At 33.4% G+C, this 134077-nt stretch overlaps 3 protein-coding genes across 8 annotated transcripts; 2 read left to right on the plus strand and 1 right to left on the minus strand.

Annotated features, from left to right (window-relative positions):
• Positions 1 to 4968: 4968 nt before the first annotated feature.
• Positions 4969 to 31135, minus strand: LOC111052084 (cytochrome P450 4C1). Its single transcript, XM_022338703.2, has 13 exons — positions 30948 to 31135; positions 27667 to 27838; positions 15882 to 15988; positions 15418 to 15511; positions 14230 to 14424; positions 13464 to 13533; positions 12706 to 12832; positions 12098 to 12161; positions 11290 to 11399; positions 10018 to 10086; positions 9548 to 9716; positions 6896 to 7075; positions 4969 to 6497 (listed from the first exon to the last, which is right to left on the minus strand). The coding sequence occupies exons 1-13, from the start codon at positions 30966 to 30968 to the stop codon at positions 6271 to 6273; spliced, it is 1605 nt and encodes a 534-aa protein (XP_022194395.2). The 5' UTR covers positions 30969 to 31135; the 3' UTR covers positions 4969 to 6270.
• A 2919-nt stretch (positions 31136 to 34054) lies between these two features.
• LOC111052082 (growth factor receptor-bound protein 10) lies at positions 34055 to 71278 on the plus strand. Of its 5 annotated transcripts, none has more exons than XM_039424403.1 (6): positions 34055 to 34085; positions 58276 to 58421; positions 65534 to 65696; positions 66747 to 66877; positions 68227 to 68304; positions 69565 to 69756. In XM_039424403.1, the coding sequence occupies exons 1-6, from the start codon at positions 34070 to 34072 to the stop codon at positions 69700 to 69702; spliced, it is 672 nt and encodes a 223-aa protein (XP_039280337.1). In that variant the 5' UTR covers positions 34055 to 34069; the 3' UTR covers positions 69703 to 69756. The 5 variants fall into 5 exon arrangements, with proteins under 5 accessions (XP_039280337.1, XP_039280338.1, XP_039280339.1 ...); XM_039424404.1 differs by lacking the exon at positions 34055 to 34085 and adding an exon at positions 34261 to 34290; XM_039424405.1 differs by lacking the exon at positions 34055 to 34085 and adding an exon at positions 38144 to 38349 and having other exon boundaries at positions 69565 to 69856.
• A 29666-nt stretch (positions 71279 to 100944) lies between these two features.
• LOC120348781 (growth factor receptor-bound protein 14-like) lies at positions 100945 to 132651 on the plus strand. Of its 2 annotated transcripts, none has more exons than XM_039424399.1 (6): positions 100945 to 101077; positions 112131 to 112370; positions 114242 to 114328; positions 121364 to 121474; positions 126734 to 126885; positions 128063 to 132651. In XM_039424399.1, the coding sequence occupies exons 2-6, from the start codon at positions 112179 to 112181 to the stop codon at positions 128352 to 128354; spliced, it is 834 nt and encodes a 277-aa protein (XP_039280333.1). In that variant the 5' UTR covers positions 100945 to 101077; positions 112131 to 112178; the 3' UTR covers positions 128355 to 132651. The 2 variants fall into 2 exon arrangements, with proteins under 2 accessions (XP_039280333.1, XP_039280332.1); XM_039424398.1 differs by lacking the exon at positions 100945 to 101077 and adding an exon at positions 110221 to 110238.
• The last annotated feature ends 1426 nt before the right edge of the window (positions 132652 to 134077 follow it).

Below are 134077 nucleotides of genomic sequence, written 5' to 3' on the forward strand. Positions count from 1 at the left end.
TGGATTTCAGCCATCATCTTACCCATAATCAACCACTTTTCATATTCAATGGTAACTGTAGGAAAAATTTAATGTGAAATACGTGGCAAAGTTCCTCTGCTGCACTCAAGAAACCATTCCGCCCTCGCCTACGGCTCGTGCGTAAACGTTTCTTTCGGTGCAGCAAACTGTCACTTTGCGCACTAGTTGCACAAATAACTATTCCGAAACGGGGCGTAGTCGTATAGTATTCGTTGTCGTAGTCGTAGTAGATTTTATGATAATCTTTATTTGCTTATTTCTATAATTGGAAACGTTTATCCTCTACGAAATTGCTAAATAATTAAAAATAGCTGAAACTTAACACTATTTTCACTTTATTTTATTTTGTGTTCAATTTTCTAGTTTTCAAAATTAAATTCAAACGTGGACTGCGACTATGCCCCATTTCGGAACCCTGTGTTTCGGGAAGTAATTTTCTGACTCCAGCTGTTTAAAGTCTAGAACTTGAATAAATCCCGAGCTCGGAAACCGGCCCTTAGACATTGAAGCGAAGCACCTTCTTTTTCTTCTCAGCACCAGAACCAGTACTCAACACCAGAGTACCTACTCCTTCGTGATAATTATTCAATATTCTTTCCCCTAGATGTTCAATACTGTGGTCATTTATGTTGGGCTTACTCGATTTATGCTTTTTCCTTGTTATCCTATCATTTCTTAAATGAATCTAGGAGCAATGAATTTCATTCATTCTCCCGTTTTCTTATAAATTTATCAGTCATGAGTTTCACGATCATATTAATTCAATCATTCATTGTAGTTTCATCTAAGGTCTCAATTCTTGAATTATGAACATCGAACATCACACAATCTATACAACAACTTGTACAGATACAAAAGCTGCATCAATACACAACATTACAAATGTGAGAGACTCATTTTCTGAAAGTTGCAGCTTGACCTTCCTCCCTCCTCTACATTCTTCAAGTGGCTATGGAGAGATTCACTTCATACTGTCAGCATTGATTGAATGAGAAGCACTGATGTTATATACAAGGAATGGTGTCAATTTCAAGTAGTTCTTCACTGTATATGTTGCTGCATTTCATTCGCACTCTGCTGCATTTATGAAGGCTGCGAGCGACCTACACACTTGATCATTGAATGAATATATGCTTCTCAATGCTTCTAGAAATAATGGAATTTCAAGTTTGGTCAAGGACACTGGTAAGATTGGTAACTAGTTACTACAAAGGTCGAGTGGTGATGCTCAATAATACTCACATAACTAGAATAATCCATTGAAGATTAGAACCACAATTTCTCATCTTTCAACTTAGAACTAATAATCGTGTCCCCACAATTGAATCTCTCGTGATATAATGGAGGTAAAAACTATTTAAAACCAATATTATAGTGTAATATATTCATTATTTAGATTATTCTTGGGAATGAATGTTTTTCAAGAGCAAAAAAGCTCAATTCACATTGAATGGATTATATTCGGTAAAAAGTTTCCATGAAGTTTGAATTGTCTATTATTATAATTTAAAATCAGTTTAAAAATTGATTTTTTTCCTGTTCCTATAATCGATTCCTATGAGAAATATTTTTGAGAGATTAATGAATTGGAAGTTGCTGGTTGTTAGGAGCCAGGTGCTATAAAATAAAATATCGAGTGACCTGGCTGGCTCAGGTCTAGTGTCAGAGTTTTCAGGTCGCAACTGATCAATTTCAGGGCCTCTGACATGACCTAACGACTGCTTTTTTAGGCAGCCGGGACCGGCGGATTAAACGTGTCCATTCGAAGCACTAGCCAAGAACTAGAATCTCACTAATGGAGAATAATTCTACATATTGTTTGTAGCATTCTCTCATACTTTCTCTGGAACGCTAGATAAGATTTTATTTGTGGAACAAGTTACGGATAATAGAAACTAATTTATTCATTCATCATCTAATAGATTGGCTTACCATATTCTATCACTAACTGCTCGAGGGAAATGGAGTTACTATTTCCTATCATTGAAAGCTATTAGAGAAGCACTACCGTAGCGTGATTGGTGATTCACAACTGTCAAGGATTGAGCAGAAAGGGGATCGAAGCTATTCATTAGAGGTGATTCGTTGGTGCGCTGAACGAAAACGGAAATCAGTTTTAAAAGGTGAGCGCAGGCTCTGAACGAAGTCAGTTGACAACCAAACGAGGAAGCAACAGACTCTCAGAGAAATTTAGAAAGGATAGGGATTTTGCAGAAAGTCCTAATTACCAACTACAGAATAATGAAGGATCCAATGGTTTGAGATTTCAGTGCTGATTGACATGGAATTAGACTGTTAACAGTTTCAAGTCTCAACAATGAATTGAACTCAATGATATAAACAGTTTCAATGAATTAGAACCTGTTTCTTTTTACTTTTCTTGCCCTATTACCATAGGTAAGGGAAGTATAGCTTTCCGAGAAAAATTAAGGTACCCAAATTTCCAAATTTCTATACGTTTCAAGGTCCCCTGAGTCCAAAAAAGTGGTTTTTGGGTATTGGTCTGTATGTGTGTGTGTGTGTGTGTGTGTGTGTGTGTGTGTGTGTGTGTGTGTGTGTGTGTGTGTGTGTGTGTGTGTGTGTGTGTATGAGTGTATGTGCGTCTGTGTACACGATATCTCATCTCCCAATTAACGGAATGACTTGAAATTTGGAACTTGAGGTCCTTACAATACAAGGATCCGACACGAACAATTTTGATCTGATGCAATTCAAGATGGCGGATAAAATGGTGAAAATGTTGTCAAAAACAGGGTTTTTTGCGATTTTCTCGAAAACGGCTCCAACGATTTTGATCAAATTTATACTCAAAATAGTCATTGATAAGCTCTATCAACTGCCAAGTCCCATATTTGTAAAAATTTCAGGAGCTCCGCCCCATCTATGCAAAGTTTGATTTTAGATTCCCAATTATCAGGCTTCAGATACAATTTGAACAAAAAATTCCAAGTGGAAAAGATTGAGCATGAAAATCTCTTCAATTAATATTCAGTAACATTTTCACCTAAAATTGAAAATAAGCTCGAAATAATTCGATAAAATGTTATTATTTCAATTACAAACTGTTGGCAACTGTTGATTCTATTAAATCATTCACTATGAAGAGATAGCAAACTTCGTGTGTCTCCAGCCTTATTGTCCTGTCACAGCTGGCTTGGATCTTTGAATAGTAGACTTGAGATGCGCGGTAATACTAGCGTCAGGTGATAAATTTTCATAACGGCAAGGAAAGTTGTGTGAGTGCGCCACACCAGATTTTTCAGTTTCAGTACCTGATTTATAATACTCTCCTCTCAAATGATGCGGAGAAGTTATATATAATCAACATTTTTTTAATTCTCAGATTGATTGAGATTGACTGAGATTTAATCATTTGTTGTCATCTATTTCTCATATTTGTTGATAACTTAGTGTTCGAGTAGCTTAATGGGTTGCGTCTCTTGACTCAATATAATTATATCCCGCTCTCACAATTGAGTCTTTTCTCTCTTTACAAACTCTTTAAAATCATGAACTATCACTCCGCACTATTTCAAACTTATCTTCAGTTTAATAGTTTATACTAGGCTACTTATTATTATTAAAATGTGACTTTCATCTCAAATATGACCATCAGACCGAACACTAAACGACGGTTTGGTTCAATATGAATATTATAATTCGAAACTCAAGATAAAAGTTCATATAATTGAGTTTTATTGTAGAGAAAATGATCAATATTTTGATATCGATAACATTTCAAAAATGAACTGCAGTAAATTTCATGATGTCGTTGAAGGCTCCGGTTATGCAATTAGCATAACACTTCATGTATTCAAAGTAAGATATCCTTGAGTGACATTCAATCAGATAACGATGCACTCGTGGAGTGATTAGTCCACTTACAAGACATTTAGGCCTTGATTTAGAAATAAAAAGCTCCTGTTGAATGTTTTATTACTCACTTTATATGTTTACTCTAATTTTGTCAAGAGACTAAACTTTCTAAATTTACTTTTCAATAACTAGGCTATATTCACATACCTAAGATACATAGGAAAAATATTTCAAAACTAACAATCTTTGTTAAGCTAATGAATGAGAATATCGAGAACTTAATTGTTCATTGAGCTTTATGTTGAAATAAAAAAGTAAAAGCGGCCAAAAATGTATGAAGCTAACCATTTAAGCGCCAGCAGGGCTGCTGATAGTAGGAATCAAACATTTATGCACACTTGGTGATGAATTTAATGTATATTTCTAGAAGTGTTCATCCCATATTGTAAGTTAGGTTCTACAACAATTAATACAGCAAACTCTTCACAAGTTTCTCAAAACATTCCCCAATCTTTTAATATTATATAACGAGCAACAATCGTAAACGTATTATTTTAGTACAGCAATGTCTGAGTAAAATCTGATTACAGTTAAACCGAATTCAACTCTTATTCTATTTCTCCATTACCTTTGTCGATCATTAAATTTGGGAGTTAATGAGAATTTTGAATTGAAATAGCTCGAGATATTACGATATCTGATTCGATCTTTAACTCGAGGATATTATATTTCTCACTGAGCGTTTCACTTGAAATAGAGACTGCATCATTCATGCAACTCAATTTCTCTTCAATATTTTACATTTAAATCATATTCTATCACTCGATAGCAATATTTTTGACGTTGTTCCAGTTTATCAGTTGATATTTATTTATTTATTTATTTATTAGATAGAGCAAACAATACAATAGTCGGAAAAGAAAAAACAGGCTATTGCCCAAAACTTCTTCAATTTCCTGATTTTGTCACAAATCATCCAAATACTATGTAGGTTATGTTCACTTCAATTTCAACACCAAATCTTCAATCTGAAACTATGAATCAGAATAAAACAAAGAATTTCAAATTTAGATAAATTGATAATGAAACTTCCGTTAAAACAAAAACCAAACTTCAAATATTCACAAAATATAGAATAAAAACATTTTTTATTTCAACATCTTTTTTGACTGGAACATACAATAATCAATGACCGGCATCATTTCAATATTCAATGAGCACAATCAAAACTTTACACGTCCTATTAGGTATACAATAAGAATAGGAATAAAAGCTTTGTAGAGCGCTGTGAAGGAAGGACAGCTTCTATGATCCTAGTGTGAATATGGTTTATGCTTGTGGGAAAATATCCGGTACAAAGTCAAGCTTATATTCACTGAAGAAGTTACTGATGCTTCTCCAAGATGAGAATAGGTCAAGGTGTTTGAGATGAAGTCAGGATTACTTGTTCATAGAAATAGAAGCAGTACTCTTCTCACTTCCTTCTCTTCAAGACTTCTCAGAGCAACTTCGGTATTCAGTCACAAAATAAATTGAACGACGAATATTAAGTACTTCCTACTACATAATATATTGTTGCTTCCATAACTCACTTGAGGAACATTTATGGAGATCTTCAACAACTGTGGCCTTCTATCAATGTATATTCTCTCGAAATCTGAAACATAATTATTATTCGCAACTGGAAAATTCTATTCCTAGACATATGTGTCACCTTCAAAGCTCGAATTAACTGCCATATTGTGGTGTGATATTTTTGTTAATCAATCTACCTTCCAATCTATAATAGACTCAAACTATCTTTAATCAATACGTTTGCAAAGTACAAGTTTAAGTTAAATAGTAAATTTTAAGATTTTTTTATTCTTCTTGAATATTTCCCCATATAATCAATTTTTTTACCGGTAACTTCAAGTGAGGTAGATCTGGTGAACATCAATCCAAATAGATTCACTGAATTCATACATTCACGATACATGAATAGATTGTTAGCAATAGATTAATATTGTCTTTGAACGTGTTACAATATCTAAGCTGATATGTGAGATTCACTTAAACTGTCAGCGTTCATTATAAGTAACATCATCACTTTCCACTCAACCAATGCTAATTGTTTAAATTAGATTTCACTGCTGCATCAATACAAATCAATCAAAATACAATACAATGTTGAACTAATCAATTTATTCATATTATCAGCTATACAATAGCTTATCTTCCCGTTGCTAATAGAACATATTTTCTATATATTTCACAATAATTAATTTAGTAGCATAGTCGTAACCGGTCAGCAAGTCTCATAGATCCATTATCTTTTCCTTAATACTTGATATAATAATAAAAATTATCTATCACACTTTTCAATCAATTCGACGTTCTCCGCAAATATATAGTCTTAGAACACTATCTTCACATGATCACTTTCAATAAGGTCTAAAAATATGTATCCTCAACAACAGGTGTTGTTTTTATATTCAGATCGGATTGCTGTAAATCAGTTCTTCTTCTCACTCTAGGAGTGAAACTCAATCTAATGCCAGATTTCGGGACAAGAACTGTATTGGGCACAACAATGAGAGGACCTTCTTTTGTCCTAACGGTGTACTGCCGTAGAATAGCCGAGATCACTGTCTTTTCGGCTACTATTGCAAATTTCTGGCCTGAAATCGGAAAAACATAGATTATTTCAGACGTCTACTCCAAGTAGGTTTAAATTATAGATAATCTGATCCTCCAGCATCGAATTCTGGAAAAGGATACACTACTTATAACAGAAACTAAGAATGTGAATTGCTTTCATTTTGAAACCAGAAAATCGACGAATTGGAATAAATGAGATCTTCTTGTCGTTTCCATGATAAAAAATTTTTCTTCAACATTGCTTCTCTTCAACAGAAAACTTTCAGAAACCCGCAATTACAATGTTTGATAATATGCTTCTATTGATTAGTAATCTATCCCACTCTTATATAATAGGTCTCAGAAAAAAAAACATTCTTCACTTAGTTCATAAAACTTCTTAACCTTAGTGATCATAATTATTAGAAAATGCACTCACCAATACAATTTCGAGGTCCAGCACTGAATGGTATGTAAGCGAAAGGATGACGATTTTTCCTCTTTTCAGGTAGAAAGTTATCGGGATCGAATTGTTCTGGATTTGGAAATTGTTGAGGATCACGATGAAGAACGTATGGCAGAATCAACACATCAGCGCCTTTAGGAAGGGTGTGTCCATCTGTCATCAGAAAAATAATTCCATAGTCTTGATTTTCTCTCAAATTCGCAAGTCCTTGTTCAAAGTGATCAATTTCTCATAATAAATTAATTCCAAGAACTGAAGATTACTTTCAGTACTTAGACATAAGTACTTGACTCGATATCATTCTTCTCCAAATATGGAAATCAGACTTCAATTATTCCAATCTAGAATCAAAAGTTCACTCGCATATGCATCTATGATAGGACTTTTCAGATTGTTTCGGGGCAAGAAAATTTCAAGATTCGTAGGCATATAACAAGAAATCATCAGGGAATTCAACCTTAAGGCTGAGTACAATATTATGATGAATAACTTCACTAATATTATCAATAGCGTAATTATTCTATCCATCAATCTAAAGCCTAAAACCATAGGTCTAAAATAATTTCTTAGATAGTAAGGCTGAGTACAGTTATAAGGTAAATGATATTTTGCTCTATTAACATTGTATCTTCTAATCTAAAGCTTGCGCTTCAAATACCAACTCCTATAGACCTGCTACTCATAACTCATTATCACGTCTCGAATCAAATTTAACAGTAAATAACCGTAGGTTGCTAAATACTATCATATTGTGTTGTCCGATATTTTCAAAAGATATCATTGTTTCTTATGCTGCAATGAACAGTTGTGATTTGATTGTTGCAAGATTGTGATTAGCTAGGATTGAATGCGACAGGTAGGCCTACCTCCAACTGAGAAATAGGCCTAATCAGGTCAGTAGAGAAATTTCGTTTTCAGCTTAGTAAACAAGAGATACCGTACTACACTCTATGATAAATTCTTATTGAATAGTTTTCTCGTGGATGATATATACCGTACCTCTACATAGAGGGTGGTGAACAGAGCAGCCTGATGGATAGTAATTCCACCCGTTAATATGAAATTATTTATTGAGAATTTTATATTATTGTTGAATGTATAATTTATATATTTTCATAGCTATCAATTAAATTCATACATCAGTATTACTTAAGCAGAGGAACACTTGGAGTACCATACTCCGATTTAATCCAGAAGACAGATAGATTTCCATGGAAATCCAAACATATCTTTCAGTCAAACAGGATAAATCAATATATTACAGTACCGGTACTCCATGTTTTATGTGATTTATATAGAACTCCTCTTCAAGTGTCTCTTATGATAATAATAGCGATTCCAAACCGTCTACTGTATGACGTATCTCATCTGGTTTCTTTTGTACGTTTAACATTTGGAGATTCACGATTTTTCAGGGTACGTGTGGCGGGGATTCGAGAGATTTGATCAAGAATTTGAATGAAGATTCTGTAAGGTCTATAATTATTTTTAGATGGTGGAGTTAACAGCTTATTACCAGTGAGTATAGAATGTAATACTCACTACATTCTACACTCATTATACTCTATACTCACTTCTTATTACTAGCCCAGAAGGAAAAATTAGAAGACAAGACCACAAACCAAGAAATACTTGAATATCATTTTGAGTCTGGAGATCCTAGAAGATTAGAAAAAATTATCTATTTGAAGTGCACATTCATTCAAAAATCCAATTCACTTATGATTCTAGAATAACTGGAATACGATTCTAATACGGAAATTCCTCAGTCAATATCAGACAGAGGTTGAATGGTAGGCAATATTTGATAGCCTTGTGCACACCACTACAGTGAATCGAAAGACGGTGACGGCAAAATTATTAACCATGGCATAAACCATGGCTTGGAAATTCTCCCGCTCCCGTCGTCATCAAGCGATTTACCTTAGAGGGAAGAATACTAACTTAGTAATATTCAATATTTGGATTTACGCAAGGCTTTGATCGTAGATGATACTTGGATATACCAGCACGCTAGTATACCAGTGACTCAATCTACTCAGAATACAAAGGAAGAATAGGCTACAAGGCTGATCACCTCACTTATAAAGTTCTACACTTCTAGTTGATAACCTCCGTTCATTTATCACTTGTTCAATGATTCATTGATCAAACAAATTGATAAGAGTTTCAATTTAATCTGAATAATGAGGTCAACCTTGTATAGTCTTCATCTGCAGTTAATTAGCTACCGGATGAAGTAAATAAGTTCTTTCTTACTCATTCAATGATCAAATAGCCTGAAGATATCGGATGCAAATGTAGAAGCTCAGATCGAGTATCAAAGCACATAGACATAAAGGATATTGTTCATCATTTCCAATTGATAATTGGAATCTACCAAGATGAGTGCTATAAATAACAGAGCAGTGGTTGACTGATACTTTTCAAGTATTGTGTTACACGAGTGATAGCTTGTGAATGGATATAAATAGTCAAAAGCTTCAATTTCACTCAAGTTTACCATTTCATTATCAAATTACTTACCGGTAATTGAAAGAGTTGCCTCAGGTTTATGATTTACAGAAAGCTACTAGCTATAAACATCAAAGTAGGGAGGATTACTTTGGATCTTTGGTATCTTACCTATTTCATCATCTTCTGTGAGGCGCCTCGCGATAACTGGAACACTGGGATACAGACGAAGGGCATCCTTGATACAATTTCCCAGATATCTCATCTTTTTTATATCCTCCATGGTGGGCTCTCTCTCAGAGTCTCCGAAGATACTTTCCAACTCTTCAAACGCTTGCTCCTGTTGATTCAATCAATTGAAAAAAGATTATTCCAACAAAAATGTGTGCTAACCTCTGGGCAGCAATGTTTGACGCAAAACTCAATTTGAAATTTCAAGAGTATATTCTCTGAAAGATTAAAATCTTGTCTATTTATAGTTCATACAGTAAATTTTGATTGAGAATTTATCAAATTAATTTTGGTAATATTTTCTGCAACAATAAATTGTTTGTTGCAACGTGAACAGTGAATGCACAAGGAAAAATAAAGTACAGTATGATCACTTGACAATAATTTTCTATCACCGATTGACTAATTACCTGGATGTTAGGATGGCGACCAAGTAGATACAAGCAAAAATTTATTGCTAGTTGAGTTGTGTTCTGGCCCTGAAAATCAATAATAATAATAATAATATTCGTGGTTATCAAAATAAATAATCAATTATTAGATTGATTTATTAGCTTACTGTATTTTTTGGCTATCAATCAATCACCTCATTAAAAAAGTTTTGTTGTTTTTGAGTGGAAAGGACTAAATTTCAGAAAAGAAATAACCTCATTTCGGACTTTTAAAATATTATCTAAATTTGGGAAAGAAATGGTGAAAGAAGTATCCTAAGTTTTTCTCTCTCATTCAGTGCTTTTTTGTGGAATAAAAATAAAAATACAGTGTACATAGCTGAAATTATTAATTAGTGGTTATATTGAACGGATAAATAAGCACAGTTCAAGATTTATTAATTATTAGTATTAGTTATTTAATTTCCATTATTCGGGAAGCAATTGCATGGAAATGCATTCTTATCTAAGTTGATCAATCACATGTCTATATATGATCCTGAATCCTTTGTATTTAACTATAAACTGCTGTATAAAAATTCATTTTTATGACCTAATTTGTATCAAGATTACCACATAGAATTAAGTGTAAAATTCCTGAAATGTAAAGGAGAATGACTGAGAAAATAAAAATGAAGAATATTAACATATTCATAGTCAGTGAACAACTAGTTCCTCTTCTGGTATAGGCCTAAGTTCAGGCAATTTCCGATGCAAATTTGCAAATAACTAAGTCGCTTGCCTTGCTTAAGAGCCAAGAATCTACATATCTACAACTCACACGTGTTGCCACTAATTATAGGATCCATTGCGAAAATTTCGTCTTGTGCAATAAGCAGTCATTCCGATCAATGATTGCAGTAAAACGGTTTATTGTGAGTCCTTTGTTGACCTTGAGAATCTGCAGCAGCGCTAACTAATACAGCCGGAAGTCTGCTCATGGAGGTCAACTCCCAAACTCAATAAATGAGAAAGAACATCAAAGATGAATTGAAATTCCCCAAAGGCAATCAGTCTTCAATGACGAATATTATCAATATAGTCTACAGTAGCTTACCGATTTCACATCTTAGTCAACCAGCAGGCCTACATGATATATTGATTACGATATCAGATTGTGACAACTTGAATAGGCCTACGGTAATAATTAGAATATTCCCAATTGATACTCGCATTAAATACTACTGCTTCTAATATTGTAATAGCCGAAATTAAAATCATAAAGTATTATAAATAATTATTTGGACCTACTGCAAACATGAAGGTGTTAACTTCCTCTCTAATATCTTGCACTGTCAAAACTTTTCCATCTTGAGAAGAATTTATCAATAAATCCATGAAGATTGCCTTTTCTTTGAAATCTGAAAAGATAAATAATTACAATGTAAACAATTCATAATGAAAGTGGAATACAATATATCCAAATCATTATATAATAAAATTTTAATTATTATTATTATTTTTAAACTCTACAGCTTTTTATTTAAGACGTTCTCATCATTTAATTCACTGAACTAATAAGAATTGGAATTTGGAAAGAAACCCATTTTACAGCTGTAATTTATTATACTGGTCTACTATTCCATCGATCTCTCAATTTTATATGTAATAATGTTTTGATATCAGATTTATGAATAAATTAATGGATAAAATATAAAAATGAACAATAGTTAGCTAGCTAAGTCACTTCAGTAAAACATACAAATACAAATGCAACTGATACATCAAGAGCAGCTGCATGAGCACTGCTGAGCAGTGAGCACCCTACTTCTACTATGCATTCTCATAATATAGACTATATTCTCTATCCTCTTAACTCACGGGTATCAAATGAACAACAATTCAATGAAATGAATTTCAGTTCGGAAAAGTTATGTTCTATCTTTAAAATAATAAAATAGTCTTATTACTGTTAAATGAAACTCTCTGTAATTTCGATAATCTTCTATAGAATAAAGAGAATCCGTGAACGTTTCAAGAGGTATTCATTGAACAATCTTTCTTGAATCCTCAGTTTCAAAAATTACAATAATATATTACTAAAGAAGGAAAATCTCACCATCTGTTTCATCGGAAGACATTTTTCCTAGCTGTGATAGTGTTTCTCTCCTTTCTTTAATCACCTGAAATCATTCAAATTTACCATCTGAATTAGACAGATAGGCCTATGATGAAGGAATATCACAAAATATCATCTCCAAAAATATACTTGATTGGAACAAATTTTATAAATATGGGTTCATTGCAATCAGTTACAATAGGCCTACATTCCAAAGTGGTATTTCAAGTTTTTAATGAAAAATCAATATTCATGAATAATTAGGTATTGAATTTTAGTATTATTATTTTCCAATAAAGCATTCAACCGCATATCTCTAGGCCTACGTTATAGTTAATGGTGTAGTTTACATTAAATTAAATTGCCATAATATTTCCACACAAACTTACAGCATGAAATTTTTTAAAATATACCGTAGTGTATAATTTCTCAATAGACAAATAAGGTACAGAATAGCTAAAACTGAAAGTTTGATATTTATTATTTATCTATCCACAATGGAGACAACGGCTTGCCTCAAACATGTCTCCTGATATTGATAAGAACACTACCTAAACATTAATAGGCCCAAGAAAATATAGAACATTTTTATCGGAGTGTATAATAACCTCATCAGTGAAGTCGTGCAAAATCCTCTTGTATTTTTCTTGTTCTTTCCCCTTCTGTGTGAACTGGAAGAGCCATTCGGAAAGCAGCCATGGTCTCACCATTCTATAGATTCCTATTTCCTCCAACCTATAACATATTATTCAACATAGACTATACTGTAAAGGAATAAATCGAATCAATTTCAGTTTCGATGAAGTTTTCAGTGCGAAGGCGAAGGTTTTCATAGAATTCCGTTAATGGAAGAGTAGTTACTTACTGGTGACGAAGAGAACACATTGAAACTCAAAAATCAAAATCTTATAAATAATAATAAATAAGTCTTGAAGCCTCCCAAGTATAATTCTCTATCGAACAATAAGAGCTTTCTTGAACTCATTTCTGAATCTTTATTGCTGTTTTAGAAATTATTAAATTTGAAATAAATAAATAGCCTTATGCATCAAACAAGGGTTTTCTCTTGACACTCTCCAACAAACACCTTACATCCTAGGATATGAATTGGAATATGAAATACGGTTTAATTGGTAAAAATATTCATTTCTGAAAGATTTCCAGGAAGGGTGATATTTATGGTGTTGGAGAGAAACTTTTCTTTTATTGGAAAAGTAGGCATTTCCTACCAGTCTCAGTTGAAGTCCAACATAAAAAATTCAAAAACATGAGGTTGATTAAATACGATTAATATCATAGCCACCTCCTTTATTGGAGGTGGCTATGGTAATGTCCAATATACAAATCACTTGAATTGATAACATACTTATGCATTGCAGCAACAATTTCAGCTTGTTTATTTTTCTTTCCACTGGAAGGTACTCCCATTGCTGTCTCTGAAAATTCGAAGAACATGATAATTTATTTATTATTATTTACTCTTCAAGACTCTGTTGCTCCATTTCATTATTCTATATGCGTTTAGAACTAGATTATAAAAGCTAAATTACAATAAACAAAAAAAAAATTGTAGGAAAGTAATTTGTTCCCAATTGATTTCCTAACCACTTGTGAGAATCATACTCAGGCAACCTTCATTTGTTTTCGTCATTTTATTATAAGAAATAATCATGAAATTAAATTCAATTATTCTTGTTTTTCATTGTAACAATGAAATACTTTTCACGGTTTCCATTGAATAAGCGGAATAACCAGTTTTGCTATGTGTCGTTATTTTGACATCTTGTGAGACTGGAATCCCCTAGGGTTGACTGGTATAAATTTGATTTTCCAACTTCTTTGAATAAGTTTGAAACTTTGAAGAGGAATTGTGATAAATTATGAGAATCATTTTTTTAATATTAAAGTGTGGAAGCTGCTGTAAATAAGCTACATTTTTTATTATGTCTGATACTCATGGAATATTCCAAAATAAAACAGTTAAACAACAGTGGATTGTCAGTATAAATATTTGATTGAGCTTGATAACATTCATTTAATAGACAAATTTCTCATTGCAATCCAAACTATTATTGCACTATCTTTGAACGAAAGTATAATAGTTAAAATTGAAAATACTAGATGAGGCTCACCACAAATGAAAGCCAGAGTGAGGCGACGGGTGTGGGGGCTGACATCAATGAAACCTCCATTTGCTGCCACAACTGCTTCTTGCAGATCGACCATGAAGTCTCTTGTTCGAGATACAAACACTTCAAGGAAGCTTTCAAGTATATTGAAATGGAATGTTGGTGTGATCAATTTCCTATGACTGTGCCACTTTTCATCTAGAAAAACAGTTTATGAAGTTTTTCTATCAGATTGATGCATGCAGATGCAGTATAATCGATTGATATATCTGTTTAATGAGGACGTTTGTCAGTTGAATGAGTCCTGAGCTAGGAACTTTGGATGAATGGAAAAGTTCATCATAATTTTAATTATTGCTATAATATGTGGGCTGTATAATCGTTTCTGGAATATTGGAGATATAAAAACATGAAGAAACACTACACTTTTGTCAGAACTACAAAAAAAAAATTATGAATGCTTTAAACACTATCAATAGATCGATAATGAGTTTCTCCACAAGGCATAACACTACTTATTGGTTATCTTTTTGTATTATTGGGTACAGTACCTACCTATACACTTATAAGGTGAGTAACGTAGACAATAGGCTACTTTTATTTGGTACTCCCCGTTAATATTTTCAACATTCGTTTTTAAATATTTTTTTCAATTTTAAACAATTATTAATTCCAAACAAAATATCGTTTTTAAATATTATTTCAATTCTCCACAAGAAATTTCAGTCATGTACCTCAAACCGTTTTGAATAGTGTTCATAGTAAACAGTTGACTAACACAAACTGTACTATCTTCTATAATTGATGTGATAATCAAACAATTAATCCTGAAGATGATAATAATTTAGTGCAAGCAGATTGACAAGAAGACAATTAGAGAAGAATAATAAGTGTGATCAAGTGAATATTGCAGTAGTGTTAAAGCTATTTTCACGTTGAAAGAAAGAAAATTAATTTGCAGCTCTATATGAGCTTAATATTTCTTTCTATAGTATTTTTTAATTCTATGTACAGTATTTTGTAAATTAAAGTACCTGTAATTTATTTCTTTGATTCATTAATACCTAATGTTTCATCTTTCGTTTCTACTGAATTGTCAATATTTCAATTGACGGATTTGCACCAAATTTTCAATTGAATTTTGACCGTCATGATTTATTTTAGGATAATAAATTACAACTCAAATTTTACCTTTGCTTGTGATAAGCCCTTCTCCAAGAAGAGGTTGCAGTCCTTTGTAGATGAAACCTTTCTCTGCATGTTTGAATTTTCTACTCAGAATGGCCTAGAAAAATCCAAAAATAAATCATTGTTATAGTCACCAAATTATTCTAACAAGCAAATGAACCCATAATTTGACTTTAATAGGACAGACAATAGAATAGCTTGATTTTCACTCAAATCTGGATTATTATTAGTTATTTTAAATTATTGAATTTATTGCAAAATAACTCTTATTTCTCTATAGGCTACTGCTATACAGAATCCTTCTCTTTTAAAGTTTCACACTTTCTTACCCATGAAAAAATAAGAATGATGGGTGTGGAAAATCTTTGAAATCCTCGTATAAATTGGGAGAGGCTAAGATATTTAAAAGAAAAATGACAATATACTTGATTTCTTTGTAAATCAGGTAGGCTACACTTCAGACTCACCTGAACTGCATCAGGAGACTGCACAATTATCACTGGATGAAAAAATATTGACGTTTTGTGGAAATTCCGAAATTTCTCTCTCCATTGACCAGCATATTCAAAGAATTCTGAAAAAAATTGAAAGGTCAGAAATTTGAAGGTCAATTCATCTATTAATTCTGCAAAAAATGAGTGGAATATGTTATTCCCTGAACAGAAAAATACATATTGTGAAATCCTGGATTAGCGCATAATATGTACCGATATGTACGGTAGGTACCAGTGGAATGAAATCATGTTTAAAAATACAATGATTATAATATTACGGTACCTATATTATTTATATTATTACTCCTACTGTATACAAATAGTGCTGACTATCTATTACCGTACTGCAGCATAGAACGTATGTGAGTGAATAAGCTGTATTTATATTATAACTGTATAATCCTAGCAGTAATAGAGTCAGAGTCCGTTGCAGTGAAAATATTCTCCTTATGAGTAGGCATACCTATTAAAAAATGGAAGTATCCATACTCGCTCATTCGAGCTGAGTGGAAATTGGGAATATGATCAGGTTCACGTTATAATCACAGTATTTGATCAACATTGGTGTTGCTATCCTTGTCTATAATTCGACAAAGCAGATAGCACTATCCTTTTCTAGCTCCGCGACAGATCGCTTTCCAGCAATGTAGGATTATAATTAATCAACAAAATATTTGATCTCAACTATGAAAATTATCAATAAATGATTAAAGAATATTTTTTCTGAACGAATAATTGATTAGTTTTAACAAGAATAAACAGTTGAAATCACATCAGAATATACCTTTATCAGCCATCTTCTATAGAAGGGAAAAGTAAAGCAGTAGAGAATCGGCAGAAAGATCGACCTATCTTTCTTCACTGCCATATAACGTGGACTTCACTAAATAGGGACTCCACTCATGGAAAGGATACAGTAGCCATTTGTATTAGAACGGACACAGACTCTTAGTCCAGGCAATGAATGCTCGAAAAAGGGTATAGAGGGAAAAGTTTGGAAGACAATTTTTCACCCCACAGTCCTGTTTAGGGTAGTGAGGAGGTGAAAATATTAAAAAAGTCCCCACCCCTACCCCCTGTGCTAAGGGGGTGGGGGTGGTTCAAAGGTACAATTTTTTGGCTTCTCGCACATAACTCGAAAATTGTGCATTTTACAGACATGACTATTCTATAAGAAATTAAAGCTTACATAATTTCCTACAATATTGATTCAACAAGTTTTTCTTTACCTATCTCTTTCACTTTTCGAGATATCCGCTCTAAAAGATGTGACATTTTTGAAAAAGACACATTTTCCTTCGATTTTTTGCTATTTTTGCTCTTATAACTTTTTTAATATCGATGGGCAAAATCCATGCTGATCATGAGCTTATAGAGCATCGAATTCTCTTCAATTTGATGTATAATTTAACAAGTTTACGCACATCCCCGCGACTGTTTCAGCAGCTTCAGTGTTGAGTGTGAGATCAAGCTTCATTTTTGAATTGTTAGTCAAGTCGGTTGAACGCATTTTCCCCAAGATATGAGCGTGTAAGCAAAACATTGAAAACTGTAATTTTTAAACCACCCTCATCCCTCACCCAAAATAACATATTTTTAAAAGTCTGATTTTCATTGTAATTACGCAGTAATTACAATAAATAGTATTACATAACCTCCAATTAGTTTGACCACAGTTTGGTTTATCTATTGCAACATGGTGAAGAGCAACAGCAAGAAGCAGGAAACTCCCACACAAAAGGCAGGTAGGCGTGCAACGGTACATGTGTCAACGACCCCTCCCTGTCAAGACACAACTCAACTAGCCGACGAAATTCTACAGAGGATAAACAAGGAAGTAACCAAGCTGTCGCAGAGGCTTTCTCCTTCTTCCAATCCGAATTGGATCGATTGCAGGGTGAGAATAATCAACTTCGGCAGAGGATGGCAGCAATTGAGAAGGAGACAGAATTAAAAATCGACGATCTTGAACAATATGGTCGCCGTACCTGCCTGCGATTCTTTGGAATTCCGGAGACCAAGGGGGAGTCCACCGACCAGATTGTTCAGCGAGTCTGCAAGGAGAAGCTGAACGTGGAGTTGAAGATCGACGACATTCATCGTTCGCATCGAGTGGGACCAATCCAGCAGCCAGGTCAGGACACGGGCAGAGCAGCAGGCAAGGAGCGTCATCGTCCCATCATCGTGAGGTTCGACGGCTACCGGACGAGGCAGAGGGTGTTCGCAGCCAAGCGGATGCTCAAGAACACTGGCATCACCGTGAGGGAGGACTTGACGAAACACCGACTGGCACTCTTGAACGCAGCAGCAAACAAGTACGGGATAAGGAACACGTGGACAGTCGATGGCCGCATCAAGTACGCCGTCGGAGAGGGACCTGGACGACGCATCTACACCGCCGAGCGTCTTGCCGACCTCCAGTAAACACTTCACGGTGTTGGCACGTCATATCTTCCTACTAAAGGTGAGCTCTCATTATTTCAATTGTGCCTCTTCATGTAATCATCACTCTTCTCTCTTTTCATTTTTTCAGTCTTTTATTTTTTGTTGGACAATTGCCCTATAGATACCATTTTTACCAAATTAATTTTTGCTATTTGAACATATATAATACTGTTTTCATGGAAAAAATATAACTGGATTCTATGTTTACAAATCTTAAAATTAATTTTTGCTTTTTTGAACATATATAATACTGTTTTCATGGAAAAAATATAACTGGAATAAAGCTATATCAATTTAGTTATAGCAATTATTCATCTAGTATACTGAAACGTTTTACTGATTGAATCATCCAATACTCAATCAGGAAACTAGTTTTCCATTAGACATAACCGAATGATGTTTCCAGCTAATCCAATGTGTCACTTTTTATCTAACGATAGCATAGTACAAAAATAGAACCTTTTCCACTGCTGATAAAATTATGAAAATTGCTCCGAAACCTAAGTTCACTTTAATAATACATTTATAACCTATTTCGAATTGCTGAGTTTATAACGCTTCTTCCTCATCTCAGTTCATTGTCAATCCATAATCTATTAAATCCATTTCTGTTTATCAACAAAGCCTGAATCCAGTCTCCACATGTATATTACTAGTGTGTATAGTAAACTTACAGCAGGATTCAAGTTGACTTTTCGTGGAATTGACAACAATAACAGAAATAACAGTCATCGTAATAATGACGGTAAACTTTTGATTGGCACTTCTATTGTGATTTTCACCATAGTCACATTCCAACCTTCTATTCGCGTATTCTATTTATATATCCGTTATTCTGTTTTCTTATATGCAGTATTACCTGTCTGTAACTTCTATAATTTCTTCTCTTCCTACCTCTTCTCATTCTGACCTCCCTCCAAATTAGCTCAATTCATGCTCAAAACTAGTTATACTGTATATTTTTAATAATATAGACATGCTTACTTCATTTCTATACCAGATCATTAACACTGTACTCTATGCTATCTGTATCAATCCCTTCGCTCTCTCTTACTCACTCCCTCTCTCTTCCTTCGGTTTTTCTCATCCCTCCAATTTCATTTTCTTATTATCTATCTCATTTTATGCACCGGATATTACTACTTTCTTCTAATATCTCTCTCTTCATCCACCTTTTTAGACAATAATCTTACATAATCTATGTGTATTCTCACACAGCTTAGTCCTCTCTTCACATTCTTCTCTCTAACAACCGTCAACTGCAATTTGAAATCAATCTACTGATTCATATTTCTCGTTCTTATTTTCCATCTCTCTGAACACTCTCTTTTAATTGTCTATCCTCTTAATGATTTTCATATACTTTCTGTACTTTTTTCTGCTGTGTTTCTGCTGGAGTTTTCTTCCTGTTTTCAGACCTGGTTCCTGTGACTTCTTGCACGCGCTCTCTCTTGCCGCCGCCCTGGCTCTCTCTCGCTCCCCCACCTGCTCGCTCCCATCAGCATCTACCACTGCAAACTGCCCACCACATTGGATTATCTGCTGGACTCTGACATGAATAAAGGAATCTGAATCTGAATCTGAATCTGAATCTCGCTCTACCTCCACTTGGACCCGATTCTTCCACTACCGGATACCTACTCGCTCTATCTTCACTTGGACTAGATCTCCCACTACAAGTTCTTCCTCAATCTTCATCTTATTCACCATTAGGATTATTCATCACCGGAACTCCACACATCTACATCTTATTGTGTTTAGTGAATTTTTTGAACTAGTGCTATAAATAGTGAAGGGAGCCGAACTGCCAAGGCATACTGAATGCACTCGAATCAAGAGACTTTTTCATTTAGGTTAAGTTTTATCAGTCTCATCCCCATTTTCCCCGTCATGTGTCGTTCTGAGGTCGGTTCACGATTGGTCTGCTGCTTCCATGATGCCTCTCACTGACACGTCAGCTCGCTCGCCCTCAAGTAGGTATGATTATTTCAATAATAGTAATAATGACGCAGGTATGTTTCTAGCAAATAAGCTCCACTCTTTCAAAAAACTTTTCAAGGCTGCTCACCTCAACGTACAATCCCTCAGCTGCCACATTGATGAACTCAGAGCAATCTTCCGTTTTCAGGACTTCAATATAATCGGAATTTCCGAATCATTTTTGAAGCCTAGTATTCCATCAAATTTTGTTGCTTTGCCTGGATATAATCTTTTCCGGAATGATAGATTAAATAAAGCTTGTGGGGGTGTAGCAATTTATGTGAAAGATGGTATCAAAACAAAAGTTTTAATCACATCTAAACAAGAGTATTGTTCAAGACCAGAGTTTATGCTACTTGAATTATCCTTATCCAGTACTGATAAATTACTCGTTGGTATCTGTTATCGCCCACCAAAAATAGGTCATTTCACAGATTTCGAAAGTGCCTTGCTTTCTCTTATGCCTTGTTATAACCGTATACTAGTTATGGGGGATATGAACACCGACTTGAACATGACAAATCGGAACTTTGACTACTTTCAACTGACTACAATTTTCCAATGCCTAAACATGACTATTTTACCTCTCGATCCAACTCATCATACTAATGAATCAGACACACTCATTGACCTTCTCATTGTTAGTGATCCCAATGAGGTTGTTCAAGCAGGCCAAATCTCAGTCCCAGCTATTTCTAGACATGATTTGATCTACTGTGTACTTTCCCATAAGATACCCAAGCCAGAACAGAAAATTATCACTTATAGAGACTTCAAAAACTTTGATGAAGCCGCCTTCCTGACTGATGTGGCTCAGACTCCATGGCATCAAATTGAAGCATTACCCTCAGTTGATGACATGGTCAAGACTTTCGAGAATTGGACTTTGACTCTGTATGACAAACATGCACCTTATGTGACAAGGAGGATTAATAGAAAACGACGAGTACCGTGGATGACTGAAGACATACTTAAGATGATGGGACGTAGAGACAAAGCACATAGAAAATTTAAAAAGACATTTGACTTGGACAGTTTGATAGAGTATAGGAGCCTTAGAAATAGAGTTAAACAGGAATTACGGAACTCAAAGATTAGGTACTTGAATTCGTTTATGACAAACAACAGACAAGACTCTAAATCACTTTGGCAGGGAATAAAAGAATTCGGGCTTGGCAAGCAGAAATCGAATCCACAAATTGACTTAGCATTGAACAATATAAATGACCATTTCGTTTCACACTCTAACCAACGCGACGAAGTTGTCATTGCTAATCATATCGATGATCTTGAAGAGCAGGTTACAAACTTAGATTTACCAATTACTGATCAATTTCATTTCCATCCAATCTCAGAAGAAGACACTTTCAGAGCAATTCAACGTATTCATAGTAATGCTACGGGTGTTGACAAAATTCCTATTAAATTTATCAAGAAAATGTTATTTGCTGTTTTACCAACCATTACATACATTTTCAACAAGTCTATTGAAGAAGGCATTTTCCCTGAAAACTGGAAGTTTGCTCTGGTTCGCCCTCTAAATAAAGTTCCATCACCCAATAAAGTTGAGGATTTTAGACCAATTAGTATTTTACCTGCATTGTCCAAAGTGCTAGAAAGACTCATTCATGCTCAAGTTGTAAAATTTCTAGACAACAATAGTAAGCTTCATAACTTTCAATCAGGCTTTAGAAAATTCCATTCAACTGAAACAGCTCTGCTTCGTGTCACTGATGATATAAGGTTAGCTATGGACCAAAGAAAATGCACCATCCTCACCCTATTTGATTTTTCTAAAGCATACTGTTGATCATACAGTCCTTCTCAATAAGTTGGCTATTCTTGGTTTCAGTCACAACTCGTTAGTTTGGTTTAAATCCTATCTATTAGGTAGGAAACAATGTGTATCTGTCGGTGACAAAAAGTCTACTTGGAAAAACGTTATGCATGGAGTACCACAAGGTTCAATTTTAGGCCCTCTCCTCTTCACTTTGTATGCTAATGACCTTTCTTCCATTATCAAATTCTCCAGTTTCCATACTTATGCAGACGACCTTCAAATATATTTAAGCTGTCCCATAACAAAAATTAACGAAACAGTTGGAATAATGAATCAGGATATCAATTCGATAGTGGAATGGACAAAGAAAAATGGCCTTAAGCTTAATCCCATCAAAACACAGCCCATTATAATTGGATATTCTCGTCTTATAAACAATATTGACTATGAATCGATTCACAAAATTAGTGTAGATGGTAATGACATTCCTTACTGTAGCTCAGTTAAAAATTTAGGCATTATTATGAATAATACTCTTGACTGGTCAGAACAAGTGAACAAAACTTGTAAAAAGGTATTCTCAGCCATGCATGCATTGAAGAAAATGCACGATATTCTCCCTAGAAACATTAAATTATTATTGGTTCAATCTCTCATCTTCCCACATTTAATGTATTGTAATTCTGTTCTTAACGATATGCAAGTCACTCTGAATGATAAACTACAGCGTTGCCAAAATTATTGTCTACGTTTCGTCTACTCTCTCCAACGCCATGATCATATCACCCCAGCCCACATTGCTAGTTCAACATTAAAGCTTCCCGATCAGAGGCTTTTTCGAATAGTCAAGCTTGTTAGAGATATCTTGAAATACGGTAATCCGAACTATTTTAAAGATGATTTCAAATTTGTCTCCGAAGGTAGGAGGATAGATGCTTCACATACTAGAACCGGAGAAAGTACTTTAAGGATACCCAATCATCGAACTACTATTTTCACAAAATCCTTCTTAGTCAGTGCCTGTCGTGCATGGAATGCACTTCCTGTTTCTATCAGGTCCATCGAGAGCCGAGCGAGCTTCATCCTGACTTTAAAAAAACATCTTTTGGAACAAATGACTGAAACTGTCCGGCCCTAGAACGATCACATGACAACCATCCCCCACCCATCCCACAAATACAAACCTTTAAACCTGTTATAGAACGAATTGTATATATATATATATTATATAAACTCATGTTATTTCAATTATTCACTGCATACTGCTGTATATTACTGAAAGTTGATTACCCTGATCTACTTTCAGCATACTTCATTTTATTAATCAATTATTAATTATTGATCTTATCTACCTATATAATTATTTTACTTTATAAATTTTCTGTTTTTTTTCTCTTAAATATTCATATTGATTAAAACTTTCACAATATTTCCATTAATAAATAAATCCTTAGTTTAAATAATGAAATTAACGTTTTGGTAGAGAGTTAGTGGGGAGGATATTTTTAATATTCTTTCCGAAGAATGGACATTGATATGTCCAAACCTCCGCCAATTTATGTAGATGCATAACAATATAATTATTATCTATAGTTATTATATTACAAATTGCTTTTTCATATCATATACAGTTCAACAATTATTTTCTTAGTCTATATAATGTAAATTCATCTATAACTTTGCTGTATTGTAAGCTATTGTATATAAGTGTATAAGACAGTATATATTGTAATCTACATAAATAAAGTACTCAATCAATCAATCAATCAATCAATCCCTTTAGCACAAGGGGTAGGGACGAGGACTTTCGATTAATTCACCCCCTAACTGGTCCCAACAAAGCTACGAAGTCAAAAATTGTGTTCAAAACATTCTCTCCAAATTTCTTTGTCAATTGGTCTATTTTTGCACAACTGAAGATCTCACACTCGACACTGAAGCTGCTGCAACAGTCACGGGGATGTGCGTAAACTTGTTAAATTACACATCAAATTGAAGAGAATTCGATGCTCTATAAACCTAGCGCCGCAGTGCAGGATGGTTTCTCACAGCTTGGCGTTGTTGTCATTTGAGATGGGTGTCTGGCTTGGAAGTGTTTCGGCCGCATTGCAGGATGACTGTTAACGGTTGACAGAAGATCAACAGCTGGATTTGTTTCGTTATTTTTCGTGATAGAGAAATTCTGAATGCAGATTCGTTCTCAGCGACCCCAAGTTTGGCCTAAAGGCTCAGAATCTCAACAATGTTTTTAAATAATTAAAAATCATAATGAAAAGTCATCAATATGGTAGTACACCACGTTTCTGGTAACTTTTACTGGTTACTGGAGTTATTATTGACACACAAAAATCAAAATAATCGTGAGAAAGAAAACTGCTGATGAACGCGAATAAGACCGCCACTCCATTGTTCTATTGTCTCGGCTGCTTGGCTGAGCCTGGCTGGAGGGATCAAATAACCGACTGGTTTGATCTTTCGTCTGTCCGCTAGGCGGAACTACGCTGACCATTTTGCTGGGTGGAAGATGTTACTGCGGCCGCTCGCATTCCCACCAACGCTGCTATTAACCTAGCTCCGCAGTGCAGGCTGGTTGCTTGGCTGAATCGGATTAGGCGCTGAGACAGCAAATAATAGCAGCGTTGGTGGGAATGCGAGCGGCCGCTGTAACATCTTCCACCCAGCAATGGCCGGCGTAGCTCCGCCTAGCGGACAGACGAAAGATCAAACCAGTCGGTTATTTGATCCCTCCAGCCAGGCTCAGCCAAGCAGCCGAAACAATAGAACAATGGAGTGGCGGTCTTATTCGCGTTCATCAGCAGTTTTCTTTCTCAAGATTATTTTGATTTTTGTGTGTCAATAATAACTCCAGTCACCAGTAAAAAGTTACCAGAAACGGGGTATACTACCATATTAATGACTTTTCATGATGATTTTCAATTATTTAAAAACATTGTTGACATTCTGAGCCTTTAGGCTAAACTTGGGGTCGCTGAGAACGAATCTGCAATCAGAATTTCTCTATCACGAAAAATAACGAAAAAAATCCAGCTGTTGATCTTCCGGCAACCGTTAACAGTCATCCTGCAATGCGGCCGAAACACTTCCAAGCCAGACACCCATCTCGAATGACAACAACGCCAAGCTGTAAGAAACCATCCTGCACTGCGGCGCTAGGTTTACTTGCTGTCTCAGCGCCTAGTCCGATTCAGCCAAGCAACCAGCCTGCACTGCAGAGCTAGGTTTAGAGCGGTTATCTCGAAAAGTGAAAGAGATATGGAAAAAAATTATTGTTGAATCAATATTGTAGGAAATTATGTAAGCTTTAATTTCTTATAGGATAGTCATGTCTGTAAAATGTATAATTTTCGAGTTATATGCGAGAAACCAAAAAATGGTACCTTTGAACCACCCCCACCCCGTTAGCACAGGGGGTACGCGTGGGGACTTTTGATATGTTTACCTCCTCACTACCCTAAACAGAACTGCGGAGTTAAAAATTGTCTTCAAACTTTTCCCTCTATAACACTTCGCTGACTGGGCTATCTAGTCCAGTCAATATAGACATAAAAAAGGGGGTGTGCTTGCAATTTATATTGTAGTTCTGATTTTTTAATATATTATTTGGGTACATAAGAGAAGTCCAGAACAAATTTCTTCATGCAAAATTTCCTTGTGCTAGATACAGGGTGGCCCAAAAACCTCGTATTTTCGGCTCATTTTCCAGTTTTCAGCTATTTCTTCCAAATCACGTAATCGGACAGGGAAATGTGCTCTCGCCTTTTTTTCAGATCATAAAATTCTGAATAAAATGAGATCATTCGGAACTCTCTATCTCCAATGAATACTGAGCTATGATTTTTCAAAAATGAGTGAAATTTGAAGGAAAAATCAATTTTGATGAATTTTAGTTTTTGATCAAGAATATCTTCCGATTGTTAACATTCAGATGTATAATTCAAAATCTCTCTGGGCGTATTTTTGTGCTCTACAATATGAGATCAGGGAGAGCGCTCTACCTCGGATAGATTTTCAGGTACACCTGACAACAATGCTCCTTGTATTGTGAAAAACACCTCATTTTCAGCTTCAACCATCATCACCAACTACATTGCCCTCATATTGATATTCTGCACAATGACATGAGTTCATGAGATCATGTTCTATGAGAATCACCCGATAGATGCAATTCATTTCAGTATTTCCTAGTGGAGAGGCGCGCTTAAGGACACCTCAAGGATCGAAATTTCAAACACTTATAACTTTTGACACAATGCTCAGATTTCATCGTAGATTTCATTCTTCTCGTCTTGTCAAGGCGGTCCAGAATCTTGCATTATGCATATTTTTGATAAAAAACTAAAATTCATCAAAATTGATTTTTCCTTCAAATTTCACTCATTTTTGAAAAATCATAGCTCAGTACTCATAGAGAGTTCCGAATGATCTCATTTTATTCAGAATTTAATGATCTAAAAAAAAGGCGGGAGCACATTTCCCTGTCTGATAACGAGATTTGGCAGAAGTAGCTGAAAACTGGAAAATGAGCCGAAAATACGAGGTTTTTGGGCCACTCTGTATCCAGCACAAGGAAATTTTGCATGAAGAAATTGGTTCTGGACTTCTCTTATGTACCCAAATAATATATTAGAAAATCAGAACTACAATATAAATTGCATGCACCAATGTATATAGTGACTGGACTAGTCTGTAATGGTACTGATATGTGGGAACCCGCCTTCAGATAATTCAGCACACTCTGGTAATGAATCCGAGTACCAAGTTTGCCTGTAGTGTGACGACTATACACAGTGCATTCTGTATTTGTTATAGTACTGCTTCCAATACATTGATAAGTAGGCTACTCTGCATAAGATGAAGAAGGATTATGATGTGACAGCAATACAATATAGTGACATATATTCATCAATGACAACACAGATCTATTCATTTTTTTCAATTAAAAGCAGCATTGAAAAAGTACCGGTACCTAATAAAACGAAAACTGCAGTCTAAGAATTACAAGAAGTATTTACAGAATTATATCATTGTGTTTGAAATTTACAAATAAACAATTAGTGCCAGTTGAACAAAAATTTCAATCGTTATTAATTCCACGAGAACCAATCAGAGAAGCCGTCTTATCAAAAAGGCCTTCTCTGATTGGATTCCGAGAAATTAATCATGGTTCAAATTTAACCGGCTTCTGTGCAACCGGGTCTTTGGCTCTAAAGAATGCAAAGTTATATTGCGTCTCATGAAGTTGATCGAGAAACTCTAGTGATAGCCTGAATTTTAAGAACAAGTACCAAACTATCTTTTAAAAAATACATTTATTCAGTTGGAAGTAAAAGTAGGTACCATAACTTATTATCTGGATATACAAACAATACAAAGAAATATAGGCAGATTTATTTATTACTTTCATCATGTTATGTCTAACTTATTTTGATGTTCTATATTTCGAAGTTTTCATTTTCAACTTGGTCTAGAGAGGCCAAAATTAGAGCATTCCGAATATATATTCTTTCAAATATTGTCTTTGATTCAACTCACTGTGTTTCGAAAGGTATTCTTTAGCGTTTCCAAAAATGGGATGACCAGCAGGACCAGGCAGTCTTCTCACCATTAGGAATACTCTCAGCCAGTTTTGAATTCCCCTCAAAGTTGACCAGAGTAAGACAATCAGCCCTGCAGCTGGCAGAAGTTTCCATGCCCCATTTGGATCCTACAAGCATCACCAACATTATTCATCAAAATGACGAGTTCAAGTCATTATCTACATCTACAGCATTTATGCTACACTATTAGGTACCATAAATAGAATCAAAGGATACATATTTTTTGCATCTAATCGTACTATTAGTCGTATATTATATTAGTCTTATCTAATTTTGTCAGTTGAGTAGCCTAATAAGTACAAGCCTATTAACTCGTCATCAGAAATATTGATTTTTGAATAGGCTACATTCCTTTACCCAGCGAGTGTTTTGTACTGTACAAGAAATATTATTCAGATTAATAGAAACCTACCCTTTATTAAAAACTTTGAAATATTTCAACTACTATATTATCCAGTAGCAACTTGTTTATTTTTCACATTTTAACTTGAAAATGACCAATGGTCGAAACTACTCTTTAAAATATTTTAAAGTTTTTGATAGAGGGACAAGTTTTTATATTGTTTTCATTAATTTGAATAGTTGAATAGTACCTCATATAAGTGGAGTGATTTTATTGAATTATTCAGATACAGTATGAGCTCCATAAATGTACATTATGTATTTTTGTATGTTTTTTTCTTATAACTAGGTATATAATCAATCTTATATGTTTTTTTCAACAGCTTCCTGCTGCTAAAATGTGTTTCTTTCTCTTTATTTTTTCTTTTATTTTGAATTTGTATGTTTCAAACTGTATTGTTCTTGTTTTTGTGACAAATAAATAAGTTTTTATTTTATTCTACAATAATACTATATTAATCTGAATTTAATGTTATAAAACGTAAATATTATTCCACCCTTTAATAGGCTACTATGTACTTTTATAACTACAAAAACTATAAATAGCAGGAAATAGCCCAACTAGTAGAATGAGATCCTAAACCTTATTCATAATTATGTAGGCCTCGTTTTTTATTAAATTATAAAGCATCGTACGTTAGTATTTTGACATTTTATGGAATATATTACTTATTGTGATCATATCACTAGAAATGTTAGCCTAATTGCCTTACAAATTCTTTTGAAAGATAGCTTAGTTATTTTTTTCATTGAAGATTGCAATTTATTTCATCTATTTATTATTAAATTTGAAACATTTGGTATTAATTGATCTTCCAATGCTTTATTTCTTCTCAATTCTGAGTTTCATTCAATATATTCTTTACATTGTCAATCGTCATTGATTTGTCAATCTTACGGTAGTTCTTTCAACATAAAACGATTTCAACTATTTTTTTCAATTCTCTTTTTTATTATAACATTCTAAGTTCTTGACATTGTCAATCTTAATCAGTACGGTAGTTCTTTGAACATAAAACTATTTCAACGATGTATTTCCTTTCAATTCTCAGTTTTTATCAGAACATTCTAAGTTCTTGACATTGTCAAGCTGTTAATTGTTGTGATTGTAGTGATAACCGTATCAATTATAGTAAATGAATAAAAACTGGGATGGTCAGTTTAATCATGGTTTCTGATTAACCGGTTTCTATTGACAATGGATTTTTCATGCAAAAACCAACACATTGCATTAAAAAGGCATGTCGTCGATGTGATGGAATAACTTAAGTTTTTATGTTGAAAATCTCCACTTTAACAATGAAGGAAAATTGATTTCAGCAACTACCATATTAAATTGGAAATTTTGACCAATATGGCAGACCAGGAAGCCTTCTCAACATGTTAAAAAAAATTTCAATCATTTTTATTGTTTTCAAGTCGATAATGAGTTATTTGACTTGTTCTACAATGTTATATTCCGAGGCACAGTTTAAACTAAGTCAAATGTAAATTTCATTAAGCTTCTCTGCAATATTTTTCTATAACAATAAATAAATCACAATAGATAATATTCGTGATTTATTATTTAAAGGTCCATGGTTATTTTTAATTTAGGATTCACGGAGATGAGCTACTACCTAGTAGGCCTACTCTGTAGCTCTTTCATCATCCTTCTTCGTATTTCAACGATGTAAAATTTCAAATACAAACAATTCGTTATGTAAATGAAGCTACACATAGGGCCCAAGCTACCTAGATCATGAAAAATTATTAAGAAGAAAATAGCCTATTCTTGAGATTTAAGCCAACCGCAAGATTATTCTTGCAAGAATAATTATTGTCCATTATTTTTTCTGCAATTCCTGCTAGAAATATTTACAGTGATAACTGAATTATTCTTCAGTAGCTTTTTCAATTGAGAACAAGTGATTCGGAAAAGTACACTTGAGAATGACATGAATGTCGAAACGATTCGTGTTTAATAATTTAAATATATACAAGGGATATAGGCCTACATTAGATATACAAAAATATTACAAATAGTTACAAGATATTAAAGACACCACTACCAGTTTTGTTCTATAATTGAACATTCAAATGGCCCTATCAAAACACTTTAAAATTTATGATATAAAACTCTGAATGTATAATACTTTGAGGCTCAATTACCAAAAACAAGTAATATGTTCTAAGAAAAATACTAGTTAGGTCTATTGTTTCCTATCAAAAGAACAGCTTTATTACCATTTTGAGTTAATTGAACAATTCTACAATCATATCTCAATATATGATTGATATGGACTCTAGAATATCACAAATATTGATAAAATAGTAGCATACAGAAAAATTAAGAAATATTATAAACTCAACATTGATACTATCAATTTTCCTCTTCTAATTGAACTAAAACCCCACTCTGATTAATTGTTCGTTGTTATGTAATGAATTTTCAATATTGAACTGAGCCCATGATAAGTTAATTTGCCAATGAAATGCAAATTAGAATACCACTAGTTCGAATACGGTACATTATTAAGATGCTCAATAACATTAAAGTTTGATAACGTTTTATTTAAAAATATAAATGAATAGAACGTCTTATGGTCGAGTAAAATTTGTGACAAATTATTAATATTCTACCCTCACTTTTTTGTGAACTCTCAATAAAATTGTAAATCAATTTGACCTTGAACTATGAATCCAGAAGAAAAGATAGTATGTATATCCCATAGCAATATTCAATTCTCTTATGATATAAATCAAAAGAAGTTGAAATGATGATAAATATGTAAGCTGGAAATAGGATAGGCTACTGAGCAGTAGCGCACTTACCAATAGCTGTTTGAAGCGCATCTTGTCTCTAATGATTTTTTTCTAGCACAAGTTGATGCACTGACCACTTCAGCCTATGCCTGACACTAATTCTCCTCGGATGGAGAAAATTGTCCGCAATGAGACTGCAATGGCACAACAATACTGTTCAACCGATACTGTGGAAAATCTACTGAAACCAGTTGCTTCGTATTACCTTTCCTATATATAAAGTCTGATTTGTTGAAACGTGTGCAAGTTTGATAAGTACAGAAACAATCGATTAAAGGCCACTCTTCAAAGAGATCAAGTTCGCCTTCCTGATCGATTGTTAAGTTTCATTTCATGTATCAAGTTTGTGATATAATTGCCGTCATATGTACATCCCTAAAACACACCATTATGTTACCGTTCAATTTTCCAGGTTGCAGCCTTGATTGGCACGAGTAGGCCTCCAATATAATCAATTCAATATATTGTTTGAGCTCAGGATGCCTTGTATTCTTGATCAATGAATTCAAATAAATGTTATAGCTATCATGATTGTATAAAATATAATAGGGGCAAAATGATAGGCGAATGAGGATATGTTAGTCAATTAGTGTTAAAAAGTTTTAATAAAACACATTAAAATCGAAGTCAAGCACAATGAAAGCAGTTGAAGATACAATCTTCGATTGTATGGAATATTAGCTCTCGTCCACATTGATTCCACTTTAAAGGTTTTAAACAAGCATTAATATTCTAGAACATCATAATATAAACTTCACTTCCATTTACAATTTACAAGAAAAGGCGGCTCTAGAGGTTCTAGGAGGAAATCCAACCTTGAAATATTATTCAAAAGTGTATCTAATAATAACAAACATCACTGATTAGTGAATGTGTTGAAAAAGAAAATCGATTTTTCAATACATCCGATTAATTACATTATGATATCATTATTGAGCATCTCGATAAGAGATAAGATTTCCAAGACATTAGCCTATGGAAAAAGCAATAATAACTTAATAATGAGAAGGAAATAATGTACCGTATGCATAAATTAGTAGCAAAGTCAGAGGGAGTGCAATGAGTTCAAAAATGTTCTAACATTTTAAGTTTTGGAGGGTGAAATTAATATCGTATTCGGTTCATTTACATTTTTGGAATAATCTATTTATCACTTTTGTAGTACCTATTATTAGGAAGTATTTTCAAGAGTGGTGAAATCTTGGAAGTCAAAAGATTTCCAACTCTGGGTGCTGGAAACACGCGTGACTTGCAGGGAAATTTGAGCAAGCCAGTCTTTCCCAGGATTTTGCCAACAGCCTGGGTCGGCGGGAGCAGCATGAATCGATCCAGACAGTGACGTCACGCCCATTTTACTATAGGCTACTACGAGATACCCCCCCTCACAAACTACACATTCAACCTGAAAATGGGAAATGCAGCGCAGTTGATTCACCCCAACCGTTTCTAGGTTACGAAGATGGATTATTAGGTCAGTGGTGCCACAAAAATTCCACTGAAACGCTTTTATAGCCGCCAAGGTGGAAAAACACTGAAAATATTTCTTCACAATGGATTTTGTGCATGATTGACTTGAAAATGAAATTTCATCAACATAATATTTATTGACATTAACAAATAGGCCTATTCTTTACAAAGATTGCTAATTGATAATTTAATTAGGATATTACTATTGCAAACTATCAACACATCATTTCAATAAATATATATGTGGCTTTAATATTTCTTTTGATTTAATTTAGTGACTTCATCATCATTACCTACTTGTTTTTCTAAGGATGACGCTCACATGTTACATGGGCTTGAGCGTGCGTGATTGTAGATATGACGAGAGATTAAAGTAGATTAAAGAGATGAAGTTATAAACATAACTTTTTACATGGGTACGGAGCTACTACCGTACCTGAAGAATTATTATATCTTTTTAGTCAGCTTTATTTGAGTACAACCCAATTTAAAACAAGAACTATTTAAACTTTGATGAAGAGAATATTACTTGTGCATTCATATATTTTTCTATATTTTCAACTAATATTATGATGAAGAAACTTGATCAAATTTCAAATTCGAGTCTGGATAACTAGCCTACTAATATCAGTATTATTTTTCTACTTCAATTGGTTTTATTAAAAAATTCATAAATTCATTTTAAAAAATTTTGATCGAGTCTTTCTCGGACCCGGTTTTAGTGTGTAGCTATATCAACTGAAATCATCCATTTTCATAACTGGAATTTCCCAATCTGGCAATAATTTATTGCTAGCTTCACTCTATCAACAAAAAAGCACTTCTTGTGATGATGTAGGCTATGCTTTATTATGTTGTTGATAACAGCATTATCTGTTGATAAACACTAATTTAATTGGGCCATAAACTTAGCCAGATTATGAAAACGAGTTTGTTCCTCGTTGATATCGCTCTTTAATGGATGTTTGTTATCGGATGGTTTCGATTATAACAACGCAGTTCAATAGAATATATTGATAAAAATATTACATGACAAGCGGTCGATCAAATTCAAAAACTGTATGACATGTCAGAGAGATCGATTTTGAGCTTATTATTCAAATTCAAAGTGGAATATTTGAATGAGAATTCAAAAACTGTATGGTGGATGGAAGAACGATTTTCTTGAAGTGAATGATCTTTAGTTTGATATTAGAAGTCAAACGTTTTTTCTTGTCTGAAAGTGTGCACAGAGAAATCTACAATTGAGTGTGGGCCAGGCGGAGTTATGACTGAACATCAATTCATACACTGCACTGCTGCATAATGGCCAGCCGCGCAGCCGGTGGAGCGATAGGTTAATGTTCAGAGCCTATTGACGAGGCTCGACTGATTGACATGCTATTAGAACACACGTCTCTTATAACAGTGAGAAGGGAAGGGTGGGAGTTAGTGGGCAGTGCATCTAATCATTTGAAAGGTCCTGCCTGGTCGGTATCGGCTGTTAGAATATTGTGCAATTAGTGCGTCTACGTGCTATTTCATGTGACAATCTTAGTATTTTAAAGTGAAAAACGTCTATATTACAAGTGCCAATCGTTAGTATTTCACGTGATAAACTTTAATATTTTTATTGATAAACTTCGAAACAGTTCAAATCAGAGTGCATCAGTTCAATTGCAGTTATGCACAAAAGGTTTGGTGAGTGATATTTATGAATTAATCAAAGCGCTTTCAAAATTTACAAAAACAATAAGTAAGTTATAGTCTATGGTGAAAAAAATTATATGGCTTCTGTGGGTTGGAAGTCTTTTGAGGGAAGGCTCCACCTCGCCTGAATATAATAATTCAAGCCAGTGTCAATCTTAGTGCATCAGTTCAATTGCAGTTATGCACAAAAGGTTTGGTGAATGACTTTATGAACTAATCAAAGCTTTTTAAAATTGAAGAAGATTAGTATAGTCTATGGAAAAAAGTAAATTCATATGTTTTTATTGATAGGGCCTCCCTTGAGGGGATGTTCCATTTCGCCTGGATTTATAATTCAAGCCGTCAATGAGCCCGACTGTCATACTTCAGTCGGGACCGACAACTCAACTTTAACATGGATATAGTATCTGCTACATAATGATATACTAATACTGAGATTCGAATATTCATTAGTATCAGTAATTAGGAAAAAATGTTCACCTTATTATGTGGGGACAAATTTGATTTGTAAGGGAGAACTGGATTGTTCATTGCTGAACTTTTTTCGAGTAGCGCAATAACTAGAATTTATTCTTCCTTCCTATGAATATAAAACAAGGAAAACAATCTCACAGACAGAAATTGAAAGTGTATCGTTTTAAAATATGGTACCGTACTTATAAATCCAAATTTAAATACATTAAAATTATCAACTGAATACTTTCTGTAATTGAATTCAATTGATTGTACTCTTGGAACTCTTCAATTGAGTAGGGTGATTTAACAGCTTATGCCTACAAATCTCTCAATTACAAAATATCTAAGACAAGAATATAACAAGATTTAAATTCAATCCAATTCACAATGGTTAATTGTGAATTACAATTCACTATGTAATTTGAGAGTGAGTTATAACTTACAACACTCATACAGATAAAAATGTTGAAAATGTATTATAAACAGAGCGGGGTCAGTTCCTATGACATTTTTTTCACCTATATTCCACCAACACTATAAGAAAATATTAATACTTGATTGGGTAGAAAGAAATTTAAGACTCTCTCACGATTAGTATGGCAGTCAGCACCATATTTGATTATATTGAATCATATGCAGAAAAATAATATAACATTCACTTTCAGAATCATATTGTATGGAATAATATAGCAATAATATAATAATATCGGGGACCTAGCTTCGCTCTGGAGTATAACAGCATAACAAATTTATTACGAAAGAAGAAATTATAATAAGATTCATACAGAAATGTTCTAATAACAGTGAATAGAGATTAATTCCCAAAGGAATGCAAAATTTCCCTCACAAAGGCCCAGTTGAACAAAAGCCGATTAAATTTTAATCTTGATTAGCTTCACCTGAACCAAATCAGAGAAGACCATTTCAAACAGATGGATCTACTGGAATTAATCAGGATTGAAAATAACCCGGCTTTTTTGCAACCGGCACTAAGTACCTTATTGAATAATTACTAAAGTTCAACAGCTGAGTCATAATTTTGACACAGTCCCACACACATGAACTCGCTCACTCACTTCCATCATCAACAGACGACAAAATAATGATTATCAGCTGTTTTTCAAAGGATGAATAATAATTATCCTTTTAATGTCCTTCAGCGAGTTTTCCCAGGGATGAGACCTAGTGCAATCGAATCTTTATATTATAAACCTACTATGTTCTCAATTTAGTGAGAATCGTTAGAGCCGTTTTAGAGATCCGGTGAATACAAAAATAAATAAACATCTAAACATACAAACAACTAAACATTTAAACAACTAAACATTTAAACATATAAACAGAAGCTGCTCGTTTAATAGTATAGGGTTTTATAAGAAATATAATTTTGCGATTGTAACAAATGTTATTTCACTTATGTTACCACTTTTGGTAAGTGTAAAGTTGCATTCTAGGGCACTAACTTGACAAAAAATGTTATTAACATTTTCTAGATGAAAATAAACATTCAATGTAACACAATAACTGGTAAAGATTCAATAATTAAATACCGTACTTGGATCACAAAATTCAATTGAAATCTGAACAAACTTATGACATCCATTTGATTATTTTGTGTTAGTAGAGCTAGAAGTGGTCACGTGATGGCACAAACAAGAATTTAGTAGGTTACATCATTTTCATCACGTCATGAACTTGTGCGGCTCCTGTCAAGTTGTGGGTGTGTCGGAGGTCTAAGGTGGCGCGTACCCGTACTGTTGATGTAAGACTACGTACCTGATTAGGCCTTTTCTAAGATCTGTATATTATATATTCAGATCCTTCCTAGATGTTTTATCCACTGATTAGAGTAGGCCTAAGCGAATAGTGATTAGAAGCTTTTTTTCATTGTTGATCAATCATAATTCCAATAGATTGCGTTCTCAGTCATTAGGCGATCACTATTCACAAAAATAAATATACAATGAATGTGTGTGCTGGTGTTTGAGTTATTTACAAATGTTTTTGCCTATGGCGATCTCGACTAATGTACAGTGATATTGAATGAAGTAAAAAAGCTCCTTTTGAGTCTTGTTGAGAAAAATCAATTCAATGTAGGCTATAAATAATTTAAGATGAAACTTTTTAAAAATAGCATCAATGCTCCCTATTTAACCAAAGCTGACAGTTATAAGTGAATCTGACTGCTATTCTGGATATGATTGATGCAATCGATTAACCTCACTTGGTGAGTCGGAGGCCTTTATTCAAGATATTATCAATGAATGGCCCAGTTAATTCAAGATTGAATCTTCAATAAACCGGATCGTAGTAGACGCGTGATTTATTACAGTTTGAAGGTCAAGCCCCCTCAATCTCTGCCAATTTTTCTCAATAAAATAATTGTTTGATAGTTTTTTGACAATGGGAAAAAATTATGGGAGATCGAATGTATTTTATATTTATCATCATATGTATGTGCAAAAAGGCTGGTTAGATAACTATTATGCTTTCGCGCATTGGAAATCTATTGCGCAAACTATGACATTTAGTTCCGGATCATTATGAATTAAATTGCGCATCACTTCAATTTCTTTCTCTTACGAATAAGAGATCATCATCCATTTTTGTGTGATATATCGCATTGGAGAAGAGAGCACTTGACCCTTGGGGGGGGGGGGGTGGACACCTGGGAGAATAGGAGGTATAGAATTGGTGAAGAGAGCGCCTAAAGTTTATTGATGTGGTCACTGGGGGGTGTTGAGGGTATGGAATACCCCTCACCAAAAGAGGGCTCTGAGAGGTTTTCCCTCGAATATTTTTAAAAAATATTTAATTTGATTTTAGGCAATTTCCATTTCAAAAATTTGTATCCAAATTACGAACTAGCACACCAGGAATGGTGGTGGGACGGTGGGAATGGTGTCACTCCACAACACCAGGGCAGTGTGACACCAACCAACCGCCCCAAATTACTAAAGATGGCCATGCTTGATGCTGTGGGTTCACTCATCACTTATCATTTATTTTCTATTGCCCACGCACAAGTCAAAATGGGATTTGGGCAACATCCTAATAAAATTAAAAACACCAGCACAAAACACTATCATATTATGATAGGCTAAGTGATGAGTATTTTTTTATAAGCTGACGATGGTGTGAACACCGAAACTACCTAGTAGTTATGATTTGTGTTCTTTATTCAATTTCAAAGGGTACTATGATTCTATCTCATAAATTTCATCTCAAATAGGATCCCCAATGAAATCTACTGTCAAATTATTCGTGTAAGAGAGATATTTAGCTGTTTTCATGATTTTCATCAACTCTGTATACCGTAATTAAAAGTTGCTGGTTTTAAAGATTACAATACAACAGTTTTTAAGCGAGCTCTCCCTAGGGGGACACTAGTTATTTATGAAACTAAGAACAATCATCATACATCAATAAATAAATAAATACAAAGCAAATAAATAATTATTGGGGGTTTGCAAGATAAAAAGAGCGCATAAGTGTAACTCTTAAAGGGAAATTTTGTCTACGAATTTTCGCCTGGCAGCCCTGCGCCGCCATTAACTGTGACGTCAGATGACACAACAAATCCCCACCACCGTTTCTATTCACCATTCGACGTACTCGTACGTATTCCACTACAATGAATCTTATAAACACGCGACTCTTCGTTGTAAATTATTAGATTATTTGTTAAGTGACATTCAAAACAAAATATTTCTGTGAAATCTAAAATAGTGTTGCTTTTAATTCAACGCTATCAGTGAGAGCATTCATCAATCTCTTATTTCTTTCGAGAGCAAAGTTGGTGAGTTACACAACATCTTGATGTTTTAGGCACAGTTATTTTCAAATTCATCGACTGTTTTTATTTGATAAAATTGAATATCTTTTTGTTCAAGTCACCAATCTGGGATCCGCCCTTATTATCTGAGTTATATTTTTGTCTGTCATGCTGTGAGACCACACCATAATAGTAGGTTAGTAGTAATGTAAACATTGGGTAGTGTCGCAATCCTGCATTCCATGGTCATGCCTCCGTCTAACGGTCTGCAAGCGGACCAGGCTAATTGTTTTTTTGAATTATCAACCAAATTCAATCAATTGAATTAGAATCATAAGCTAGTAATAACTAAAAATGAGCTGTAAGCCTAGTAAGCCAAAGAAACAATATTGCAAAGTGTAACTTAATATCGTAGGTAGGCTACATTGGTAGTAGACAAATTATAGTTGAAATCAATAAAATAAATTATTGAACAAATTAATATTTATCGCAAAGTAGGTCTGCTTAAAAGGTAGTATCTAAAAAATTCATGAATGCGCGCATCCGTTATGGTATGATACAATATTGCGTCATTTGTATAGCTAATAGAAAACTCACTGGCAATAGACTTGTGTTTCATTTGTCAATGTTTACAATGTACCTAATTTTATGTTATAAAAATGCATCTTCTATGAAAATTTTAATCTATTACGGTACTGTTGACATGTCAATCAATATTCTTCTTTTAGCGTTCCAACTTGAAAAGCGTTTAAATTTTAAACTTGAATCGTTGACTTATTATAAAATATTTTTTAATCTAGACTGTTCACTATAAAACCGTTACTCTCTATCTATCACCATCCTGTTCGGGAAATCAAATTCTGTTGAAAAGCGTAAAGGTGTGCATGACTCACAATTGCTCACAATTTTTCCAGTGTGCATGACTCACAAATTGCTCACAATTTTCCATGTTGGTAATAACTGAAGAAACTATAATAAAATATATTTTCAAATAGGCTTTATCTTACTTCATGTTGGAACTATTTTTATTTTTATAAAATAATCTTAGAAGAAATTATGTATGTTGTGCTTTATGTCTATAGTGTTGGCTTTTAGTACCTAAGTTAGTTGAGCACGCAAATTTAGCCTGATGGTTAGTATAGGAAAAGCATTCTTCTTCATTCAACTGAAGATTGAATCCTAAAATTTTATAAAAAAAGATCTAATCAAGCTCATTATATTTCAACTTGAGTATTTTACATAATATTACGCCCTAAGTATAAACATTTTATGAATTAAAAAATTTACCATGGAACAGACATCAAGCATCCAATGGGGCAAGTTTGACAAAATTATTGTCAAACCTTTTCCTGCGTAGTAGAAAATGTAAGTTAACATATGAAAAAGATTATAATCATTATCCAACTATAATCCCATTAATGCTGTAAACCATTTAAAAGACTTCTGCGACTGCAAATAATATTGTCTATAGAGTGAATAGTTGGAAGGAAATTTGGTGAGAGCTACTAATTTCCACTTGTAAAAAATTTAACATAGGCCAACTCTCTGGTATTACTCAGAAATCCTTTTTCTTATTCAGATAAAATATGTAGAAGTAAACATATAAAAACCTAAGTATTGTCTACTAAACAAAGAATTGATTCATTGATATAGGATACAGGATACAAACTTGAAAATACAAGCAAAAAATATAATATAAAAATACTATACAAATTATAATTATATAGGCCTTCAATATATGGTAATTAGAAAATTATTGATATGAAAGGGAGGAATTATTACTTGAGGGGGAAAATAAAAAAGATGGAGCATTATGTCTCCATACCATAAACTCATCCCATAGCCTACGATATCTATGTATTCCAATTAAAGTGGAGAATAGCAAGACAAGAGTAAATGAAACTGAAAATCTTTAGGCACTTCGTTCCGATGTCACCGATTTATATTCAATCATGCTTTGAACCCGTGGCAAGCTTGTGCTGCTTCATTATTCTATTTTTATCAACCGAAATATAAAATTAAAATTATCAGCTATGTGCGTCGCCCTGAGCATTAGCTAATACTGTGAACTTTTCCAGGCTGATTGTTCATCAAATAATAATGTGGTTGTCAAACATATTGTGGAAGCTGCATCTAGTTATTTGTTAATAACTGTTTACTCAACAACGCTAATACATATAGAAGATCTATGAAATTGAGTGGGTATTGAACATGGAATAGAAAATAAAATCTCATTGCAGTGTACCGGTATGCCTGGGCCCAGTGAGTGGATGTTGACCATGACAGTTTTTCATGCAATTCCTTTATTGTCTCAAGGAGAATTGAATTCGCTGACATATAGGTGCTACTGCTTACTTCTCCTCATCATATGCCTCCTCTAATGATCGAGTTGGTAAATTCTAAGATAAAATCACTGATAAGACTTAGACTTCGAATAATTTGTGACTTGTGTCTCTATAATATTCATCTTGAGTTTTTTTGTCTCTGGTAAAACGTGAATTTGCTATCAGAGAGAACATAATTTGTCTTGATATTTTATTATCTTGATATTTTGGTTTTTTAAACCAAAAAGTGTGTTCTTTTAAAATGTAATAAATCATGCTTTTAAAAAAATGTTATTGTATTGTCGTTCACAATCCCGTACAGTTGAGTAAGGAAATCATCCATTTTGTTTTGGTTTACTTGATTATAAATATTATGTTTTTAAATCACAGTGTACTCAAAAATCACTGTTCATTACTGACTAGATTTGTATGAGAACTGAAAAGTGTACTGTTGTTTTGAAGCATTATTTTCAATTCTAATTTGTTCATTAAGTGTCGACCATGTTTTGGAAAGTCAGAATTGAGATAAGTTTTCTAAAAAGCCCAATGTTTTACATAATTGAAATAGTTACTTCTCTGAATAAGTGTTGAAGATTATCTGTAACTAGTTCCATGTTAAGATTTATAACACTACTAAAAGTGCTCTGTTAGGAATTTTATTCGTGATCATAACGAGTGTCCATGTTATCTCGTATGACCTTTAAAGTTGAAGACACCCTGACACAATATTATATTATTCATGCAACTGATGCCTGAGCCTTTTTGAAAAACGAGAAACTTTAGATGTAGATAAATGAAGCTTCATGTGTATATTTCAACTTGTAATCTATTACATCGAACCTGTCCATTACACCCGGTCTTACAAGCAGTACTGCTTTACATATTCCTCTGCCCTGTCTGTAACACCAGACTGGTCAAGGTTCCTTGAACTTGCACCATAGAGCTCCTCCACTCCACCTACCATCGATCTGTATGCAAGGATTAAAATTCATTATCCTTATAACTGGTCCGTGTCTCTTTCCTGGAATGTCTCGGCCCACGGCTTACTTGGAAGTGCAATGACGCTCTTCCAGTTGAAAAGAGAAGGCAAACCTCATGAACAAAGAACAGAGCTATAGTGTGATTCACTTTGAACTGTCATCATTCCTTGTAAGTAACATCAATGCTTCCTATCCAACGAATGCTGACAGTCGAAAGTGAATCTCTCTGTAGTGTTCTGTGATGAACGTTCAGCATTCGTTGCAAAAATTGTCACTGCTTCCCATTCAAACAATGGTGTCACTTGAATTTGAATCTGTGTGTAGTGTCAGTGGCTGGGTAGCCGACCTGCTCAAGGTCTTGGCTGCTTTTTTCCACGTTTCTTCCTCCGGAGTCTGTTTTCCCGGCAAAATAATGTAACTTCTTTGGTTGTTTGCAACTGTGGGCCTCTACACAGTGAACCGGTTGCCACTTGCCTTCTCAGCCCCATGCTTCTCTCTGGTCGAATAGCATCATTCATTGCAATTGCACTCTACATTGTGCCAAGTCCGTTCCCGATCCGCACTCATCCCGGTTCAAGTTTCTTGTTCAATTCTATTGATTCCAATTGAAAAATTAGTTTCTATTCTATACTCTGGTGTGAGTAGAATGTATGTTCAGTTATGGTGAGAGGAGTTAAGGATTTCTTATGGATTGGATATTGCCAGTTTTATAAATGGACCAAGCGGGCTCTTGCCAGGTTTGAAAAGTTGAGAGGCGCAAAAGAGGGTGAGAAAATAGGATTTGATTTGATTTTTGTTCTATGTTCTGGAAAATTGATGATAACTTATATTTTTTAAATCTATTTCAATTTTTTTCAACCAACTACTCAGAAGTTTTTTATCTAGAGTCTTAGACTTTTTTGTTGAAGGTTATAGCCTTTAGAAGGATTCGAATGTTAATCCAAGCAATTCATGAATCACTTGAAAATATTTATGTTTACTCTTTTTCAATTTTGTTGTCAATTTTGAAAGTAATTTTATTGCTATAACTCACAATTTGATTATCACTCATGATTAAAATTATTATCTCGAATTATAGTAGTATAGCGTTGAAAAATAATATGAATTAGAGACGTCAGAAATGTTTTTTTTTATATTTTCCTTAGCATTTACTTACTGCAGTTGAAATAATTAATTCTTTGGCAAAAATTAGCCTAATTACTGTTCTGAAAAACTGCAAAATTTAGAAATTATACTCGATTTTTTCATTGCATCAAAATTATCCATAAACCAATTTCCATTAATGAAAGTTTTAAAAAGTATTAGGCTAAACGAATTTCCTTGTAAATGATAAGAGGTTATTTGGTATTGTTGAAAATGAATTGATGATAGATTTTTTGCAAGATATGATAACTTCTATAGCTTATCCTATCTGAAATGTTCCTCAAATAGGGATAGAATTTGAACTTTACATTTTAGCTTGTAGTCAATTTTTTATAATTTGATTCTGAACTGGGTTTCCCTCGGAGTTCACCCTAGAAAGTAGAGTGATCTATCAGTGATCCGATATAAATAATAGTATGCTACATTTAATATGAGCTAATGCAATATACTTTACTCTTCACTGTGTTTCAAACGAAACTTTATGAATAATATAGAATGCAGTTAATTCCAGTTGTTTTTAAATCCTTGAACTTGGTTTGTTGTAAACACTAAAGTAACTATTTTACCCAATATACTTTAGTAAACACTGAACATTTATGTTATATTTCAGATATTATATATTAGTCGTTCTAATGCAGTTGATTTATTTGTTTTCTAAAATATTGATTCTAATAATTTTAAATATATTTATAAATAAAATCACCTGATACTTTTGAACACAGCCTATATCCGATATTATTCAAATGATTATACAATGCATCATCACTGACCCTCCTCTCTTTTTTCTCATAAACATTTCAAATTTTAAAGCAGAGTTCTATAATTTTTTGGGGGGTTTTCAATGTTTTGAACTGTTACAACCCCATTGAATAAAAGCGAAAACCTCATAAAATGTCATTATTTGAATGAAATCACAGCTTAACAGCGATGTTTGTTGTGGGCAAGTGGCTGGTAAGTAACCATTGGTTCCATTTGAACTCCAGCCAAAAACAATAATGGAAGCTGCTTTCCTATTGATAGTGTCTCCTAATTATAAAATGTGGAGCAGTAGTCACCGCATCTCATAAATTTAAGCTACTTGAAAGTTTTCTGTTTTGTGAGATCATGTTTGCTTCCTCCATCAAAATATTTTGAAATCTTTAAATGATACGATGTCAATAGGTAGAATCCCTGTCGAAGAACTCTTTGAGATCAGTTCATGATTGTTCGGAACCCCCTTTGCTATAGTAATTATATAGGCTAATTCTTCTCTTATCATCATCATCATCATCATCATCATCATCATTACCATCCCTGACACTATCCAAACATAAGATTAGTACTTGTTAGGGCATCATTCCCAGAAATAAATTGGAACAGGTTAATAAATTCAATTTAAGATTGCCAAAGAATTTAATTTAAATTTTTTCGAAGAAAACTGTTTTCAGAATATAAGACTATCAAATAATTAATAATCTTATTGACACCATCACTGTACTCAATTGAGGTTATGCAATGATGATTAATTGACTATTTGTTCTTCATACCGTGCGTCCTCTATTTTTAAACTCTCTATTACTGCATATCCGTAGCAATTTGATCAGTTGCATTATAAAAAAATAACTGTAAGTGCATTTTCAATTGCAGCTGATTGGTCCAATAATGTAGAATGGAAGCTGAGCTTAATGAGAGAGTATTGTTCAACATTGGTCGTATCAAAAAGCCATATGGTACTGTAGTTCGTAGTTGAACAAACTCAACGTTATCTGTCAATGAATATTATTATTATTATATTATTATTATTATTATTATTATTATTATTGTAGTAATGGAAAGATGGCCTTTTACATTCAGTTGATACTGTCAATATTCATTTGTGAGAGGTGAACTGTGCTTCAAGCGTGTAGGCATACTCTATAACTACTTTAAAGTCACTCAACGTTTTTTTTGTATTACTTCTAAAATGAAAACTATTAGATTATTCTTGAACTATGTGAAACTAAACAACTCGGATTAGAATGAGTTTTCTTCAATAGTTTTATCTAACGGTGATGGTCTAGAGAGCCCACCTCTTTACCATGTTATATTTGTGCTTTCTTAAAAATTAGAGTACCGTGAAGTTTTCAAGTTTCTTGATTCATGAAGTTTTGTTTTTGTTTTTATGGTATTTTAAAACTTTAAAAATAACTATTTATAGTAAATTATTATTGTTATTCTGATGATTTATTCTACTTCTAATGTTATGAAATAGCATTTTGTATTTCCTGAAAAAAGTTTATTATAAAGGCTATAGTGTGTTGATGTTTTAAACTTATCAGTTAAACCGGTACTTGAAAGCATTTTCACAAAAAATCGATAGTAGAAAAAAATTGAATAAAACTTGCGTGTGAGCTTAGCCTACTTTCTTACTTTTAATACTTTCTCATCTGTAGACTGATTGTGAGGTTGATGTTAAGAAGTGCCTATACTATCAAATCGTTTATTGGTAATCGAGATTAAAAATACCTCAATCTCTGTGAGTAATTGTGCTTCTAAAATTAATGCATATCTTAGACGACAAATAATATTGGAATGTTTATTTGATAAACATAACAATAATAATATTAATATTGTTATTAATGATATTCTGCCTTTTCTGTAGTGTTATATGCGTAATGTCTTATATTATTTTCTCATTCTCTAAAATTGACAACTTATTGACTCTTGTTGAGAATTACCGGTACAAAATGTGCATTATGTTTTGCGCTCTTATATAACACAAGCGGTACACATCCTATTGAACTGAATACCGAACATATTGTTATTGTCAAGACAATAATGTCAATGTATTCGTATTGACTCAGTTTGATTCTTTTTATTTTCTCAATTCAGTGCATGCTTCTGCGTCATTGTAAGAAATGGATATGAGGTTTCGGTTTAAAAAAATTATTATTCGTACTGGAATGATAAATTTCTCACAATAAAGTTCTTTATTGTTCTTGTTATATGACATTCGTCATTAAAATTTTGCAGAATCGATATTTCTGTTGATTTTTGAAGACCGTCTCTTGTTTTTCAAACTCAAAAGTTGTATGTCAAAAACATATCACAATATTATGTTGATTTGTTACAATAATTCAAAATTATCTTTCAAATAAATTCTCTCTGATTTCAAATCGATCCTACAGAGGTTATAAATCCTTGCTTATAATGTATTTATTTTATTCCTCTTAATCCAGAGTTGTATTTCATTTGGTATTGTTGTATATTGTCGTTGAGATGAAAAAAAACCTTCCTGAACTTCATATTTTATCAAAAAAGAAATGAAATAATTGAAAATAATTCACAGTAAGAATTCTTATAAAGTTCCAGACTTTCCTAGATTGAATCAGCTTGAGGAAACTTTTCTCATCACCGACTTGAGATTGACCTAGTTTTTGTTATTCTGTTCTATTTCCTACTCGGTTATTAGATGAAAATAAATTCAAGTGTTTCAATGAAATTGTTCGAATTTCATCTAGACAAAAACATTTATGTGGTAAACAGTAGTTTTAATAAGCTTTTGATATTAACAATTTTCTATCTATAGTGAGGTTCACTTTATAATGTCAGTGAAAAAGGTGAGACAAAACCGTTTCCGATTCTCTACCTTGTCACTGCCTTTTATCTATAGAAGATAGCTGACACAGGTAGCCTACATCCGATTATTAACTGTTCATTTGTGTTTAAAATAATCAATTATATTTTGTTCGTCCAGAAAAATAATTTTTAATGATTTATTATAATTTATATTGAATATTTAGTAAATTATATTTCTACATTGTTGAAATATAACAAAATATCTCAACAAAATTAAAAATAATTATTATTGAACGAAAATCCTATATAAATGCTGCAAATCACCCCGAAGTCCTCTGCTACTGCAGACATTGACAACAGGGCTAACAGCTAGATGGAAATTATAATTATATATGAGTAATAATTATATATTAATTAGCATTTGAATAAATGCATTCTCTATTTAATTCCATCTGTAAAATTAAAAATTAATTTTAACACTTTTATTTCAACTAAAAGCGTTCTGACAACGTTGCAGAGCTAGAAAAGAATAATACTATATGAAGGTGGACCTATCTACTATACATTTGTTTTTGAGCAGATCAGCACGTCAATTTACTGATGAAACATGAAACAACAATAATTTCGACTTTTGTCATATTCGACTCAGAAATTTAATAAAACGACTGTGTAATACTAATTAGTGTCTGAAATAATGTATGTCCAATGTATCTATTGCCTATTCATTTTATGCCTATTAAAAGTGGCTTACTGTATCCGTCAGAACTTTTGACAAGTCAAACTATTTTAATCCAGCCTAAATTCTTCTAATGACAGGTAGGCTATAGTTGAATAACTCCCAAATACAAAAAAATAACTATATTCTGAATCGTGTGTTTGTCACATTTACTCGTTCAATTCAATCATTTGAAAAATGTCACAATGACAAAGTTTGCAAAGTTGAGCACATACTAATATAACAATTTGATGTTTTGGTCGTAGTTGTAAATTTCATGTTTCTCTTTACTTTGCGAAACCCGTGATAATTTGTAAAACATGCTGCCTTTGACTCAATGATACGCTATGACTCCATAATTGGCTGCTTTAAATAGAAACTTTTCAGAAATGAAGCTGATCATGCAGTTTCGTTCACACGAGCAAAATAAAAATAGCCTCTACACAGGGCCAAAAAGTCAATTACATGGTGACATTTTTGACATACTTCTTGTAGCTTGTACTGAGTAACTTCGTCACGTGCTTCCATACACCTTATCCTACCTGTATTTTTTGTACATTACAGGTGTCAAAAATTCTTGTAATGTACAAAATCAGGTGTTGAGTAATCTATACTTCTATAGTATAATAAAGGAAAGAACTGGCTTATACACGTACGGGATAGGAAAATCATGTTTGACGCATCATCACGTCTGAACTACTGGACTGATTGACTTATAAATTTTGCATATAGATTCTTAATTAACCGAGGATGGGTATATATATGCCTGTTTTAAATTCTTCAAGATTTCATTACGTCAAGTTTTCAGTTTGTCAAATTTTAAAATGGACCTTTGCGGAGCATGGTTTTCCAGCTAGTATAATAATAATAATATAATCTGGAGTTGAGATATGTATACATAATAAACACATTCTTTACTCTGGTTGAGTCACATTTTTCCATTGATTCTGTATTTTATTGTGAATACTCTTCGAATATCTCTGTAGGCACTATATTCTTAATTCTCAGTATTATTTCCCTTGTTTGTTAGCTCTACTGTGTTTGTCTCAACTCAAATTATTACGTATTTACTTGAGCCTTCCAAAAGTTCCCTGAGAGAAAAATTCCCACAAACCTGAATTTAGTAATAATACGTTATTAGAGAACTTGCTCATGTTCACGTCGTATTATAAACAGGTTTTAGATTGAAGAGTTGAAAATTAAAATTCTGATTTTTTATATCCCTCAAATTATATAATCTAATCTCCACTAGTATAAAGGATTTTACTGGATGTAAATAGCAAGTTTTTGCAGAAAATTTTAAGATTTTCCTAGTTTTCCCCAATTATTTCAATGATGACTAGCCTACTAGTATGAATTAATAAAAATTTCTTCAAATATGAAAAGTGAATCTAACATCAATTCAGACTGTTTTATGTTATTTCTTGTTTTTACTCTCCTAATCTCTTGATTATATTATATTATATGATAATATCAGGCAGAACAAATATATTCCATATCACTGTGTAATGGTTAACATGGAAATTGTACTGGTTTAGCACATTGGAAAGTCGGGTGTCCTGATAATTGAGACTACTGTAATCAGTTCTTTGATGTACTTCAGGTCTTCAAGGAAAGCACCTTTCCTCAAAGATTTTCCTCTCATTTTTCGCTCGCCTTGTTCTATTTTCATACAATACTAAGCGATTCTCAAGTTCTTGAAATGTGCTACCGTAACGAAGGTCATGCGATATTGATGGAGGTTAACATAGTTTTGAGCGTGTCAGTGCCATGCAAACAATTTAAACAATATTGTTTGTCATTTTTGTATGACGAATAATTTGGCTGGTGGTCGGAGTTTTATTTTCGAGTCGCGGTCGACAATATTAATGATCCAGCTGTGCTGTTCTAAGTTCTTTCTATAGTGCGGTCGATTGGTTGTTTATTGAAAGGGCACGTGGATTGTTATAAACGCGACAGTTGAGGTGTTGGTGACGGTTTCTGTGCTTTCAGCACGTAGGCCTCTCATTTTATTCACTTTAGATCATAGAGGGCTGCTTGCTATTTTTGGACAAGTATTAAAGACTCGACTTTGTCACAAACACAATAAATTCATTCAAATATCAAGCCACTGGATTCTGTTTTTACACCATTATTAAACTGTTTACCATAGATTGATAAATTCTTTAGTCTTTTTATTCAATTTAGATCTATGGACAATTAATCACAATATTACTTTTACGTCTACTCAGAAAGTATGTAGTTGTTGATATTCAATCTCTTCTCTTCTCTTCTCTTCTCTTATATCTATAAAAGGCTAAGACCCGACAGACTGAAATCACACCACAGCCCAAACTACTGAGCCTACAAACTTGAAATTTTGCACAATTGTTTATGATAGCCTCAAAACATCCACTAAGAAAGGATTTTCAGAAATTTGCCCCCCTGAGGGAGCTGGGGCCCCCCAAAAATTTTGTACTTCTTGACCGCTCATTGCACAGCAAAGTCATGAGGAACTTTTTTGTTCAGCTAAGAAAAAAATTAGATCTATGCAGAAAAATTCCGATCAGGAGCAGAGAGGGGTCCAGGAGAGGGCATTTTTTGAAAATTTTCAACTAAAATCACACTACAGCTTAAACTAATTGGCCTACAGACTGATTTTTTCGAAAACAGCTCCAACGATTTTGATCAAACTTATAACTAAAATAGTCATTCATGAGCTCTATCAACTGCCACAAGTCCCATATCTGTAAAGTTTCAGTAGCTCCACCTCATCTATGCAAAGTTTGATTTTAGGTTCCCAATTATCAGGCTTCAGATACAATTTGAACAGAAAATTTTGATTTTCAGCATAAAAATCTCTACAAGTAATGTTCAGTAACATTTCCATCTAAATTTGAAAATGAGCTCTAAATTCGAGAAAATGTGATTATTCAATTGCAAACTGTTGGCAACTGTTCATTCTATTAAATCATTCACTATAGAGAGATAGCAGACCAGTGTATGCAACCATTTAGTGCAACCTAGTGTGCCTCCAGCGTTATTGTCCTGTCACCAGCTGGCTCAAATCTTTGAATAGTAGACTTGAGATGCGCGTGAACACTAGCGTCAGGTGATCAATTTTAATAACGGCAAGGAAAGTTGTGTGAGTGCGCCACACCATATTTTTGATAATTCTTTTTCCAAATTAAAATTTTATTGCAAACAAAAATCACATTGAAAAATTTCTTAATAGACAACAAGATTACAAAAACAAGATGTCAAACATAAACCTACATTTATTTGTAGCACGGCCAGAAAAAGACAAACTTGAGTACTAGCCGTGAGTTCATTCAATATAACTTATATTTTTGTATTAATATTTTGTGAACAAAAAGTACGAGTTGATGAGAGATGTGAGTAATTTCTTATATTTGATCTAAATGGTTATTCATATTGTAGTAGTCGGGGTCACTTCAATCAAAGTTTTTTATTTTGTAGCTAATGCATTTCATACGTATTGATTGTCCATAATGTATTCAGTGTCCATAATGGAAGTGATTGAACTACTCAACTGAGAATGAGAAAATGAAAATGAGAAAATGAAAATCATCATTTTTTCTATTAGCTGTAACTTTTGAACGGTACTAAAATCAGAAAAACGAGCTGAAAGAGGAGAAAATTCTCTACAACCTTGACTACTTTTTCGATTTTTTATCCAATGTGATCCACAAGATACGCAACTTTGAATATATGCGAAAAAATTTTGTTACGTTAATCATTTCCACAGTCTCGTATATTCAAAGTTGCGTATCTTGTGGAACACATTGGATAAAAAATCGAAAAAGTAGTCAAGGTTGTAGAGAATTTTCTCCTCTTTCAGCTCCCATAAATCGTTTTCCTGATTTCAGTACCGTTCAAAAGTGACAGCTAATTGAAAAAATTGTGATTTTCATTTTCTAATTTTTTCTGCGATTTTACTGTTATTCAAGAGTCTCTAAAACGAGTAAGATACATGATAGAAACTTACGATGCTCTCAAATGAAAGAGAATTACATGCTCTATAAGCTACGTTGCCTCAAACCCATCTTGCATGACTGTCTTTTATCGAAAAACTGTCGAGACTGTGAAAATGAGGAAGATATCGCAAATTTATTGATTTTTTGAATCAAACGTATCTTATCTCACGATTATATATTTACAAAATTCATTCACCTCACATGAAAGAGGAGATTCTGTTCTTTAAATCAAGACCAAGTACCATTTTTTATCATTTTGGGTTACCGAGATACACAGTTTTGAATATAGAAATTGACCATTTTTCTGTGTATTTAAATAGGAGCTAAAATACACTATTTTTTTATTTTTTCATCAAATTTTAATTAATATGATACATGATTTTGAACTGCCTTGACGAGCTGAGAAGAATGAGCTGTAGTACGAGGAGATCAGATCATTCTGTCAAAAGTTATAATTGTTCAAAGTTTTGATCCTTGACGTATTCTTATCACGTATCCCCCACTAGGAAATACTGAAATTAAATGTTTCTAACGGGTGATTCTCATAGAAAATAACCCGCGTGAGATGATTTCAGCCGAAATATGTATTTTTTTGTTAGGAAGGCCTTGATAAGGTACTATAATGAAAAATTTGTATTTTGGCTGTAGGACATGATTTTCTATTTTTGGGTATCCCCCCATCCCCCCCCCCCACTGAATTCAAAAATCCCTAAGAAATCCTGTTCATAATGAATTGTTCTTTCACGTGATGTGTGGTTTTTTATATATACTAGAAAAATATCCATGTTGTATAGGGTAGAAGTGGTAAGTTTGCATAATTTTGAAAACCCCTTAAAAAATACCCCTTTTTTGAAAATTCGTAGCTCCTAAACCAAAAATGGTAGAATCCTGCGCGACCACTCAATTTATTGGAAATTTCATTTCCTTTAATTTTTTCGAGAATGATTCTTCTTGAGAAACTCAAGGTTCACGAGATAAAATGGGAAAATTGAAAAAAAGTCTGAAATTTTGGGGGTTTTGGGTGTGAAGCCTCCCTCTGGCGTGTCAGCAAATTTCAGATTTGAATTCAGCGCCCCAAAATACATATAGAACCGTCGAGAAAAATTGTTTCGGGGCTGTTTCCTGAAAAACGACCATTTGACTGGACTATAACTAACTGCACATTGAACAAAATAAATTATTTGTTAGAAGAATATAAATTATTTCGTTCACTCCCAAAGAGAAGAAATCTGTCGGTCATTTATGTTCAGATACTCTATGAATTCTGGGACTCATTATTGCTTGAAAATTTGTATTCAAGATTAGTGATTCATTTGAAGCATTTTCAAGACCTACTTAAGTCCTGTAATATTGAAATAACCTGTCTAGTGCCTACACAGTAGGCATGAATACTGAATATAAAGCGCATACTGTGTTGATCTCAACTATCGATAACTACCTCATTGTTAAAATGGTCAATTATTGAGGCCTACTTGTTCACAGATATAACTAATGCGTGGGCAACTTCATTCTGTATGATAATACTTGTAAATCTATGGAACTGGCATCTGGTAGTCATATTCATTTTTAGTTAACAAATAGCCTATTATCCAGGGTTCTAATTTGAATTTGAATCTACAATATGTACAAAAAATATGTTGTTGTCACGTAACCCGATGTTTCTTATTTTATAGCTATTATTGTGCAAATCAACTTTTTGATATGGATAAAACATGAAAGTAGGCTGGCTAGTGATAGCATATGCAATAAATCCCCATTTGATCTAATCAGTTGTAATATCCTGAACTTGGATAAATCTAGACTATATAAATAAAAATTGAGACTCAAATTTTGACATTCAATAACTTTTTTAAGTGTGCACCGAATTTGATGATTTTTTAGTTGTGTTCCTTATGTTCAGGACCAGGCTTATGTCCTATCAAGTTTATAATCAGACTTCAGGACTCTTTCCTACAGTCCTTCAAAGTTTACATGTAATCCTTTTGGGAGAAGATTTGTGAGCTGGCCACACACAGAAATAAAAATCAGCTGTTTTAATCATTGCGTCATACAACAGCCGTCGGTAGATAGTAGACAAGAGTGTGTGCTGCTCCATAACCGCCCATGTATTTTATTCTAAACGCCCCGCCTGAAAACAAAATGACTGTTCTGTGTGTAACCATCCAGCAGTGCGGCCTCAGTTTAAAGACTTACATGCTCTAAAGACATTGAAAATGAAAATGAAATTTATTCTCATTTGCATAACAAAAAATTGCTTTGTTTCGAATAATTATGGTGTCTTCGGTGTTCAATATTGATTGATCTTTAGTAAATTATTTATTTTGAAGTTGAAAATTATCTATATAAATAAAATGCCGCATCGCGCCTTCTCAGTTGTGCATCCAGCTAAAGTTTGTCATGAAATGCATTAAACTATTTGGCATACGAAGTTCGCCGGGCCAGCTAGTTATTAGATAAAAATCGATTGTTCGTGCTGGTTGTTCAATTATGGTACTTAATAGTTTTCCTGTACAAATGTGTTTATCGTACTGTTCTGAAGTAAACAACTCAATAGTGTAACTGCAGTACAGTAATATTGAATTATCAATAATTTAAATTTAATTTGGACTGTAGTAAAAATTTGAGAAGGGACAGTTTTGGGCATAAGCCTGTTGTGCCTTCTCCCATAAGTGTAATAATTGTACATTACTGAATAAATAAATAAAATAACCAAAGAAATTAATAATTAGAAGCTGAAGTGGAGCCCTCAAATTTATTTCTCTTCTATCATTTATTTATATATTTATTTCATTGGCAATTACAGATCATAATTATAATATGATTGGGAGAAGACAACAGGCATAGCCCAAAACTGTCTTCTTCCAAATTTTTACAAATAAAAGTTTCAAAAAGAAGGTAAGGTTAAGATTTCACTTTCACTTCAAAAAGTCCAATTTCCACTTCAAAACTAATGACTAAACTAAAAATTTTGAATTTTGATATTTGAAAACTGATTAAAAACAAAAATATTTCACTCAAATCTCTATAAATTGGGAATTTATGAGTAATTTTGCAAAATTTACGTTAAATTAATATCAAGTAACCTACGTTCAGAATGCAAGTTGGCTTAATACGTCTCTATGACATTTGGAAAATGTATCTAGTGCTTATAGTGATAAAAAGATTTTCAATCTAAATTTTCACATGTGTCAAATGGTAAGTAAAGTGGCGTTTACATTAGTTTCTTTGAATTCCAGTTTTCTTGACGTTTGTGTCAAATAATACATAAGCATAAAAATGCTAAAAAAATACATCAAATTGAAGAAAATTGAATCCTCTACAATCCAACGTCCAGTACTTATTTGTCGATGCATTGTTGTTCAGTAATAAGCCCTGAAAAGTTGGAAAAACGGTCTTTTCAAAGATTCCACACTTTCAAAAGTGAATATCTCAAAAACTAAAGGAGATATCACAAAACTCTACTGAACAAAACTAGTAGAAAATTCATCTAGCTACATTTTTGTTCAATTAGTCATGTCGCTGAAATGCATTGTTTCCAAGATACATGCGTGTAAGCCAGAAATGAAAAAACGAAACTTTTAAATCACCCTCATTCCTTGCGCACGAGGGTAAGGATGAGGACTTTTGATAACCTTCTAACTAGTTCAAATAAAGCTGCAAAGTAAGATATTGTGTTCCAAACGTTCCCTCCAAATTTCCCTGTCAATTGATCTATTGTTGTTGAACTGAAGATTTTACGCTCAACACTATAACGGCTGCAACAATGTTTAGAAAAACATAGTTTTGAAACTTCGTTTTCCTGATGCAATGTTTAGGCCTACACGTGGCATGGATTATTAATTTTTCAGCTAGAACAGTTTTTTGAGACTAAGTGCTAAATAAACGTCTACAGTTTCATCAATGCTGTATCGGCAATATGAAAACGCATGCAGTTAATATGTCTTTGAATAAAGGTGTCGTTATTTACATAAAGAAATTTTTTTTTCCATTTTTATTTAATTAAAACTTCAAAATTATTCGAGCCCTGATAGAATGTCTGACTCACTGTACAGTCAGTCGAAAATTTGAATATTGGAATGAGGGGTATTTTGGCAAGCTGAGCAAAAAAATAAGGTCATATGCACCTTTTCGTTATATCTTCAAATGAAAAAAGAGTTTTGTGGGTTGTCAAAACTCCCTCTGAAAGGGAAACTATTCAACTTATTATATCTTTCAGTAAAATAACAATGATCATCCATCCATCTATCATATTCTATACTATAATAAAGGAAAGAACTGGATTATAAACGTATACAGATGTAAAGTATAGGAAAATTAAGTTTGACGCATTATCACGTCAGAACTACTGGACTGATCAACTTGAAATTTTGCATATAGATTCTTGCTCAACCAAGGGTGGTTATAGACCTATTTTAAATTTTTCAAGATTTGATTACATAAAGTTTTCAATTATTTGTCATGATTCTAGTTGTTGTATGGAAGCAGCAGAAAATTTCGCTTAAAAGGGAAATTAAGATAGGTTTATTAAGATTTAAATTAAGATTTCAAGATAGGTATGATTGGGGATCCTTTTCGAATAATAAAAACTGGGTTTCCGTCGCACCCAAATTTTTTCCGCCATTTTGAATCCAACTTCTTTTTTTTTAATTGAAAGGTGGTCATATTATGATACTTGATTTTCCAGAGAAAAGGTATTGGGAAAACCGCACATCGATTTCTCAAACCTTTCAAAATTTATTTTCATTAATTTCCTTTATTATAGTGTAGAAGATGATAGATAGATGGATATATTCTATACTATAATAAAGGAAATAACTTGCTTATACCAATACCTACTATTACTTCAGGCCCCACAACTAATTAATGACGTCATAACATGTAGATTGATTCTTCCTAGATCGTAGTAGTTTCTACTAGCTTATCAATGTAACTTTTGTTACTGTATCGATTTTTATTGGATGGAATACTATCTAAATTTCAAATTAAAGACACTTGTATTTTAATAAATAGAAATTTTATTGAAATAAAAACACTTTATTCCACAAATGCAATAATTTATCCATACTTTCAGCTTGACAAACATAGGCCAACTCGATTCAGTGATAGAGCTATTGATAAATAATTTCATCTCAACCAAATATACTTAATAATAGCCTGTATCAGAGTCGAAGGAGAGGTAAATTAAAGATAAACCAAATTCTATTTAACTCTTTTTTAGGAAAGAGGCTCCTACAAACTTGTTCACAATAAATCTGTGGTACAAAGAGACCCATCAGAAGACTGTTTATCAGTTAGGTAAAACCTAATATTATGATGTTATGGACAGTTCCAACACTTTGCATTTACTTTTTTATTTATTAGTTCTAAAGTTCTTTCACATACTTTATTCACACTGTTCTTCCACACTCTAATTACACTGTTATTTCACATTTTATTTACACTGTTCTTTCACACGTTAATTAAATTCTCCACTCACACTTTATTTTACACTGTTCTTCTACACTTCATGTAAACCGTTGTTTTGTAGAATTGAAGTTCTTTCTTCTTATCGCTCGTATCCATTCTCGTTTCAAAGTTTCATCTTTCGAAAAAGAAAATACCATACGGAAACTTTTGGAGTCTTGTTATAATTCCCGCAACAATTAGGTACACAACAGTATCCCATGATTTAAAACCCCAAATTCATTATTACTTTCCACAAACGAATATTAGAAGAATGATAAACAAACCATATTCATTGAAATGGAAGACCGTGAAAATTGAATTTGTAATTCCAATTTTGTTGATTACCATATCAGATGTGATAACAAGCATCAGCGCTCTTATTCGCTTGCTTACCGCCAGTAGATCATCGATGATCTACATGTGATGACGTCATAGTTTATTAGAGATCAGTTGTGAGGCCTGAAGTAATAGTAGGTATTGCTTATACACGTGTAAAGGATAGGAAAATTATGTTTGACGCATCATCACGTCTGAAACTACTGAACTGATTTACTTGAAATGCTGCATATAAATTCTTAATCAACCGAGGATTCTTATAGACCTATTTTCAATTCTTCTAGATTTCATTATGTCAAGTTTTCAGTTTGTCAAGTTATAACATAGACCCTTGCGAAGCACGGGTCACCTGCTAGTAATGATACAATACATGAAATCGAAGAGAATATGATGCTCTATGAGCTCATGATTAGCACGAATTTTTCAATCGATCGTTAAAAAGTTATAAGGCCAAAAATATGAAAAATCGGAGGGGTTTTCTTCAGAATGTGACACCTTCGAGATCTCAAATCTAGAAAACTAGAAGTGATTTATGGAAAAATGTTACTAATGAAACTTGTAGGCTAATTTGTAAGCTTTAATTTTGTATTAGACAATTTCGGAAGACGCATATTGTTCGAGATAGGTGCAAAAAACCAAAATATGGTACTTTCAAACCACCCCCACCTCCATAGCACAGGGGTAGGAGTGAGGACTTTTGATATGTTTTCCCCTTACTATCCTTGAAAGAGCTGCGGGGTCAAAAATGGTGTTCCAAACTTTTCCCTCTATACCTTTTTTTGAGCATTCGTTGCCTGGATTATATATACTTTTGAGGTTATGAAAAGTTGAATTCAAGAAAACTTGACTTCTAGTTCTCACGATCGCCCATTCAACTCAAACGTTGAAAAAAATTAATTCAAGGAAACTTGACCAATGTAAGCTCAGATTAATCAAAATGAAATAAAATTGAAGAATCTGGGATGGATTCTAGGAGTTAGAATTGAAGATTCTATGATGTTATAATTTTCAATACTCACGTATTTGAATCCATAGAATCAGAATTTCAGGAATTTCATAACTAGCAGGACCTCCGATATACCTAGGTAGTATATAGGAAGTCTTGACTCTAGGAACTCATGTCACGCTTGGAGTTTTTTCCCTTCTCAGTGTTACAAATAACATTGAAACGTTTATAATAAAAAATATTAAACCATTAACTAATAGCATATTATGATAAATTTATTGTATAAAATAGAGTTACTGTATATCAGTTGTTTTCGATGTTATTCAATGGATGATAGGCCAACCTGTACAGTTAGGAAAAATTTTGTTATTCTGTTTTCAGATATTGATAAAGTCAGATATTTTGAAGAAAACAACCTCTGAAAACAAGATAACCAATCAAGTCGGCTAATTCTCCTTCATCTTTCCTGAATTGACTAGCATGTTGTTTTGTTGGATTATTAGATTTTCGTATAGTTTTAATCAACTAGTTTTGTCTGTGCTTGCAGCCCGAGTATCTGCGTTGAGCATGAGGATGAAGTGTGCGTGCGTGCAGGGCTCGTCTGCGAGTTACGAGAGGCTTACCAACACCCTAGGGCCAAGAGCTGATGAGGGCGAGGGCCACAGAGACCAGTCAGTCATCCCTCAGAATCGAGTGAGTCCTGATCAATTAACCAGTTGCACGTCCGATTCCAATGGTCTAGCAAATTTCCATCCAAGTAATTAGTAACTCTATTTAGTTTCGGTTAGATTTAGAAATGGCTGAGGCTCAGATATTGATGAGTGAGGAAGACGAGCAAGCAATTTTGAAGGAGGAGGGTGAGGAACGCGAGAGAATTCATTCTCTGAGTTTTTTTCTGAAATTTTGGGATGTGTTCACTTCTAAGAAGAAGGAGCGTAGTCCTAGCAATACCCATATCTATGTTTACACTCCCGCCTATGAAATACTGCGTGAGGAATATACACTACCAGAAGAACAAGTAAGTTAGTCTTTCACATTTTGTTGTCAAGTGAACGAAATTACGGTTCAAGCTAGGCTAATAAAGTTGATGGATGAGTTGCGCTTGATTATAAATTTTGTAGAAACACATATTGAATCTGGAAGCTCTAAGTAATTGAGAAAATTTATTAAATTTTGTCTGAATTTCAATTAAATCTTACCTATTTCAATTCGTCAAGATATATTGGAATTTGTAGTTTAATTTCTAATTAAATCTTATCTATTATAATATGTCAAAACTTTAATTTGAATGTAAAATGAAATTTGTATCCCTTATTGATGAGAGGCTGCGAAAAATTGAAAAAAATATTTTCTTAAAATGTATGTATTCAGGGCTACTTATTTTTTATTTATAAAATAACATCATAATAGTACCCTTTTTTGAAAAGTTTTCAATATAAAACCTGAAGATGATGTGAAACATCGAAACCAGTTTGTGATTTTAATTTGTTATTATATATTAAAAACTTTTCAAAAAAAGGGTACTATGGTGCTATTTTATTAATGAAAAAAATATTGTATAGTCAATGCTATTCCACTTTTTCAACACCTTAAATTACAAAATTTATTTAGTTTTATGTAACGACGAATGCACTTTTATTTGATTCAATAAATTTGAATTTACTCAATTTTCTCAATTAACTGTTCTTTTGAATATTTAAAAATGTGAATAATCTTGTAAAAAACTATACAAGTCATGAAGAGTTATAGATAGCTCATGAAGAGCTGTACGATTATATTTTACCTAAAAGTTATTGCAAATGAAATTGTTTTCAACCAAAAAACAGATCTTCGATCATTATAGACTATATAAAATTACGGTTCAAGATATTAAGAGTTGAAGAGCCGTACTTTGATAAGATTCTGTCCCAAATCATGATAGTATTTTTATTCTGTTTAAACCTATGTAAAGTGTTCATCGCAGACGAATAGCTGTATTTCAATTTAATATTGTCTGAAATTTCATCTATAAAATTGGTTTGAAAAATGTGAAACTTTGATTTTATTAATTTTTTTTGTTCAGCACTTTACGGTATCCGTCTATAATATTACTTGAATAGTTGAATGTAAAGTGACGCGGATTCAAGTCATTTCCTCTCAAATAATTTTTGTAGGAACAGAATATTTTAGCGCTCAAATCTCAAATAATTGTTTTTTTTTTTGTTTTATTGGTTTATAACAATATTATTAATATATTTATTGTAAGTTGATAAGCTCAGACGTGATGATGCGTCATTACGCATACATACTTACTAGCCGGTTCTTTCCTCTATTATATTATAGATAGCTGGCCCGGCAAACTTTGTACCGCCAAATAGTTTAATGCATCTCATGACAAACTTTAGCTGGATGTACACCTGAGGAGGCGCGAAGCGGGATCTTATTTATATAGATAATTTTCCAACTGCAAAATGAATAATTTACTAAAAATCAATCAATATTGAACACTGAACACAGCACAATTATTCGAAACAAAGCAATATCTTTAGAGCATGTAAGTTTTTAACCTCAGGCCGCACTGCTGGATGGTTACACACAGAACAGTCATTTTGTTTTTAGTCGGGGCGTTTAGAATAAAATACATGGCGGTGATGGAGCAGCTCACCTCTTGTCTAATAGGACTTATTTTATCTGTGCTAATATCCACCGACGGCTGTTTTATAGGTGCGTACAGATTTACGCGCCGCGAACATGAGCAATTCACTTTTAATCAGCTGATGCCAAACTTTTTATAACTGTATCTTACCGTTTCTGTAAAAATACAGATATAGTCAGCTGATTAAAAGTGAATCAGCTGATGCCAAACTTTTTATATCTGTATCTTACCGTTTCTGTAAAAATACAGATATAGTCAGCTGATTAAAAGTGAATTGCTCATGTTCGTGGCGCGTATATCTGTACGCACCTTATGACGCAATGATTATAACAGCTGATTTTTATTTCTGTGTGTGGCCAGCTCACAAATCTCCCGTAAGGATTACATGTAAACTTTGAAGGACTGTAGGATAGAGTCCTGAAGTCGGATTATAAATTTGATAGGCCATAAAGCTGGTCCTGAACATAACCAACACAACTAAAAAAATATATGAAATTCGGTGCACACACAAAAAAATTATTGAATGTCAAAATTTGAGGCACGATTTTTATTTATATTGATAATAATTACTCAATATTCTATTACAAGAATGTAATGGAAGGATGACTGTTTGAGAACCGCAGCTGCACTAACAGACAGTGATAGCCTACTATCAACTTGAATCTGATTGAGAAATGTAATTTTAAGTTATTCCGAGAATTACTTTTCTGAAAAGCGGCTAATACTTCCATGTTGAAAACTCATGCAAGAATCTATGACATGAGTGGTTACAAAAAACATTTCCCATATCATTATTATTCAATTTTATGAGATCAATTAATGCTTCCCAAGTTACAATAAATATGTATCGGTAATCCCATTTTTTTAAAATTCGTATTATCTTCCGATTTGCTTGAACTATAATTATTCTCCAAATATTTTGAATCTATGAATTATTTTTTCATCTCACGCACACACATATAAATTTATAAATATGTTTAAAGATAAAAATATAATGGTGCAAGTGAGCTTGGGTGTGAACTAAGATTTAGATGTGAACGTGGAATTCTATGAGAGATAGTCCACTTTCATTCATTGGATAATCTCATTATGTTACATAGAAATATTTTAGTGAAAGAAATTTCAGTAAAATAGTAGAATAAAAACTATTCTATTAAATTTAACATTATAAAAACCGGAGAATAAGTCACATCAAGAAATATTATTGAGTGATCTTTGATAACTTCCGAAACGATTCGTCAATATTATTCTTGGTTCAAAAACCTTTTTTATCATACTTCTTACTTATGTTTTATCAATTTCAAAAACTTTTGTTTTTCCTAATAATTTTTTAGAGCTGTTCTGTTTCTATTCTTTTTTCAATAATACTATCTCTATGACGTTGAAAATATCTATCACAGGCTTGAATCGATGTATCATCAATAAACTATTGTATTATTTAAAGATGAAATTGGATTTATCTCGTTTGTTTTATAGCTAGAGTATGGCGCATTCAAATTTCTAATGTCATGAATTAGTTTGATAGAACAGTATCAATCAGTGACCTTCCATGTATTAAAAGCTCGCAGTTTATGTGTCACCGCTGATTTCCTAATCATTGAAGATAATTAATTAGTCATTCAATTATCGTTTTTTTCAAGTGAGAAAAATGTAGGAAGTGGTTTTGGTCTGTTTTGCATAAAAATTCCAATATCTGTCTTCCCAATGGTTCAAGACACGATTCTCATTCTATCGCAATTTTATCAATGAATGAATTTCAACCTTGACAGCGGACAGTGGAGGATTCGAGTATGTAAATTTTATTGACTATAGAGACAGTGTTGATTTGCACCTTTCTGGCTGGACCGCCGTATGCCTGCATCTGGCTGAGTCTCCAACAATCTTGGCTATTAAAGAATTCTCTGATAACAGATTACTGTTTCAACTTGAAATTAGCTGCTTTCGGATTCCTGGATAGAGAATTCTTAATACAAAGGATATAGAAATTAATTCTAAGAATAATAAATCTCTTGATAATTTGATGAGTGAATTACGTTCCCGGACATTCATTTAATCTTTCTCGAGTTAGCACTTGAACTAATTGTTCAGTTATCATGGGGATTCTTGATGCATTGTAAAAAATAATTAGTTTATTCATAGATTATCCATTTATTATTGAATTATTAGCCTAAATTAATTGAAAACTGATTACCTAGGAAGCGTTTGGCTCCATGTTAGCACTGATAAGCTTAGATCCTTATATAAGCTCATGCGCATGTAACCCCCGCTGGAAAGGTAAATTCCCCTATCATTTATGAGTTTATTAATCTCTTCCTGGAGCTTATTTACCCACCTAAAGCTCTAAATCTACTCATATTTCTTATCATCATTTGATCTAAGTACCTACTCGCAATACTGGAGCTCATGTGGGCATGAGCACTAGAAAAAAAATGATAGATCAATTCTAATAGGAATAATAATATGATTGAAATAATTTGAACTCAAACTAAAAATTATGTATAATAATTTCCCATTATAATTTAACCGATTCTCTTCTAGTTATCTACCATTTTGTGTTATTTTACGTGGAATAATTTCCAGCCTTCTCCAAATCAATTCTGTAAATTAGGAAGAGCTGGTCGTTGGAAGCTCATGTAGGAAATACAGCTCTTTTATGAATAACCGCTACTTGAAACCAAATTCTATAACCTAGAAACACAGTAAGCCTAAAAACCCAAATAAATATAGAATTATTTAGAGTAGCCTACGGAAATACTCAACCAGTATTAGATTTAAAAAACTAGGCCAGTCTTGAAATGTGTATTTTAATATGCTCACATTGACAGTACTTCTCATACTCATACAATATCCTATTAGGAAAACATTCAACTAGACTTAGTCTTTGAAATTTAATTCAGCGTTTATTTTTAGGAACATTGATGGTGGAAAGAATTGAACTTGACTAGTCACTTATTACTTTGGAATATGGCCAAGTTTCGTTGCAGAATTTGTTTTGCCGATGTAGCTTCAAACACAGTTAATGATTCACTGTAGCTGTAGAGCCTTGCACTGACAAGTGAAAGGCACATTCTGAGTGAGCTTTTATGTCAGGCTGGCGTGACTTGTTCTCAACTACATAGAAATTTCTGGCTTTACATGCATGTACTAAATGACGCAAATGTCATTTACTGATCCAGGTGTACTCAAAATTTAAACGATGAAAGTTTAAAGATGGTAGGGAAGAGAAAAATTTAATAAAAAAGTAGCACATAGATTATTATCCGTCCAGGCGACAAAGTAATTAAGTTCTTCATAGTACTTGTGTTATATTATACCACTATAGGGATAGGGGATAAAGTTAAGTTACAATTAAACTTGACTGAATAAAAAAAAACATTTACAAATCACAACAATGTTTTTTACAATAGAAGTAGCCTACCTCTATTTGCATCTATTATAAATATTTTTTGTCATGGTATGTGTAGAGATTTTTTTGCTAACCGCGACATAATATAAAAAGTATTGAGTGCTCTAGGGGTAACTAGGTGGAAATTGATTTCATTAATCGCCTTTTAAAGTTAAGTTTATAAATAACTAGCTGAACTTTGATGCCTGCTAAAGTTTCAGCTCCTGATTTGGCCTGTTGTACAATAGGCTATCATTTTCAACAATAAGTAATTGATAACCTGAGCAGTGATAATTGCTTGTCATAACTTGAGAAGACAACTGGAAGAGAAAGTTGGAGGAAAGACCTTCACCCAACTGTGCTCAATGTTTCGCATGCTTCACTCGCTTTGAAAAGTCGTTGGATGAACATTTTAAACTTCATCACAGCTTAAATGCCAGGGGATTGGATATGACAACCCTAACTATAATGCTCTAAATAAAGCTTTCACAGTATTGACTGCAAAACGTTTTGTTGAAGATCGCAACGTCAGATTGTCGGATAAGACCCCTATTTTTTCAATCAATCAGATTGTACAATTGATAATATAGCAATTATATTATTGTATTGCTGTACACTCTGTGATTGTATAAACTACATCGCTCTCCTGAGACAAAACTGTTAGTTATCAAACTTATGATCTAGACGCTTTATTTTCAGACATTTTGGAAATTGTTTTTATTCCTCCAAATTCCTTTCTTTTGTATTTTGCTTAATGCGTTGATCTTTTAACGTTCTTCATCGACGTAAACTGTCATTATTAAGTTGGAATATTAAGATTTGGACGTTTATAAATAATATTTTTGAACAATTTGATGCTTATTTCGTGTTTTTATAGCGTCCGAAACACAAAATTCACCTTAACTTCATTTACTTGCGCTCTAGAAAGTCAGGCTGTCATATGTCGCAGTAATTGCTTCTATGAATTGAGCACTCATGGACAGAACGTTAGCATTATACGAGTTTTTAATGTGTATTCCTACTTTAATTGTATTTATAGCTTCCAACTTTTTATTAATTTATTTTAATAAGTAAATTCTAAAGTAATCATTCAACATTTCAACTTGATAAGTTCTAATTTTGAAATGCAACTCTTATTAATATTTTTCTAGGTGTTCGAATTTCAAGAAAATTTGCTGATTATATATTACAGCAATTGAACTTATTCAAAATTCAACACACCAGAAAATTTCCAAGATTTCCCACTAATGAATCTGAGTGTTCTCGCCTGCTTATCCTGATTACTCAGAGTTCTTTTAGAGTAATAAATCGGAATTTTGTGGTAATTCTTCCGTTTTAAATATAAATTCGTAGCCCTGCTTTTCAAATTAATGTTTTTTTTTTGTAAATTCTTCACCAAGAAATATAGTGAATTATATTATTATTGTTTAGTGTACTTGCTGATAGACGTTTAGAGCTTGTATATACCAAAGTATCAAACTTAGAATAGTATTATATATTAGGTCAACTAGATTAGTATTTTCAGGTCTACTGTACAAATTAATATCTCAAATCTGTGATAAACTTCACCAGATTCTCCAATTTGCTCTCAAACTAAACTTCCCGCTTGTTTTTTGATTTATCAAACGTATCTATTATTGACTGAGCCGCAAACAATTTCATTCACCATTTCACTTATGAGCACTGTATTTCATTGATCATCTTAGTGTAGTAAATTTCAGTCCTTGAACTTTGGTATTTCACAATTATTCAAAGCTTGATTTCAAATGAGGTATTTGGTTTCAGGATGTGACCTTCTATAAAGATGACGGTACTTCGCAGACTATTATCGTAGAGAGAGATCTCTGTGCTAGCGACCTATGCCAGCTGCTTGTTATGAAAAACAATGTAGCGAAGAACTTGGCTACTAATTGGGGGATAGTGGAGCACTGGATTGAAACTGGTCTAGGTAAACAAATTTCCATTTTCGAATTTAATTTTTACCAACGAACAGCCATTGAATTTCAAGTGTGCTCTTGATGTTATAATATTGATAAAAGTTGAAAATATTGAAGTTAATATTGATAATTTTTGTAAAAGTTTGAAATAACCTTAAGGGCTCTATTTGTATCTGTAATGTATTAAACTTCATATATGAATATGGTTGGAGCTTACGCCTGTTTCCTTCTCATTTCTCTCAAGTTTGAAAAATAAATGAGTAATTTATAGTAAGTAATATCTTGAAACTCTCCATAGCACTGCTTAACTTTTAATAGCTCTACATTATTTTCGAAAGTTACTGACCTGATAAATAAAATACGCAATTCACTACTTTGCGTCTTTCGTGGCACGTTACTTTTATTCTGACATTCTTATTTTTAATCAGTTATTCAAATTTTTGGCATTGTGTGACAAATTAAAAAGTCCAATTCAAAGAAGCCAGCTTTGCATACTGCCAAGAAATTGAAATCTTCTCTTTTCCAAGCCAAATACTAAAGTTTGCTTTTAATAATTTGAAGTATTTGAATGTTTAATGGCTGATTCCCACATATCAGTATCAGTAAACTTTCTGGTAAAGTGGAAAAAATATTCCCTGAGTTCTAATGGTCATGATCGCTCGGCTTGTCTGGGTGGGGATAGTGCCATTAAAACTCATGGGAACTTGGGAATAATATATATTTACTGTCCTGTTGAGTTATTGATTGTAGGACAAGCTTTGAAGTTTTTCAAATTTGGCCGAGTCTTATCACTAAACTTTTTCAAAGGAAAAAATGTCTACCTTCATTAAACAAATCAAAATTAGAACCAAGAAGCCTTCTGTTGTGCCATTGCTGATATGGTACATAGTTTGCTGGACTCCAACTGATATTTTCCAACATTTCAAATAATAAATATAATCTTTAGACTTGAAAAATCATTAATAATCATTATAGTTATTGTCCACCTTGATGAAGCGTTATCCAATAAAAAAATACTTATAATTTTGTACATATTACAATAATAATATTTTTTATTGCAGAGCGAATCTTAGAAGATCATGAAAAAGTTCTCGAAGTGTACCATTTTATGAATCGCAACGGTGATTCCAAAAAGAACAAATTTATTTTTCGAAATAATATCAGGAAATATGAGTTCTACGAAAACCCAGAGGTAATTATGCAACTATCTACATTATTTTTCCAATCCTGTTCCTTGAATATTCCTATCTAGATTCTGACTTCACAAAAATCTGGTGTTTGTATTTGATGTAAATAGTGTTGAGTTATTTGCATGTAAAATCTAAAGTCAAACGTTATGGTGTTAATTTTGATTTTCGTTTAATAACTAAAATGAAATAATTCAGGATTATTTTGAATTATTTTTGTAGTCCTCATTTTGAAATAATTTGATTGGCAAGTGTCCAGCTGGAAAAATACTCAAGATGAATAAAATTCTGAGAATAAAAAGTAGGCTATAGATATTTTTTGCAGACGTCGGACAGTACATCATCATTGCTGTAAAGCTTTATTTCGCTACATGACTCAAGAATGCCTCATAATCTAACATGACTAAATTTTTGCTTCAATTCACGAACTGCGGAATTAAGTCAGAAATTTGTAAAAATGGCATAATTGATAGTCGCCTAGTTTTATCGTTGCATGGTGTCAAACCAATCATGCCAACAAAGGATATATCCTCCTACAACTAATTCAAGTAAGGAAAGGGCCCACCAAATTAACATACAATACACTTATATCACAGATTAATAGTTTTCCACAGTCGAGCTTAAGCTCTTAACTATAACTTACTTCCTCACACACCTATAACAAAAATGAGAAGAAAGGAAAAAATAGCTTTATAAAACTTCTCAAAAGTTTGAATGGAGAGGGTAAGCAGTTATATCAGTCACAGCTGCATGCAAAGTAAGGGAAAATTGAACAAAAAATTATGGAAAATTAATGTCATTGAAAGCATAAAGAATTTTATTAGATATGGAGCCAGTTGCACAAACGCCTGTTAAATCTTAATCGTAATTCAATGCCACGATAACCAATCAGAGAAGCCTACTTTTCAAGAAAGCCTTCTCTATTGGTTCTTGTGGCATTCAATCATGATTAAAAGTTAACAGGCTTTTGTGCATAGAGTCTTACTCTCTATACTGTACCTAACATTATTCGAATTAAAGCAAGACATTTTCTTAATTTTTTATTTATTATGCAATAAAGAAGACAATTTAATACAAACTTCTTTCAATACAAACTATACACATTATTCTGATAGCCTACCACCATTTTCTTCCCAACTCACCCAACTTCATTTTCCCTCTAAAAACAGCTGTCTCCATTCCACTCCGACGTTCACAACCTAAACAATACTACCAACATTCCTCTATCTCATTTTATACTGTCTAAAAATATTTAAAATATCTAATAATGATAAATTATGATTAATTTATTCATGATGATTAATGTAACACTACAATACATTCATTAAATTATTTTCTAATTTGTGTGTTACAGCAATACTTACCTATTGACATGATTGACTATCCAGGTATAGAAACCATGAGTCAATCGAACGGTTACATGTTTCTGAGGGTAAGTTCGATTATAATTGAAATCACTCCAGTATACTTCATTTCAAATTATTTGTTGTTATTTCTCTGTCAACAACAAACGATCTTGATCGGTTTGCCTATTGCGCATGAGTTCTTCAACTGCCGCGAATTCCACAGATTTTTTACAGAAACTGACTCCTGTTTGTTTCAAAAACCTAAACACACGAAAATTGTACTTGTAAATATCAAATACCCTTGAGATTTTGTAACTAACTTACTGAGTCAAATGAGTCACTAAAAATTTTCCTTTAATAAATGAATTGTAATTGTATAGTGATTGATAACCACTATAAATACAAACTTTTTTTTAGTTTCAAAAAGAAAAAGACTAGAATATATCTAATATTGAAGTATTGTAAATATGTAATATCCATTAACCATTATCTAATACTCCAACTTCTAAATGGATATTGTCACTGATTAGTTGCACTAAAAATATGTATTATATAATCACTCAATGAATGTTGTGACTTGTCTTACACTTTCTCATCATGGTAACTTCAAGACGCAATGCCAAGAAATCTTTTTTGAAGGAGTAACTCTTCCAAGTTTTGAAAAGTATACAACCAACAACCAATATTCATTATGTATAGTTCCAATAAATATACTTCCTGTTTTGTAGAAATAGAAAGAAAAATAAAAATCTCAGTACCCTTTTTGAATGATTTAATCACAACATGTTTCGGACATTGATGCCATTTTCAAGTGATATGAAGTAAATAAATAAATACTGCTGGAAGAAATTCCTGTTTTGTTCTTTCTATCTATTTTTCTACTTTTCAAATGAGTCAACTTCAAAGTAGGGTGGGAAGTATCAATTATAATGATATTTTCGCCTTGATGTGAGAACATCATTAAAGTTATTCTGATAGTCCTTTTGTATCAAGACGTATCAAGAACGTCACTCAGGTCGTGAGTTGATATTTTTGAGTTGTATCATGTGTTCCTATCCAGTTTAATTTTGATAATTTCTATTTGCTACCTTATAATGAATGATGAGTTTCATTTCAACTACAAAAAACAAAGATATTTAACAAACACTTTTTGGAAATTAACTGACCACTTCATCAAGTAAGCGTGTTCAGTGTATAATCAAGCTATTGTAATTTAAATCGATTGCATCTAGTCGGCTAACTCTATGAAGGGGGTCCAGTAGATGATTTATTTTTTGCATGGAAAATTATTTTCACTTGCGATTTGTATAATTCTACAATAATAGTATTTGTATTGGCTTTTACAGATGATGCTAGATTCGGAAAAGTGCAGTCTTCGAGTAATAAGCAACGTTTGGGTGCTGGATAAAAATAACAACAAGTGGGAAAAGGGATACATCATATTCAGAGATGGAGTAATCTACCTAACTATGGAGGTACGATAATGTATAAATATTACTTTTAAATTAGCCCACATAAACTTACTTATCAGAAAATGAGTACAAACCTTTGCTCTAGAGATCTACCTATTATAAAAGTATTCCTATTCTTATGTTTGAATGTTAATTGAAATATATTTCTTATTTTTCAACACCCCAACTTGAAGTGTCTTTTGAAGTAATATTCGCGTGGCCATTATTGGCGAGGAGTTCCTTATGCGAGTTGTATCTATTCTGACAGGCGGGCATCGGCGGGCCTCATCACTATTACATTTCATCCGACAATTTAACGCACCTATCTTAGAACACTTCCTTGTCTAGTGTATGGGCATCTGTACCAGGTAACTTCCATGGACTTGGCTGCGCTCACACTGGATGCGTTTGGTCCTACAAATTCCCACAGAACCTCACAAACGATTCTGATGGGTCTCACGACTATTATTAGCTCACTCTGTACGTACGACTTGGACTTAAGTATACGCACATACAATTCCGACATCCGATTTCGTTTCCAGCATTTTCGGATTAGACGGGTGACTGCATTAAACCAAATTCATAACCGTTGTCTGTTATCAACAATAGAATCCTCATAAAGGAATATCAGTGATATTGATGGAAATTTATCTTAAATGATCGGCTCTCAATAATTCTGTGTGGTTTCATTTATCAACCAAAAGTTTTCAACATTCCCGGGGCTGTTTTTAACATTCCCGATTTCGAATATAGAACATATAATAAAAAATATATCATTTTTATTAATACTTAGTTGTTGTTAATTGTCAAGTTGACTTGACTTGTTTGAGTTTGCCAGATTGATGAAGGTCCAATTGTACAGACTGATTCTCATTTTTGATGTAATGTAGAAGAGCGCAACTTGTGTGAGCAGTGAGCACTCATTTTGTAAGGTCGGTGATGTGCGTTTACATAATTATGACAGAACTTCTAAGGCTGTTTTTTCACTGGAATAGGCATTCTGTCGTGTACTAGTTGAAATTGAACCATTCAAAACTATGTAGTCTTTTCATGAAAAAGATATTTCCGTCATATGGCTGGGACGAAGAAACGCGGCAGTGAATTATTGCATATAGGATACAAGAGGTCATGCCATGATTAGGGCGGACACTTCTCAGCAAATTTTAAACATCTTACATCTCTAGTGGATGTCTTTCGATTCTTTCGATTGGGCTTTTTTCGCTTAGAACAACTCCATTATTTAGTTCTGGTGCTGCGAATTACTCTTTGCGGCTAAACAACGTTAATAAAATGCATCAATTAAACAATATTATAGAAATACTCATCACACAATATCATGAGATAAATTTGAGATTTGAATGCAGTTTAGGCTATCGAGAAACGAAAAATTCATTCATATTAGAGCGTTTGAAATTCATTAATCACATAACCACAATAATAAAGAAATAGAAATAGAGGAAGTGGAAAACTTCTAATTTTCTATTCAAATGGAGGTAATATAACCGCTCTCAATAATTATTCTTTGAGGTTTCATTTATCAACCAAAAGTTTTCTACATTCCCGATATCGAATATATTTTAAGAATCTTATACTAGTTATTTGTGCAACTAGTGCGCAAAGTGACAGTTTGCTGCACCGAAAGAAACGCCCTAGGGCGACGAGCCGTAGGCGAGGGCGGAATGGTTTCTTGAGTGCAGCAGAGGAACTTTGCGCACGTATTTCACATTAAATTTTTCCTACAGTTACCATTGAATATGAGAAGTGGTTGATTATGGGTAAAATGATGGCTGGAATCCGTCAAATGTTTGTCTGTATAATTTTGTTTTTTATAACAACTTTAATTTATTTTAAACTTGATAATCCAATTGAAAATTAATAATCGATAATTTATTCAAATTAAAAATTAAATTATCCAATTAATTTGAAAATTTGAATAATTTTGAGTAAATATTAATTACTAAATAATTTTCCAACCAATCAATTTATGAATGAAAAAAATATTATTTGAAATAATGAATAATTAATAATATTCAAAATGTATAATTTAATGAGTTCTCATTTTCATTTGTTTGAAAATCAGAAAAAATATAAATAGAATAAATTCGCATTCAAAATACACGTCAACAGCTGATTGAGATGGCTGCAAGATAATACGCAGAGTATTAAGAGTACGCAAAGTAATACTTTGCGCACTAGAGCGGAAAAGTGATTCTTTGCGTTCTGTAATCAGTGCACGAATGGTCACTTTTCAAGGTAACTGTAGGAAAAATAATTTTATTGACTCTATATACTGATTTGTCAATTGAATCATTGTAATTTATTCGTCTTTTTATTTTATACTTTTATCCACTTTTATTAGGAAAAATTACCGTTCTAAAATATTTTTCCAAATAGACCTCTATCAAGAACAATCATAGTAGTTATAAAGTTTTTTCTATTTCTCAGTAAAATTAACTATTATCGTGCCAAAAAAGGGCTAAACATTGTATTCCAAATTCAAATATTACAAATAGGGATGTCAATCCCATACCTGATCTTCAATCCCGGGATTTCGGGATTGTTAAATTTCAATTCCAGGATCCCGGGTCTGCTCCCGGGATGGAGGAAATATAATTGAACGAGCGTTAGCAAAGTTCTCACTTTTGACTCACTAGAGCCCAAAGTCGTTTTCTGTCTGTTTGCATGTTCGACAAGAACTTTAGAGAGAATTGATCAATCAGCTTCAAATTTCGAACACGAATTCTTTGAACCTTTTTACAGGTCAAGTTCGTTGCACAACAAAATTGACTCACTCCTTCGTCCTTTTTCAGGATATAAAAATAAAATTGAAAGTGCATAAGAAAAACATTTGTTTTGAGCTCTATTTGTACATAAGTCAGCTGGAATTATTTGCATACTATTTCTTCTTCATTTAAAGAAGCTGTTGCTATTATTTGGCAGTTGTCAGACAGACAGACTTAATGCGCCGACACAACATGATTTCAGCTGAATAATACACATCATTAATTCACTAGTAATTCTGTGAACAGTAGATCTCACGCAGTATTCTCATCCACAAGTACCTGATTGAAACTATAGACCTTATGGAAATACAGCAATAGACTGGCTTCTCCACACATATGTGTGATCACTTGTCAGCTGATTTATGATGAATAATTCTATAGTCTGATTTTTACTCTAATATTGGCGTATGAAGGAGGCTCCTTTTTTACTTTCCTTGCCCTATTACCATAGGTAAGGAAAGTATTGCTTTCCAAAAAAAATTAAGGTACCCCAATTTCTTAATTTCTATACGTTTCAAGGTCCCCTGAGTCCAAAAACATGATTTTTGGGTGTTGGTCTGTGTGTGTGTGTGTGTGTGTGTGTGTGTGTGTGTGTGTGTGTGTGTGTGTGTGTGTGTGTGTGTGTATGTGTGTATGTGTGTATGTCTGTGAACACGATAACTCCATTCCTAACTAACCGATTGACTTGAAATTTTAAGCTTAAGGTCTTTATACCATGAGGATCCGACAAAAAGAAATTCAATAAAATTCAATTCAAGATGGCGGGAAAAATGTCAGCTAGTTACTAAAAAATCATGTTTTTCACGTTTTTCTCGAAAACGGCTCTAACGATTTTCTTCAAATTTATACCATGGATAGCTATTTATAAGCCCTATCAACTGACATGAGTCTCATTTCTGGGAAAATTTCAGGAGCTCCGTAATATTCTTGAGAAAAATGGCGGATAATGACTAAAAACCATGTTTTTCACGGTTTTCTCGAAAACGGCTTCAACGATTTTCTTCAAATTTATATCATAGATAGCTATTCATAAGCCCTATCAACTGACATGAGTCTCATTTTTGGGAAAATTGCAGGAGCTCCGTAATATTCTTGAGAAAAATGGCAGATAATTACTAAAAAACCATGTTTTTCACGATTTTCTCAAAAATTACTTGACCGATTTTTTTCAAATTCATATCCTGTATAGTTATTTATCAGCTCTATCAACTGGCATGAGTCTTTTCCCTGGAAAACTAATGGGGGGTCCACCCCATCCTTGAGAAATGGACGTTGTAACCTCCTTCTAGTGCATGAGGTAGGTAGAGCAGTTTATAAAAAGAACACAGTCATAGTCTAGATATTTCATCTGTAGAACAACTGTTTTGACGACTTTTGAAAAAAAATCATCGAATTTCACAATTTACACTAAGGAAAAAGTACTCTGAAAACAATTATATATACATATATAAAGTAGTCTGATCGTAGTTGCAAATATTTTGCCGACAATCGTCATTATGTTATTCCCCTAAATTATTCTCGTCAAAGAATGAGGCTTACAGTTCAATGAGCAAGGAAAGTTGTGTGAGTGTACCACACCAGATTCTTTCCTTTTATATTATCCTTGAAATGCAAAATTTCCGAAAACCTTGTATATACTCGACGTATTTTGCATTTTGCAATTTTGCATTTCAAGGATAATATAAAAGGAAAAAATCTGGTGTGGTACACTCACACAACTTTCCTTGCTCATATTTGAAACTAAGATCAGACTTCTGTATATGTGTATATATAATTGTTTTCAGAGTACTTTTTCTTTGTGTGAATTGTGAAATTCGATGATTTTCTTAGTCGTCATTTTTCATTCGTCAAAACAGCTGTTCTACAGATGAAATATCTCGACTATGTGTTATTTTTATGAACTGCGCTACCTACCTACCTCATGCACGAGAAGGAGGTTACTAAGTCCATTTCCCAAGGATTGGGTGGACCCCCCATTGGTTTCCCAGAAAGAAGACTCATGCCAGTTGATAAAGCTGATAAATAACTATACAGGGTATGAATTTGAAAAAAAAACGGTCAAGTTATTTTTGAGAAAATCGTGAAAAACATGGTTTTTAGTAATTATCCGCCATTTCTCTCAAGAATATTGAGGAGCTCCTGCAATTTTCCCAGAAAAAAAACTCATTTCATTTGATTGGGCTTATCCATGGTATAAATTTGAAGAAAATCGTTAGAGCCGTTTTCGAGAAAACCGTGAAAAACATGGTTTTTTAGTCATTATCCGCCATTTTTCTCAAGAATATTACGGAGCTCCTGAAATTTTCCCAGAAATGGGACTCATGTCAGTTGATAGGGCTTATAAATAGCTATCCATGGTATAAATTTGAAGAAAATCGTTAGAGCCGTTTTCGAGAAAAACGTGAAAAACATGATTTTTTAGTAACTATCCGACATTTTTCCCGCCATCTTGAATTGAATTTTATTGAATTTCTTTTTGTCGGATCCTCATGGTATAAAGACCTTAAGCTTAAAATTTCAAGTCAATCGGTTAGTTAGGAATGGAGTTATCGTGTTCACAGACATACACACACACACACACACACACACACACACACACACACACACACACACACACACACACACACACACACACACACACACACACACACACACACACAGACCAACACCGAAAAATCATGTTTTTGGACTCAGGGGACTTTGAAACGTATAGAAAACATGAAATTAGGGTACCTTAAATTTTTTTGGAAAGCAATACTTTCCTTTCCTATGGTAACAGGGCAAGGAAAGTAAAAAGTACGAGAACAGCTTAGTATCTCATAAAACAATGTTATTCCAAGGTGGGTGTGATTGAGGATACTAGGTTGTGAGTTCGAGACATGATGAAACCCATGTTTCTTGCTGTATATTTTTAACCTCGCAATCACATTTTTTTATGAGATACTAAGCCGTTCTCAAATTTTTTCTCTTCTTTCTGGTATGAATAGTATTGATTAATAATGTGAATATCTTCAAAACGGTTTGAGATATCGATATGTAGTTTTCGCCATTCATTTTTTCTTGAAATTTCGTACCGTCATATAACCTTTCTATTTAAAAAAATAAAGTTGCATTCAAAATGGCGGACCTGATTTTTAAAGTCATAGTAAAGTAAGTTTTTCAATTTGAGTAAGTAGGATCCCCAATCACACCCACCATCAAATTAACTTTGTGTATGAGATATTAAGCCGTTCTCGGACTTTCCACCCACTCTGTATAGCTGCTTCGATTTAGTTGAAGTAAATAGGACTCTTTTTGCCCCATAATGGGAATTCAGTTAATTCGTTTTCTACTTTTATCATTCCAACTAAGAGATGCAGTTGAGCACAGAAAGTATACAGAAATGACTCTTTATGCCTCATCATAGAAATTCAGTCAATTCCTTTCCTATTTTTTTTTTATTTAAGACAAGCAGGGGAAAATTTGGTGTTGTAGAATGAAATGTCCAGGAAACATCAGAAAATGGAATAATTATTATTTATTATGTTGTTCAAAATCACGTGGATAATCTTTATAAGAGTTGAAAATATACAGTGAGAAACATGGGTTTCATCATGTCTCGAACTCACAACCTTTGATTCGTTTGAACCGCGTGCGCTACCAATTAAGCTATGGAGTCACTTGAAGGAAGCCCTGTTTGGTTGGGCTTCAATAGTTACGTAAGCTTTGAATCGCAAATTGAATATATTTTTTTAAATTATTAAATAAAAATTAATCGCACAATTAAAAAAGGAACATATCTGTCAAATTTCATGAAAATCTATTACCGCGTTTCGCCGTAAATGCGCAACATATAAACATTTAAACATTTAAACATTAATAGAAATGCCAAACTGTCGACTTGAATCTTAGACCTCACTTCGCTCGGTCAATAAGTTCTATATTAACTCGATTTCGTTAACGTATGTCTGCCTGTCTGTAACATAAACATAATTATTACTACTTGTGATAGCATTTGCTGTACAAATATTATCGTTCAAAGTGTTGCAATGTGAGTAGAAGCGATGTAGTAGAAATGTAGTGATCACTAACACTTGATTATTCAACGGTTTGAGATATCGATGTACGGGTTTTGCCAATAATCTTCGTTTGTAATTCTGTATCGAAATCATGTATCAAAAGACCACCTCCCCATTTGAAAAAATCTGGTGTGGCACACTCACACAACTCTCTTTGCCGTTATGAAAATTTCCATACTTCTCAAGGTCCCCTTAGTCCAAATAAGTGGTTTTTTGGTATTGGTCTGTATGTCTGAATGTGTCTCTAGTTTTTTTGGAAATAGTGTATGATTTAATAGAATCAACAGTTGCCAACAGTTTGCAATTGAATAATCACATTTTCTCAAATTTTGAGCTTATTTCCAATTTTAGGTGAAAATGTTACTGGACATTAACTGTAAAGATTTTCATGCTCAATCCGTTCCACTTGAAATTTTTTGTTCAAATTGTATTTGAAGACTGATAATTGGGAATCTAAAATCAAACTTTGCATAGATTGGACGAAGCTCCTGAAATTTTTACAGATATGGGACTTGTTACAGTTGATAGAGCTAATGACTATTTTGGGTATAAATTTGATAGAATTCGTTGTAGCCGTTTTCAAGAAAATCGCGAAAACCCCTGTTTTTGACAACATTTTCGCCATTTTAGTCGCCATCTTGAATTGCATTTGATCGAAAATGTTCGTGTCGTATCCTTATAATGTAAGGACCTTAAGCTCCAAATTTCAAGTCTTTCCTTTAATTGGGAGATTGGGAGATGAGATATCGTGTACACAGACACTCACACATACAGACCAAAACCCAAAGACCACTTTATGGACTCGGGGACCTTGAAACGTATAGAAATTTAAGAATTGGGCTACCTTGATTTTTTCGGAGAGCAATACTAACCTTACCTATGGTAATAGGGTAAGAAAGTTGAAAATTGTATGATTGAATCAATAAATATAATATGGTAGAATGCTTTGATTGAATACATTGGAATTGATAGTTGAACTAGAAACGTGAATGAAAGCTAACTTGTGGCGCACTCACACAACTTCCCCTTGTCGTTATTGATCACCTGACGCATCTCCAGTGTTCACGCGCATCTCAAGTCATTATAAACAAAGAACTGAGTCAGCTGGTGACAGGACAATAACGCTGGAGACATACGACGTCTGCTATCTCTTCATAGTGAATAATTTAATAGAATCAACAGTTGCCAATAGTTTTGCAATTGGATAATCACATTTTCTCGAATTTTAAGCTTATTTTCAATTTAAGGTGAAAATGTCATTGAAGATTAATTGTAGAGATTCTCATGCTTAATCTTTTCCATTCGAAATTTTTTGTTTGAATTGTATCTGAAGCCTGATAATTGGGAATCTAAAATCAAACTTTGCATGGATGGGGCGGAGCTCCTGAAATTTTTACAGATAGCCTATGGGACTTGTGGCAGTTGATACAGCTTATCAATGACTGTTTTAGGTATGAATTTGATCAAAATCGTTGGAGCCGTTCTCGAGAAAACGGTGAAATACCCTGTTTTTGACAACATTTTGTCCATTTTAGTCGCCATCTTGAATCGCATTTGATCGAAATTGTTCGTGTCGGATCCTTATATTGTGAGGACCTTAAGTTCCAAATTTCAAGTCATTCCGTTAATTGGGAGATGAGATACACACACACACATACACACACACACACACACATTCAGACCAATACCCAAAAACCACTTTTTTGGACTCAGGGGACCTTGAAACGTATAGAAATTTAGAAATCGGGGTACCTTAATTTTTTCGGAAAACAATACTTTCCTTACCTATGGTAATAGGGCAAGGAAAGTAAAAATGGATACTTGTTATAACATATAATTTTGTTGCTAGGGTAACTAGTACAGATGATTCTGTAGATATGTGACAGTCCCCCCTCCTAATGTGAGACTTCATTATGAAGATTTCTATAATAGTAGAGGACATAATCTCCATAAAGTGAGGGAGGACGGTGATTTCGCACTGGCCGTGGAGATCTTTCTAAATCGGCGCGAAATTCTTGTGGTGCTGGAAACTGATGTTGTTTAACTGGTGACTGATGATGCAGAGCGGGCAAAATTTGCTTAGGTACTCTTGGTTCATTAAATAACTGAGGTTGAAACAGTACCAAACTCCCAGGTGTACTTGTTTTGTACAAACAGTCTTACTTGCACTCCCCCCACCCTCCTTGAGCGAGCGAACATGTTTGGATTGATTGCTTGCTTGTAGACTTCAGTTGATAGGGAAAGACAGTTGATTGGCTTCTTCTCCGATTGATTACTTGACTTGTCTAATACCTTTGTAGGAATAATGGTGATAATAATAATAATTTATTAATGGAGACAACAGGAAGAACCCATTTTGCCTCCTTCACACAATACTATATTTTCAACACATTATACGATTTCAAATACAAGAATATAAAAAAATGAAGAAATATACAATTAATATGGAAGAATACAAATAATTATTGAAATAATCGTAAACAATAATAATTGATTATAAGAATAATTATTAAACTAAATAGAATTAAATAATAATAAAAGATAAAAGAGAATAGAGAATGAAGAGAGAAAGAATGTCTGTGTAAAACCAAGAATAGGAGGAAATGATTAATTAAATTAATAATAATATAAATTTCATGAAATTAGAACACCAATCACAAAAAGATCACATGCTACCCAACCAAATTATATGAGATCTCACGGAATTTGGAGGGGGAGAACCAGAAGACGTCTAAGTGCTCCGAACAATAATTAAAGATTCTCTGAACTCTATTAATTTAGAGGAGAGTTATAATGACTTACTGTTCTAGAGCGCGCTATATGAATGGTAAAACCAGAATCTAAAAAGAGTTTTTTGGTTCTCAACTATTGATTGTGATCGTATCTGGTATAGTTTCCTCTTCATCACAAGAATTAGTTGAGCCATTTTACTATGAGCAAAAGGTGAAAAGCTGCTCTAGACTAGACTCACCTTTTTTGAAGCATTTGCTTCAAAAGTTGAGCAAATTCTCTAGTTTATTCATACAATTTTGAGTATAAGCTTTTACTTTTGAGCAAATTCTCAAACTATTTTATTTATTTATTTATTCATTTATTTATTTACTTAATTATTTATTTATTCATTTATTTATTTACTTATTTATTTATTCATTTATTCATTTATTTATTTATTTATTTATTTATTTATTTTTTGATGAGCATAAGCAGAAAATTTTGCTAACTTTATTCATAGAAAATGAAGCATATGCTCCATATTTCAGAAGTATAAGCAAATGCTCAACTTTATTCATATGGCCCAATGATTAGTCATTGCAATTAGATATGTCTTCAAAAACAACTATGTGAAGTATTGTGACTAAACGTGACTAGTCTTGTCTTGACTAAGAAGTGTATGCCCAGCCTTAATTTCCAATAATTATTAATTCAAAAACTTTTTCAACCATCAATAAAATGCTTTATGACCATATTTAAGCATTGTGCTGATCTGATTAGAACTGATCTGTAATGAATGAAATTATGAGAATGAACAATAAAAGGTGCCATTCTAATGCCAAGTAAACATAAACTAATTCTTGTATTTGGAATAGAATTGCTGAGTGTATAACTGTATAATAAGAAATTCATAATGAATATGACGAGCGCCGTCCAGCCTGGCGACTGTAATGTCTAAAACATAATGTTACATTTTTGATCAGATATTACTGAACAATATAGAATACAGGGAAGTTGACCCAGTAATAATTAAAAAAAAAACATTCCAATAATCACATTTATCCAATTTATTGATGAATAATGAATTATTTTGAGTCGATATTTGATAAATAATATGGATTATAACGTGCTTTTTAGGGCTACTTGATTTGTTTGTTAATTGAAAAATATTAAGGAAAACTTGAAAATACCGAAACTAGTTATTGTATTTTATATAAAAACGTTTACAAAAACAAAAGGGTACTATGGAGTTAATTTCTATCCGATATGGGCAATACTTAGGTTGGCCTATTAGTAATCCCGTCAATCCCGGGATTGACAGTCAGTGATCCCGGGATTTCTAGGTATCAGAATTAGGCTGGGATTGACGTCTCCAATTACAAATAACAATTATAACATAGTAGATTTGAAGACTAATCTTCCATCGTTTTTACTCTTTATAGGCACATTTCACATTTATAATTCTTCCGATAAGTAGAACATGTTCTAGGAGCTGCAAGAACAAGTTGAGTTGGTATTTTACGTTAGCTCTGTTTCTTGAAGAATAACAATGATAACTATTCACAAAGCTTTGATTATTGTTTGGCACTGATTTGCATTCGCGGCACTCACTCTATAATAATTCTGGGTAAGTCGTGATATATATGATAGGCCTATCAAATCGAAATATTCAGTCGCTCGTATTATCCCAGAGAGTATAGAATGTTACATTCTATCCTCACTCAATTATCCTTGTCCTGATGCTATATAAAAAGCTTATGATTTAATCAATTTTATGTGGTTTTTCATAAACTCAATCACAACCTAATGTAAACCTTGAGTTGTGAGTTTACAACTGTTAATTTATTCACAGTTTGATTTATGGATTATGTGATGAAACAGCATTAGGTTGATATAGGAATGTAAAATGAATTCGCTGTTCTCGATGAATCCCACAGCAAACGATGAATATTCAAGAATTGAATCTCAGCTGTCATGTTGGTTAGTGAAGAATTCCGAACATATTCAAAATAAACAATGTCTTCCTACAATGCAACTCATTTATAACGTCATCTGATGACATACTCTATTATACTTGTACTATTTGTAAAAACCTCACTCATCTTTACATTTATGAAAAATAAGAAACGTTTGTAATGATAATGTCAGTCTATTACTCATGTAAATAATGAAATTATCTTAGTCTCTTGCCATAAATGTTGAATTTGAAATTGTATTCCTGTCCCCAAACATTGCTACAAGCTTTTGTTGTTTTTTCTTTTATTATTTACTAGCAGGTTACCCGTGCTTCGCAAGGGTCTATTTTAAAACTTTACACACTGAAAACTTGTGATAAAATATTGGAAAATTGAAAATAGGCCTATAACCATCCTCGATAAAGAATCTTTATACAAAATTTTAAGTCAATCAGTCCACTAGTTCAGACGTGATGATTAACTTGCAATTTAAAAATGCGTGAAACATAATCTTCCTATCCCGCTACGTGTATTAGCCAGTTCTTTCCATTATTGTAGTATAGATGGATGATTCATCAGTATCTTTGAATGACAATAACTTTTGAGCGGTTTGAGAAATCGATGACTTACCTACCAATTTAAAAAATAAAGTTGAATTTAAAATGGCGGTTCCAAGATGGCGGACCAGAATTTTGATGCGACAGAAAATCAGTTTTTCTTGTTCGAATAGGATCCCCAATCATACCTATCATTTAATCGCCCTTTTAAAAGAAATGTTCAGCTGTTTCTATACAACAACTGGAAGCATGACAAATTGAAAACTTGACGTAATGAAATTTTGAAGAATTGAAAATAGGCCTCTAAGCCATCCTCGGTTAATTAAGAATCTTTATGCACAATTTCAGTTAGTCAGTTGAGTAGTTCAGACGTGATGATGCGTCGAACATAATTTTCCTATTCCGTACGTGTATAAGCCAGTTCTTTCCTGTAGTGTACTATAGATAACTAAAGAGAACATAATACTTGAAAAACTCAAAGTATCATATTGATTTTTTCAATACATCAATTTTAGAATCGATTAGATCCTTCTCAATTTGAATCAGGCAGCCTTTTTTGCTTCCCCAATTCAAACAAAATACCTACAAACTCGTTTCACTCCAAAAGTCTTCAAATAACTGAAGACATTCATTATAACTGAAGAATATAAATTATTACTGTACTAATTTTATTGTGGTCATGCTTTTCTTATGAATTACAATAATACAGCATGAAACCCATGTCCATTCATTTACACTGGTTGAAAAATTTTACATACAGGTGAAAAGTTTGAGAACGGCTTATACAATCTCTCATTATACAATATCTCATACTCAAAGGTAATTTGACGGTGGGTGTGATTGGTGTTCCTACTAAAATTGAAAATACTACTTTACTTTGACTTCGAAATCTGGTCCGCCATATTGAATGCAACATTGTTTTTTAAATGAAGGTGGTCATGCAATACATGATTTCGATACGGAAAAAAAACAAAGTTGGATTCAAAATGGCGGATCCAAGATGGCAGACCAGATTTTTGAAGTCGTTGTGAAGTAGTATTTTTAATATGAGTAGGATCCCCAATCACACCCACCTTGAAATCACATTTTTTATGATATACTGAGCCGTTCTCATACTTTTTTCTTCCCGTTCTGCTTTGATAAGTATTGATTTATAATGTGAATATCTTCGGAACTGTTTGAGATATCGATATGCGGTTTTCACCAATAATTTTTTCTTGAAATTCCGTATAGAAATCATGTATCACATGACCACCTTCCTATTTAAAAAAAACCAATTTGCATTCAAAATGGCGGATCCAATATGGCGGACCAGATTTTTGAAGTCAAGTAAATTAGTATTTTCAATTTTAGTGGAATCCCCAATCACACCCATCATCAAATTACCTTTGTGTATGAGATCTTAAGCCGTTCTCGGACTTTTCACCCACTCTGTAATAATTATATTATTTGATGAAATTTAACTTCAAACGTAATGAAAACAACTTCCTTCAAAAAAGTATTTATAATTATACGTTTTAAGGAAAAAAATTAAGAACAAAAGAAGTGGAAAATTCGGGAACCGATCCGAGAACACTCTCGCCGAAGCCGAGCACTCTACCGCTTGACCACGGCTACGTTCAAAATATGATGTCTTCTACTAACGTTATAAGTTCCTCACTTATAAACAAACACATTTTACAACAATGTAAGCTATGCTGGCTGTATAAAATGTCATGTCCCATGAATGAAATTTGAACATTAATTCTGAAAAATCTAGAAGGAGAATTCAAATTTGGGCTTCGAGGTGCATGAGTTTGATATTTTTAGAATCTATGTGCAAAATTTGGAGATCTAAATCACTCCCGTTTCTCCGGTATGCAATCTACAAGTTGACATGTTTTGATGCGAACAAACGAACACACGAACAAACAAACACAACCCTACTCTCTCTTATTATATAGATTGCTGTCTTACATTCATGTATAAGTTTGTTACGATTGTGAATAAAACTCTTAGCAGCTTGTAGACTGAATAAAAACTTGGATAAACTAAGTGGATTGTGAATAAGTCTCTCGTTACAATGAAAACTCACATAGGTTGAAATTTAATGTTATTTAGTACCGTATAAATATATAAAAGCGAAATGGCAATGATCCATTCACCATGAACAGAACTAAAAATCTACTTGACTAAATACGTTCAAATGTGGCATTTATATTCAGTTGGCCTTCTAGAGACGCCCTATAAAAAACTCCAACGGTGCCCAAAATCTGCGTTTTCTCAGCTTTTTTGAAGAAAGCAAGCTCAAATGAAAAATGCAGGCGAGCGAAGCGAGTAGATTGAGATCAGTGCCATTTTGCTTTTATACGTTACTATATAACATTTAAATTTCACCCTATGTGAGTGATCATTGTTACGAGAGACTTACAGATAGAAACTATTACACGCAGCTCAAGCAGTCTAGCAGAAACTTCATGTTCCAATTTGTCATGAAAAGTCCATGATAAAAGAAATTTGCTCAATATTATTCTGAACTTTTTTTTACAATTCAATTGCAGCTGAATTGAGCTTTGGAGTAAATTCAGATGCTTTAATCGTATTTTAGAGTAAAATGGTACATGAATCATCAATTATTTACAAAGATGTGAATCACATCCCATTTCTAAGGAGCCATTTTCCACATTTCTATATTTATTTATAAATCCAATAAAATTAAAATGATAGACATGATTGAAAGAAGATCTTGATGATATATGTATTATGACATAGATTGTATAATATGTTTCTCATTTCTATATTGTGTGATGAATCTTTCAAATAGATCTCATGGAAAGAGAGAAAAATTGTGATTACCTTTTAAAATGAAAGAATTTGCTAAAGGAATAGTTAGCGACCGAGCGATAAAGCTTACTTATCAATAACTGTATATTTGATAAGAGTACCGTTTTGTACTAAATATTTTTCTAGGAAAATTATTCAATAAAATTATAATTATTGTGCGAATAAAGCACAAATTATTTATGAATCGCTCACCGATTTTGAGGTTACACTTGTTTACTATCGATCAGATGTTTTTAAAACAGTTCGAACGCAGCTGACTGATTCAAAGCATTGTCAAATATCATACCGGTTCTCATGCAAGGGAAAATATAATTCCTAAAAATTATAAAACTATCAATAAAGGATCAAGAATTTCAAATAAAAAATAAAATGTATGTATTATTGTTGAAATTATTTATTATTTAAGAAATTGTATTATGCGTCAGGTCTTATTGTAACTAAATAGGTCATAGCATGAAATTCTATTATTGATAAAATGGCAGAAATTAATTATAATAATCTCAAACCTAATAAAAATTGTACAAGAATATTAATTTATTAATAATTTAATTCAACTGAACCACATGGTAATTAAATCTCTTTGGTAGGTCTAAACCAATCACAGTGCATAGAAATAGCACCAAGACGGTGATCGTTTGAAAGCAACACATGTTAATCTATTATCAGACAACAACCCTGCCTTATCAGTTACACTAGCACATGTACATTGTATGAGAGGAACTATGTCTATAAGATTAAGCAGTTTTAAGAATTACATAAATTAAATTATTATTGTAATTAAAGGAATTGTATTCTACTACTTGCCACTGACGTCATGTTTACGTCACAAGCATTCTACCAATGGCAAATTTTTATGCAAATTATTACATTGAGATTCCGAGAAGCAAGGTCTAGCCTAAAGGCTTAGAGAAACAGCAGCACTTCCCTTTTGAAATCCTTACCGTGTAGATCTCTTTCATAGTTACCAAAGACCTATTTGTAAAATTTCTTGTTCGATTTTTAAATGTTCTATTTGTGAGCCGATATTTTTAGGCCAATTTATTTGTTATTTGTAAATTTCTGTTTTCTCCAATCGATAAATTTAAAAGCTTAAAGTAAACTATCTCTTAATTAATTCGGTGAAGGAGATATTTAAATTAAAATTCCCCACGTGCTGAAACCAAAGCCTGGATTGCCGCCGATCAAACGATTTTTGATCTAAAGAAGAAAACCACGACCGCCAAGGAAGTTCACGTGAGTTATAAGTTTTAAAAGGGGCCCCAATCTACGCTTCGAAAATATTTCAGTGCAGAAACATAAATTTTTCTTCGTTAAATTATTGGCCACGCCGACAAGCGCTTTAACATTTAAGAGCCTAGAATTTATTCACATTTAATTTATAAGAATTTGTAGTTGATTAACTATCCTCCGCTGCCTGAACCACGACCCCGAACATTTTAAAAAATATTTCTATAATTCATTTTTTCACTATTTTTTCAAACTGTTAGATTTTATCAATTGTAAAATTCTGTTGAATCACGCATGGTATCATGCAAGCACAAGAAAATTTTAACTATTCTATTAATGCTAAATTATTATCAACCTGAGAATCAAATTCTGAATCTGCACTGTATGATTACATATTTTATTGTAATATATTTCAGTTTTGTTAATTCGCTTTCTGAGTTCGATTATTTCTTAAGCCTGTCAATTATTGTTTCTGATACGTTCTATATCATCAAGAACCGATCGAATACGATCATTGAAATAATTGAATTAAGCTGGATATTGGAACAGGTCTAAGTGGATGTAGCGAGTGGGGTCAGATCAAGATATTTATTCTTTGTCCTTACCTGCTCATATATCAGCTTTTATCTGTTACCTACCTCGACTTAGGAGCGAACACATCAATTGCACAGCAGTGGCAGCCATAGATCATATAAATTCCTACAATAGAGCTTAAAACCCGACAAGACTCTGATCTCGAAATATATTCTGAACGATATTTGGTTCAAATACCGTATTTTTAATCCTTCAGAACTTATTAGAGACGCAGTCCCGTAAATTATCTACATCGGGATTTTTGCTCGACCTGTATGATTTTGTATGCTCATCCTTCACAGGTAATAATTTTAAGGTATCCGTATTCAGTGTTTAGTGATCGCTACACTGCTTATAAAAAATTTCATCATTATACAATTTGTCATTAGAGGAGTCAAGGGTGAGCGAGCGTTTAGGCCTCCCGCGACTCCGACAATTGTATTGAGTCTTGTAGTGAGTCAATCAGTCTGGTGTTCACTCAGCGTCCACGCACGCAATTACAAAATTCATAGCCGCTACACCATTGACTTAGTACAAGATTCACCCTACATGTGTGAAGCCATCAAATACCGCTCCACATGATTTTGCCGGCCCAACGTGAGGCATTTAAATACAGCATTACATCACCCTACGTGTGTTGTCCTATCCTTGGAGGTGAGAGTGACTCCCCCAGGAAGAGCACCACATGATTTGGCGCCCAACAGTGATAGGCATTGAAGAGGTGGATAATCGACTGCGAGGATTATTTAGTTGCTCAGTATACTATAGCGCTGACAACGGGAAAATTTTTTGAAAAATTCATGGTTGTGAATTTCTTCGAATTTAGTATTAACTGTTCACTGTTATATAAAATAACAAGTCGTACCATACCCAATTTTTGAACAGAAAAGAAATTTATCGATTGATGAATTTTTAGAGAAAAAATCGAACTCAGAATTTTATTATTGTGTTATTCGAAAATTGGTCATACTATAAGTCATAGGTATAAGAAATACCATAAGAAAGGTCATACTATTTAAGAGTATTAGGTCTACACCAAAACAATTTATAAAAAATTTATGGAAAAGAGGATTGAAGTCATTTATATTTTTTTAAATTTTTAAAGCATAAAGAGGGAAGTAAAATTAAATCACGGATATATTGTGGAATTCAAGCAGAGCATCACTGCTTTTATATAAAATTTTGCGAAGAATACTAGCCCTATATATAGAATTGCGGCAAGAAATTATAAGAGTAAAATATTATAATAATAGTAATAATAAATTATAAGAGACGTACCTCGTTACCGCATAAGTGTCCATTATATTCTGTATGTTCTTATCATTTTATGTTAACGATATTGCTAATTTGATTCACTTCATCACTGAACATATTATTGAATCACACTTTTGTATTTCTTCATTGAACGAATTTTTTCGCACTATTTCAATTTTTGATCATTCACTTATAATCGTTTCACATAACCTCACATGTTTGCGGTCGTTTTCAACACACTTGCATCGTTATAACATTAATAAATTATGGAAGGTCCACACCGCATCCCGGAGGCCACGTCAGCGATTTCAGAGACGGAGGATGTCGCGCGGGATAAACGCCCATGCATTGCCGTTCCAGAGGTCCGGACGCCCGCATCTCATGTCATAGAACCATTGCCGCCAACCGAAGACCACACACCCACCCCTTCCGTGTTACAGATGAGTCTCATCCTGGAAGCATTGAACGATATGATCAAAGAAAGGAAACAACTGAACGAAACACTAAACAATATAAATAAGAACTACGACCAAATAAAGGAAGTCAAACAAGCAAGCGGACGTGATACATGTATGGAAGACCAACCTACCGAAAATGTCAAGGCTGAAGTCGCGCCGCACCCCGCAGAACGCCGAGAGGGACCAGCCGACATCACCCGCCAGGCCCGAGGACAACATCCATCAAGTAGAGGGACCGCCCGTACCACCGCGCGCCGGACACCAGGAGTCCAAGGACGTTGCCGACCATGTTGAAGAGCAGCCCGGACCGCCGACCGCCCACATCACCGTCCATCCACCGAAGACAGCATCTACAACAGATAAACCCCAGTACTCATGAAGATAGTCACCTAAACAATAGAAATGAAATGGAAACATACAACAAATCAGAATCACAACCAAAACTGAAAACCTACAAATCAAAACAACGAACAAGAAGGATTACAATACGTCAAAGAAGAAAACCAACTAATAGAATTCATCTACATCGCCGTCATGTTAGGCTGAAATCGTACATCAAATCTTTTACAAGCATGCATGATAGGAGAAAAACCATATCAAGAAGAACCTACAACCACCGCAGTCATGTCCGGTTAAAATCAAGTAGACTGTACACCGGCATGTAAGGTTTAAGGATATCAAACTGCATGTCACCGGTAAACAAAGAAGGACAACATTGGCTGAAGAGATCTACCTACTTCGTCGGCACATTCGTTTTAAGCCAAGTTTGATAAAACGGATAGTTGCAAATCGGAATTGGACCTTGAATAATACCGAAATCAAATTTAGATGGGGGCTTAAGGAAGAAATAATAATCTTTTAATCAACTGGAAGCTACGTTGTGGAATACACCAGTTATCAAACACTTCATAATCACAGCCTACCCATCGAATCATATCTTTGCAGACCAGCGTTTTTCTACTGCAGCCTAATCAACAACATAACATAACTTCGCTGCATCTCAGCTAATAAGGGAATATTATTAATTCACATCAAATGAAGAAATTATTATCAACTATAAGTCAAGAAATTAAAACTACGAAACAACTTTAAAAATTTACCAACCTAATCAAGCCATCCGCCTCATGTCAGAGTCATCACCGAAACAATCGCCTGGTATCATCTGCACAACTGAAAAATAGAAACAAGAATTATATTATCCACGGAAAATAATTATAAATTAGAAATAACATGAAATTAGTAGTGAATAGGAGGAAAGAAAATAAACAAAGTTTATTTGAAAAAATGTGTAAATCTAACCTTGAAATACAGAATCGATAGAAAAAATCTATTCAGAACCAAAGCCTGTTCGATAATTTTCTTCGTCCCACCAACCAATGTGTACGAAATCCTAGAGTCAATGTTAATAGAATCCAAGCAATATCGTTATTCAATTATTAATGTAACATATTATTTAATGTGGAATTATAAATAAAAAACGCAACCAAAAATATATATTTATGTTAATTTGCACGAAATGCGCATGTTCTATGTCATATATGAATGTATCTCTAAAAAACTCCAAAGAAAATGAAATTCTTACCTTTAAATGTGAAATTTATTACTGTTGCATCAAAAGATCATGAATTGTAATTCAAATTGATAAATGTAATCTTAAGGACTTAATATTTGTAACCAACATTGATAAAAATCAAAAAAGCCATTTCAAGTGTAACCCTGTTTGTACGCAACGTACTAAGCGCAAATAAGAAATTGCTCGAGTCAAACGGTAGACGATTGTCAAGTCACCGAAGTAAAATCACACTCTCACCCAATTTATGTAAAAGCCAAACCAAAGAGTCGAAACCTATAATAACTATGAAAAAATGATGAAAGTCTATATTTGTTGCAAATACTATTCAAATCTTAAGAAGTAATATGTGAAATCTTGTATATTTGTTATAGTTATGGGTCTGCTCATAAGCCACCCGTGAATGGAAGTTGTGGAGTTGTTTTAATGAAGGATCCAAAGAGACCTCATTAATTATTGTATTTCGATTGTATCCAATGAAAGGAACAATCAATTATTTATTTTTTCGTAGCCAAAAGTGCACGATATATTGTTTTTAATGTTAAGTGTTGAGTTTTCGTAGAAGTAAGGAGATGAAATAGTGTATTCATCACAATATCGGATTTTTCAAATAGTCATTGTTTCGACTCGTCTCCCAATTACCTATTTAAAATATCCTGGGGGCTTTTGTGTGATGAATCTTTCAAATAGATCTCATGAAAGAGAGAAAAATTGTGATTACCTTTTAAAATGAAAGAATTTGCTAAAGGAATAGTTAGCGACCGAGCGATAAAGCTTACTTATCAATAACTGTATATTTGATAAGAGTACCGTTTTGTACTAAATATTTTTCTAGGAAAATTATTCAATAAAATTATAATTATTGTGCGAATAAAGCACAAATTATTTATGAATCGCTCACCGATTTTGAGGTTACACTTGTTTACTATCGATCAGATGTTTTTAAAACAGTTCGAACGCAGCTGACTGATTCAAAGCATTGTCAAATATCATACCGGTTCTCATGCAAGGGAAAATATAATTCCTAAAAATTATAAAACTATCAATAAAGGATCAAGAATTTCAAATAAAAAATAAAATGTATGTATTATTGTTGAAATTATTTATTATTTAAGAAATTGTATTATGCGTCAGGTCTTATTGTAACTAAATAGGTCATAGCATGAAATTCTATTATTGATAAAATGGCAGAAATTAATTATAATAATCTCAAACCTAATAAAAATTGTACAAGAATATTAATTTATTAATAATTTAATTCAACTGAACCACATGGTAATTAAATCTCTTTGGTAGGTCTAAACCAATCACAGTGCATAGAAATAGCACCAAGACGGTGATCGTTTGAAAGCAACACATGTTAATCTATTATCAGACAACAACCCTGCCTTATCAGTTACACTAGCACATGTACATTGTATGAGAGGAACTATGTCTATAAGATTAAGCAGTTTTAAGAATTACATAAATTAAATTATTATTGTAATTAAAGGAATTGTATTCTACTACTTGCCACTGACGTCATGTTTACGTCACAAGCATTCTACCAATGGCAAATTTTTATGCAAATTATTACATTGAGATTCCGAGAAGCAAGGTCTAGCCTAAAGGCTTAGAGAAACAGCAGCACTTCCCTTTTGAAATCCTTACCGTGTAGATCTCTTTCATAGTTACCAAAGACCTATTTGTAAAATTTCTTGTTCGATTTTTAAATGTTCTATTTGTGAGCCGATATTTTTAGGCCAATTTATTTGTTATTTGTAAATTTCTGTTTTCTCCAATCGATAAATTTAAAAGCTTAAAGTAAACTATCTCTTAATTAATTCGGTGAAGGAGATATTTAAATTAAAATTCCCCACGTGCTGAAACCAAAGCCTGGATTGCCGCCGATCAAACGATTTTTGATCTAAAGAAGAAAACCACGACCGCCAAGGAAGTTCACGTGAGTTATAAGTTTTAAAAGGGGCCCCAATCTACGCTTCGAAAATATTTCAGTGCAGAAACATAAATTTTTTCTTCGTTAAATTATTGGCCACGCCGACAAGCGCTTTAACATTTAAGAGCCTAGAATTTATTCACATTTAATTTATAAGAATTTGTAGTTGATTAACTATCCTCCGCTGCCTGAACCACGACCCCGAACATTTTAAAAAATATTTCTATAATTCATTTTTTCACTATTTTTTCAAACTGTTAGATTTTATCAATTGTAAAATTCTGTTGAATCACGCATGGTATCATGCAAGCACAAGAAAATTTTTAACTATTCTATTAATGCTAAATTATTATCAACCTGAGAATCAAATTCTGAATCTGCACTGTATGATTACATATTTTATTGTAATATATTTCAGTTTTGTTAATTCGCTTTCTGAGTTCGATTATTTCTTAAGCCTGTCAATTATTGTTTCTGATACGTTCTATATCATCAAGAACCGATCGAATACGATCATTGAAATAATTGAATTAAGCTGGATATTGGAACAGGTCTAAGTGGATGTAGCGAGTGGGGTCAGATCAAGATATTTATTCTTTGTCCTTACCTGCTCATATATCAGCTTTTATCTGTTACCTACCTCGACTTAGGAGCGAACACATCAATTGCACAGCAGTGGCAGCCATAGATCATATAAATTCCTACAATAGAGCTTAAAACCCGACAAGACTCTGAATAGTTTTGTTATCAATTCTGGCTTGTGATTATCTATTCTCATTTTATTGAAACATTGTTCCAATAAGTATTTTATACAAATCTTCTATAAGTATATTCTATCAATCTATCAAACGTCTTGACTATTGTTACCTTTTCATAATGGGAATTTCCCTGGTGCCATAATATTCTAAATAAATAAATTCGAGATTAAAACAGTTTTGGGCATATTCCTATTGTGTTATCCAAAAAATCTATGTAGTCAAAAAATAATTATGCCAAGATTCGGAGCAAGAGCTCTACGATTCCACTACTCGTGGATTTTTAAAGTGTGATAGATATCGAGGTTCCTAGTCAAAAACTTTACCATTTGAATAATCTTGTAGCTGGAAATATTTTGATAGTGAATAATTGCAAATAATCATTTCATTTATAATGAATAATCCTCTTTATAAATTTATATTTCTTTTCAACAATTGGAAATATATTTACAATAAAATAGATTGAAAATATCAATACAATTTCTAAAACAATGAATAGAAGGGTACTTCTTACTAGTAAATTCATAAACAGAACAAATCGATTCTACCAATATTTAAACGTTCCGTAGCCTTTTTATTAAAGTAAGTTATAAAGTTTCTATCTATAATAAAAGCTTTGTATGAAGAAATACCAATTTTCAATTTGAATAGAAGAAATTGGATTCAGTAGAAAAACTCTTTGTAGAATTCAATCACGCTATTTCTAGCACAGATAGGCCTACTTCAACATGTTAACCAAAATCTTCTTGAAAATATAACGTGAACCAAATGCACAAAATGAAAATCTTATTCCCAATCCAACACTATTCCCAAATTTCGGTTAATTTTTAAACCTTAGAATTTCTCCTGGGTTGCATGAAGTGTTGGCGTAATACTTCTGAGATGACCAACGACTTTTCTAATAATTAGATGATAAACAATTGTGTAACATCACGAGGCTATCAGGGCGTTCATGCAGATGGCTGAACAGAATTTCAATAACAATCACCGTTTATCTTTTCGTTCTTAAGATAATTCAATAATCAGCATACATTCATAGAATCTATTTACGAAAATCTTACACGTCAATATCACCAAAAAAAAAAAATAATAATTGTCCTTCATGATCACTGCTATCGTCATCCTCATCATTCAGATGATAGATGATAGATTTGAACGATGCTAGATGGTTGATGATGAGGAAGGGCTTGTTATTGAGTAGATGTCGAACACACTGACATAATAGTTATTATTGCTACATTGTAGGTACGACATTGTGTACGGCAGTGATGTGTGCTCGTGAATACAAATGCATATCATTGTCAGCAGACAAAATTTCTACTGCTTATGTCAAGTAATAAGGAAACGCGAACATGACCTTAAATTCTCTCAAGTGAATCTTTAAGATACGTTCATCAAATATATCAAACATGATTATTTTACCCAAGATGCATAATATATTATGAATATATAATTTTACCCAAGATGCATTTCTATTGAAATTCCATTCACTCGCCCAATAGAGCTTTTAGTCGATTAGTAATACGGCAATCGACTAAAAGCTTTTTTTTAGTCGATTAGTAATACTGCAATCGACTACTAGCTTTTTTTAGTCGATTAGTAATACTGCAATCTAAAGAATTTCATATGGAGAAGAGTGTGAAACAGGGAGAAAGCCTCAGACCTCTTCTATTCATCTTAGTGATGGATGATATACACAAGACATTCAAGAGCAGGACACATAACTTGGTAATGGAATATGAGGCCAATTGGTACAAGAGCCCTCCTATATGCTGACTCCAGCAAGCTGTGATGGAATGGTCAGAAGAACTGAAAGAAAAAGGAATGGCTCTCAATGTAAGGAAGAGCAAAGTTGATTTTTCTGTCGCATCAAAATTTTGGTCCGCCTTCTTGGAACTGCTATTTTCAATCCAACTTAATTTTTTAAATGGAAGGATGTTCATATGATACATGGTTTTATAAAGAATTTCAAAATAAAACGAATGGCGGAAACCACAAATCGATATCTCAAACCGTTCCAAAGTTGTTCACATAATTATGAAGAAACTAATAGATCATACGAAAATAAAATAAATGAGTACGGTAGGTTAACAATCTCAAACATTTTTTTGTTCAAAGTGTGTCTCACGCAAAGTGAGTAGATGTCGGATATCCTATATCGGAATCGGAATAATGTTGAGACAAGTAGACTTTACTGACAGAAGTAAGCTATTATTAGATAAAAAACGAGTTGATTCATCCCAAAATTTTCCCCTGTGACATTTTTCTCATAAAAATTCCATTTGTTCCTAATCTAAGATTATGGAAAATAAGTGAATTCGTCTGTTGTTGCCATCAGCACCTAATACACTTTAACAGTAACATAAATCGAGCATCAATTAGTTTATTTAAATCAGTAACATAAATCGAGCATCAATTAGTTTAATTAAATTCATCAATAATTAGTTATAGTAGTCACTCGGAAATAGTCCTTAAATTATTGCTTATCAAAAAATGTGTTTAATTCGAAATACGTTTACATTGAGAGTAGCAGTTAATTATATACCTGTATGATAGAAATTAATGAATAATGTCTCACGATTTCTCGGAATATTTTGTACCCATACAGATCTATTAGTTGATTGTTACTGTTTCATTTGCATAGATTTTACTTGATATAAAATGTAGGACTAATTGAAATTTTGATGATCGAAGGACTAATTAAAGGGCTAATTGATGACCAAAGCAGTTTAAGTTCTTATTTGCTTCTCAATCAAATACTGTTCTTATATTTTTTTAATGACTAAACAGTTTTTAATGCTATACTGTAATTATGTAACACTACTCATTTGGTAAGGTCTATTTGCGTTAATCGTTTTCTGCATTGATTTTTGTGGCACCCATACATTATTGGATACTTGAGATAAGGAACTACGATTGGAATGTCATAGTTGCTAGCAAGAGAAAGAAATGAAATTATTGGAAAGAAACCAAAAAAATAATTAGATACTTGAGATGAGGAACCACTTTTGAAATATTTACTAGTAAGAACATTATAAAGAAATGATTTCATCCAAAACGTCATGGTGTAGCACGTTAAGGTGCGTACAGATTTACGCGCCGCGAACATGAGCAATTCACTTTTAATAGCTGATGCCAAGCTTTTTATATCTGTACTAGCCGTCAGGCTCGCTTCGCTCGCCATATCCGTCTAGCCATATCCGCCCCCTGGACCCCCAACTGGATCGTCCAAGAATGAAATCAGCATTTTTCATTTGAGCATTTTTATCATATGTTAGGACAATCCAGTCGGGGGCCAGACTACGTCTGGCTAAACGGATATGGCAAGCGAAGCGAGCCTGACGGCTAGTAATAATATTCCCAGGATTGAAGTAGCAGTGCCCAATCAATTTTTCTGCGATGAATGCATTTAAATCTTCAACTTGGTGCCAACCTAACAAAGTCAACTCAACTTAATGCCAACCTGACAAAATTATTAATTTAGTTGCCAGTTAACAACTGTTTCGAAGAGGTACTCTATCTAGATTATAGTTCTATAGTAACATATGATATGGAAATTTCAATTATACTTAAGAGATTGGGAGAAGAAGAATATACATGCTAAAAGACGAACTTTAAACCCTTAAAAACAACCCTTAGAGTTAAAATATTGCCAAAAGATTTCTTAGTGCGCCTCTAAAGGGCCAACTGAACATACCTACCAAATTTGAATGTTTTTGGTCCGGTAGATTTTTAGTACTGCGAGTGAGTGAGTCAGTCAGTCAGTGAGTGAGTGCCATTTCGCTTTTATATATATAGATTTTACCGTTTCTGTAAAAATACAGATATAGTCAGCTGATTGAAAGTGAATTGCTCATGTTCGCGGCGCGTATATCTGTACGCACCTACAGATATTGGATGTAAACTTATCTAATTATTTAGTATTGACTTCGTTGTGAAAATGACTAGGATTTATCATCTTGTTTCCATTAGGATTTCATTCGTTCCGAGAAATCTTGTTTGTTTTCTTGAAACTTCCAACCACTTTGGCTCATTAGTGGAGATAATTGGAATTTGAGTTCTTATTCTGCTCTACCGAGATGAGTTCAAATTTAATGCTGCATTCTATAGGGTTTTCCTACGCCTGCGGGTATTTCTTTAATGGAGTTTGGGATATATTGATCTTGAAAATTATGAAAAATAGAGAAGCAACAGTTTTTTTTATTTTCAATTATTTATCAACTATTGTTTGGTTCTGCATAATAATTTAGGTTCACTGAAAAATCATCTGTGTTTCAAAAGTTCATAAAAACGTTCAATTAATCATCAATTTTCTCCAAACACTTATGATATTTTGTTTAAAAATGATGTTCGAAGTAAAATATTTTTTTTTCGCAATTCAATGAATTGAGGGTCTTGCCAAACCCGAAGGTTTTCCGGCGGGTGCCCAGTTACAGAAAAACAAGTTACAAAAGCTTAATAAACTTAGACAAAATAAATATGTCACATCAAAGATTTCAAGTATAAGATGAATACAAAGTGCGATGTATAGTGCAAAGTGCAAAGTCTTATGTATAAGACGAATACAAAGTGCGAAATGAAAATAAGAAATATAGATCAAATTTTGCTAGAGTATTCCTTGTTAAAGTATATCAAGTTTGTTGAAGCTTTTAATCAACAATGTGCTTTGACATTGATCTTTCCTTGAAATGAATTTTTTTCAATCCATCCGTTAATTTTATTGGATGGTAATGGTATTCATAAAAGTGAATAGGTGTTATATTTATCAGTCAATCTATTCTGGATCTGAGTTCATAGCCGGCAATTTAACCGTTATCTTTCATTACAGTACATAATTAAATCCATTTCTTAAATTGAAGAATAATCTGTCAAGATATTCCGATATCTGTCTGATGTCCTCTACATCAAGATATTTCATTTATAAATTCAAATAAAAATCAAAAATTCTTTATTGGTTCTTCATGAATTGATTTATTGTAGGCTCTCTACTTCGTAATATTCATAATTACTTCTCTCTAAAGTTCTCATTCGGGTAAAAATAATATTCAGTTCATTCCCTAAGTTTAAGATCATGAGTGTTATTTTTTTATTCAATTTGGTTTGTAAGCAATCTAAATTCGAACTTTTCTGTTTTCAAATGTTTGGAAAATTGGACCTGAATTCAAGTGTATGGAACAACCTACTTTTTGGCCTGTTAGTCATTCCCCAATCATTTTTAAGAATTGTGTTCTATTTATCAATAGATAAATAAATATAAACTATGCTTTTATGCTTCTATGCTTTTGTACTCCGGAGCGAAGCTTGGTGCCCCGATATTAATTTTTTAATGGGTTACTTTTGGTTTAATTTCTAGGTAATTTCTCTATTCACTCTTCTTACAGCTTTAGTGCTCGACTATAGAATTACTCCATTCTCTTAGAACAGATTTTTCATAGGCAATTCTAGATTGTGGTTTGTAGGCTGTACTTTTATACAGAGTGGGTGAAAAGTCCGAGAACGGCTCAATATCTCATACACAAAGGTAATTTGATGGTGGGTGTGATTGGGGATCCTATTCAAATTCAAAATACTACTTTACTATGACTTTAAAAATCTGGTCCGCCATTTTCTTGGATCCGCCATATTGAATGCAACTTTATTTTTTAAATGGTCATGCGATACATGATTTCGATACGGAATTTCAAGAAAAAATGAATGGTGAAAACCGTACAACGATATCTCAAACCGTTTCGAAAATATTCACATTATTAATCAATACCACTTATGTATTTCATTTCAGATATGCATGGTATCGATTAATAATGTGAATATCTTCTGAACGGTTTGAGATATCGATGTGCGGTTTTCGCCGTTCATATTGTCTTGAAATTCTGTATTGGGGTCATGTATCGTATGACAACCTTCCTATTTAAAAAAAATAATGTTGCATTCAAGTTCCGTTCAATCTAATAGAATCTATTAAATTAACATTTTGTTTATTGACCGAGCGAAGTGAGGTCTAAGATTCAAGTTGACGGTTTGGCATTTCTCTTAATGCTCAAATGTTTATATGTTGCGCATTTACGGCGAAACGCGGTAATATATTTTCATGAAATTTGACAGGTATGTTCCTTTTTAAATTGCCCGTCGACGTATATACAAGGTTTTTTGGAAATTTTGCATTTCAAGGATAATATAAAAGGAAAAAGGAGCCACCTTCATACGCCAATATTAGAGTAAAAATCAGACTATAGAATTAATCATCATAAATCAGCTGTTGAGTTGATTACAAATCGCATGTCATGACGCATGCAATTCCTTATCTCAATGTAACTTGATGAAAAATCCGCAGCTTCGTAGACTATAAATTGCATGCCTCATTGAATGCAATTTTTATGCACTATCAAAAAATAGGATGCAAAGAACTTATAACAGCTTGTCTGGGCGCCTAGATGTTTTCTGGTTTTCTCGCGCTAAATTCCGGAAAGCGTTATTATGATAATAATTAAATCTTGTGTAAGCATGATCTGATCGAATAAATATCAATTATATAAATATAAATAATAATTGGTGTATCAGTGTGGATGTACATATGGTTTGGGAAGTCGTTCAGTTATAATGTTATTTATTCTATTGATAAAATTTTTGTTCATTGTTTGTTATTATATTCTTTAATTTTTATAAGTTTTGAATTCTCAATTTGTTTTATTTTTACTTTTTTCATAAGTATTTGAAATCTTTGTTTTTCTCATTTTTGAATTAGGTGGTATTTTCGTTGTTTGTATTATTTATTATCGCATAATTTCGTATTTTTTTTCTTTTTTCTTTTGTATCTGTACAATTTTTATTGTTAAGGAGACATATTTGGGGAAACCCGTTTTCTCCATTTTGAATAAATAAATAAATAAATTAACTATTGATTTCGTGCAATAGCGCATGAAATTAATAACTAAAATAACATAACTTATTGTCTCTCGAACTTTCTCTGCTTTGAACTCAGGCTGTCCTGTTGACAGTATGTCTTGAAGGATATTAGGTTTTGATGTTATCATTTTTGATACACCAACCCCAACAGCCATTAGCCGTTTTCTCGCCGACACGACATACAGACAGGATTCACTCTGATGGACAGTACAAGATGAGGCTGCGGTTTATAACTGCGCGAGGTCTACTGTTCATAGAACTACCAGTAACTTTGGTGTAAACGCAGCTTTAGATAAGTTCTCACTTTTGACTTGCTAGAGCCCAAAGTCGTTTTCTGTCTGTTTTTATTTTCGACAAGAACTTTAGAGAGAATTGATAAATCAGCTTCAAATTTTGAACACAAATTCTTCGAACCTGTTTACAGGTCAAGTTCATTGGACAACAAAATTGACTCACTCCTTAATCCTTTTTTAGGATATAAAAATAACATTGAAAGTGCATAAGAAACAAATTGTTTCGATTCATCATTTATCAGTCAGCTGGAATTATTTGCTTGCTATTTCTGTAATTTTTCCATTCATTTAAAGAAGCTGATGCTATTATTTGGCAGTTGTCACACAGACTGTTAGACAGACAGACTTAATGCGCCGACACATGATTTCAGGTGAATAATACACAACATTAATTTATAAGTTCTATATTAACTTGCTTCCGTTAACGTCTGTCTGCCTGTCTGTAACATAGATGTAATTAATACTACTTGTGATAGCAGTTGCTATGATAATTTTTGTTTGTTCAAAGTGTTCAAATGCTAGTAGAAGCTACTATTAGTGTTCATTAACTCTTGGTTATTCAATGTATAGGTACCTTCAAATGCTCAGATTATTGAAACGTCTTGAGATAACGATGTGCGGGTTTCTCCATTAATTTTCCTTTGAAATTCTGTATCGAATTCATGTATCACATGACCACCTTCCCATTTGAAAAAATGAAGCTGGATTCAAAATGAAGTTAGATCCAAGATGGCGGACAAAAGTTTTGAAGCGACTGAACGATTTTTTCAATTGGATTAAGATTCCCATGGAACCTTCTACTGTAATAATATCATACTTGTAAAAGATATATTTAGCTGTGAGAATAATAATTCTCACAAACTCTGTATAATTACAAGTTGCGGATCTCATGAGCGAGTTCAACGGTTCATGAGCGAGGTCTTCAACCCAGGGGGTCTCTAGTATATTCATTTTCCTAGTTGAAGGTTTGTACTACTGTATTTGGTTCACACTATAGTACAGGTGTTTGTTCCCTGTAATCGATACCGTAGATGGTTCTGAGAAAGTAGTGTACTGCACCAAAGTTTGAACCACAGAATAGTAGTGTTTTACTATAGTGAGATTCACTTAAAACTGTCAGCATTGAATGTGGACATTTCAAAAATGATTCTCACAAGTACAAACTAGTTGAAGGGGTATTGAGTAGTTTGAGCAAGCAATTACATTTGTTGGTTGTCCCGTTGCGTTGCGTTGCGTTGCTGGCTGCTGGTTGCTTTGCTCTCTGTGCTGAGATAACGATTGATTTACGCCGGCCGAGACCGAGTAGAAAGTGGAAGGGCAGCTTGCCTGTTTTGCTCGGCTGACAGTCGCTTTTGGCACTGACTGTACGGCAGGTTAGCCGTTCTGGCGCTGACTGTACCGATGATCAGCTGTAGTAGTTGCCCGAGACTGGCTGGCGACTACACGCTCTCTCTCGCTCACAAATATATGTCCAATTGTGATTGCTGTTCCAATTCCGTCCATATCGGTCCGGTAGTGTGATCCTTGTGCTTAATTTATTTATTTTTAAAGGTAAGTCACTTTTTCATATTTATTCACATTGTAAATCGTTATGGGATTTCGTGAGTAGGCTTCAACCGGCGAGCGAGCTAGCTCTTTCAGTTCAGCTGACCTGTGTTGCAACGCCGGTATCAACTCAAATCTATTACTTTCTTTGTGAATTTCACAGGTTTTCCTATCACTAATTGCCCTTAAATGCATAATCCATCAAAAGAACAATCATCAAACTACATTATTCCGGGATAATACCTCTGATTCCGAGAATATTTCAACGAAAATCGGATTCCTTTGTTCGTCAGTTCTCATTTGCTATTCACCTATTGATATTATATTGGTTTGCTTTCCTCAACTCCTAACTCCAATCACTCTATCGATTGGATTATTTTGTAATTTCTAATGATTTCTGGGAAATTACGTTCGTGTTGTATTTTCATCGCTCTTACATCGGCTTCTTGGAAATTTGTCTAGGGAATATTCTCGAGAAGAATATAAATTTTATTCTTGCAGAACTTTTCCCATGGAACGTTGATGGTTGTGAAATTACACAAATTATGAACCATGGTATAGCCTAATGTTATTTTCTTTCTAGATGACTCGTTGTTGTTTGTTTTAATTATTGTGCAAGTAATTATAAAATAATTGCATTTGTCTGTCCTATTGTAAATTTTGCTGATAAAAATAATAGTCGATTTCGGTTTTATTGTGTAAATGGTGGAAGTGAAGCCTTTCACACGCCAACATCAAATTTAAATTATCAATGCCAGTATTTTCCCTGATTACTGAAGGTGGAAATTTAAAAATTGCTTAGTATAGGTGATCTCATCCAGCAATCATCGTGAGGTGAGGTACCTACTTTACTAAATCAAGCCTAGAAATAAATTTATCAATCATTGTTATGGACACTGTATTGTGAATATCGGTAGTGAGTTGGTCAGCTTATGCATTCATCTTTTTATATAAATTAAGGAATAATATTCAATTGTAGTAAGCCTATAGAAATGTGAATTACATCTGTAGAATAGTATTTCTTTCCAGATTTGCTTTGTAGTAACTAACTTTACTCAAGATTTTTCATATTTGAGTTGGAATAATTTGTTTTTCTCTTAGTTAATTGCAAAATTCTAGGGTATATTTAATTTTCCCAGATTTTTTTCAAATCAATTAAACCATCCCTTTCATGGTAATAATATAAATACTATATACAGGCGCTATCTTGTTATTTTTATTATTCGTAGAAAATATTTATTTTATCTTAGAACTAGTTCTTATGAACTTCCCCACGCAGTCATTCCATTCTATTCCCACTCTCTATGCTTGTAACCCTTCCTAATATGAGGATTATTAGGGGCTATATTGTCATCAACTAGTTTCCGATATAGGTTCTCGACTGTTATTATATTACATCCGGGGACCTACGGAGTCCACCATCTATTATAAATAATAACGAATAATTTAACAGTAAAATATTAGTAACCTCTATTAAATGTACTTACAGTACTGTATTACAGTGCGATTCTATTCTATCCCTTTCAATATCAAGATCATTGTCTCTCTTTTAGTTTGAAAGAAAATATTATTTCCATTAGAAAAAACTTCTAATATTATTTTTTTCAATCAGTATTCCAGAGAAAATCTTGAAGAATTGTAATCTTTCATTACGATTTCAATGTAAATTGTATTTGAATTCGGCGTTATAGGCCTAATACATTATTATTGAATGAGCATTAATAGGAAAATATTCTCTTTGTTCTCATTGCGTTTTTATCTTCTGTTTTTTCTCCAACATCCATATTATTCTATTATTGAATTTGATGAATAGAAATATCTGAATATAACTTCCCTATTATTCAAAAGTAGAACATTCAATTTAATCGCTTTCATTTTATTCAAAGATTGATGAGGGAAACTAGTTCCCACCCTTCTTCAGTCAATGCAACCTCAAAGTTCTGATCATTTTCTCAATGACTTATTTTCGTCATGAATTTGAAATTGAGTCTAGCATGAACACTCAGTGAGAATAATCCTCGTAACGAAAAGTCTACAGTCCCAGATAGAATTATCCGCTTTCTTTAGAATAGAACATGATCCGATATTCAAATACTGTGTACATGTAGCCTAAGAGGTTGGCATTTTCAAAAATTATCTTTTGAATTTATATTAATGTAACTTATAGAAAATAAAACCATAAGTATAATGGTTTTATGAGGCAGTCTTCTTCTAGCAGTCAATCAAGGTCATTCCGCACTAGGTGGTGTTTCGCAATGCATTCAGTTCTAAAATTGTCGTCTATGTATGGTAATCGATGGAAATTGAAGGCTATGCTATTATTCTACTTATACTCAATCAAATTGTTCTATTATGGAATATTGCTCTTTATTCCATCATTAAGCATGATCTGATCTGATTTCACAGTATTGTATTATATCTTTATCTTTTCTTACCTTGAAATATGTTCTTTCATTCTGTTGTATTTTTAATATAGAAATGATATAATTTGAAGTAATACAGTTTAATCACTCTATCAATGTAGTATGAAGTTAAAATTCTATTAATCAGAATTGGATCATTTTTCAAGTGGTAACTCACTCCACATGTTATTCGATAAACCTGTCATTCACGGAATAAGTTCCAGTTCCAGTCAATTTTACACTCAATTTGAACAATGAATAATTCTCTCAAACTAAAGTAGATCAAGACATGATTTCTATTTTAATTCGATATCAAACTAAGTCTGATAACCCATTTGAATAGGAAAAAGTTGAACGAACAAAGTCGTGAAGAAAGGAAATTGTCATTGGCCACCGAGCCAAATGTGCGAGTAATTTCAAAATAATTATAGTGCACACTCGCAATTGCAAAGAAAAGGGAAAGCGACCGAAGAGATGGGTAGGTCTACTGCCAACTAATTCAAGGGTGATACCACAGATAAGGATGGTTGTGTGTTTTATCGACAGATTTGAGGCCGCGTTGGCGAACAATGTTGGCTCGTTTCCGATGTGTAGTTGTCTTTTTTCCGTGGAGGCGTGTGTGTGAAAAACTTTTCTAATTGCCCGTGATGAAAACTAGGAGTTGGATAGCCCAGTGCACTTTCAGCAGGCTGTTTTTCAATAATTCTATTTCAAGGCCAGATGCAATTCGCTGGCCAATAGGGAAACTTGCGTCACCCGCCGCCGCTCAGAGCTCAGAATAGGCCACCTTTTCTCGGTCACACTTGACATTACTTGACTTTACTCGAGGAAGCGAACTTTTTTGCCGGAACCAGATTCACTATGAATCACCCGATCCAGTCAGTTATTCATCTGGCCTAGTCAGCATTGGTTAAATGGTAAGCATTGATGTGGAATTCTGACTGTTTACAGTGAATCTCACTATATCATCTTGCTCTTCCTATTGGCCAACGCGCATCGATCTCCTTGTTTTACATTGAAAGTGAAATTTATTGCCAGTGCAATTAGAGCACGTGTAGCCTACTAACTAAATCACCATCTCACGTCACCCCTCCGCCCGCGCTCCAAACTACTGCATTTCAATTTAATTAGTATCAACATTTAAGTTTATCACCATGAATATTCAAAGTATCAATTGCAATTCCCACACTGAGCTGAATAAGTTAGTAAACATCATGTTCCTAAATAGCCACTGTATATTAAATGCAATTTCTATGTATGGTTTTTATTTCGCTGAGGATGATGCCCACATGCCCCAACTTATTTAATGAGAGAGATAATGATGATGATTATGATTAGTATTATATTAATAATAATGAGTGAGCTGCCGATCAAGTTGGACTCTAAACCACCGGAAAGTGATTTTTAAGCTCATTACTCAAGAGAGCTCATCTCGAACTTTGGAAGCGTTGTGTTTTCATTTAGAGGGAAAATTTGAAACATGCACATAAGTAACCACATAACCACTCTTTTTATCATCATCTCTGGAATCAGTATGTTATAAAAAATATCATCTTCCTGCTTTTGAATAGAATGAGAATGGTGTATTGAGTGTTAGAGGGTTTCAATCTGATCTTGATCAATTTTTATCTATCAGATAAGCCTTTCTATTCCCCTTAAAGAACAGTCTCAGTTTAATGTTCGAACGTTGAATCATAATACTTTACTGAATCGCCGTTTGATGAGCTCTTGTTACCACTTTCTGTGTTGCTGTGCTGAACATTCGAATCGTTTTCATTCAAGCTTGTTACCACCCTCAAGATCTGGCTGTAATTTGATGAGAGTTTAATATCGAAGCACCAATTGATAGAATAAGGTAGTGCGTTAGTCAGAAAAATATTCATTAACAATGCATCAAATTTGAGATTTATTGAGATAGATACCTCATAGGAATAGACCATACCGGCATCATTCTAGTATCAATGCTTATTCTTTCCTATAATACCTGAGCTTTGTACAGTATTTCCGTTCATTTTCCCCCCAGGATGGTTTACACTTTTCCACTCGATAGGTATCCTATTAAAATAGTTAAACCAAATCGAATGAACATCAACCTTCATTCCTATTATTTTTGCACTGTATTATAAAATCCTACATATTCATCTCATTTCCTTTCTCATACCAATGATAAATAATCGATACAATAAAATAGTACGATGAATCAGAAGAATGCGATTTATTGCCTATTCCCGCTTGTTACTTCAATCAACATCTCAAATTGTTTGAAGTCATTGCATATTATCTGATTTCTGTGTAATGTAGAAATATAAATTATTATTTTCCTTCTTTGTTGTGCATTCAATTTTATTGTTCATGTAAATAAGCCACAACGAACCACATGGTTTGCCGGCGCCTCGTGTATTGTTGGCTCACATTTGACCTTGTCCTTCAACTACTAAAGAAAGAGGTCTCACCTCTTTATTCCGTGCTCCAAGAAGTCATTGTTGGGCTCATATATCTAGGTAATTTGTTCGCGGCACTACCTAGAATTCATTGAATGTTGTCACTAGCCTATCATAGTCGATTTCTATCATACATAACAGGTTTTCATGCTAACAACAGCTTCCTAGTTCCTTAATCTCAGTTTGTACTGTCATTGATTCCAGTAGATGCAAGATTAATCTTCAGATCATGACTTTCCTATCTCGTAGAGTTGTTTTCATTATCATAAATCGATGGGACAAGTTACAAATATCAAATACTTTCCTGTATCATGTTAAGACACCGAATAATGTTAAGTCATTAATGCACAGGCATGTATGCTAAAATTCCAAACCTAGATCTAGGTACTTTTTGAATTCACCTAACGGAAATCAAGACTGGACCATATAAACACATGTAAACACTACCATGTTCTACAATGTGTTCGTGTTATATAGAGGTCGATCGCGATCACACTTGAAGCAACATATCGACCTGACCGTTCCGTTCGTATCATAAGAAGCCTACGATGTTGAAAAATGTTATATAACATATATAAAATATGATGAAGATGATTATAATGATGATGTCAATATTATGGTAATAGTTTTTGCTCTGGTAATGACATAAGTTCATGGTCAAGAAATAAGAATGCAATCCCCAATATTCTTGAGCCCTATTGACACTATGCCAGCTTGGAGGCAAGAGTTTAGACAGCACATGTAGCTTAAATAAAGTAACATGGACCAAACTTCTTGTCTTCCAACTAGTCACTAGTTCACAGAAATTTGCTAATACTACCTATCTATAGAGGAAAGAATTTAATGAAATAATCTTGAAGTGAATTGATCAAGTAATAAAATGGCATCTGCATTATACAACATTAAAACTACATAAATGGGAAAAGCATTATCGTTAGGTTAAAGCAAATAAGAATATTCTTCTTACAAGAAAGTTGAGCTTATTCGAGGCGAAATGGGGCAGAAATATAATGAAGTTAACTAATATGGATAATTGAGTTAGAATTTAACTCAAATATAGCTCATTTTCAAGCACCGATGAAGTTAATTATATCACCTTAAATTTATGCAAAAAGTGAAATCATTTGTTACAATATCATTATTTTTTGTGTGATGATTCATTCCGCTGGCATGCTGAAATGCCAATTTGTCGTTAGCCAGCAAGTCAAGAATTAAGTACTCAATGTCAGAAACGTGTATTGTTATGTCTCTTATCTTAGACAAGATAAAACTGTTGAAGTAAATTGTTTCATAGTGATAATTTTTTCACATCAATAGAAAAAATTGAATGAATTTATTTCTATTACTGACTCAAGTAGGTTGCATTAACATTTAAATACTTTTTGATAATATTGGATTTAATGTCAACAATCCGTTTGATTTTCAAGATTCTTTATCTTTTTATAGAGTAACCAAAGAAAATTATGTTTCGTTTTGTTACTTATTTAGGCCTACGTAATTGCTTTGTTTAAAAACACTTTTTTATGTGCTTGATATTAGTACTTACTGGTAATGTACTATCAACTAATGAAATATAATTCAGATTTTTAAAATACTACATTACAAATTGACAAAAGCAGAATTAAAATTAGATAGTTTTGATACTCTACTTTTGTATTCTACTTGCGAGTAGAGCTTTCAAGTTAGTCAGCGAATTACAGTGAGAGAGTTCAAATACGTGAGAGATTTCCTATTTTTACATTCAGTCTCAACTCCATATGGCTTTAATGTGGTTGGAAACACGAGCATCTCATTCCCATTGATCGGCTGTTTCGAATCGCTGTTTAGCATCTGAGAATTTTGCCATTTGAAGGAAAGTAAGTGGCTTCGGAAGTGTCTCACATTTCAACAGAAGTGACATAAGGAAAGCAAGCTTTTGTAAACCGGAAGAGCATCTTGAAATATAAGCCGGAAATGACGGTCAAGACTTCAGTAGAGGGTATCCTGTTGTTATAGATGTCGGAAAAACTAAAGACACATTGATTAGGGAATAATCATCGGAACGCAAATGTCGCATTCTTCTTGTCATTTGCATGCATCACAGCCCAAATTACGTCTGTCGTGCTCACATAACCAGATGTACAATGTTAGTGACATATGGTGATAGTTCTTTTCTAATAGTGTTTATTCGTGGACCAGAAAACTTTTCCCTTCAAAATTCATACATTTTATATTCATTCTATCATTCACATATATAGGCCTATACAGGGTGGGTGAAAAGTCCGAGAACAGCTTAATATCTCATACACAAAGGTTATTTGACGGTGGGTGTGATTGGGGATCCTACGCAAATTGAAAATAATACTTAACTATGACTTCAAAAATCTGGTCCGCCATCTTGGATCCGCCATATTGAATGCAACTTTATTTTTTTAAATAGGAAGGTGGTCATGCGATACATGATTTCGATACGAAATTTCAAGAAACAATGAATGGCGAAAACCGCATATAGATATCTCAAAGCGTTCAGAAGATATTCACATTATTAATCAATACCACTTATGTATTTCATTTCTGATATGCATGATATTGAATAATAATGTGAATATCTTCTGAACGGTTTGATATATCGATGTGCGGTTTTCATCATTCATTTTTTCTTGAAATTTCGTATCGAAATCATGTATCGCATGACAACCATCCCATTAAAAAAAAAAGTTGCATTCAATATGGCGGACCAGATTTTTGAAGTCATACTTAAGTATTATTTTCAATTTGCGTAGAATCCCCAATCACACCTACCGTCAAATAACCTTTGTGTATGAGATATTAAGCCATTCTCGGACTTTTTTCTCTCCGTTGTGCTTTGAATAGTATTGATTAATAATGTGAATATTCTAAACTGTTTGCGATATCGATATGCGGTTTCGCCATTCATTTTTTATTGAAATTTCGTACTGTCAAATATCCTTTGTGTATGAGATATTAAGCCGTTCTCGGACTTTTTACCCACTCTGTATGTGTACCTGACATTTACCTGATCTACAGATCTGACTCCAATATCAAATCAGATACAATCAAAGACTGAAAATAGAGGCTAGAGACTTATCATCATCATCATAATATGACTTAGAGACTTATCATAATAATTGTAATTTCTTATCAAGTCCATATTGGCGGGGGATTTTTGGGGGGAAACTTAGGGGACGTAAGTCTCTTTGTATGTCATTTTTGCACTATATAAAATGATAATTTTTAATGAAAGTTTATATTTTCTAGGAGGTGAACCCAAAACCCCCTTTTCATCCCTTTACTCAATCCTGGATCCATCATCGACCACTGGACTGTATCCACATCCAGCTTTCTTTTGTCTTGATAGGACGGCAAGAAACATAGTTTTTCATTATTTTCTCCACTCTAGTTCAATCTTTTTCAGCTTCACTGTAGTATTTACTAGCTATCACAGTATACGATGATTCTATTTTTTTTTCTCTTTAGTCCGGATCATACTCGTATTGATCAAATTTTTGTATTGGAATAGCATAAGAAATTTATTTATCTGTTCTAATACAAAAGTTCCATGAAATACAATTGTATGTGTTGTGCAATAATATTTCCCTCCCAACTCGCAATGACGGAGCGGCCTTATAATTGCAAGTCCATTTTTATGCCATTTTATTCTTCTATATGAGAGAAACTGATCAATTTCAGTAAGAAAATTATGAATTCATCTTGTTTAACTGAACCTTCATTCATTTGTTGAGTTCACATTCAGTTACATTAATGTAGTATCGAAACCAGGAACGGATGTGAAACTTATATGATGAAAATTTATATATTGACATGTTTTACTTGAACTGCTTTCATTTGCTAGGATTACACTCAATTAATTATTAGGATATAATTCTATCATTAACTTATATTTTATTTATAGAATAGAATATTATTGTATTTCGTATTATAAAATAATATTTATTGTATCATATATTATGATACAATATTACACTACTTTTCGATGATAGTATCAAGATACGAAAAGGCAGAAAAAGTCCATCTGGCCAAGATGCATAACTCAATCTAGAACAAATTTTATTCAGAAAATTACTGATGCATTATGCACTCAATATCCAATGGAAAGATGGAGAAACTCGCATACTAGTTATCATGCAAATTCGTATGTGAGTTCAGAGGAAGTGCTCTTATCATATTTTCTCTCTCTGATTATATGCTTGCTATTGCACGTAAGCGACAACGTGAGCACACGCAAGTACACGAGTAGAGGAAGAGGAGGAGAAAAAGGAGCAGGAGGAGGAGGAGGAGGAGAAGCCACCTGTTGGCCTTAATGGTAGGTAGTTGCTGAAAATGGCGAACCGGTTCTCCTCTATCATCTTCTCTTTTCTCCTCTTCATATTAATTGAAGTCCCTCTCTCTTTCTCTCTGCTGAACGCAATGCGTCCGTCCGTCTGTCCCGATGACTGCTATTACGTGGATGACGATCACGACCACTCGCCCAACCTAACCTAACCCATCCCCCCCACCGTTTGCACTTGTTTCAAAACCGCTCAAATTCACAACCGAGAGAACTGACTCTCGGTCACTTCGTGAGCTGCAAACTGATTTTGATAACGTAGGTCATTCACTGAATCTGAACGTAAACCGAATCTTTCGCCCAACTAAAACTGTTGATGATTTTCAGTTATTGTTGAATATCTTCAAAATTGGTTGGTAGATTCCTGTGTAAGAAAATACTCAATTTTAAATGAATTGTAGTTGTTATTAACTCATTGTTAAGTATAACGTTGGTTTAGTCAGAGAAACACAAATTCATACACTCATAGGTAGAATAAATAACATAATAAACAATCATAATATAAGAATATTCAGTCATAATATTATAGTCATAAAAAAGGCATCTACACCCTTTTAATTCATTCCAATCACATTATGAAGTTAATGTGAACCCATCCAAATCATTCAGTTTTCATCAGCTGTATCTTATTACTGTAGAACCATTAGACTACAGTTTTCATGCTCCTTGGTAATTCATTAGACGGTGCCAATTGAATGTCATTGAACAGTATCAAATTTGAAATTAAAGTTGATAAAACAATAATTAATATTCGCATTAGCGGGTTATTCCATTGTTCCAATATAATATAAATAATAGACTTTAACATAGGTGTCATTTCCATTATTCTGTTTATTACTGAACAATTATTTAAAATTGACCGAACGTAGGGAGGTCTATGTTTCAACTCGAGTTGCTTTTGTCTGTCTGTATGTAACGCGATTACGGCCAAACGCGTTGATAGAATTCGATGAGATTTGGCAGGAATATTCCATTTTCAACTGCACGTCGATGTATACACAAGGTTTTTTGAAATTTTTCATTTTGAGAATAATATGAAAAGAAAAGGAATTCCCTCCATAACGGGATACAAACTGGATAAATCATTATATGGGATACAAATTCAAACGTGAACTGAGTTTATTAACATAAGTGAGTTTTGGATCTTGGAGAAAACAAATAACAGTTTTTAAGAGTAAATAATTATGATTCAACTGGGAATTGTGATTCAATTGAATCAACTAGAACAGGTGACATCAGATACTTGTGGATGACAAAACTGCGTGAGGTCTACTGTTCACAGAACTACTAGTATACCACTGCTCGTAAGAGTGGTGATGGCCGGCCCTGCCGTCAGAAAAAGGAGAGTTTTCCGGAATAAGGAAATAGGACTCCGAGCCACCAAAGTAGGATGATTTTCCGCAGGTTGATCGTGATAGAGATGGAAAGGCTAGGGCTCACACCCTTTTCTTGCACAAGTGTATTAATGAGTTCAATTGAATGTCATTGTACAGCTATCAAATTTGAAATTGAGGTTGATTAAATAAGTATATTATATACATTTTCAGATAATACATAGTTTTAAATATATATATATTTATATATTCCAACGGTTAATGAGTAAAAATGAAGTCGTACTACGCGAAGAAAAAATAATTTCTCCAATACACATCTCCGATTGATTTTTGAGTACCAGATATTAACGAGGAGTATCATAACTCTTCAAGAGTAAACTCAAACTCATAAAGAGTTTTTATAATTTCGTTTATCCCCCAATATTTTCAATAATAACACATAGCTTATAAAAATAATTGAAGATTTATTTTGCAACTTTTTCATCGTATATCAAATATGGCAAATGAAGGCAGGTTTCTCTGTGTTTGTTGCAGATTCCTGAAAAAATTGCACAAGTATGGGGTAGTGTGCATACGATTGGAATGATAAGCGATTTCAACATCTATTCGACGCTCAACGCAAGACACTATCAGCGCGCTCCGTCCGATTTTGGAATAATCCTGCGTTCAACGAACAAACGATTAGATGCAGAATCAGGCGGCGCACTGTTTTCCATGTCTTGCGATTCAAACACGGCGCGCGACTGCTGGATAGTTGCAATGAGACTTGCCAAGGTAATTTCTCCAATATTATCCAAATTTAAATTCAAACAACACAAATGCAAAAACAAAGTGCAACACAAAATGCAAATACACAATATAAATAGAATACTAGGAGGTAGGAATGAACACAATATATGTTAGAAAGATTAATCATTCAACGAGTAGGCCTATAAGTTTACAATCAAGTTCTCACAGAGTATCAAATAATTGCTAGAGTTTTCAAAATGTCATCCACGAAATATGTTCATAATTCTTTCACTTTTTGTGGTCTGGAGTTGTTTGTTAAATCAATTGAGGCGAGCTTTCTATAGTGGGAATCACTTGAAGCTGTCAAAACTATTTGAATAGAAAACGTATTGCTACTAGTCTATTTATAAGCAATGTTGATAGTTTGAAGGAAATCTAATTCTAGTGTAACATCCAACAATCGAATTTTATTTTCCAAAAAATATTACAAGAATAAAAATTTACAATAAAAATTATTCAGGATATTCTTATATACATAATATATCCTTCTGTCTGTAGGGAAGAAACTGGGAAAATCGTAAACAACGATTTTGAAGAAAATCTCATCGGAAAAATATCTTGAAACAATAATTTGTAATAATTATTATTACATCCTGCAAGTGATTCTAGTCTGCAAGCCCCGGGTCTTGATATTAAACTGATAATTCAGCTTTGGGAGAAATGGAGATTTAGAAGCTCATTTCGAATTAATTCTTGTAGAGATTCAGTAGCTAAATTAATATGTACTCAGTTTGTTCGTCTTATTTTTTCATATGCATTTGTATGAAATGGGAACAACATCCTTTGCAGCCAAAACTCCTAAAATCAAACTTGAGTCTTGATATGTTGTTTACAGTAAACTATATCTTTGTTATAGTAACCAAGAAAGAAGAATAAAATTAATTACCTCATATTTGAATAAAATTGAATTAATTGAATAAACCCATTATTAAGGATCGTATTTATAACCAATCCTTAGAATGAACTTAGGACGTTTTGGTTGCCTAGCTATCAAGAAGTATTGATTGACTCTTTCTATTGAATGCTAGGCAAGTTAGGTAGAAAACGTTTAGAAGTACGATCCTAAATCTTACAAGTTAATAAAGTAGATTTATAAGGTGATAAATTATTCAACAATGATAGAATAATCCATTCTAATTAATAATTTAAATTATCAAGAAAATTATTAATACATCACACACTAAAATAACAATCTGAATTGGTGCATTCTGTAGTTTGGAGGGAATCTAACAAAATCTGCTATGAAGTTGTATTGATTGTTCCTCATTTCGTGAACACCACTATCATATCACAATTAATCAATTACCTTCTCACTTCTCATCCTAATAACATGAAATTAAGTTGTGCAATAACGCATAGTTGAGCTGTACGAATCGCAAACTCCAAACTACTAAATTAGCGCAATTTGCTCAATGCACCTGCTGGCGAGCAGTGCAGCAATTGCTTAAATGTTACAGCTTCACCAATCATTTCAAACCTTCACAGTAATCAATGTCCAATAACAATGCTTGTTTAGCTAGGAAACAAGAATGATTGATGGCTTTTCCATATCTATCTTTTGATAAATTACTTACTATATTATCTTTCTCAGAAACATTTATATTTTATTTTGAAGCTTATTCGCTCAATAATTATTGATAATTGTGATATGTAGATTCATTTTTCCGGATCTGAAGTCATGACCAAAATCAATATCACAGTACTATCGTAACGTGTCAGTCATTCTTTGCTTGGCAAATTATTCAATAGATTTTCCTATGCTCTCTTCATCATCGACTTCATTGTATGGTTAAAGAAATTTCATTTTTTCAATTCTTCTACTATTCTAATGGATTTTGTGTTTGTTTTTGTTACAGTATGGAAAGCAATTACGAGATAATTACAGAGCCTACAAGACTAAAACCGTGGAGACTAATCAATATAGTAGTCATTCTATTTCAAGAGTAAGTACTAAGAATCGTACTCACTTTAACATTATCGTATCCAGGCGAATGATAGAAAATTATGTCGTGTAAAACGATTTTTCGGACTAAAGAGCCCCCCAAGAACTGGCTCAAAATGCCTTTGGTAATGTCAGCTGTTTTATTTAAAGCAGTGGAAAGTCAAGAGAAATATTAAAGTAGAATTGATTGCATGCAATCAATAGTCTACCTACAGCTGATTCGTAATGATGAATTATTACAATATTTTTTCCTCATGCACTTCCAATGTTATCCTGTTACATCCTCAAAAAGGGAGAAGGATTGAGTCAATTTTGAAGGGTAACGTACTCGATCTGTATGATAACAAATAATATTTATTATTAAAGTTGATTGATGAAGGCAATCGAAAGTTATCGTTGAACATAGTTATCTAAAAAACACACAAACCAACACTTCACGGAGCTTTCAACAAATTGCGACAGTTTGTTGTAAATTTCTAAGAAAATACTGCAATGTTTTGTCGTCAACCTGAGGAAATCTTTTTGTTTGACACTCAGTGTCGGTAAAGATCAAAGAAGGAAGTTAACAAAATGTGGAAAACTTGCTGCTGCGCTCAAAATGAGTAGCAACTTGTAAAAGGTATTGCTTCTCTGTGATTTGTGTCACGTTTTTGATTTGATGGCCGATCAACAAAATCACTACGTGTCTTTTTCAGAAAGTTAGTAATACTGCCGTTGCATTTGAGCTCACCACTCATCAGCTATTATGTCACTGCCACTACATGAATCCCTGGCTGCCTTCAACGAGGCTCTTGAAACAGGCAGCCACATTCTCAACACTAATGCTCATGCCCAATTCAACTCCCCAACTTCACCAATTATCTGGCATCAAGTTTTCCACTTCATTGCTCTATACAGCAATCTGTTTTTTTTACAGAAAATTTACAACTTTTTGGTGGAAAACTATTTGCGGACAACTTTGGTGTGAACACTACTTCAGTTTGTATATAAAAAAACTTCAAAACAATGAACGTCTGCCAGCAGCATTTTTCTGACAACATTCTCTCAAGCCATTGTCCTAGCTTCTTTCCGTTTCCCAAAATTCCATAGTGTATTTGACCACAGGACAGTGTTTTTCTGAAGCTCACAGGGTCCACTTGCTGTCTCTCTCTCTCTCTCTCTCTCTCTCTCTCTCTCTCTCTCTCTCTCTCTCTCTCTCTCTCTATTGTAACATACATAAATAAAGAAATCTAATCTCTCTCTCACACTCACTTTCTCTCTTACTAGCTACCCTTGAATACCTTACCTGGGAGTTGTAAGCTCAATAATATAAATATTACATTAGGTACTCTGCAGATTTTCGGTGAGTTGTTCTTTTATATATTCATTGCATGTACTTGTTTCTGTAGAGATATCACTTGTTTCTTTTCTATTCAATACAGTCCACTTTACATCAAAATTATTGATTACCAATTTAAAATCAAATAAATTTCGTAAAGTTGAACCTTAGAGTTTACATTGGTCATCCAGGCCGAATTTTATTGGCTATTTTTTATTCAAATATTTGGCAAGCACTTATCCAATTTATTGTAAATCGTTTGTGCATGCTAGGGTTCAAACTGTTTGTACATTATGAATTGAGCCGATCAAGTTGGTTCACTCTTATCTCTATTGTCCGATCGGAACCGTTACTTTGCAATGCTGATAACGTTATCGCTTAGCTTGCTTCGTCTATTGAGCTTTCTCTGTTCATTTGTACTAACATTATCATTTTGCTTGCTTGAATCATCAATGAAATCGTTCATTGTTGCATTCGTAATTTTATTCGAAAATTAGTAAATGAAAATCATTAAGACCTTTCCAATATCCAATCATGAGTGAAAAGAAGTTAAAGCTCAAACGAGCTAAACTTGAGCAATATTTCTATCGTATTCAACGTACTTTCGATTTGTCGAAAAAGGCTTTAAAAGAAGAAGCTAGTGCTAAACAATTTCTAATTCTCTATAGTTCCACTCTTAAAACTGTTCAGGATTATGAAGCTGTTGAAATGGAAATACAGAGCTTGAAATGGAAAAAGACCCGGAATTTGTACCCAAATTTAGTAGTTCACATATGGAAATGTTCGAACATATGGAAGCAATTGCTAGTGAATTGAAAAAAAACGCAGTCAGGTTGTACCTAGTGTTTCTACCCCGGCTCAACCTGTATCTTCCAATAAGGATTCGTCTAATATTTTACCGAAAATTGAAATTCCTGTGTTCGACGGAGATCAATCAAAATGGGCGGTATTCTACGAAATGTTTAAATGCATGATTCATGACAACAAATCGATTCCAAATCAACAAAAGGTCCAATATCTGGTGTCCAAACTATCTGGAGAAGCGGCTAATATTTCACGTCATCTACCACCTATTGCTAATAATTATGAAATTATTTGGGATGCATTAATCAAGCGGTTCAATGACCCCCGCTCACTCTCAAATGTGTACTTGAAACAAATTTTCGAATTCAATTGTCTAAAATCTGAGTCTCGTGCAGGTTTAGTTTCTATAGTCGATCAGTTCTGTGGTTCAATTACTGCTTTAAAAACGCCTACGAGGTGAAGATGTATCTGATGCAATATTTCTGTTCCAAGCGTTGAAAATTTTAGATCCTGTTTCTCGAAAGGCATTTGAAGCTTCAGTTCATACTAAGGATGATCCCACATATACTGATTTTGTTTCATTCATCGAAAGGCAGATTAAATCGTTACCGCATGACGAATCGTCTAAACAATGCAAGCCAGTAGTGAAACCAATACCAAAATCCAAAGTGTTGGTTGTTCAATCGAATTCGCAAGTGACCAAATCACCGGTAAAAATATCAGAATGTCTGAAATGTTCGATGACAAATCATAAATTGATCAATTGTCGTCTTTTTCGTCAGTTATCACCTTGGGACAGTTTTCGTTTTGGTAAGGAGAAGGGTTGCTGTTTGAAATGTTTCTCGCCAGCCCATCATAGTAAAGATTGTACTTCTTCCAACTGCGAGGAATGTAGTCAGAAGCATAATTCGCTTTTACATTTCGGAAATGCTTCAAATTCGTCATCAAATTCGGATGCGAAAAAGGTAGAAAATAATACTATTACCTGTTGTTCTATCGATTCGAAGTCGGCACCGTATAGTGTTCTACTATCAACTGCTCAAGTCGAGGTACCTGATAAGAGAGGTAGATTGCACAAAATAAGAGTTTTAGTTGATTCAGCTAGTCAAAGTCATTTCATTACTCGTAAACTTTGTCGTAAATTGCAACTATCGATTTCTCCTTTCCAATTAATTGTGAATGGTTTTGGCGGAAATTCGCAATCAGTTTTTGGTCGTACTTTTGTCACGCTTCAATCTCGACTCGATTCTAGTGTTAAATTTTCCATTGAACCATTAGTTGTCGAAAAAATCATGGAACAGCTTCCCACTAGTAAAATGATAATTCTAAATTATCAAATTTGTTTGGTCTTCGACTTGCTGATGAAAGTTATCACATTCCCAGCGAAATTGACGCTATTATAGGAGCTGAATTAGTGCCCTATATTTTCCGAAATGGTCGTGTGGAAATTGATTCGAATTATTTGATGGCCTTGGAAAGTGTTTTCGGTTATATTTTGATGGGTAGAGCTATTTTAACTCAATCTTCAGAAAATTCAACGTGTTTGATGACTTGTCTAACATCACCGTTGGATAAGTTAGTTCGAAAATTTTGGGAAGTGGAAAGCGTTCCAGATGTAGGAAAACAACTCACTGCTGATGAGTTGGAATGCGAGAAGGATTTTGCATCGTCCGTTCGTCGTGAAAATTCGGGTAGATTCGTTGTCTCATTATCGTTTTCAAAATTCCCTGATTGTCTTGGTGATTCTTATGCTATGTCAGAACGTCGACTCATCAGTTTGGAGAAACGACTGGCACGTGATCCAAACATGCGTTTAGTGTATCACGATGTCCTCTTGGATTATCTCAAACAAGGACACATGGAATTGATAAAAAATCAGAGTGATAAAAGTGGTTATTTTATACCTCATCATGCTGTAATCAAAACTCAGAGTCAATCAACGCCTTTGCGTATTGTCTTTGACGCAGGCGCGAAAACTACTACTGGAGTATCATTGAATGATATACTTCATATCGGCCCCAAGTTGCAAACGGATATTTTCGTTCTGTTAGTCAATTTTCGGTTATTTTCTATCGCTGTAACTGCTGATATAAAGCAGATGTATAGACAGACTCTTGTCGATGAATCGTGTCGCAAATTTCAGCGTTTGTTATGGAGATTTTCGTCCAATGATCCCATACAAATTTTTGAATTAAAAACTGTCGTATTTGGTCTGAGTGAGTCACCGTTTCTAGCTCTCAGAACTGTCCATCAACTTGTTCAAGAAGAAGGTGAAAATTTCCCTGATGCTAAAGCTCGTATTCCGAGTGACATGTTTATGGTGATTTGTGACAAGTGTGTCTTCTTTAGGTGAAGCAAATCGTCTTTGTAGTCAGGCTAAAGAATTGTTCGAGAGAGGCGGATTCGAACTTACTAAATGGAGTTCCAATTCACCTGAATTGATGAGTGATTTCTCGGAAGATGAAAAATCGGCCTTGTCTAAAGATTTCGAGATGGGAATTTGTTGGCTGTCCTAGGTTTGAAATGGCAACCTGGTAGTGATTCGTTTTGTTTTTCAGTGAATCCTAATCAGTCTGTTCCTACCAAACGTCACATTTTATCGGTAGTAGCACGCATTTTCGATCCTTTGGGACTCTTGTCACCCCTAACTTTGTTTCTTAAATGTTTAATTAAACAATTATGGAATGCTGGTCTTGATGGGACGATTCAGTACCTCCCTCTATTGCGCTTCAATGGGAGACATGTCAGAAGGAGTTCCCTTTATTGTCCAATCTCTTCATACCACGTCATTTAGGAGTGATGAATGATTCGAAAATTACTGTCATTGGTTTCTGTGATGCATCGACTTTAGGTTATGGTGGTGTGATCTACATAAAATCTCAAATGGATATGCACCTGCAACTATCACATTGTTGTGCGCTAAATCAAAAGTCGCGCCATCTAAGACTTATTCATACCTAGGCTTGAATTATGCGCGGCGCTCTTGCTCGCTGAATTAATACAGGTTGTTGTCTCTGTTTTGAGCCTTCGTTGTCACGTGACTCGCGTTGTTGCATTATCGGATTCAACTGTTGTCTTACATTGGATCAGGGGCTGTCCATCTAGATGGCAATCTTTCGTCGCTAATCGAGTTACGAAAATTCAAGACTGTCCTATCAACGACTGGTTACACGTGGCAGGAAATTCAAACCCAGCTGATCCCATTTCGAGAGGTATCCCCTTCTGAAATAATTAATCATGATTTGTGGTGGTCTGGCCCCTCTTGGCTAATGTTAGAAGAGAGTGATTGGCCCGTCAAGGTCGATCTGAACCTTAGAGTTTACATTGGTTTACAATCGAAAGTTATCGTTGAACATAGTTATCTAAAAAACACACAAACCAACACTTCACGGAGCTTTCAACAAATTGCGACAGTTTGTTGTAAATTTCTAAGAAAATACTGCAATGTTTTGTCGTCAACCTGAGGAAATCTTTTTGTTTGACACTCAGTGTCGGTAAAGATCAAAGAAGGAAGTTAACAAAATGTGGAAAACTTGCTGCTGCGCTCAAAATCAGTAGCAACTTGTAGAAGGTATTGCTTTTCTGTGATTTGTGTCACGTTTTTGATTTGATGGCCGATCAACAAAATCACTACGTGTCTTTTTCAGAAAGTTAGTAATACTGCCGTTGCACTTGAGCTCACCACTCATCAGCTATTATGTCACTGCCACTACATGAATCCCTGGCGGCCTTCAACGAGGCTCTTGAAACAGACAGTCACATTCTCAACACTACTGCTCATGCCCAATTCAACTCTCCAACTTCACCAATTATTTGGCATCAAGTTTTCCACTCATTGCTCTATACAGCAGTCTGTTTTTTTTACAGAAAATTTACAACTCCTTGGTGGAAAACTATTTGCGGACAACTTTTGTGTGAACACTACTTCAGTTTGTATATAAAGAAACTTCAAAACAATGAACATCAGCCAGCAGCATTTTTCTGACAACATTCTCTCAAGCCATTGTCCTAGCTTCTTTCCGTTTCCCAAAATTCCATAGTGTATTTGACCACAGGACAGTGTTTTTCTGAAGCTCACAGGGTCCACTTGCTTTTCGACACTACGCTAGTCTCTCTCTCTCTCTCTCTCTCTCTCTCTCTCTCTCTCTCTCTCTCTCTCACTCTCTCTATTGTAACATACTTAGATAAAGAAATCTAATCTCTCTCTCACACTCACTTTCTCTCTTACTAGCTACCCTTGAGTACCTGCTGGAACAAGAGGGTGGTAGTGTCAAGAAAATTGGCCAACCTTGAGAAACAAAGATTTCACTTGAAATTCTCTCAATTCAATTCAAAATGTGTGTTGTTACCTTTTTTAACATCACCTTTGCTACAATAGGAAATCCATTCTAATTTTGTATATGTTCAACTAGATGAAACCTATGGGTAAGAACAGAACGCAGAACGGTCAAACGGATGTTTTGCTTTTAGTTTAGGTCACGCTTGCAATCGACCTTGATTTAACATGGGAGTGGTCAAGTCTCGATCGAGTCAAGCTTAGCACGATGACATTCGAATTCTTCCATCATTGCCAGCTGGTTGATGGCATCAACCGCGACAAAACATAAATTCTTATCTATTCCGTTGTAATCTTAATCTAATTGTATTCTTTTTCTCAATTACTGCTGCAAAATTGTACAATTCTGCTCAGTTGCAGAGAGTTTAACTCAGCAACGCTAGTAAAAAATAAATATCTTGACTTATTTTATGGCTCCCTATTGTTTGATGACAGTGAATCTTATTTAGAATTGATTGAAAACTTGAGTTCAACAAAACAGAATAGGCCTATCGAAGTTTTAGATGAATAATATGTGTAGCTATGTACTTGTACAAACTTGGAATGAAATCTATTAATAGTTATGTTGTGTGCTTTAGGAGAGTGTCCGGTCTCGTGTAGCGATGGATTTCACGGGTCCGACCGGAGTGATAATAGCTGATCCGGTCGAGGCCGAGAGGGTGAAAAAGGGTGAAGGGAGCCAATCTAAGGTGAGCTGTAATAAAACACAAAACTTGAATGTAAAAATACAGATTGAATAACCACACATCGACACAAGAGCATTTTGAACAGACATATCCAATCCATTAAGGTTATTTTGCCAACTTCCCTCTCAATAAGCCAAGCCCAACATACCACATCATCTTCTATCATATTATAAATAACTATACAGGCTAAGAATTTGCCAAAAATCGGTCAAGTCATTTTTGAGAAAATCGTGATAGAAATTCAACAAAATCCATTTTTCTCAAGAATATTACGGAGCTTCTGCAATTTTCCAGGAATGAGACTCATTAGCTATAGTCAACTTATAAATAGTTATCTATATACAGAGTGTCCCACCAAGGTTTTAACAGCCGTTGACAATAGATTCTACTCGACATTTCTGACAAAAAATGTTCAGTAAACTTTTTCCTATCGACCTTAGTTTTCGAGATATAACGATTTTTCGATATTTTCAGAATATGCCCACTTCCGGTTATTAAATACTCTAACTCGAAAACTACTGGTCGAATTTCAATTTCAAGGGTATTGTTGGAAAGAGAAAAACATTTCAAACAAGATTAATGTAATTTTATCTGTTGTTAGATATGTTGTAGTTTTTTATTAGGGCTTAAACTTGAAAAAAGGCTATTCTTCAAATTCAAAGTCAAATTTCAAACCTATTTTTCTCCGGGTAATTATAGTGGTTTCAATATTACATAAGCTTTCGAATGAGTATAAATTCGAAAAGGTAAGTTCCATGATAAAGTGTTCAAATTATGGAAATTCACAATGCATCAAGTGGTGATCCTAAAGGTGTGAAATCACCTGTATTTCTGTGACAATATTCACAAGTTTTTATCAACATTTCAACAATCTACAATGATATGACTTTTTCAATAACTTGCATTATTTCCTGTACCATAAATCCCGAATAAAATAACATAAAGTGTTTTAAAGTTTCAGTCTATTTTCAGTATAGTTTTCAGTGTGCTTTCCAGTTGATTGGCATGATATGTATCAACTTTGTCTAGTAGATAAGTCTTCATATTCATTATCATGAAATTTACTTTGATTGAGTACTTGAACATGTTATTGGTGTATGGAGAGTGTGGATGCAATCCAAGAGAAGCAGAGGGAGTTTACAGAAGACGTTTTCCTGACCGAAAACACCCATCTCATAACACGTTTAACATTGACAGATGGTAAGGGTCTAGGATCAGTTTCAGAGTACGAAAGACTCGTCTTAATTTCTGAAGCTTTTGAGAATCTTATTCTAAAGTATTTCGAGCAGAATCCTCGATCCAGCATCCTGTGGGCAGCTGGGATGTTGGATGCTTCAAGAATAGTTCGAAGAATATCGAAGAAGAATAACTTTCGATCATTTCATGATAGGTACCCAGTTCAAAAGTTGAATGAACCTGATACTGTTACAAGGATGCAGTTTTGCCGTTGGATCTTAGCACAAGATTGTGTTTCTTAAGGTGCGTACAGACTTTCGCTCTGCTACGCAATCGAAAGTCACTCGAGCAGATCGATTGATGATCGACCGGGGAGCAAGAGTGGAACGCGAGAAGAGCTAATATCTCCCGTAACGTGTGCGGGGCGTGCGTGGAGCGATGGCGGAGCGTGTTGGAGGCGCGTGTATCTGTACGCACCTATATATTTATTGACAGATCACAGATAAAAGTACGTTCACAAGAACTGGTGCTGTAAATTTCCACAATACACATGGACCTTCCATTTTCATTTTCCCTGCAAGAATAAATGGTGAAGTTTATATGGACTTTCTGGTCAATGAGCTTCACGAATTGATGGAATTTGAGGCATAATATGTCTCAATTTGAGGCATAATATGTGGCTCCAGTTGGATGGCTGCCTCCCTCATTCCCTCGCTAGAAACATCCGTGGGTGGCTTGATAACAATAAATTATGCTGGGCGGTGGATTGGCCGAGGTGGACCCGTAAGTTGGCCATCACGCTCACCTGATCTTACTCCAATAGACTTCTACTTTTGGGGGGTTGTGAAAAGTAAAGTTTACAGAGAACCTGTAGAGACCAGGGAGGAACTGATTCTCAGAATTCGATTGACGTAGAAGTAGTGAAGACACGGCCCAACGAATTGAGAAGAGAAACTCGAAGCTTGATGAAACGCAGCAGAAGTTGCATGAACAGAAATTGAGACTATCTTGAATTCCTGTAAGCAGTGAGTATGATAAAATGTAACTTGATTACCATCTGAATGATTGCCATCAGTTTTTTTAATTCTGTCATTCATCTACTTTGAATTATTATTCTATGAATAAATGTTGTTGGATCTTGTATAATTGTATGATTAATATTTTATATAGGATTTAGGCTATGTGCTACAGAAAATAATGCAATAATCAGGTGATTTCACCCCTTTAGGATCACCACTTGATGCATTGTGAATTTGTGAATATCCTCAATTTGAAGGTGTTCATTCCAGTTTAAAGTTTTGAACACTTTATCATGAAACTTACCTTTTCGAATTACTCATTCGAAAGCTTATGAAATGGAAAAGTTTTTGAAATATTGAAACCACTATAATTACCCGGAGAAAAATCGAGAAAAATAGTTTTTGAGTTATTGAATATTTAATAACCGGAAGTAGGCATATTCTGAAAATATCGAAAAATCGTTATATCTCGAAAACTAAGGTCGATAGGGAAAAATTTTACTAAACATTTTTTGTCAGAAATGTCGAGTAGAATCTATGGCCAACGGCTGTTCCAACCTTGGTGGGACACTCTGTATATCTAAAAGCGAAATGGCACTCACTCACTGACTGACTGACTGACTCTCTCACTCTCTTTAGACAGAACTAAAAATCTACCGGACCAAAAACGTTCAAATTTGGTAGGTATGTTCAGTTGGCTTTTTAGAGGCGCACTAAGAACGGATTTGGAAAAATTTCCAAAGATACGCCCAAAATCTGCGTTTTTCCAGCGTTTTTAGCGTTTTCTCAGATTTTTTAAGAACAAATGAACAGAAATTGTTCAAATTTAGTACAGAAGCTAAGCTAGAGTGTAATAATGTTGTTGTAGAAGGAATTTGAAATAACGCCAAAGATACGTCCAAAGTTATCGGTTTTTTGCGTTTTCTCAGTTCTTTCATCAAGTAATAGACAGAAAATGTTCAAATTTGGTACAGAGGTTTAGCTAGGGTCTAAAAATTTTGTGATGAGGTGACTGAAATCAAAGTCAAACGTATCAAAGATACGCCCAAAATCAGCGTTTTTCCAACGTAGTACTCTGATTTTCTGCGTTTTCTCAGTACTTTGACTTTCTGATGGAATGAAAAATGCAGGCGAGCGAAGCGATCCCGCTGATCTCATTTTTGGACGATCCAGTAGGCTAGACGGATATGGCGAGCGAAGCGAGCCTGATGGCTAGTCCAGGGTATGAATTTGAAGAAAATCGTTAGAGCCGATTTCGAGAAAAACATGGTTTTTTAGTAATCATCCGCCATTTTTTCTGCCATCTTGAATTGAATTTCTTATTGTCGGATCCTCATGGTATAAGGACCTTAAGCTTACAATTTCGAGTCAATCGGTTAATTAGGAATGGAGTTATCGTGTTCACAGACATACACACAAATATTCACACATATACACACACACAGAAACACACAAAAATTATGTTTTTGGACTCAGGTGACCTTGAAACGTACCGTATAGAAAACTTGAAATTAGGGTACCTTAATTTTTTTGGAAAGCAATACTTTCCTTACCCATGGTAATAGGGCATGGAAAATAATTAATTTTTTTGGACAGCAATACTTTCCTTACCTATGGTAATAGGGCAAGGAAAGTAATAAAAGAATTGGCTAATAGCAAATACACGAATGACGCATTATCACATCTGAACTACTGAACTGATTAACTTGAAATTTTGCTTAAATATTTTTATCATACCAATAAACGATAACGCATCATCTCACCTTAACTACTGATCTTACTAACTTGAAATTTTGCATAAAGATTCTTGAATTTTCGTAGATGGATATGGGCTTAATTCCAGTTTGTGAAGCTTTCAGTTCGTCAAGTTTTCAATTCGTCAAGCTTTGGTTGAGAGTGATTATAAATAAAATAGTGTATTTAACGGTTTTATCTTCTATCTTCTTATTCTTTTTCTTTCTATATTCTTCTATATCTTCTTCCTCTATTTTATATATAAAGGAAGTAATAGTCTTATACATGTACGGGATACGAAATACAAATTTTGACACATCATCACGTCTGATACCAACTTGAAATTTTTGATAAATATTCTTTACTAGCAGGTAACCCGTGCTTCGCAAGGGTCTATTTTAAAACTTGACATAATGAAATCTAGAATTGAAAATAGGCTTAAAAGAATCTTCGGTTGATTAAGAATTTATATGCAACTTTTCAAGTAAATCAGTCCAGTAGTTCAGATGTGATGATGCGTCAGACATAATTTTCCTATCCTGTACACGTGTATACGTGTTGAAGCCAGTTCTGTACTATAATAAAGGAAATGATGATTTGGTTATTACATCATATGATTTGGTTATTTTTTATGAAATCGTATGTACATTGATGAACTTTGAACATTAATTCTGAAAAATCTAAAAGGGAAATTGAAATTTTGGCTTCGAGGTGCACGAGATTGATATTTTCAGAATCTATGTACAAAATTTGGAGATCTAAATCATTCCCGTTTTTCCGGTATACAATCCACAAGTTGACATGTTTTGATGCGAACAAACGAACACACGAACAAACACAACCCTACTCTCTCTTATTATAAAGATGTTATGGTTATACGAGTATGGTTATAGGCATATTTTCATTTTTGTTAATCAATAATAATAATTAATTATAATCTTAATAATAAGAACAAATTTATTCAGTTAGTGATACAAAATTTACGTAAGATAAAAACCTAATTAAATCGTTTTTCTATTGTAAATTACTACAGTAGTTGTTTATACTTTCAATATCAGCATGGAAGTATAAAAAACTAAATCCATTTGAACAGACCCTTGCGGAGCACGTGTTACTTGCTAGTTTATTATAAATTAGTAATTTTTTATATATTATAATTAATAAATTAAAACAAGTGACAAAACATTATTAGCAATACCTTTCTTTAAATTTATAAATGAAATCTTCACATTTTTCAATCTTTAATAAATTATTATAAATTTTCAAAGTAATACATCCATGATGTATGGATGTGAATGGCGGCAACTTAGTTACTAATTGACGACATTTGCAGAAGCAACCTCAGCCGAATTCTCCTGCGCAGTTGAACGCTAGGGCGAGAGCCAACCTCTCGGCAGGTCTGCACGTCACTCAACCGTGGTTCCACAGCTGCATGGCGCGCAACCTAGCCACCGATCTCATCAGCAGGCATGGCTCCATCAACGGGTAAGTCATTCTCACAATACCCATCAGTTCTAATGGCAGTAGAGTGACTTTTTAGTCCTGTTAGCCTATTGTAAGTGTATGATAATTATAAAAGTATAATTAGAGGTGCATCAAATTCCTAGACCCAAACATTTTACACGAATATAAATTCAAGATGTCAAATTTTCCTCGTGGTAAGGTGTACAGAATTACGACAATTATTTCTTATAAATGGCCAAAATCCTCAAGACTTTGAATTATACATACAGTTTTTAATTGTGTATATTCGATACAGTATGAAGTAATAAATAAGTTTTTGAGCATGGATTTTCCCTGAACCTCCTTTGGACATATTCTGCACCCTTGCAAGAACCAATAAAAATTATTCATATGAGGCCTGGTACAGTATTCAATAAGTTATGGGTGATATGAATGGTGATATGTGTGGTGAATATTGTATCAAATCCAATACCTAAATAGTTCGCTTTACTGAAATTATTTTCGTGTATTCTAAAATATGCGAACAAGTGCGTATTTAATGTGAGTGGACTAGATTGTCAACAGTTTTTTTTATCATAGATAAGGAAAGTATTTTTTCCAAAAAAATTGAGGTACCCCCAATTTCAGCTTTTCATGGCTCTCCAAGTATTACAGAATAATAATTATTGTGAGTAACAACTGTTCTGAAATCAATATTGGATAGCGCACAAGACTATACATATGCTAGTTGAGCCACAACATGGCTAAAACCGATTTGACTTTTGAAAACAATGTATTACGATATTTCAACATCGTAATACCTTTTTTCCATGAAAGCCGGTAGAATAGCTGTGCACAGCTGAGGTTTCGATATTTTCTCTTTTTTCTATTATTTATTACATTCTGCTCCCGCATCGCATGGCAGGGCATAGGCAACCCGCAATACTGCGCTCGCTGTTTGATTGTAACTGAAGAGCAATGAATTTCACAATAATTTTGTTATTCAATTGATTACTGCTGATTTCTCCTTGAAACGATCAAAATCCTTATGCAGATACTCGGATCAAACTAAGAAATGTCAGCAGTTTGTTTAAACCCCAAATGAAGTGCAAATGATAAATGCAACTATATCTACAATCATAAGTTGTTTAGTGTAAACGTAGTTTGTGCATATGAGCAAGGAAAGTGGATTGTTGATTTGTTGTTTGTTGTGGTGCAGGGTCTTTGTGGTGCGAGAAAGTCGCAGAACTCCAGGATGTTATGTCCTGAGCTACAGCTTCAACTCGAGGGTGTTTCACCAAATGATCAGCGCGGTGTCGGTCGATGATGTTCCCAATGACTGCTACACACTCGACAACAATAACACGCGGTTCTACGACCTGTTGCAATTGGTCGAGTTCTACCAGTTGAACTGCGGCTCTCTGCCTACCCGGCTAACTCATCATATTGTCCGGACGGCATCCGGAGACCATCGCCACGAGGCCGCTGCCCCCCCAAGGCGCGATCAATGAATGGCGCCGCTCTACTACATTGATTCATTTCTACTACAACAAATTCAATGATGGATCGTTTTGACTAGGTCAAGCTTCATTTCTACTAGAACAGTTTTAATGATATACAGAATGTTTCTGAATGAGACCGACAAATTTCATGAGTACTTTCCATACGTCAAAATTGAGGAAAAGGTTCTAGTAAACATGGCACCTTTAATGCTTTTTACCGAGATAATAATTGCAGAAGATTACACATTTTTATCAAATCTTGGTGAAAAATCATTATTTTGATGTAAGGAAAGCATTCACGAAATGTGTCGGTATATTTCAGAAACACTGTTTAGATGGTTCAGTAAGCAACAAAAAGGTCGGCAGCCTTAAATCCGCTACAATTACAACCATTTTCTCATCACTGAACCATCTACAGCTGATTTTGTATAGGTTAAGGTATGAATTCTACTAGAACAGTTTTCAATTACAGTATAAGAATGTTTCAGTCACCAGAAAAAGCTCGGCCGTCTCTAGACCACTGCATATTCAACCTTTTTCTCGTGACTGAACCATCTGTTTATGATTTCTACTAGGACAGACGTGTTTTATCTGATTGAATGATGTGAGTAGATGATCCTAATATTGATGTAAGTTGAGACTTGAACTACAAAATATGTTTCGATTAATTCATTTTTTGTGTTTCAGTCTCCATATAGTAGATTCTGTTTTCATCTTTGTTGTACAGATTGAGATTGAATTTTTTATAGCACAATGACGTATTTTAGACTACTACAATATATACAAAGTGGGACCATCAAACGCCACTATTTTATGTACTATTTTGACTGTCCCACTTTTTATATTTATTTTTTACTCTATAATTGTCCAATATGTAGTAAATTCTGTCTTCAACGTTAGCTAATTGTTGTCCAGATTGATATATGATTTCTAATAGATCATACGTGTTTTGAATGAGACTATCACAACTAAAAATGACGTATTCATTCAATAAATGTATTTTCAACATAAAGGGAACTTTGTTTCCAATGTTAGCTAATTGTTCTTTAGATTAATTGATTATCTCATCTCAACTAGAAATGTGTTTTATGTTAGTTGATAATTGTAGACAATTTTAATAACAAATTTTATCGTTTATTCAATTTTAATAATATATAAATGTATTTTATCCGCTACTTTATTCTACTTTCTTTTGGGTGGAATTGAGATGACATTATTATGTAGCTCTGATGAATGATAACGTGGTGGAAGTTTTGACGACGATTTATTAACTTGTGGGCTTAAATAAATGTGTCAGATGGATTACGTGTTAATATAATTGATTTATAGTTGTTAAGATAATTTTAAGGTTTCAAATTAGGTAATTTTTTTGTTTAGGAAATAAGTGTTTAATCTTAAAATCTCACTCTATTTTACTCGAATGATTAACGCTTCATGAAATGTACCTTCTCAACATCATGACTGAACTCTTTTGAAATGCACTAAGAATGAGATGTACAAGTATTTTTATTGAAATATTGTACAGTATATAAAGTAAATATCTAAGAAATATTTCAATAACTCAGGTTGTGATACATATGGAATGACTGACTCTTCAGTACCTGTTACTTCAATTTCACAATAATATTATAGGTTTATGTTTTTACGCCACCATCACATTTTTGTACAAGCTTTCTGGAAAAGCATTTTAATTTTACAATATTTTCATAATAAATATATTTTTTCAATTACGCGATAGTTTTATCAGTTTCATGAAAACTGAATTTTTCTGCTTATACTCCAGCTGAATATTTTTTTAAATAATCTAAAAATGGAAATGAAAAGGGCAAAACATCACGATCGTTTTTATTTCTCTTGAGATTCTACACTACTTTTCTCCACAGTTTATTTATATTGTGGCTATTCCATACAGTGACATGGATCTATTTTACAGGTTAATAACTTGAAATATTCGAGAATATCAGGCCCATATATACATCTTTTCATCAAATTGGGTTGGGTTTTTAGAAGCTTTGCTTCCGATCTTGAATCTCTTTTTGTAATGTTCTAATAAATGATCGGAAGTCTATTTTTGTTGTGCCCTGTCACTTGAATTATTATCATTGTTAATAGTATCACATCAGCATAATGCATTCATGTGAATGAACTTTGGGGGCACACTAAGTGATGTTTTGGGAAAATAATTTGATAACTTCAAGAAATGGAGAATATTATGAAGTAATAAGAATTTTGACAAAATTCAATGTAATATTCATTTTAGTAGTCTGCTTATTAATACAAGTTGAATTCTCTAAATCAATTATATATTACACAGGTGTAGCCTTATTGTAAATAATCCAAAATTCTTATTGATAATATAAATAATAATCAATTATATCGATAAAATTTTGAATTGCAGTGTGTTCAACTGTCATTGTGTCAAATTAAAAGCAATACATGTCTTTTTTACTGTTAATGAGTGATAGCTCAGTTTTGATTTGACAATATTGATAAATTTTAATATTTCTAGGTGTAAAGTTTTGAGAATAGTTCTCTCAATCTAATTAAAGTCGCTTAAATTTAATTAAATTGCAGTATCCTTCACTATTTTGTTGATGATATCCATGTTTTGATTAACAAACTAGGCCAATTGAGGTGCATTTGACAAGTTAATTGGGGACTAAACTCTATAGGGTGGGGGGATGTATGATCCTGGGATCCTCATTATTGAAAATTTTCTTCCAAACTTATAGTTGAACTTTGAACAAAATAAAAGTAGCTGTAGACATTATTTAGAGCTGGAAACATTTTTAGATAACTGGTTGAACAATTTTTATGCGCGCTTTTTCCATGGAATCATATTTTAATTACTTCCAATTGAGATTTATTTTCATAAATATTGAAAGAAGATTATTTTTATTGATCTTGATTCCAAGGCTCTGCCAAAACAATCACAGTACTTCTCAGTAATATTGATTCATTGGCAGAACAAGAAAACAGTAAACTTTACTGAATACATCACTTTTAAAAGCGTGGAAGTCTTATTATAAATTTATTGTGATTTATTATAGAAAGTAGTTTGCTTGTCCAATATTTAAGATAGAAACCAATCATCAAGACTAATATGAAGTGCATGAAAATTCAAACGGACTGAGCAGAACCAAAAATTTTATTCTGAATAAATTCTAAGTCTTCGTTTTGAAAAATTTGAATGAGAGTGGTATACAGTAGTGTAAGACGAATATGTTAGTGTTTTTTTTTTTTTTGGCTTACGTTTCATTCTGAATTTCTAAATGATTGTTTCATACATTTCAGAAGAGTGATTGATGTCTATGATTATTAGTGATAAGGTGAATGAATATTTATTAAACTAATTATTGTCAAGTTAAACATCATATCTAATAATAATAATAATATACTTTTGAATTGGCTTGAAAGACCTTGAGGAGCTCCAAGCTAATTTTTTACAAAACTATTTGAGTATGCATACAGACTCCTTTACATACGATTTTACACTCAATTAAAATAAGAAATGTATTCTTTCAGGCGGACCAATAGATATTTTGAAACATGCTGTATATAAAGGAGTCTGTAGTTATAGGTATGTTAGGAGGCATAAGAGGCAGAGTGTTTACAAACTCCCTACTAATATCATTCACTACAATAATACGTTTCCATATAATGCTAATATAATATTATTGATGATAATAATAATAATAGTACACCTACTTATTAAGTAATAGTAATAATGGTGTTCTTACTTATAGTTGTGTGAAACATTTTGAGTTTGGTTCTCCTAAAGGTATTTCAATCCAATTGTGAATATTACTTCAAAGCCAAACATTGGAAGCCGACTACTTCTAACTTATTAATTGTATACGAATATTGTCTATCAATAAGTAATTGATTTGATAGATTATTTTTGTATTTATGAAATTTTGTTATTGAATTTTATTTCTATTATCTGCTAGTAATCTCATGCATTTGTTCCTATTATCTAAGTTGAGACCAAAATCGTTTATGACATTTTATTTCTCTACATGTATTGTTAATTTTAGACATTTAACTACTGAATCCAATACTTCTGTATCCTCGCTTTTAGTGTATACGTATTAATAAATCACTTGAAATGATTTGAAATTTACTTTACTTTCAACTCATATTCTAATTGTAACTTTTTCAAATGGTTGACCTAAGTCCAGCAAGCCTGAACGAGAAAAAAATATAATCCTTATAAGGTACCAATTTGTACTACAGGTATCGCACAGTAAGATGTCTTCTTGCTGTCATTTGAAACAATTAAATCCAGGGCCCATCTCATGGTGCAGGATTTTTAGTCATTTCCATCCACCACTGGGTGAGAAACTCAAGTACTTTGAGCCACAGAAAGTCACAAAAGAAGAATTCATAATGCATATTCTACTTGTTGATAATTTAATTCAATTATAAGAAGTGAATCAATTGTATTTGGAATAATCGAAATGACCAGGCTTGAGAGAATTCACCATCTAGAATCAATTAAGAGGGTTGATTTGAATCTGAACAGCCATCTATTTTTACCCGTGTTTATGTACAGTATTGATCTTAGGATAGTTATCGAAATGTCAGTGTATTTTTTTCTGCACAGTATTCTTCTTAAATGATGATCAACATGCATTATTTCTATAACTTTATGTAGTTAATCGTTTGAATTAGTTGTAAGAGATTTTCATCATCTAATCACTTATATCCTGAGTTCCTTCACAATACTAAATAATTTATATTCCACGTTGAGTACTTCAATTATGATATTTTGTTATAAGTTTAAGTACATTTCAACTATTCCTAATCTAGACTCAAATTAATATCAAATATATAAAAATATTGTGCAACCCCTGATAGTTGAAATGTGTGCTCTTTATTTCTAAGAATTTACAATTAAATTTTCATTATGCCTACAATGCATCCAATTCACTAAGTTAACCAAAATTCCTAAAATTCTTCAGTGAATGAGTAATGTTTAAAAATGTACATTACATCATTGAATTAATTGATTTAGCAAATTATAAAGTTTTAATTGTATAAATAAGGTTCCAAGTTATTATCCTTGTTCAAAATAATAATTTTAGTTTGTTCGGTAGATAAGTAGTTATAGTATAGGTTTTTATTGTTACTAATAATAGAATTTATAATTATCTTATTCCCAACTTCATTTGTTTGAGAATTCATTTGTTATTTGTTATTCTGCATCGAATTGTAATTATAAGCACATTTCATATTAGGTTTCCTATGATACTCAATATATGTTTATTCATTTTTTTGGTGTCTAATATTATTTAAATCAAATATTTTATTTTTACTTTTCTAGACAATCACATTCTTTGTGTCGTTATATTTTTCTCATTTATTTCACTCTATTTATTACATTATTTGTAAGTATCCTCATTGAATATTTTAGTTTATATATGTTTCCTGTTATCATTTATAATATAAATTATTTAGAAGAATAAATACCCAATACAATAACTATAATATTATACAGATTGATCATGGTGTTTATTATGTTTATTATGAAGTATATTTCTTACAAATCAGTATTATTATTCATAATCTTGACTAGTATTCAGTTCTAATTTATCTACAATTACTAATCAATTTATTTATTTTCTTACTCCAAGATAGCTATAACAACTATTACATATTGATAAGAGATCATATTCTTTAGTACGGTATTTAATAATAAATAGTTACTTTATATTTGCATCATTTGGCTG

Source organism: Nilaparvata lugens, chromosome 3, assembly GCF_014356525.2.
Source record: "Nilaparvata lugens isolate BPH chromosome 3, ASM1435652v1, whole genome shotgun sequence".
NCBI classification, from domain to species: domain Eukaryota; kingdom Metazoa; phylum Arthropoda; class Insecta; order Hemiptera; family Delphacidae; genus Nilaparvata; species Nilaparvata lugens.

What these genes read in the sequence shown, in the direction of transcription:
- LOC111052082 (XM_039424401.1), top strand. Translation starts at nt 42,290, where the DNA reads ATGGTGAGAGGAGTTAAGGATTTCTTATGGATTGGATATTGCCAGTTT. An exon ending in CAGTCATCCCTCAGAATCGA is followed by an intron (nt 58,422 to 65,533) that starts GTGAGTCCTGAT and finishes ATTTGGTTTCAG; the next exon opens with GATGTGACCTTCTATAAAGA. An exon ending in ACGGTTACATGTTTCTGAGG is followed by an intron (nt 68,305 to 69,564) that starts GTAAGTTCGATT and finishes TGGCTTTTACAG; the next exon opens with ATGATGCTAGATTCGGAAAA.
- LOC120348781 (XM_039424398.1), top strand. An exon ending in GTAGTCATTCTATTTCAAGA is followed by an intron (nt 114,329 to 121,363) that starts GTAAGTACTAAG and finishes TGTGTGCTTTAG; the next exon opens with GAGAGTGTCCGGTCTCGTGT. An exon ending in AGGCATGGCTCCATCAACGG is followed by an intron (nt 126,886 to 128,062) that starts GTAAGTCATTCT and finishes GTTGTGGTGCAG; the next exon opens with GGTCTTTGTGGTGCGAGAAA.
- LOC111052084 (XM_022338703.2), bottom strand. Translation starts at nt 30,968, where the DNA reads ATGCGCTTCAAACAGCTATTG. An exon ending in AGTCTCCTGATGCAGTTCAG is followed by an intron (nt 15,512 to 15,881) that starts GTGAGTCTGAAG and finishes GGATTTTTCTAG; the next exon opens with GCCATTCTGAGTAGAAAATT. An exon ending in TGGACCTCGAAATTGTATTG is followed by an intron (nt 6,498 to 6,895) that starts GTGAGTGCATTT and finishes TTCCGATTTCAG; the next exon opens with GCCAGAAATTTGCAATAGTA.